Source organism: Prionailurus viverrinus, chromosome D2, assembly GCF_022837055.1.
Source record: "Prionailurus viverrinus isolate Anna chromosome D2, UM_Priviv_1.0, whole genome shotgun sequence".
In the NCBI taxonomy this organism is placed as follows: Eukaryota; Metazoa; Chordata; class Mammalia; order Carnivora; family Felidae; genus Prionailurus; species Prionailurus viverrinus.
Genome location: NC_062571.1, coordinates 73,688,897 through 73,833,075, shown reverse-complemented (window position 1 = coordinate 73,833,075; position 144,179 = coordinate 73,688,897). Strand labels below are relative to the sequence as shown.

General features: G+C 38.3%; 2 protein-coding genes across 4 annotated transcripts; both read right to left on the bottom strand.

Annotated features, from left to right (window-relative positions):
• Positions 1 to 6,891: 6,891 nt before the first annotated feature.
• Positions 6,892 to 30,916, bottom strand: PNLIPRP3 (pancreatic lipase related protein 3). The gene is made up of 11 exons (XM_047826014.1): positions 30,695 to 30,916; positions 25,590 to 25,709; positions 24,804 to 24,935; positions 22,416 to 22,524; positions 18,370 to 18,489; positions 18,164 to 18,286; positions 14,933 to 15,051; positions 11,748 to 11,880; positions 9,833 to 9,944; positions 7,314 to 7,481; positions 6,892 to 7,057 (listed from the first exon to the last, which is right to left on the bottom strand). The coding sequence occupies exons 1-11, from the start codon at positions 30,914 to 30,916 to the stop codon at positions 6,976 to 6,978; spliced, it is 1,440 nt and encodes a 479-aa protein (XP_047681970.1). The 3' UTR covers positions 6,892 to 6,975.
• Positions 30,917 to 74,870: 43,954 nt separating this feature from the next.
• Positions 74,871 to 143,926, bottom strand: CCDC172 (coiled-coil domain containing 172). Of its 3 annotated transcripts, XR_007145396.1 has the most exons (11): positions 143,834 to 143,926; positions 143,294 to 143,432; positions 143,032 to 143,117; positions 119,233 to 119,349; positions 117,903 to 118,068; positions 100,912 to 101,013; positions 100,451 to 100,553; positions 86,259 to 86,346; positions 85,124 to 85,189; positions 76,830 to 76,919; positions 74,871 to 75,651 (listed from the first exon to the last, which is right to left on the bottom strand). XR_007145396.1 is itself a non-coding variant. In XM_047825706.1 (10 exons), exons 1-9 carry the CDS (start codon positions 143,924 to 143,926, stop codon positions 85,154 to 85,156), a joined length of 930 nt encoding a protein of 309 aa, XP_047681662.1. In that variant the 3' UTR covers positions 74,871 to 75,651; positions 85,124 to 85,153. The 3 variants fall into 3 exon arrangements, 2 of the variants coding, with proteins under 2 accessions (XP_047681662.1, XP_047681661.1); XM_047825706.1 differs by lacking the exon at positions 76,830 to 76,919; XM_047825705.1 differs by lacking the exons at positions 74,871 to 75,651; positions 76,830 to 76,919 and having other exon boundaries at positions 84,106 to 85,189.
• Between the last annotated feature and the right edge of the window lie 253 nt (positions 143,927 to 144,179).

Genomic DNA, 144,179 nt, shown 5'->3' with positions numbered 1-144,179 from the left:
TGTGGGGTGCCTGGGTGGCTCAGTCGGTTAAGCATCCGACTTCCAGATGATGTCATGATCTCACGGTTTGTGAGTTCGAGCCCCGCATCGGGCTCTCTGCTGTCAGTACAGAGCCTGCTTCAGATCTTCTGTCCCCCTCTCTCTGACCCTCCCCCGCTCACACTGTCTCTGTCTCTCTCAAAAATCAATAAACATTTAAAAAATGCCTATAATGCTGTGGTTTGTGGATTACTGACACTGGATGCCACAATATGCTCATTTTTCCACTAGAGGGCGCCTTAACAAATATATTAAACCAAGCAAGCAAGGCTTTCCACGATAAAAAACACAAATCAAACATCGGGAAGACATGAATTTATTGGGTACAATAAGTATACATCATAAAAATGTATAAATACCTAAGAGCTTTATATGGTTGGGGAGAATTATGACCACACATGAAAACCCAAATGTTATTTTTTATTGATTGACTCACCCATCTATCCATTCATTTATTTATTTATTTATTTATTTATTTTTATCCATTCATTTGTGTAGGCACACTATCACCTAATTAACCAAAGAGTTTCAGAATGAGAAAGCAACCGCAGAAATCATAAATATTATCTTTGTTTTGCAGATACGCACCCCGAGGCCCAAAGAAAAATAGCATTTGCTTCAGTCCTCTTCCTTAACTGACTCTGGTCAGGACAAGACTTGAGACCCTCTAAGTCACAATTTTATGCTCTTTCCTCTACGTGAAATTTTGCAGTATTGTGGAAGTTCAAAAAGGAATACACTTCCTGAGGTTTCAGAAAACATCACCCACACTGTTGGTACAAAGTAGTATGTGTCCCGTGTGTCATTTGTCTTCTGCATTTTCCTTCTTCCGAATTGGGTGTTTTGGACTCCTTGGGCCTGTCTCCTTCTTTTGTGATAACCAATAAAATTACAGTTTCTGGTTTTGAAAACCTGTGGGCCTCTGTCTGTGCTGGTGAGAGAAAACTCTGTAAATAAGACAGTGGTAATGTTGCATTTTCCCCTTCAGCCTCAGAGAAAAAGCGAACGGCATTGTGGGCAATAAAAGCTTTAATAAAACACCTAGAGTTAGGTAATGGTGCTATATCCTGTGAACATAACCCTTGTCCTGTTAAAGGTCTAATTCTGGTCTGTTGACTTAAATACGTTTAGTTGTGGAAATAAAATGTCAATTTCTTCCTGTTCTCCAGAGGCTCTACATACGCGTGCCTTTTCATTTTCATTTTTAAGCCAGAAGGGAAGCACTAACCTTTCCTTTTCTCACACTGGCATGTGGAATGATGACTTGGTGGGAGCTCTTAATTAGCCCTTCTGGGGCTCCAGAAGGTTCTGGACACCCCTTCTGGGTGTCCAGAAGGGTAGCCTACTCCTCTTTGAGCCAAGAGCGTTCAAGTAGCATTCTCTGCCGCCACACAATCACACGTTTCTTCACTTCTTTTCAGCGTGAGGTTTCCCGTAGTCGTGGCAAAATGGTGGACAGAAGCTTGGTAATACCATCTGTTTTCATGATCCGTGGGCATCATTCGGCCGTTGACTCAGTTGGGGTCCCTGAACTGTCAGAAGTGAGCCTGAGGGGAGTTTGCTGGAGTATGTTGTCCTGCTCTGGGTGGTGTCATCCTGAATCTACTGAGCGTGGCCTCTGCTTCCTGTGCCTGAGACCCTCAAGGAAATGATTGCTTCTCTGGCCACAGTTCACAGTCAACAGACCCGGATGTGTGTGTGTGCGTGCGTGTGTGTGCGTGTGTGCACGTGTATGGGTCAGCGAAATTCCAGTTCTATTTCTCCGGGATCTTAGCTATTGCAAAAATAAAGTACACCGAATTCCCAACTGGAATCATGTAGAATAATATATGTGGTAACGACAGAATTCAGAGATGAAACCTTACTGATTTGTGCCTGTTTTGGCTTCCACAAGAGATCATGGAGCAGAGGATGAAGATGAGAAGAGCAGTCTTTTCTTTGCTTCTCTCACTTCTGTGCCCGCTTCTATCACAAGAGCTTGTCATGATGAAATCTAATCGAGGATCTCCTTTCCTGTGTCCCTGCCCGTGCTGCGCACCCCGTGAGAGCAGGGCCCAGCTCTTGTTTCACATATAACTTGCTACTGAGCACAGTGCCAGGCACGTGAAGACAACAGAAGGAGAACTCAGGAAATGTTTGTTAAATGAATAAAAAAAAAAAAGCCTATGGACAGAAAGGAAAAATATGTGACTATGTAAAGGCTAAATGTTTGCAACACGCAAACATAAACAAATAGGCTTCGCAAAGAAGTAAACATTTGCCCCACATCTTTGGCTCAGTCTACGTGGACATTTAGCCTCTCTCACACTGGAATGAAATCTAATAGAAGCTCCACTCTCCTGAGTCTGAGACTTAAATCACGTACAGCAGAACTTTGAGAGAAGCGTGCGTAAAATAAAGAAGCCCATCTTGTGTTATAAGTATGTATTTGGGGAACAAAAAACGTAACACAGGCAAGGCATACCTATCATTTTTATTACACGAGTTACAGAAAGTGAAGATTTACAAAATCTTTTTAGTCAGAAGGTATATGAAAAAAGATTGATTTTTCCCAAGTGGAGGAGTAAAGACCCCAGGAGGGACAGGGGATTTTTCTGTTTATCTAGCAAGAGCCGAGGTTTTAAGAGGCTGGGAAACAATAACTTGGCAGACATCCCTGTTCCTGATGCCCTGGGCTCGTTCTGGAGAGTTGCAGAGTCAACAAAACCGGAGGGCTCTATTCAGCAGGGTAATTCCTATTGTTCACTCTGATCTGAGGAACCCCGGGGGACATAGTCACACAACGCCACTGGATATCTGAATTTTCCTCAGCTTCTGCAGGACCCTTTAGTATCTGCTTCCTCCGGCCCCGGCCAGAGGGCAGAGTTCAGTGCCTCTTGCGGTCACTGGATCTTCACAAGGCCATATGTCCTTTCCTCCACTCTTCCCAGAGCACAAACTCTTGCGGACCTTCTTCCAGGCACTTTCTCCTCTTAGCCTGATGTTTTAGCAACCAGGTTCCCTGCCATCCGATATTCTGTTCTACCCATGACTCTCATTGGTATCGCCCTTTCCAATATATAAAGTGCTACCATATACATTATCCTTGAAAGAGAAAGAGAGAAAGCATGAGCAAGCAAGACAGAGCTGCAGGTCAGGTGCAGAAACTGCCTGTCTCACAGGCCGGTAGGCAGGTGCTCAGTCCCCACTGCCCAGCATGGAAGAACCTGAACCTCGTCACGTCTCTCAGCCTAAGAATTAATTTACAGGAAAGAAATGTGGGAAACGATACCAAGAGGGTTCCATCGGTTAAATGTGAGAAAATGTACAGGACGAGTGACCTGGTTTATTTAATAACTAGTGTGCAGGAAGGGGAAGGAGGAATTGTTATAGGTAAAAAAAAAAAAAAAAAAAAAAAAAAAAAAGAGACTTGGGACAAGTCAATCGGAGGCAGTGTTTGGATTTTGCTTGGTTCCCAGTTTAAACAAACTCACGGCCCAAAGACATTTTTCAGGAAATCTTGGAAATTTAAAAACAATCTCAGTCTAAGATGATATTAAGGAATTACTGTTCATTTTTTTTTCAGTTAATCTGAAGTTCATTTAGAAATGATTATTATTAAATCTTTATAAAACGGATATTGTAGCAATGTTAAGCAATTTGAAGTATAAATGGAAAAAAATAGTATTATGCCTAGAATTTGGTTTAAATTATTCCAACAAAAAACAAACACAACAAAAACAGGGAGTGTGTGTGCACACACTCATAAATTGGCAAAATTTGAAAATCGTTAAACTATTTGACAAGAACCTGGGGGTTCTATTTAACTGACTTCTCTGTTGCTATGAATATCTGAAAATTTCTACAATGAAAAGTAAAAAGCAAAAATAATTTTTTTTTTTTAATTTTGAGAAGCAAGAGAGCAGGGGGTAGTTGACAACAGGGCTGAATTCTGCTGAAGGTTGGAATAAATGAGATTCCCTATTCAACTTAGTGATCGGCGGTTGCCGGGAATGTTGGGGAGAGTCGTTCTGAGGTCAGATGGGAGTAGAGGGCAATTTAGGGTTGAACACAATTTTTCCCCCGTGGGAGAGACCTAGTCTTTTAAAAATCTGATGTAATGAGAGGTTGCGTATACAAAAGAAGGAGATGTAATCAATACCCAGGAAAGCAGGGGAGGGTGAGAGTCAATGCATGGGGCAGACATTGACCTTGGATGGGAGAAGGGGGAGCTCTTCCTTACTAGAGTGAAAAAGGATGAGATGGATGGCCGATGTAGGTAGTTGATAGATTTGGATCAAAAGAAGGGAGGGGCGCCTGGGTGGCTCAGGGGAGCATCTGACTCTTGATTTTGGCTCAAGTGATGATCCCAGGGTCATGGGATTGAGCCCTGCATCAGGCTCAGTGCTGAGCACGGAGCCTGCTTGGGATTTTGTCTCTCCCTTTGCCCCTTTCCCCCACTCGTCCTCTCTCTAAAAAACAAACAAGTAAATAAATACATCAATTAATTAAATAAGTAAATAAAGAGGGGAGATTTATTCTCTGATGACCTCTGTTTTCTGTACAAAGTAGGGGGAGAGGTCAGGGTAGGAGGTATAACGTGGACATTAAACAACAACAACAAAAATAGGTAGAATTTAAGACAGTGTGGATGGCTGATTTATAGTTATATCAGCCCTCCCGTGATGTGACTGTCTCAGTAGGACTCAACGGTTCGGGTGCTGCCTACAGAAAGGGAACCCTGGTGCATTTAGGTAGAAGTTTTGCTTAACAGGATACAGAAAAAAAGAGATGGGGTTTAGGGCATTATAGGTATTATTACTGAACTAAATTATCATGCACTTTACGCTGGGATGGAAAGGAAAAGGTTTGGTTGGTGGATTTCGAGAAAGTAGATGGGTAATGGAAATGGACCAGAAGTCACCAGGAGGTCTGAGAATGTCAGTGAGCCTGAAGGGACACAGTTGTGGTCAGAGAGGGGGACGCTCACATTAACAATTTCGGAAGTGGGCATTTGGGGTGACATGATGACAAGGTCTGAGTGAGTCAATGGCAATGAGTGTGGAGGAAGTAAATGGCTCACTGGATTGGAAATCAGTCTTCAGCATTAACGGTAGGTCATTCAAGGAGCAGAAGAATTTCTTAAAACTCCTTGTGCCAACCTCTGCTGGCTCAAAATGCTAAGTTACTGTAACGCAGGGCACTCAGAGAGAAAGGGAGTCATTTTTTGTGTTTTCCTAGGGAACAATACACACAGAAAATAATGCTGTCACTCTAAACTTTCAGAATCCCTTTGCCTACATAGTTCATGGACAGTTTTTCATCCTCACAACATTCTAATATGCAGGGGGGACAAAAAAGGACAGATAGTAAGATCTATGGAATGGAAAGTTTGTACTTTATTAAAATAGGGTTTCCAGAAGTTAATTGGTTCCCATTCGTCTTTTCAAGCTTAGAAAGAAGCAGCCAAGAAGCCTCTTGGGCAAGGAGGCAGGCCAGGACTCACGGAGCCTCATGCTGTGACTTGATCCAGAACTCTTCCTGCTGGTGGCCAAGCCGTTTTTGAAAGAAAGAAAGGCTGAGCGGGGAACAGCGCAGGCTCAGGACAGCTGCTTTCACAGGAAGGTTTCTTGTCCCCAGAACCAGGGCGCAGACTCTACCGCCAGGTTGCCAAGGTATGCTGGGTCTGCCACAGTGTTAGGAGGGCTCGGACTCTCCCATGGGGCTGCTCATGGCCATCCTGCTCCTGCACTGGCCAAGGCCTGGGGCTGACACGCCCACCAGAGAACATTTGATCAACCAGACCCCAGACCCTGCCAAATGTGTCTGCAGCTCCTTCCCTCCTTCCAGTGAGTCTTGGGCTCCCATCAGTCGGCTAGCTCCTGTTTGCACAGTGGGAAAGAGCCACCCCATTTTGTTCTCTACTGTCTGCCCCAACACAAGTTTAAGTACATCCGGGGGCCTCTTCTTGAGGTTGACTTGGCATTAAGGCATCAAGGAGAATCAAGAAAACTTCTGCAGAGGATCTGTCATCATTTCTTTTTAACAACATTTACAGTAGAGTGCTGCGGGTTAACCACTGAACCCATTAGAAAACAGAGCAAATAAAAACGTTCATCTGTCATTTGCCATGGATAAGGACAAATGAATTACAAAAGATGGAAGGAATTTTTTTAAAAAATTGGTACATTTAAATATTACAGTACTTTATTGCAAACACAAAGGGATAGTCAAGTGCTTTACAAGTGAAATGCTGCCTTTAGGTTAAATGCAAATTTGCTATGGAACTTACAAGGCCCAGAGAGGAGTAATTCTCCCCTGGCAGGGGAGCTTCTAGAGAAGGGGCTGATGATCCTCAGGGCCTATTGCTAACTGGTGTACACGTCACAGATAGGCCCCCCCAAATCTCGTTTACTTTACATACACCTGAAGACCAAGGAACAACTTGGAAATACTAATGTACTCTCATCGGTTTTCATTATTAATACATAAGCATATTAACCCACAGGGTTATCATCACTATATATCATGAACTATAGTCATAATTTGTCTTAGCAAGATTTAACAACAGAATAAATATTCTTTAAATCATTTTAGAACAATGATTATTTGACCTGGAAATACTCAAAACGTACTTCAAATACTCAACCAGAGTCTCGCTTTTGCCCAGTGGATTTATTCCAGCACACTTGGGCCTCTCCTCTTCTCATTCAGGGAAATTCCCACACAGCTTTATTTTGTCACTGATACTCAGATTCCTTCAGATTACCATACCATACCCTGTCCTAGGACTCAGTCTGTTATTAAGGCACTTATGAAGTTTATCCGTGAGGAAAAAATTCTATATAAAAAGCAACAACAACTGTACTTGTCTATCTCGTTCACAAAGGCCAAGTTTGGTTCGGATGCCAGCTAGAAGGAGAGTCTTTCTTTCACTGCTCCCATTAAGTAAATCCATCAAGACTGTATCTGAGATTGGCATGGCTTCAGGATCTGAGCAATATTGGGTCCCATAATGTCCTGGCTACAGAAGGTAGATCTGAAAAATTTTACGAGGAAAAAAAGGATATTAATATGGTTCTAGTGGGAAAGAGAGACATGGGAGATCTAATTTAATGAGCAATTATTATTTTGTAAACACTTTTGCAAATACAATATTGGTTTCTTAAATAATTTACTTTTTTTAATTATAAAATTTCAATATATACAAATTTGTAGGCTGGTTGCAAATTTCAAATTATATGTAGGTTTTCGATACCACTAAAAATTTTAAAAAAGGAAAAAGTAATACTTACTCATATCCATATTTTCCAGATATATCTATCACCATTTCTGCTCCCAACTTATTCTGAGAGTGTCCAAACAAAAGTTCCTTCCAAAAGAACTCGATACTGGTAACATTGCCAACATTAACGTCTGCGTCAATTAATTTTGTGTAAGTCATGCCTGGCTTAAGTGCTCCACTGTAAACAGAAAAATTAGACTCAAAAGCTTGCCTTGGGTATTCTTGACGGTGTAGTGAAAGAACATTTGTGGTACCATGAAAGAGAAAGTTGCATTTGCTGGCATTTGCTTGTAGGAGATTTATTCTTTTCGTTCATATTGATAAGCATCGTAGAATAGCATGGTTACGAAGCTTGAAACAAGGGTGAGGTAAAAGGGAGGCTTGACTAGTTCATGTTGGGGGATGCCTGGAGAGGCATTATCTTGATGGGGTCTCTACAATGAAAGGTCTGGTCTTGGCTTTACAGTATCAGGAACCAGATTTTATTGACCCCGGGAAATGATCAAACTGTCAAGGAGGAGCTAAATTCACCGAAAACTGATCTATCCAGTTCACAGTGGGGAAGTGCTTTCTCTTTACTAGTATTCCAACTCTTTCCCTGGTAACTTCTTTATCTGGATAAAAAGAATCAGGTAACCAAACTAGTCATCAAAAGATGTTTTGGTGAACACGGCAATAAAAGAGAGAGAGGTGGATTATTTTGAGGCATAGGGCATACCTAATCCAAGCCCAAATTAGACCAGATGAGATTTCCTCATTCCTGTTGTTTCCCTCTTCCTTTGTTAATTTAATCGTAATGCCTATCTCCTCTAACTGGAAGATAGGTTCCACAAGAATAGGACCTATGGCTCTTTCCTTAGCAATCAGAACAATTCCTGGCACACAGTGGGCATTCAAATGTTTGTTTGTTGAGTAAATGAATGAATGGTGCTATTCCTAGGGCCTGTCTTACTCCATTTCACGTAAAATTAATTGCTTTAATTATCAGGAGGCAGCTTTTCTTCCGAATTCTTAAGGATAATCTTCCTGTTTCCCCCTGAACTGCCTTCACTCAGTGTGAACCTACCATCCATTCCTTCCTAACAGTGTCATTAGACGCCCCAATGACTAAAATATAATCCACAGAAAGGGGCCAGACTCTTGGCACTTGACTGAAATATAGGAATACGTACCATGCAAATGCATTTAACTGACTGCATTTCAAGGTGAGACATCTACTGTGAACCAGAAATGCTGAATTACCCTTAAAAGAGGATCGGGTGGCTATGCCACAAGATGACAAGTAGTTTCTTTAGATTTTTGCAAAAGAAATGCAGAGATGTACAAATATTCTTATGCGTTTTTAAGGGGGCAAGAACACCTATCTGTGCCTACCTGCCCTGGGTCAGGTGTCTCTCTGCAGAGCTCAAACTGTCCAGTATTAGGCAATATTCGTTGGGCCTCAGAGCCACAGGCACGTGATTGTACTGAACTGCTCTCAGAGGACTGCTTAATGCAGACATGAAGAACAAGCAGAAATGAGATATGCTAAGACAGGGAAGGGTATTTGGAAGAAAGGAACAGCACGGGTGAAGTCAGGAAGGGAGGAAAGGGTGGGATCTAGTCAATGCTGGGGAGTGCAATCAGGGTAATGTGGCTGAGCTGAAGATGAACAAAGTCAAATGGTGGGAGACAGGGTTCGAAGGGTGGGCTGGAGCCTGTGCATTGGCCAGGATCCAGATGACCACCAACCGAACCCATATGTACAAGCAGCAGCACTGAGGCAAGATGACGTGCACAGATTGCCAGAGCGATTAATCTGTTGCATCCTTCGACTGACAAGTAACCACAAAATCTGTGTCTTTCATACCTCTGCCCACTATTTGAAGATGATGGAAAGCGTAGAGGCAAAAATCGAATCCACTGATTGGTTTACCAAAAGGTAGCATCTAATTAGCGTGCATAACGTTAATTCAGAAATGGATTACAGAATTAAACGACAAAAGTGAAATATGTTACGCAAAAATGCTAAGGCTGACCGACCAAAGGGAAGATTTAGGAAAACTCCGGGTAAAAGGGGACTTCAGCCAAAGGCACACAGTGAACGTCTCTACCGAATTATTCCCGCCTTTGACTATTCCAGCACGTGCCCTATATCTGTGGGTACTGCTCAGCTTCTTAGCAATCTGGCGATTTATATATAAATGTCTTATTCCAAAAGTAAGTTGAATCTACACAAGCAAAAACATATGCTCAAATCTATATGATATTAATGGGCTGAATTAACAATATATCTTGTTTATAGTCCATTTGCTTTATTGTCTGCATCTGCCATCATTTTCTAGTATTTTCTGTTTGTAGCTGGAGCCACGGATACCATGATTTCTATTTTATGCCTGGAAAACATGAAGTGGAGAGAAAAGGCAAATGTGTCCTGCCAGCCATGTGGTGTTCTGCTCTAGGAAAAGAGCGAGCTGCTGAACGAGCCAGTCTGACCAAATGCTCAGTGCTGTGCCACCTGCCGCTTCCTCGCCCTTGGCCCTGGCCTACCTGGCTATCACCAATGCCCCTGTTTTCCCAGTGGTTCCACCCACACGGAGAAACATGCTCCCTTGGGTGACATTGTTTCCGTCGAGTCTGACAGATAACTTGTGACTCCAACCTGGAGATTTAAAAAAGAGAGAGAGAAAATGGAGAGGTGAAAACACGAGAAAAGCATGACCTTCAGAGCACATGGATGTGAACTCAACTCTCAGCCTTGAATGAGGCTGTTCATGTTCACGAAGAAAAGACAACTTGATGTAACTTGAGTGAATTGGGTGAAACACTGCCTTTAAAATACATACAAATGTGCATATTTTCATTTTACAAAAGTAAATAGTGGAATGACATTCTTTCAAGAAAATTCTTTAATTTTCGAGGCATTTTTATGTCTTTTTAAAACGGATATGGGTGTTTCCTTTCGTCTATTACATTTGTATTCTGCAGCATGTATGCTTTGCACAGCCAGGTTTTTATTGGCCATGGTCTGGCAACGGCTCCAGAACAAATCTAGAATGCCTATTGGGCAAGAGGGTCTGTGCTTTTATATTGAGAAGCAAAGTGAGCCTCCCTTCCTCTCCCGCAGGGCTCTGCGCTCAGAATGCCGGGTTAACGCAGGTCTGGGGCAGTACAAAGCCGGCCAGCAGAATAAATCCCTTGCAAGTGGCCAAGGGTGACTTTTTAAAAAATCTAGAACGAAACAGATCTTTCATTGTGAATCCTGAAATGGTTGTATGTTTAACAACACGTTGGAAAAAATGCAATTCTTCCAAAAATTGTTTGAAAATGTCTGAAAGGGGAAAAAAACCTACAAGAGAGAACTTTCAGTTCCTGCGTTCACGGTTGCCAGAGTTGTCCTTCCCTCTTCAGCCCATCTCACTGTCACATCTCCACTGAGACCACTCGCCCCATGTTCCCAGTGACAGCAGTGGGGCTTCACCCCGTGAGCCCTTTGGGCCCCCCTCTCATCTGACCTTTTAGCCTTTTTGGTGATGCATCTTCCATGTCCCATACCTCTGACTGCCTGCCGGGCGCACACGCTCCCACATCCCGGGGCCTCTCAAAACCTTCATCCAGCTAGTCAGAATCATCCTTGACTTCTTGACTTTCTGCATCCCTCAAATCCATTCACCAAGTTCCATTTTGCTTCTGCCTCCCAACTATCTCTGTACTCTCTTGGCTTCTCCTACCTTTCTGTCCAGCTTTACTGAGACGTAACTGACATATAGCACTGTGTAAGTGTCCAGTGTGATATACATAGAATGATATACATATCTGGTGAAATGATCACCACTCTCCGGTTAGTAAACACATCCATCCCTTCACATGGTGGTGAGGCAACACTCGTTCTAACAGGTCATTCTGCTTCCATCTTGTGTCCCTCTAATCCATGGAGCAACGAGAATCATCTTTTAAGAAACCAATCCGATCATCTTAACACCCTCGGTGGCTTACCATTAGTTCGTAGATGAAGTCCAAACTCCCCACATGGCACACGATTTCATTACCTGACTTAATTTATTTCTCTTGCCTCATCTCATATTACTGTCCTCCTGGTCTCTCCAGTCCTGTTGGGGGAATCTTCTTTCTGATTTAGTTGTCTCTCACCTCATGGCACTGAAATGTGCACTTCCTTCCTACTGGAACGCTCCCATTTCCTTCTCGCTCTTACTCATCTTTCAGGAGTCAGCTTAGAAATCACCTTCCCTCAGAAAGCTCCCTTGACGTGGTTGTGGACGTTCCTCCCTTGCGTGTCTCCCACCGCGTTTATTATTCGGGATTGAAACTCCCCACTAGTCTCCTCACTGCATCCTCGGAGTCTGGCCCAGCGCCCAGTTATTTAGTAGACACTCAGTAAAAACTGTTGAATTTTTAAAGATAAGTACCTTGAAGCATTACAATAAAACTGAGCTACAATACTTACGGGCAAATGGGGAAAGAGTGCCTGTGTTTAAAAAATAATACGATCTATTAGGCTGCGTATTTTTGAGGTGAAATCTATCAGCAAAATGACCCATTGTTGGGCAGCCTTCTTTGGGACAATGGAAGCAATTTCCCTGGTGACAGAAAATAAGAGGTAGTTAGAAATGTAATTAGAAATGTTGACCTTCAATAAACTCCTAATATATTATTAAACTATGATAAATCTTTGAAACTTAAATAAAGCATATGCATTTCAAAATGACTAAGCTGTTGGGATGCCAGGGTGGCTCAGTCGATTAAACGTCAAACTTCAGCTTAAGTCATGATCTCACAGTTTGTGAGTTCGAGCCCCGCATGGGGTTCTCTGCTGTCAGCATGGAGCCTGCTTCAGATCCTCTGTCCCCCTCTCTCTGCTCCTCCCCCTCACGCACATGCCCTTTCTCTCTCAAAAATAAACATCTGAAAAAAAAAATGACTAAGTTGCCTAATAGGCCATCCCGTTTGCAAAAACAAAACCAAGGAAAACAAAAGTAGCAGAGGGAAAAAAATGGCCTATTAGAAACATAAATAAGTGATATGAACAGACAAGCCATAGAAGAGGGAAGTCAAATAGTCAATAACTATGCTCAGTCTTACTAGGTGTCAGGGACGTGCTAATGAAATCAACGTACAATCTCATACTCAGCAGATTTGCAAAAATTAAAAAAAATTGGCGATATGAAGTCGTGGTGAAGACATGGAGTTTGGGATTCTCATTTGTTCCTGTGGGGAATATAAATTGACAGACAATGTCTAACGAAGACAGGAATGCACATATGCTTTGACAATTTCACTTGTATTACCTTCCATAAAGAGACTTCTACACACACACACACTAGCAGACATACAGAAGTGCTTACTACAAGTTGCTTTTAATAACAAAAACTGGAAACAACCAAAATGCCCATTAGTAGGGGAATGAATAAACAAATTGTGGTTGATTTCTCTGAAATAAATACATTAGATCTACATATATCAGTGTAGATCTCAAATTTATTTTATCTTATTTTAAACAATTTTTGATGTTTATTTATTTTTGAGACAGAGAGAGAGAGAGAGAGAGAGAGCACAGGCATCATGTACACAAGGGTGAGGGGCAGAGAGACAAGGGGACCGAGGATCTTAGGCGGGCTCTGTGCTGACAACAGTGAGCCCAGTGCAGGGCTCCAACTCATGAACCATGAGATCACGTCCTGATCTGAAGCCAGGTGCCCAATCGACTGAGCCACCCAGGTGCCCCTCGATCTCAAATTTATAAAATTTAACAAAAAAAGCAAATCCAGAAAGATACAGTATAATACTATTTATTTGATATAATATCGGATTCACTTCAAACACTTCAGACACGGCGTGAAGGGAATGTTAGGTAGTTCAATTTTATCTGTACATTTTGAAATCTAAAGCAAAACTGACAAAATGTTAACTTGAAAAAATCTGCATAGCGGTGTTTCAAATTTTTTATTTGTTATTTTAGGATTCGAACGTTCAGATTTATAAACCATGGACATTTAGGTTAAGATGATAGTAAAATATCCCATGTAAAACTCTATTTTAATGAAGAAACATTCTAACAATAATAAACGAGCTCCTATTTACTAAGAGCTTACCACGTGTCAGGCACTTTTTTAAGCACTTTATGTGCATTTAACTCAATTAATCCTTACAAGTTCCCTTTATTATTATGGTGCTTTTTGTCTCCCTGTTTAACAGATGAAGAAACTGAAATGCACAGAAGTTAAATTTAATTCATCCAATGTCGTGTGTCTAATAAGTGATGGAACAAGACTGTGAACCACATAGCCTCGTACTAGAATTCTTATTTATTCTATTCTATTCTATTCTATTCTATTCTATTCTACTCTATTCTATTCTACTCTATTCTATTCAATTTTATTTTAATTTCTTTTGTTTTATTCTATTTTATTTTACTCTATCTTATTCTGTTCTATTTATTTTATTTCATTTCATTTCACTTCCTTTTTATGACTGGTTAGAAGCACGATAAAACAGGTCAAGGACATTGACTCCCTGTTCTCTAGTTTGTAGCCATAATTAGCAACCATGTGGCACAAGAGCCTAAATTTCTCCAATCTCACAGATTGCACCCCATTATCTCTGAATATACTGTGACGCCGAGGGCCTCTTCCACCTGCCTTCATATAGTAAATGCCAAGATCCCTTCAGCCACTCAGAGCAGCATCTGGGGCCAGAAGGTTGAGGAGGTGGGGTGGAACGAGGTGCCTGAGGAAATGCCAGTGTTTGGCTGGCAAGCTTCCTGAGCATGGCAGTTCATGGGCATGCCATGAGCAAGAACCGGCTGGGGAGACAGAGAAGGTGGCCTGAGGGCATCCAGTCACCTCGCTCTGTAAGAGCAGGGAAATGCTTATTCCTGTCTAAACACTGCACTTACTCACAAAGTGCTATTACTTACCATAAACTTTAGCTGGAAACCCCACATTTTTCTACCCTGATAAAACAGGGAGTTTAGGTCTCTAAAGCATCAGAAGGAAAATCTTTTCCACTTTTCACTACAAAATAGATTTTCTTTCTCCTTCTCATAGTGATAACCAAATGAAAAATACATTTAGCTCACATCTGGCACTGTGCACTTTATGACTCGAGCAAAATCAGATTTGGTATTTTGTCCCCTTATTGATCTGTGTGGAGCTCCTGTGAGCTATCCGTGCCTTAGTTCTGCTCTGTATAAATAATTAAATTTTAATAAAATAATTTTCACGTTCCAAGTAAATAGTAACATATTTCGTTGTAGCTATTGATTGGTTCAGCCTTCTCAGGGCATCTTTGAAGATGACATTTAAAATATATACACAGAAAAATTTTTGCCCTGAACTTATGTCTGTTACGCAGTAGCATCTAATTACCGCATAACAAATGGCCCCAAACGCAAAACTGGATATAATCTTCAAAAGAGCTGAAACAACCAGAATACAAATGGTTGGTTTAGTTATTTAAGCCCTTTAGCAACCCAGCTACTGTTCAGTACTCTGCACAGAGAAAGAACGTATTATTTCCCAAAATGGCAGATGCATTTTTTGCCACATACTCAAAGCACTAATTTTTAGTTGGCTGATCGTGCTTCAAAAACTGACTTGCTAATTAAGTTGCACTACAAAATGCTTTACTTACCGCTTTAAAAGATCTGTAGGATCTACAAGGATAAGCAATAAATGCATCAGGATTGAGGATGCTTTCAATATAAAAGCGATGACTTCGGGCATGGTTGCAATCAAAGAAGGAAGCCACTTCTGTGAAGACAGTTTCCAATTAATAGATAGCAGTAAACTGATGAACTGATAGCTGATCGTGTGAACCATTTCTTAGAAAAGTAACTTAGAAAAAAAAAAACAACAGATTATTGACTTGGGAAGTCTAGAGAGCCAGATCTTGTATGCAGGCTTGTATATTGCACAATATTTATCAATGTTACGTATCATTTTCTTTGTATCAAAGAATTCTTTGTGTGAATCTCAAGGGACATTCAAGCAGGGTAACTAAACACATGCAACCACAGATGACTCTGTGTTTGGAGACTAATATCTTCAATGCCTCCCGGATCTTTGACTTAGAGCTTTAAGTATTCTTGCGCACACAGCGTCTCTACCTTAGACCCATTACTTCTCTGCCTCTCTCTCTCTGTTTCTGCAGGAAGGCTGAACTCCCTCCTGTTCAATCACAAAACAGCCAGCAACAGCAACATTAACCGGTGCACAGCTTCAGCTGACCTTCCAGGTGTGACAGGTAAGAGGTATTATAAAGAATGCTAAGGACAAATTAGTTTTGCCATTGTCAGGCATGACATTATCGCCACTAATAGTTAAGATTGTTGCAATAATGAGGCATACCTAAATACATTTGTGCATTCTGAAGTTATCATAGTATTCTAGTCATTTATGCTCTTTATCTTGTACAGCAACATGTCTGGCATGGACCATTCTTCTACACAGCTTGGCTGACCTTTGAGAAGTTAGATTTTGTTTTAGTATGTGTGGTAGATCATTAGACTACAATAGAGGCCTCCAATGAGTCACTCTTTTTTTAGGTCCTCACCCCTTTGCAGTATCAGGTTACCATTCTCCCTTTCAAGAACAGGGAGCCATTTTTTTTTTTCCGCACACTCTCCCCACCCTGGATTACTAGCTAATCTTGTGATTTGCTTTGACCAACAGAAACATGGAGAAATTGACCTGTGCAAGTTCAGGTTCTCAGTCTTAAGAGGCTTTCTAGAATCCACTTTTGCTTTCTTAGAACCCAGTTTTTATGTTAAGCAATCCTGGTTAATTGGCTGGGAAGAAAGACCCTGAAGGATAAGAGACCACTTGAGACAAACCGGTACCAAGACCCCAGATAATGGAAGACCATGTTGGACCTTCCCACCTAGTGCAGCCCCCAACTGGATGCAATCACATGACTCGCATCACAAAGCAAAGTCTCTGCAGAGCTCTGCCTGAATCTTGACCCTCAAAACAATGGGCAATAAAACCATTGTTCTTTGAAGCCATTACGGTTTATCATGCAATAGATAATTGAGACAGGGTAATTTCAGAAAGCAGAGATCAATAATTGGCATTATATATATATATTTTTTTAACAAGGACTTCTCTTACATCAGGCCTTTTTGTGTTCAGATTTATGTTCATAATTGTGATTTAGACAAGATGGTTCACTAGCACACAGGAAAATACAAATTTTAAAAGTAAATGATTTCTTAGTAACAAATGTAAAATAGCATATCTTAATATCTTCAAACTCTTCTAAATCATAACATGAATGATACACATACTTAAAGTTGTAGGGAATTTTATGATGTCTTAAAAGGATAGCTTGTGATCAATGTATTTTACTTGAATGAATTCTTTACAGAATTTCAAATGTCCTGTGTATGTATACACTTACATAAAGAAATATTATGATCTATATTTTATCCTAATAGAAAGGGTTTTAAGTCATAATATGGAAAATAAGAAGACAGATAATTTTTATAACAGGCCTTATTTCAATGAATTTTGCTTCTCTCTTCTAGATGGAATTGGCTTTCTCATTTTGAGTATCTGTAATTCACTACTTGTTTCTTTCCTTCAGAAGGCATTGCAAACAGACTTCTAATCACGTTTATTTTTCTGAACAGATACTAAAACTTTGAAATTTGTCTCTAGAGAAGAGGAAATTCAAGCTACTCTCAGTGTCATATCTGTGTCTCTTTCCACTACACCAGCCAACTGGAAGCTGAAATAACTAAATCATCTAGATATTCTGACCACATGGAATCAGATAGTGAGATTTAGGGTAATCCATTTATTATCACATCATCATACATTCTACTATTGTGTATTTTATATATTATTGTGTGATATGTTTCATTATTTACGTGATGGTAATATGTAGATATAGAGAATAATGAAATTCCCAAATAATAATTTTTGGTGCCTTATTACCAAGAGCTCTATAGGTATTATTGTTATTGGAAACGACTATAAAGGGCTAAATACTATTTGTTTAATTTGTGGTTAATTTAAATTGTGGATCTATAGTGATTCTGTTAAAAAGTAAGTCAAACCGTATCTCTCCTCTGCTCAAAATCCTCCCATGGCTCCCAACTCAATTGAGTAAAAGCTGAAACCTTTACTATGGTTTATAAAGCCCTGCATTATCTCCCTCTGCCCCTGTTCCTTTTCTAACCTCATGCCTACTATTCTCCTCTTTTAATTTACGCCAACCACAGTAGGCTCCTCACTGCCATGAACTTCCCAGGCAGGCCCCTACCGCAGGCCCTTTGTACTTGCTGCCTCCTACCCATTGGCCTCGAATGCCTTTCTCCCGGGTATCCACATGGCTAACTCCTTTAGGCTATCTTGTCAGCAAGGACTCCCTGGCCACCCTATCAAGAATCTCCTCTCCCCACTCAACCTCTACCATCACCCACACCTCATATTCTATTCTATGCTTTGCTTTGTCTCCTTACTCTGTTATTTGTTTTTCTAGCAAATTAGAATATTAGCTCCATCAGGGAGGGGTTTTTGTCTTTTGTATTCACTCCTACATCTGCTGCTCCTGGAATAATGCCTGGCACATAGTAGGCACTCTCAATACATATTTGTTAAATGAATGAGCACATCCTCCCTGTTTATACTGAGTGCCTACAATATGTGCGATATTCTGATAGGACCTGGGGATGTGAAGATAACTAAGACACAGACACCGATCTTGCAGATCTCACAACCGGTGGGAGCTTCATACATGTGACTGTGTTTTGCACGAAAGTGTATTTTTATAGTATATTATGTGCAAAAGGGTGTGGATCCTGTCCAACGAGGGAGCTGAATATATAATAGCCAGCTTCATAGTTTAAAAAGTATTTACCTTCCTTATAAGCATTGAAATCAAAGCTAAACAAAGGTGTAATTAAGTCTTCACATCCTGGCATGTGCTTCCCTCCATTTGGGTAAAAGTCAAGGTGACCACAAGCATTAATAGTCCCAGCACCTGAAATCATTAAAAGCAGGATAAGTGCTTCTAAAATTCTCTTCCACGCTTCAGTGTAGTTTCTGTTTGTGTTAAAAACTTACCAAACTCAAAGAGTAAGCGAACTGCATTTGTATGAATAACATCAACAAAGTTGGCATCTGAAGGGTCCAGCCTAACTTCATTCGGAGTGTTGTGGAAATATGGCCCAGCTGGGTCCAACCCTGGGAAAAAGCATAATGTCTTTTAAGCCAAAACATGTTCTATACAAGAGGATACTGATAGTGTTATTTTGGAAGTACAGATGATAAAGGCAAGGTATTCATTCCTATAAGATTTATATAGGCCAAACACCACCCAAGGCTAAGTATAGACATACAAATTGAGTATATAAATGCAGGTGTCTATATATTACAATATCAGATTCCTATATACAAGAAGGGCTGTATCTAGTCAATGGCAAAATAGCCAATAAAGTCAGAAAAATCAAAGAGGCTATTCTGGGTCTGTACACAGACTGCCATATTCATAATTAAACTTATGGATTGCGGATGATCTCGAAAGCAACATCTGTACGTAAAAACAAAAATAAAAGATAAGAGCTCTTCAATGTGTAAACGTGAATCTACAAAGCCACACACTTAAAGTAACAGAATCCTAGTTTTCAGCTATGGCTCACTTAGTTTCACTTCATTATATCACAAATGAAAAGCTTGACGTCCAGGAAAGTGCAGTGACTTGACAAGGTCACCATACATTGGAAGCAAAATAGACTAAGAGCCCACGTGTCTCTACCCTCAGCCCACCGTCTCCTGGTCAAATGTCTAATAAAGATAAAGGAAAGATATCTAGAGGTCCCTAAGATGTTATGACCATTCACATACCTACTCATTTACACATCTGACAATTATTTATCGAGCACTTAATATGTGCCAGGTTTAGCACTTGGATGCAAGGAATAAGGCCTAGCCTTGTCCTCAAGGATTTTTCCATCTGGTGAGGAAGGCACCCCAATCTGCTCAGTGCAGAGACAGAGGTGAGCATTGGTCTTTTGCAAGCACAGGGAAGTGACGTGTAAACCAGTCTTGGGAAATTGGGGCATGCTTCTGCTGGAGATGGGAAATACAAGCAGAGGTCTGAGGGCCCAGAAGAGTCTGCCAGGGTAAAGAGGGGTCAGCAGACCTCCGGGGGTAAGAAAGAGACTCTCCATGGCCTCCAGGTGAGGCAGTTAAACACATTTGGGAAACTATATAGTGAACCGGATTTTGAGGCTGGTGTGCAGAGCTTTAGAACTGGGTGAAAGATGAAGACAGCATTATAAGCAGGAGCCGGAGATAACCTGAACCATGGGAAAGGGTTTGGACGTGATCTGGTTGGCAATGGGAAGCTCTCATAAGTTTGCAACAGGAGAGATCTATCTATATTTTAGCAAAATCTTTTTGCTGTGAAGTGGAGACTGGATCCTAGATTGGAGAGGACCCAGAGCACAGCACCCTGTGGACATGTGGCATGAGTGGGAAGTGAATGTTTGCATACCACACTCCTGGGACACAAAAGCATTTACCTGCCTCATAATCAACCTTCAACTTTAGGAAGTCTGTCTGGCTGTCTGTGTGTTTAGTGTACAATTACTGGTTAGTTACAAACTTCTGATGGAGTCAAGAGCCCTGTAGAGGTGTATCCAAATATAGCAGACACACTTCAGACTCTATCGATCAGAGGACAGGCAAATAGCAGGGAAGAGAGGATCCTGGATTTTTGGTTCTAGCGTGTCTCTGGAGGAAAGGCAACAGAAGGTTCAACTTACAGGTGTCTTAAAATCTATCATTTAGGGACACGCGGGTGGCTCGGTAGGTTACGCGTCAGACTCTTGATTTTGGCTCAGGTCATGATCTCTCGGTTCATGGGATCAAGCCCTGCTTCGGGCTCTGCGCTGACAGCATGGAGCCTGCTTGAGGTTCTCTCTCTCCCTCTCTGCCCCTCCCCTGCTCATGCTTACTCTCTCTTTCTGTAAATAAACTTAAAAAAATCTATCGTTTAATTTTGCTTTTAACTGGTTTTATTATAAAGCTAGTATCTTTCTTGAAGTTCAGTTCGTTGGTCACTCAAGGAACATGATCGTTCAAAAATTAACCACTCAGAAGGAATATAGGTCAGGACATCCAAATTATAGCAATCTTTGGACTTTAGAGACATTTAAAAATGCATCGTTTCCTGGGGTGCCTGGGGGGCTCAGTTGGTTGTGTGTCCAACTTTAGCTCAGGTCATGATCTCATGGTTTGTGAGTTTGAGCCCCACATCAGGCTTGCTGTTGTCAGCAAGGAGCCCAGTCCTCTGTGCGCCCCTCTCTCTGGCCCTCCCCCACTTGTGCTCTCTCTCCCAAAAAGAAATAAACATTTAAAAAAATGTAGAGTTTTCTATTTACTCAACAGGGTAATTCACTTGGCAGGAAAAAAATTGGAGTTAGACAGTTTCTGATTTTTGGAATCAAAATTGAGAAAGGCAAAATCTTCATAAATTTATTGTAACCCAGTGTGATTTTCAATACATGGATAGCAATATTCTTCCCTTTCATTTATGGCTGACATGCCCAAGGTTGGGTAGACCCCATGAACTTCTGACTTCACACACTGTGCCCATTTCTTCTTTCCCCAGGCTTGAAAACTTACAGCGAAGGGGGATTTTTGCTACCCAATGACTTCAGAATAAAAATACGTTTATTATCCTCAGAAAGAAGGGTGGCAGTGGGCTGGGTGCTAGGGCTGGGATTTGGGAACTAGGAGAAAGAGGAAGCGTTCAGTGGGAAAAAACCTGCTGTACTAAGAGCTGCAGAGGCAAAACCCTTTGTACCCAATTTGGAGTTCTTAACTAGTTTTAGGAAAAAATACGTAATGTTCAAATTTGAATTTAAAGCATATGTATGTATGTGTGTGTATGTATGTATGTATATTGTTTTAACCGACAGGAAATGTGCGCCTCGTATGTGCCCGGGTAGGGTGGGGGTGAGGGAGACTTTCTAGGTAGTTCAGAGTCTATCAAAAACGACAGGTGCATGAATAATTGTAAGACCATGCAATACAATAGTTGCATTTCCAGATATAATAGAGGCATATTTCAAAGGGTATGGTAAGCACAGAGAATTAGCTCAGCCTGAGGAAGGTGCTTTTGAAATGAATCTTGAAGGATGAATAGTGGCTGTTTAGGCAATAGCATGCGCTAGGGCACAGAACTATGAAAGGCCCCAATGAAACATAAACTATTTCTATCACCAGCTAAGAGGCTTTGGGCAATGGAAAGTTCCAGCAGTGAGTGACACGGCCTGTATTTGGAAACATGATGACTTGGCAGTACTTGTGGGGGACTGGGCTGGGGGACCAGCCGCGAGCGGCCAAATCCAGGCAAGAGATGAAGACAGCCTGAACCGGGTCCAGGGCCAGGGCACGGAGAGGTGAAAAGCAGACAGGGAGACATGGCGCGTGCCCACAGAGCGTTGTTGGTTGGGAAGGCAGAGGAGACAGAGGCCAGCCCAACCCGTTGATGTTGGAGCTGATATTTCCATCTCCATCCATCTTGGAAGTCAGAGTGCAGGGAACGGATATGATTAATTATCATCCTCAAAAAACCGAATCCACAGTATAAACTAATTCATACTAATTCGTCGTCCACACTTGCCTCTGCGATTTGTTTTTAGACTTAACGGTGTATCCAGGAGTAATATCCAACATTTTAGCAACTGGAACAGCCTGGGCACAGGCCTTCAACGAGTCCCACAGAGGCAGCACCCATTGTGAGCGGCGACCCAGATGCGTCACAGACGCCATTCCAGGACCATCAGCCAGACTCTAACTCATCCTCTGTATTAGCTAGTGGTGCAGCGTTGCAAAGCATGGTGTGTGTGTCAGAATGCGTCAGCCACCCTCCACAGCCGGGCGGTCACAGTTGCCATGACTTTGCTGCCCCAGATAATGCTGCCGTGAACACTCCTGAACGTGGATCTGCACGCTCATACTTTGAAAACACTTTTATGTTTTACTTTAGTTGAGTCCCATTTTCTCCTACCTTACATTCGCTTCTGCTACTTCACTCGGTGCGTCAGATACTTGATTTTGTGCGTAAACAAATTCAAGGCCCAACTCCAGCGCAAGCTTACCAGTTATTCTTCCAAGGCCTGGTACCCTTGACCCAGCTTCCCCAGCCAGATGTGCTCCCACGCTGTGGCCAATCAAGTGCACTTTTGAAGGAGAATATCCAAACTTTTTCTGGTAGGGATTTTAAAGGAAAACAGAACAAGTATTTTTAAAAGACCACGTGGAGCGGCCTACATGTTCTTGACATATGCTTGGCATAATTGTCCTTCTCACACACAGCCTGGAGACCAGTCAGGTGACAACGTGACCCCCACATACACCCACTTCCTCGTCTGGCTGCAGGAGCAAGCACCAGTCAGGCCTGGAGGAATGGCTTCTGTCAGGTTCTTCCCGCTGTGCTAAGCAGCCTCAAGGCCCTCCGGAAAAGAACAGCCCAGAAATGGCATCTGTGGCTCTCAGCCCATGTCCCTTCTTCCTGAGACCCAACCCTTCCAGCATCCTCCCAATACAGGCCAAATGCAGTCAGACCCAGGCTGTTACCTACCCTACCTGTGTCTGTCTCCTCCAGTTGAAGGCGACTTGATCAAATGTCTGGGATGACTTTGGTCTTCAAAGAGGAATTTTTAAGAATATTCACAAAATGGCTATGTCCCTAAGAGTTACACACACACACACACACACACACACACACACACACTCAACTTAAAGGGGAACAAAGGAGCACGCATTTTTAGTTTTATCTAAGCTTCAAGTTCTCTTCGTGATAATAGTGAATATCAAGCAATCGCCTTCACTTGGATAAATGTGTCATTTGATCAAATGTTCCACTTTTTATTTTTGCAGTGATGGAAAATAATGACAGTAATGACAATAATCTGTGCTGCTTTATAAAGAGTATTTTCTCTCTGGTTCACACGTGAATGGCTGCCCAGGATGTCTCCTGGTCCTTAGGCAGCCTACCCTCCACTGCTGCCGTCCTTTGAAATCTCTGCTTTCTTTCCTGGGCTCCTCTCCAGCCCTGGTGTCTGAGATCAGCCCTCCTCACCCTCAGTCTTCCCCTCCTCTGTCTCCATCAATTTCCTGCACATTTAGCTCAGCAAATGCTTTCCCCTTCAGTCCAACAAACATTTCCTCTCCTATGAGCCACTCCTACTTTTTGTCCAGGCCCTAGAAAAGTCCACAGCTCAGGCCTCAGGGTCAACAAAACAATTCACGAAAGTTTAGGACGACTTTTTCTCAAAGAGGAGATGAATCTGATTTCATCCTTTGGGTACAAGGACCCATTCTAAGTACCTTTTTGTGCCCTGGTCTCCTTTGACAGCAGGAAGAGCTGCCGAGCAGTGTGGGGGCGCAGGTGAGCGCTTGGCTCCCGGACCCCTCACTGCACTCGGGGTCCCAATATCACCTCCCATGGCCTCCCATCTAGGTTAGCTGTGGCTCCAGTCTCTCTCCACCCCGTTGCCTTGGACTCATTCACAGCACCGTCCCCATGCTTTGTCAGAGCAGGAACACAGTCTCGCTTGCCGTGTACCTTCGGGGACTAGAACAGTGCCCAGCCCACAGCAAGTGCAGAGAAAAATCTTTGTTGAGTGAATGAATGAACCCTCCTTAAGAGTCTGAAAGGGTCATAAATCTTTAGATTTTCCTTCACTGCATTTTATGGTGGGAAATTACTTTCCATTATGGTAGGGCATTCGGAGATTTATAAATGTCTCAGGGTATATCCCTCATAAATAGCAAAGTCTATTTGATTCTTTTAGAAAACGTATAGGTCATTGTGCCTGGACTGGACTACAGACCTAACTAATTCACTGCCGTAGAACCCAATGTCTGTAGGAAAATGTATTTCACATTCTAAACAAATAACATTCATAAGAGGGGAACAGTTTCTAATCATCAAAGATAGGTTTACAATGCAACGAAAACTACCCAGCATGAGAGGGTCCTGCAAGTTGACCCAGGAGGCGACCTTGGGGGTGGGGGTGGAGAAGCATTTGGTGAGGAGCCTGTGAAGGGACACTGCCACCAAGTGGCGCTTTGTAGAACCACAGGCGCTTCTTTCCCAAGAAGTAATTTCCCTTTTCCAGTCACCATACAGGAATGCTTATAGTATCCCACCTGTTCAGAACTTGTGTAAGCTAATATAAAAGCCATACAACTGACCCAAATTCTTGGTGTTATGATGCGAAACCAATTACACATAATTTTTGAAAAAATCAACTTTTGGGGCACCTGGGTGTCTCAGTGGTTAAAAGTCCAACTTTGTCTCAGGTCATGATTTTAACATGAGTCTGGGTCCCACATCGGGCTCTGTGCTCAGAGCCTGGAGACTGCTTCGGATTCCGTGTCTCCCCCTCTCTCTGCCCCTCCCCCACTCACGCTCTGACTCTCTCTCTCTCTCAAAAACAAACAAATATTAAAAAAAAAAATTAACACTCAACTTTTCTTACCATGAGAACATCAGTAAGATATGCCACCTCGGCACCGACAACGCGGAGGTTGTTTACCGCATGGATATATTCCAGTGAACCGTTAATCCAGTCTACGTTAATGCAGTTCACATCTTCCACTTTGAGTAGCACCTGGGGCAAAGATTTATTACAAGTCTCAGAGAGATAAGAATTGAAGAAAACCAAAGTGACCGAACAAGGGATTCCATAATAAGAAATAACACTACCAGGTACTGAAAACCTATTACATGCCAGGTCCTGTCCTAACCCTTTTACGTATATGAACTGATTTCATCCCCACTTACAGATACGGAATCGGAAGCACAAATAGATTAATTAAACTTGCCCAGGATCATAGTAAGTAGAACCATGGTATGAATTCAGGCGGCCTGACTCTACTATACTATATGGCCTTATAAATAATTGCTTACTATGTTAGCACTCTATTAATCTTGAGTATCAGAGAGGAAAATTAATTTCTTGGAGTGAGCCTGGAAAATTTTCGCCCTTAAGTGAGAAATTTATCGCATCATTTAATCTTTTGTCAAAAGTGAGAATTATCAAAGAATAATTATTTAAAAAAATATGCTCCCCTTATAATCTATGCGATTCATAATAAGTGAGCATAAATGGAAAATGGATAATTCACTTGGGGCCTTGGGACAAGGACAATGTGAGTAACTGAATGGAGGGATTTCCATGAATGGGCATTAATGTATGTGAAGTACATTCCCATTAAACATAGAGCTTTTATCTAGTAGAGGGAAGAGTTTATTCACATCATACATTGCACATGTCTTGCTGCCATTTTCCATCTGATTTCCATCCGGGTATGTTGATATGGGTCATCTTGTCTGTCCCAAAGTGTGACGCTTGGATAGTTCGATAATTAACTGCACTGATCTCCTATTTCAAGTGAAAAGAGATGAAGGTTAAAAAAAAATTTTAATTATTTGATATTTAGTAGAATTATTCTGTCTGCTCAAAAGTCTTCCATTAAATTGGATTGTTAACAACCTTATTGAAAACGTTTTAACCAAAGAAATAGTTACTGTGACACACTGCAAAATACTAAGACGTTATTAATGTGTTATAAAACACAAAATACAAACTTAATCACCAGGAAGGGCAAGTGTGTGGTTTTAAGGCACTGTTTAGTTCAGGGCTTTAGGACTGTGTTGGGTCAGTTTCAGTCAGGACTTCTGTCAGCCTTACTTTTGTACAGCACTTCTCTGTCGCCGATGTGATTCATGAGTAGCGTGTTACTTGAGGCTTAAAAGCATGCTACAAAGGTGGCAAAAACACATTGTTCACCCCACTTTAAGAATGAGGAATAGAGGTTAGGATCTCACCATGTGCAATACAACAGCTAACGATAATTTTATGTAATTACATTAAATGCTCTTTTGTACTTCTTGTGTTTTGTTGGATTCTTTTTATAACCAAACTCAATTTAAGTGATATGATGAATTTAAGTAATTTCATTATTAAGAGAAAGATGAAAAGGCACAATAGAAGAAATGCGCAAAATTCTATTTTGAGAAAAAGTGAATAGTCTAATCAGCAAACTGCAAATTTGACAATGGTGAATCCTAACACTGGAAAGCAACACATTTAGATACCTATGAAATTCAAACAAAGAGCCTATTACCAGCTACCTGTGATTAATAGTAACGTGCAATTAATCATATAACTTGCCGGCTAAAGTATCTCCCAAGATGGTGAGCAAACAATTATGAAGAATCCTAAATTAGTTTACATGGCAATTGTAATAGAGCTACCCTTAGATGTGCCTACATGCTGGGAATTGTTCTAAGTACTTTGTAGAGTAGCTCATTTAACTTTCACAACACTGTGAGGTAGGCACTAACTTTACAGATTAGGAAAGAACATGATGAGAAGTCACTTGTCCCGAAGCACCTGGAGTGGGGGCTGAGTCCTGGAGTGGGGGCTGAAACCCTCATGGTCTTTCTCTGAAGTCATGTGCTTCACCACTGAGCTCTCCAGTTAGGATCTGATCCTACTGTTCTTTACTGATAGGGCCCAGGGCAGATGTGGGATTTGCTGAGGCAGATAATAAAATCAAGTGTACCTGGGCCTTCCCAGAAACGCTGTTTTGCTAAATAATGGAATTCTAGTGCAGAAACCTTTGTCCATCTATATACCTAAAAGAATCCAAATGCTCCTTCCAATTCCAGCTGAAGTCCCTTAAACAGCAACTGTGTTTCTACTTCTATGCTCCCCCTCAAAAGAGTCTTATTTGGGAAAAGGAATTTGGTAGAGAAAGTTTGTTTAATCTTTCCCCATCACGAGACTTGCGGGAAGCGGGACCTTGTGATAGCTTCAAGGTAGCAATCTGACAAGGATTGTGAGGTCTGACCATCCTCCACTGTCACAAAAGCCCTGGAAGAATTTAATAAAATAGAAAAGGTAGAAAAAAACACTATTTTTCACTTTGTATGCCATCTGGCATACCCCTATGAAGTGGCATACTAACTTAGAAAATGTGAAACTTGAAACAACATCATGGAAGCAACTCGAAGAAGACAACTCAGATTCTGCCATCACAAGGACAGAACCTTAAAAGGGTGTTGGGACAGAACAGGTCATCCAGAGGAAGGGCTAGTTAAAGTCTCAGTGTTTAGCTGGGTGCTCAGGCCTTTACTTGGAACGTTCTTATCTTTGAGGAGTTAGAACCTAACTGGCATGAGATCAACCCATCCTACAAAGCATGACTGGATGATCTCGTTTCTAGTACGTCAAAAGTAGTCACTGGTTAGATATGTTCTAGCCTGGAGAAAAGCTGCAGGCACAGAAACTACCATGATTATGTCAAATGTGCATCACCAGCAGCGACTGCATGAGCCACTCTGGGGGACGGTAAGTTGGTTTTATTCTTGCAGAAATGTAGCTGTGAAGACCTATGACTCTCAGAAGAGTCAAGTTTATTGCACCATGTTCAGCTTTAACAATTCCTCTATCTGAGAAAAGAGTACATTAAACCATTGCACAGTTTACCTCTGCTTCCTCATAAATGAAGTCGGATTTGCACAGTGTAGCATATGAGTCAATTCTGATTTTTAGTACTGCATCCTGACTCATCCTATATCCTCACTGTTGTTATAAAACACTCTAACAACAAACCCTTAGGCTTCCATCCATTGCAAAATTCAAGTACAGATCTGGTTTGTCACATGGGTTTTTCCAAATGGAAGGGAGTGGTAAAGATATGAGTAACATTGTTTTTATGGTCCCTTTATTAGGAAAGTGCTCAGTGTCTGATATTCTCTTCATTGCCTTTAGGGCCCAGACTGTCCTAAAGACTGACCTTCATCACCTGTTTTAGTGCCCGTTCTCTACAAAAGTTCAGGTGCATGGCCACTGTGCAGAAAGTGAAAGGACCCATGAGTCCTATGAGGACTGAAAGTCAAGACTAGGGGTATAGTTAGTCCTGAATGCACACACACACACCCTGGAAGTCCTAAACAAACAGTGAAGGTGCTCCAAAACATTTTTATTCAACATAGATTCTCTTTACATTAAAAAAATTGTGGTAAAGTATATGTAATGTAAAAATTACCATTTTAACCATTTTCAAGTATACAAACAATTCAGTAACGTGAAGTCACTCGCATTGTTGTGCAACCATCAACACCATCCCTCTCGAGGAATTGTCTATCATCCTAAACTGAAATCCTGCCCCCATTAAACAGTAACTCTCCATTATCACCTCCCCTAGCCCCTGGTAACTATTATTCTGCTTTCCATCTCTATGAATGTGACTATTCAAATAGGTGTTTCATATAACTGGAATTATACCATGTTTGTCCTTTCCTGTCTAGCTGATTTAACTTAACAAAATGTTTCCAAGGTTCATCCATGTTGTAGCATCTACCATAATTTCATTTCTTTTAAAGGCTGAACGAGGGGCGCCTGGGTGGCGCAGTCGGTTAAGCGTCCGACTTCAGCCAGGTCACGATCTCGCGGTCCGGGAGTTCGAGCCCCGCGTCGGGCTCTGGGCTGATGGCTCAGAGCCTGGAGCCTGTTTCCGATTCTGTGTCTCCCTCTCTCTCTGCCCCTCCCCCGTTCATGCTCTGTCTCTCTCTGTCCCAAAAATAAATAAACGTTGAAAAAAAAAATTTTAAAGGCTGAACGATATTCCTCTCTTCGCTTCTTGAATAGTTATAAAAATCAAATTTTTAGGTACAGTTGCTTTGTAAGTTTCTCCATACCCAAAATAAGAATTTTTCTTTTTTGTTTTAGATAGAGCCGTCATCTACAGCGCAAATGGCACATGTCAGTGAAGAGTCGTGTGTCCCTGTGCATGTGTCTGGTACGTAGACAGCTACAAATCAGATCCTGTTTGTAAGAAGGCAGAGCAGAAGGCTGTCTTGGCTGGGTCTGATGGAAAGTAAGCCTCAAGGTTTTATAGGTGAAGGTAAAAACTGGAAATGTCATTGCACTGGGGAGTGCTCTTTCTCTGGCTCGCGCTCCACCTGGGTCTAGTATCATGCTTTGTTTTTTCTCTGCCCCTAAGATAACATCATTCTTGGGTTTCAACTCTCACCACTGGGTAAAAGACTTTGGATCCTATTTTTCCAGGTCTAGACTCCCACAGAGTTGCAAGATGAAAATCTCCAATAGCCTACACGAACCTCACTCGTCCAACATGTAACTCATTCTCTGGCATCCCCAATCAAGTTTTCTTGTTAAAAGGGTCATTATTCTTCCCATAACTCATGTGTAAAATCTCCAGGCAGTTTATGATGTTTATCATGTCAATTTTCTATTATCATACTCATGTTCATTCCATGGCTCAGGCTAGTTCCCCGAGTCCATTCGGAACCGTGCCGTAGTTTTCTAGTTAATCGCGAATAGCACTTTCTGTGATGGTGGAAATATCCTGTGTTTGCACTGTCCAAAATGGTAGCCACTAGCCACATGGGACTATTAGCACTTGATATGTGGCTGGTGCAACTGAAAAACTGAATTTTAATTTTATTCCATTTTAATGCCACACGTAGCTCACGGCTACCATGTTGGGGGGGCATAGTACCAAACAGTCAGGAAATCACCTGCAGGCTTGCCCAGCTCCAGTCAAGATGGTGCACTGCAGCCAGAGTAAACAGCCTAATGACTCTTCAGAAACTACCCGTGGGACCCTCTGACTCACAGGATGAAATCCAAAATACCCAGGAAGGAGTTTGTCTCTAAACTACTTTTCTAACTAACTCCATATTTTGAGGACTTCCTTTCAGTCTAACTCAACATATTGTCATTCATCAGATGTTCTCTCCTTTATGTATTTGTCCACGCCTTTTTTTTTTTTTTTTTTTTTTTTTTTTTTTTGCCATTTCTCTGTCTGCCTCTGCTTATGCAAACCCTTCCCACCTTTCAGGACACACCTCAAAATACGTCTTCCTCAAAGCCTTTCTGGCTCTTGTCCCGCCCTCAAGGGGAAGGTAAGCCTTTCCTCACTGCTCCCAGATTCTTTTGTTTGTATCTTATGTAACAGATCATAATTTGTGCTGCAACAGAGGTATTTATATACCCCCTTTCCCCTAATATAGTAAATTTGGGACACTGTCTTATTTATTCAATTTAATACATGAGGAGCCTATTGCCTATTTACAGTCTTACATGTGGAAAGCTCCCAATTAATATATGTATCAAATGAAATATCAAATTTACCTATGAAACGACATACTCAGACCAATCTTTATACTTAAATACTAGGGCAAGTATGATGAGAAAAAAAAAATCTAGCTCACAATATTAAAAAGAAATATTTGCCTTTAAGTCAATAGTTTATCCCAGAGTAAGCTACTGAACCTATAGCTACATCTTATATTTCAGAATAACCTATGTGTGAAGGCAGCAAGTTATCTTACCTGATAAGCTTTGGGATTATGTCTCGTGTAGAGCAGAAAGCGAGTGTTTATCTCTTCTGGAGACCAGGGTAGACCTGCCAACTGTCTTGACAAAGTCCCAGTCCATGGGAAACCATCTTTAAAGCACCCCACCCTTTCATAGCAAACTTCTTTTCCTGCGGCAGAAAGATTGAGTGTCAGTATTGTAGGAACCAGGCCCAGAGAGAGGTTGTTTCCTACCATGAGGCTTAATTGAAACTGGTCTTTAAGTTAAACAAGTCTGACTTAGGGGGAGATTCTCTTCAAAAAATGCTCTCCTCTCTCCTTCCCCCACCACCCTCCCAATATCATGACCATGACCTTGTAGATCACAATGTTGCGGATGAGAGCACAGGGGCTGTGGGATCAGATGTTCCTGGCTTTGGGCAATTATTTTGCCTCTTTAGAGTCTCAGTTTCCTCCTCTGTGACGTGGAGATAATACCACTTACCTTACAGCCTTGTTGGGAAGCCTAAACGAACTATCACACGGGACAGCCCTTGTCAATGGGCCTGGACATAAGAGGGATACTGTGTGTTCCCTGAATTTCTGTCTTTTCTTATCAGACTGAAAGTTTTGGATGAAATGGACCCTGGAGTCCCCAGGACCTAGCACTATGCCTGACACACTGTAGGAGTCCAACGTCGGTCTTCTGGGAGTATAGATAACAGCAAAGTTTCATTCAGTTTTAACCAAGTCTTTTCTGGAGCTCGCCTCACTTATGTCTAAAATGAGACGCTTTGGGCAAACTGAGTCTTAATGTTTCTGTCATCCACCGACTCTGATTGATCTTTTCACCATGGCCTTTCTTTTTCATTTTCTTTTAACAGCCCAAAGCAAATAACTTTATTTCATACTGTTTTATGGAGGCATAGTTTAACTTGTTCAATTATAACAATAATTATTTATTCAATTTAGCATTGAATTATGTATTCAGTGTGTTATTATGATTTATTAAATTGGTTGGCATTTATTCAATATATGGTTATTCATTAGTATTGGCTACAACTGTTTGAAGTCTTGAATTTGAGCATTTCCTTTTCTCACTTACCAAAAAATGCTGAATAATTCTTTCACTCTTAAGTCCACCAGATTTTACTTTAAAATCTTAGGAGATTTTGCATTTTCTCCATTCCCTAACAATGAGATTACCCGCTAAACATGAAGAGAGAGGATAAGGAATTAATTTTTTTTTAATCAAACAAATGTTTATACATTAAAAAGAAATTGTACAGATGAGCAACATCCGTGCTCACTCCCAAACGCAGCCCTCTCCCTAGAGGTGGCTACTTTTAAACATGTCTGCCATTATTCTCGTGGTTACCCCCACATCTCTATATAATGTGCTAACACTGCCAAGGTTTGATTTATTAACATTAGTCACACATGATCTATTAACTTGCTGCAATAATAAATGAGGATTTAACCCACCTATTCTTGGGATCAGTCAGGATCAGGGCAAGAAACAAATCATACCAGTTATTTTAACTGTGAGAGTTTAATACAATGAATTGCTATCAATCAAGTGTTGGAGAACTGAAGGCACAAAGGGGCCCATGTAGTTGCTCACAGGTGGCAACTGCAGAGAGCAGCTGCTAGTGGAAGGCTGGTGGAAGAATCGAAAAGAACCAAACCAAAAGAACCAAACCAAAAAGTCATTCAGATGTAGAAACTTGAAGGAAGGGCTGCTAGACCCTGGCGGGGAGGGGTGCTGTCTCCAGAGCTGGGGTTTGGCCCGTGAAGAGGGGTGCTGGCTGGCTAGCACTGGCATCTTTGAGTAGGCACCGTGTGACTGCTTCTGGGTGTTTCAGAACAACTTCCAGCTGGAGCCACCTGCTGCTACCGGATGATTATTTGTCATTTCTGGAAAAACAGACAGCAACCAGGAGCAGAGAAGAAGGACACCATCTTCCTCCCTCCTGGAACCTCAGTGTCCCTCTAGTGTCTCTATTGACAGAGCTTCTCTGGGAGTGGCCAGACAGGCTGAACTGTGGTTGCACGTCCCAGCGCTGATCAAGCAAGGGCTGGCCTGAAACTGCTGGGGGACAACAGCTCCTACAAGTCCTGCTCTCCACGCTGTCTCAACTCCTCCTCCTCTATAGTCAATAACACTGTTTTTAGCTCATTAACTGGCTTCCACTGTGAACTGAAATAGTAATAATCTATTTCTTTTTTTTTAATGTTTATTTTTGCGAGACAGAGTGAACGAGTGGGGGAGGAGCAGAGAGAGAGGGAGACAGAGAATCTTAGGCAGTCTCAGTCTGCTGTCACTCAGGCACTGACAGTCTGCTGTCAGCGCAGAGCCCAACGTGGACTTGAACTCACGAAGAGTGAGATCATGACCTGAGCCGAAATTAAGAGTTGGAAGCTTAACTGACTGAGCCACCCCGGTGCCCCAGTAATCTTCTATTTCTTGATCGATACCTCATACTCCTTATAACCTGACTCTCTACCTTTGCAAGACGAAGTTTTAAGCCATGTTACCTCTCTTCCCTTCCATCTTCCAAGGTCCACCAGCAGCACTTTGACTTCATATTGTCAAAGCTGATAACATTCAGACTTTGTTCTATGATCATAATTAAGTCTTTTATGTTTTTTGTGGGTAGGCTGGCTCCAAAAAATTGAAAGCCAATAAACAGAATTTATGCGATTATGACTGGATAAATATTTTTCCTTTCAGAGCCAGCTAGCATGCTATAATTACATTTGCTTATCTGCACTTTGTTGTATGGTTACCCATTCGCTTCAAAAGGGGAATATTCACATGAATTATCTTTTCTTAGACATGAATTGCTCGAGATCAGTGTCATTTTGGTTTGCTTCATATTTGGATCATGCTTTTCTTGTGGCATTTTCATTTTCCTGGATTCTCTGGTTGCCTTTGTTTTCTCTTGTTGTAAGTGTAAACATGTGCCTTCTTCAATATATCTCTACTATAGCTCCTCAGTCAATATTTCTCATGCCTGGAATCCATTCTGTTTTTTTTTCTGTTGAAGCACACATATGTCCAGTTCTAATTTGGATCAATGAGTTCACATTTGGTTCGTGCCTTTCTAATACAAACTTCTGTTTTTTTCTAGAATGTCCAGCTGCCCTTGCTTTTTGCACGCCATGTCTCCCCCTCCCCCATACACCCAAATTCTCAACTACATTATTCAGTCTATGGAAAGGAGTTTGGATTTTTAAATAAAGACTTGTAAAAACTGTATGTTTCTTATGTTTGTAACTTACCAGGGTTATTGGTCACTATGCCTTTTTCCATAAGGAAATACCCATAAAAAGAATATAAAGTTAGAAGAAACTAGATATGATGAAGGAGACTGATCAAGATTATAAAGTATCAAAGCCATTTAGGGAAAAAATGGAAAGATTAATAGTTCTTTAAAAATAACACGTTTGCAACAAAATCAGTAAGTTGATACTGGGCCAATAACTTAAATGGCCCATATGACAAAGAATATAGTTTTAGAATGGTAGTGTTAACGGTATTATGCAGCCATTGAAAATGCTTACAGAGATTTGTAATGAAATTTGTAATGACAGTGATTATGTTAGTGTGTTGTGCTAAAAAGGCAGGCTGCAAAACTATGCATGGTTTTATTTAAAATGCATGGGGAAAAAGAAAATTTAAAGGAAGTGCATCAAAATATTAATAATGGTGAGAAAGCATGGGTTTTATTTATTTTTTGAGAGAGAGAGAGAGAGAGAGAGAGAGAGAGAGAGAGACAGCACAAGTGGGTGAGGGGCAGAAGGAGAGGGAGACACAGAATCCAAAACAGGCTCCAGGCTCTGAACTGTCACCACAGAGCCCAATGCAGGGCTTGAACTCACGTACCATGAGATACGTAAGTCGGACACTTAACTGACTGAGCCACCCAGGCACCCTGAGGATGCATGGTTTTTATTTTCTTGTTTACCCTTATCTATGGTCTTAAATTTTTAATAATTAATAATGGTAACTCTAAGTCACAAAAGAAAAAAGAAGACTACTTCTCCAAATTATGTTTAATTAATAATAATTTAATTAATAATAATTAAAAGGGCAAAAACAGACTGAGCCCTAAGTGTCACATATGTGAGGAAATGAAGACTTACAAAAAGTGACCACCCTGCCCAATGCGTCATTGTTATTAAGTGGGGGGGGGGGGGGGGGGGAAGAACCATGATGCAGCTCATTCTATCACTAAGTAGAATTGGGAGGTGCATTAATTAGCTCTTGTTAGGTTATGTTGTAACAAATAGCCTCCAAATCTCCTTGGCTTCCCAACATGAAGGTTTAGTTCTCGTTCATGTTCTATTTTGGCTGCAGTAGTTTCCGGTTGGCTGTGGCTCTGATTTACCAGTCTTCTTCCTTCCAGGATCTAAGCCAAAAGAGACCCTGTCTGGAACATGTTGCTCTTGGGGCAGAGGGAAAGGGCAGAACCATGGTTGAACCATGCAAATGCTCTTCATACAGGCATTCGAACTTGGCACTGCTCTCTGCAGGTCATGTAGCCAAAGGTGGGGCTGTAGCATCCTCTTCCGGGGAGGGGGAGTAAAGAGCGGGGAACAACACTACCATCTGCAACAGAAGGGTATGCAGGTTGACATTTTTATAGGTGCCACCGGAAGGAAAACCTTTTGTCATTTTTATTTGTATTCCTTGAATTACCTAAATACCTGAATATCTTGTGCATTTCTGGCCCTTTGCACATGTTCTGTGGGTGACATCTTTGTTTCTGATGTACATTTTTCTAAAGTTTGCTTTTTTCTTATTTATTTGTAAAAACTCTTCAAATAGTAGAGAGATTTGGTCCTTTTCAATCAGACATTGAGAAAAAATATTCTAGTTTGCTGTTTTTGTTTTTGTTTTATAGAAATTTCACATTTTACTCAACAAAATAATCAGTCTTTTTCTTTATGGCTTTGGGGTTTCATCTTGTTTAGAAAAGCCTTCCTTACTTCAAGATCATTAACAATTTCACTTTGTTTTCATTTATATTTTTCTTGTTTCACTCTTTTACTTTAAATGTTCATTGATCTGGGGTTTATTCTGGTGTAAAGAGAAGTTTTTCATCTAGAAGTTCAATTCTCTTGGCCTGAATTTATACAAAGTATAATCATTTCAATGTCTTCCACACCTGTGGTTATTTCTCTTTATTTAAATATGTCATCACAGTTTTCTATTTTTTAGTTTTATTAGGCAATCACAATATACATTTATCAATTGTATTGCTTTACTCCCGTTCTTCTAATGTGTTAACCTTTACTTTTATTTTTATTCATGAAATTCTTCCTTCAATGTTACTTGTTCTTTTTCTAGTGCTTTCAGTTCTTGGGTCATTGTATTTTGATATATTCTGCAACTGAAGTGTTTTATTTACTCTTTGACTTCAACGTTCTTTACTATAGCACATTAGGTTTAATTGGTTAAGAAATCATATGTTGGTATATTAGTTCATGTTTTCTTAAATTTTTTTTTTTCAACGTTTATTTATTTTTGGGACAGAGAGAGACAGAGCATGAACGGGGGAGGGGCAGAGAGAGAGGGAGACACAGAATCAGAAACAGGCTCCAGGCTCTGAGCCATCAGCCCAGAGCCTGACGCGGGGCTCGAACTCACAGACCGCGAGATCGTGACCTGGCTGAAGTCGGACGCTTAACCGACTGCGCCACCCAGGCGCCCCATCATGTTTTCTTAACTTCCACTTTCTAAATGAGTAATTTTTCATACCGTAAGCAGCCTTTCCCAATGACAAGAAATACCTTGAAAATGGACTCATTAATTTATTCAAGAAATATTTATTTGAGTGTCTATTATGTGCCAGATATTTTTCTCAGCATTAGGGAATCAACCGTGGAAAAAATAAGCCTAGCCCTGGTGGAGTATAGCCCAGTGGGTGTGTGGGGACAATGAATAAGAATAAGTAAATAAAATGAAGATGTGTGTGTGTTCAGGTGAGGAAGGGGTTGCTATTCAAATAGGGTGGCCAGGGAGGATCTCACTAAAACAGGTGGCATTTGAATCTATAGCTGAAGGGGGTGAGGAGCAAACTGTGGGGATTTCTGGAAGAGGGCTGAGGGAAGAGAACACACAAGCCTCTGGGGGAAGGAGCATGGCTTAGTGTGACAGAGGACTTATGACACGGCTACCCTGATCAGAGCTGATGGAAGAGTGGGAAGTGACAGGTCCGTAACACCTTACTCTGCAATTGCAAAATCTAAAATCCTCTGGGGGACAGAAGTGGGATTTTGATTTTTTCATTCGTTTTTCAGTTTGCAGAAAACTCATTTGGTAGCAAAAACTGACCCGAGGCTATATATATTCGTCATCCTAATTAATATGAATGTTCATAGATTTTACTACAAAAATATCCATGTGGTTGTGCTACCCAAGATTCCTCTCAGGGTTTTGTATTTTACAGTATACTTAAAATTAGAAAAAAAAAAAAAGTCTGAGTTCTGGGACATATCTGGCCCCAGGGAGTTGAACAAGGGATGATGGACAAGGGATGGTATTAGGAAGGTAACAGAGGGCTAAAGCATGCAGATCATTGGAAGGACTCTGGCATTTACTCCAAGGTGAGGGGCATAGCCATCGGAGGGCCATGAGCAGAAAAGTGATGCAGACTGACTTAGGTTTATTTTGTTTTAGGAATATACTGAAGCAGGACAAGGGGGGAGGCACAGAGATCATCTGGGAGGCGACTGTAGCAAATTAGACAAGAGACAATGGTGTCCAAAGTCAAGGTGGCAGCAGGGGAAGTGGTGAGAAGTTGTCAGGGTTTGGATAAATTGTGAAGGAGGATCAATTTACTGATTAATTGGCAGGAAGGTGTAATAGAAAAGTAGAGGATGATGTCAAGGTTTTTGGCGAAGTTCCTGGAAGGCTGGAGTTGCCATTACTTGGGGAGACGCTAGAATTCTAGACAGATTTGGGAGTAGAATCAAGAGCTCGGCTCTGGGGACACCTGGGTGGCTCAGTAGGTTCAGTGGCCTACTCTTGATTTCGGCTCAGGTCATAATCTCACGGTTCGGGAGTTTGAGCCCCATGTCAGGCTCTGCACTGAAGTGTAGGGCCTGGTTGGGATTCTCTCTCTCCCTCTGCCTTTCTCTCTCTTTCTCAAAATAAATAAACGAATGTAAAAAAAAAACTTAAAAAAAAAGAGCTCAGCTCTGGCTATGCAGCTTTTATATGAATTAGATACATAAGTGGAGATGCCACAGAAGTAGGTAGATATATGAGACTGCAATTCCAGGGAGAAGTTCAGTTGCACATAGGAACTTGGCAGTCATAAACATAAAGTTGGTGTTTGACGTCATGAATATGGAGGAGATCACCAAGGGAGTGATGGTAGGTAAAGAAGAGGGATGGAAGGACAGAGTCCTAGGACACTCCATCATTGAAACATCAGGAAGACGAGTGGGGATAAGCACAGAACACTGACAAAAAGGCCTACAAGAAGTAGGAGGAAACCCAGAAGAACGTGGAATCCTAGATGCCAACTTAAAAATGTACTTCCAGGGGAGAGAGCAATCAAGAGTACCAAATACTGCAAAGTCTAAGTAGATGAGGATGGAGAATTGACCACTGGCTTGTCAACATAGGAGTAACTGGTGACAGTGACGAGGGTAGTTTCTGGGGTGAAAGCCTGATTGGACTGAATTCAAGAAAGAAGGGGAGGAGAAAAAGAAACCCCATACACACAACTCAGAAGTGGAGTTTTAAAGATGGATGGGGTACCTGGGTGGCTCAGTTGGTTAAGTGTCTGACTTTGGCCCAGGTCATGATCTCACAGTTTATGGGTTCAAGCCCTGCATCAGGCTCTGTGCTGACAGCTCAGAGCCTGGAACCTGCTTCAGATTCTGTGTCTCCCTCTCTCTCTGCTCCTCCCTTGCTTGCGTTCTGTCTCTGTCTTTCTCTCTCTCAAAATTGAATAAACATTTAAAAATACATTTTAATTAAAAAAAACAAAAAGATGGATGAAATAACACATGTTTGTGCTGCTGGGAATGTTCCAGAAGACAGGAAGAAAATTGGTAAAGCAGGAGAAATAGAAGAGAGTGTGGTTGAGTGCACTCCTTGGGCAGGTGAGAGGAGAGAGTGTCTAATATACAGGAGGAAGGGTTGGCCTTTGTTGCAGCAAGAACAGCTCATCTCTTGTGAAAGAGAGAAGGCAGAACGTACAGGCAGGTGTATGCAGCTAAGTTGGATAAATGTGGTACTGGGAGCTCCGCAAAGGTCTCTTCTCTTTGTTTCCATTTTCTTATTGAAATGGGAAACCAGGCCATCAGCTGAGTGTTGGTAAGCAGGGAGGTGTTGGAGATTTGAGAAGAGGGGAGAAAAATGAAAGAACCCAGGATCCCAGGCAAATGAATGGATGAGGGAAGAACAGTAGGATGGCTTGGCAGCCTTAGGGTCACCTTCTGTCTGATAACCATGACTTTGCAGTGAGACAGTCAGCATGGTGTGTGTTTTTCTCCAGGCACAGTCAGCTGCACAGAGATGATGTGTTGGATTTAACCAGTGTTGTGGTTAAGCCAAGTGAGGCAAAAGCAGCAAAGAAGTCCAATGTGTATACCAAGGAGTGATTATGATTGGCCATGGCATTAAACTGAGGAGAGAGTTGGCTGGCTGCCAAAAAACTTAAAAAAATAAAATCATAGTTATATTAAAATTAGATTATATATATATATAATAGTTATGCATAGTTATATACATATATGTGGAGTAGTATATATGTGTATATATATATATATATATTTCTACTGCACACTTATATTCATTATAGAGCCGCTATCATTAAAAATTTGAGTCTCCATCACATTTGTATTATTACCTGCATTGGCATCCATTAAATTTGTAACAGAGTCCATTTGCATTTAGTTCTCTGGTACCTGCCAGAGAATTTGTGTTTAATTCAATAAACCTTCAAACAGAAATCACTCCCTACTGAAAAGTAAATTTTTCCGATGGGTATAGGGAAGTCTTATTAATCACAACAGTGTCTCCAGGGTTCAACACGGTGCCTGGCACATAGTAGGTGATTGTATTTGTTGATTAAAATAAAACATATTAGCATCCTTGTTCAGAGAGGACTTTGAGAGAGGACAAAGAGGCCTGAAGTCTGGAAGGAGGAGAGACCACCTGAGAAAAAAAAGGTGACGATATAAGAATAGACCAGGCAAGGGGGCGCCTGGGTGGCGCAGTCGGTTAAGCGTCCGACTTCGGCCAGGTCACGATCTCGCGGTCCATGGGTTCGAGCCCCGCGTCAGGCTCTGGGCTGATGGCTCAGAGCCTGGAGCCTGTTTCTGATTCTGTGTCTCCCTCTCTCTCTGCCCCTCCCCCGTTCATGCTCTGTCTCTCTCTGTCCCAAAAATAAATAAACGTTGAAAAAAAATTAAAAAAAAAAAAAAAGAGTAGACCAGGCAAGACTTCACTCGATTCTGTTCTGGAACTGATCAGTCTAGCTGCTTTCAGTATTCAGTAAGGACTGTCGGGGGCAGGAACATTACAGAAAATAGAGCACAGTTCCAGGAATATACTAAAACCAACAATAGATCCATCCACTTTTATCCCACAGAAAAGATCTGGAGGGCAGGGAGTAAAAACACTGAAATTCTTTGATTCTATTTTGGTTAAAACATATCAACTAACTTTTGTTGTGCTTATAGGAAGAACACTGAACCAGGGAGGTAAAAACAGAGATAAACAACAGCTACTACATAGGAGGTGCCTGAAGAGTCCACAATATAAAGAGCACAAGTCCATGAATATTGAGTTAATGGGTAAGAAATGTTCACAGACCAAAATCTCTTCACAAAAGCATGACCCAAATAGAAAAAATCAACATGGAAGTTCCAATCACCATTAGTCATTCATTCATTCATTCATTCATACATTCATTGAGCATCTACAGTGATTCAGATACTGAAACCAGAAATATGAATGTATTTTCTCATTTATTTTACACACTTACCTTAGAAGTGAAGGAATCAAGACTTTAACAGATAAGTTGCTTCACCAAGGCCATAGGCTAGTAAGTATAGAGCTGGGAGCCCAGTACAAGCCATCCAGCAACTTTTATATTATTGGAAATAGATACTTCCTATATACTTATCAGATTTAGTATTACTAAATTGATTCATTTCCCTTAGATATTTTTATGACAAATAAATCAAAATATAAACAGAGCCAATATTCCGAAACCTGTATCAATCACATTCTGGATGTGACTATACTCCTTATTTTCAAGGAACTAATAAATTAGGTCTTACCCATTGATGTGCCAAAGAATAAGAGAGCAGCAATCCAAATTCCAAACATCGAAGTTGCTTTTGAAAATCACATCAACCCTTCTTGAAGATTTTTAATCACAAAGTCCCCTCACTATAAAATATTAAGCAATTTTCTTCAAAACGTTATCACCCAACATTTAAGTTCTAGGTCCAGAAGAGTGTGGAGTTCACACGACCTTGAATCCCGATGCCCTGCAAAGTAATGTGCCCTAGCCTAGACTACTGGCTCCACATTAAGAGATATAATTAGCAAGGTGTGCCTTCCATTAGGTGATTGGTAGTTAAAACCTCCGAGGTTTTGATGTTTCATCATCAGCAAGATTTTGGTTACACACAATCTGAGTCACTCTTGAAAGTTATTTTAAGGCTTTGGGAGGGTAGATAACAAACATCGAAAAGGCACAGTTTTTCCAAACCAGGACCGTAACTTGGAGTATTCTTCCCCTCACACATGTCGAAGGGCAAACAAGCAGACCCTCCTGAAACATGTTAGGAGTTAAAGAATGAACGTGGCTAATAATGGCTAATCTGCACATCTTGTGTGGCAATACAACGTTGCAGCTGCCATCATCTGGAGCCCAACCACCTGGATCCAAATTCTGGCTCTGCCACTTATTAGCAGTGACCTCACACTAGCAAGCCTCACTGCACCTTTCTTCACTTGTAAAGTGGGGATAATCATGGTTCCCAACCCACAGGGTCATTTGGTGACGGAATTACTTATTATATAAATAGTATCTCGTGTATAGTACTGTAGTGGAGTTAATTTTATTAGTGATTTTTCAACTATGTTAATGGTTATAAGAACAAATTTATGTCCACATAAAATACAGCGTTGCATCATGGCATCTGGGCCGCGTAACCAACTCTAATGTGATGCGAACCTGCCTTTTTGGCTGCTACATTGACTTAAAGTGATGCAGTTCACAGATATCCTCAGTCGAATTCTCAATTTCTAAATGCTCATAGAAGATGGCTGAAAATATTTCTTGGTGTTTCTTTACTTTTTCCCTCTTACCATAATAACATGATGATATTGAAGCATTTATGAAGCATTCAGCCCTTTCATACAAACCTTGTTACATTATGCAAGGATCAGACAAAGAAGAGGTTAAGACCAAGAGTAGTTACAAGTCTTGGGTGCTTTATTTGGTTGAACTATTTCCTGGAACTGGTAGCAGCCAGTCCACCATGGCATTCAGACACGCAGTAATTAGAGAAAGGGCTATTCAGCAGCTCTGAGCTTGGTGTCTGGGGTGCTGAATGTCCAGCGACTACAAAAGACATGCTCTAAAAGCTTCGCCAGTTGCCACTGGTCATTTTTCCAGGAATCAATGTTTTTAGCCACGCACGCAGGATCAGCATAAATAGCATCATCATCAATAGCACCTCTCAGAAGACAGCCTCTTATTCGCGTCTCCATCCCCAGGGACAAGCACAATGCCTGGAATCTAGCAGGTGCTTAATGAACATTTTTATATGAAAAAAAAAATAACAAAGATCTATAGTGATAATACAGGAATTTTTTTCAAGCCATGCTCTCTTCCATGTTTTCACAGCACTTTTCAATGACTCTGCTATAGCTCTTAGCATGTCATGGAATTGCTAGGCATTTATCTGTTAGTTTCCTCCCCTAGACTGAACTGTTCTGAGACAAGGACTAGTTTTTGTTCATCTCTGGGCCCCCAGGGTCTAGCAATAGATCTATCACAGCAGACACATGGTCAATATTTGTTGATAGAAAAAAAAACAGTAGCCTTAATTTTCATTGATCTCATATCATCTGAGGAAATTCTTACTCTAGACGGATTATCATTCTGAGAGTGGAAGACTCATTATACTTTAACAATTATATTTAACGAGGATCAGATACTGATGACGACATGGCTGCTTGCTGAATTCATGGTAGTTCTGCCTGAAAAAATGTCACACAGAGCAGTTTAACAATAGCTTTTAAAAGTTCATCACAAAATCAAAGCTCTGCTTATATATGACAGCACATCAAAATGAGGAAAAACAGCAAATCAGTTGTATTCTTGATTCAAGAATAGAGAATAATTCAATTAATTTTGTCCCTGATATGATAAATTATGTTTAGGATTTAGTAAGGCAGAGAACCTTTAAAGATGTCATGATGAATATTTCAATATTAATGTCAGAACCCTGAAGAATATGGCTGTAATTTTAAAAAGCACTTTGAGGCTATTTCTTAATGCATGGCATTTTAGATTATCCAAGATTTCAAGGAGGCTGGCATCATGGCCATTTTGGTGAAGCAGAGAAAGAGTGACATACAGGGGCACCTGGGTGGCTCAGTCGGTTGAGCGTCTGACTTGGGGTCAGGTCATGATCTCACAGCTCATGGGTTTGAGCTCCGCGTCAGGCTCTGTGCTGACAGCTCAGAGCCTAGAGTCTGCTTCGGATTCTGTGTCTCTCTCTCTCTCTCTCTGCCCCTAACCCACTCGCATTCTGTCTCTGTCTCTCTCAAAAATAAATAAACATTAAAAAAAATTAAAAAAAAAGAGTGAAATACAGTGACAAAAACCTGAGTAATTTTAGCACTCATTCATTCATTCACCAAATATTTGACTGGCTACCTCATGCTCGGTACAATTCTAGTTTCTACTGATACATCAATGAATAAAAGACAATAAGGACCCTGCCCCCTTGAATTCTACAATGGGGGAGGCAGCCAATAAACACAGAAACAAGTAAAACTCTAGAGTACAGGGAAAGGTGGTTCAAGTAATTGGCAAAAAAATAAAACAGAGTGAAGCAGGTTGGAGAATTTGGGATTTGACTGGAGGAGAGGGTTGCTATTAAGTTTGGATGGTCCAGAAAGGCCTCCCTGAGAAGGTGATGTATGAGCAAAGAACTTGGAGGAGGTGAGGGAGGTAACTACGTGATTCTCCAGGGAGAGGGGCAGGTGGTCCCAGGCCCTGAGACAGGAGTGTGCTTCCTGTCTTTGAGAAAGTGCAAAAGGCCAATCTGGCAGGAGCAGAGGAAGAGGAGTAGGGGATGAGTCACGGAGGCACTTGGGGCCAGAGTGGGTAAGGCTTTATTGGTCATTTGTGGCAACTTCAGCTTTTCTTCTCAGGGAAAAGAGAGCTAGCTGTTGGAGGGCTCTGAGCAGAGGAGACCTGGGCCGACTGTGGCTGTAATGGTCGTTCGGCTGTCTGTTGCCAAGAGACAGAAGTGGGGCAAGGGCAGAAGCAGGAAGGCCAGCTAGGAGGCTATTTCAGTAATCCAGGTGACAGATGATGGTGGTTTGGACAAAGAGGTTGCCCACAGAGGTGGAGGGAAGCGGACTGACTCAGGATACAGTTTGAAGGTAGAGCCATTAGGTTTCCTTTCTATCTCTGTTCTTCAACTCAGCTCTTGAAGGATGCAATGATACAAGAAAGTCCTCAGTGTGTTTTGCAGAGGTAGAAAAATCTACTCACTTTTTTTTTCCTGTTTCATTCTTGAATAACAGATTTTCGCTCATGAGTATTGTCAGAACAGTTCTTACGACGTTTGAAAGGACAAGAGTATTTTGATGAATTTGTTTGGCTTGGTTGGTTTAAGGAATGTAAGTGTTGTGCAAATTTTTAGAAATGTATTTCTGAAACAGATTATGCTTCTAAAGTCAATCTTTGTGATAAGGCTTTATTTGTATGCACATTTGGCAGTAATACGCCTCTTGTAGGCAGACATAAAGCAAGAATCTCATGTGGAAGTATAACCTCTACCAAGGAAATATGATTGTAAACTATTACTTTGTGAACTATAGGCTATAATTAGATAGTCATCACACACTTGTTAAATTATACAGAGTAAAAACGTATACTGCATCAACACGACTCATTATAATTACAAGTTACTCTAGAGGGCTTCTTGAAGTTTCCAAGTAGTACACTTTTCATAATAGTAATTTACTATATTGGAATGTGTATTAAAATTACACCTTGAAAAATTAATTTCAACTTTCCCACATTCAGCAAAGAATTGGGGACATCTAGAAAAACATCAGTGGCAAAGAGGCAATTGCAAGGGAAGGAGAGGTTAGGAGGATTCATAGTGACAGATGATGCGTGAGACCGCAACACAGTTTGAAAAGATCTAAATTCTAGAAGCAGGCTCTCACTGAAGCAATATAGCATGGGGATTTGGAGCCTGGACTTCTGAGCTGGATCTGGGTTCACGGCCTGGCAGGACCTCTTTAGCTGTGCGATCGTTGGTAACTTAACCTCCCTGAGCCTCAGCTCCCCTGTGCACATTGGTTAAACAGGTAAGTGCCCTTATCTTCCAGGCACTGATTGTGTTTTGAATGTTTGCAAGTTTGCCTTTTCTCCTCCATCCAACTCTTCGTTTCTGTCCTTCCCTCCCTGCCCAGGTTTATCGAGGTGCAAGTGACAAATTAAATTGTATATAAAGTGCACAATGTGATGGTTTGCCATACATGCATTGTGGAATAACTACCATCATCAAGGGATGTCGGGGTGTTCTTGGGAAGATGAACTGAGCACATGTTCACAAAGAGGCACACGTGCCTCAACTCAAATGCTCCTCGTGCCCACACGAGGCACGCAGTAAACGATAAAGGGAAGCTGCAACAATAATTACTATTGTCGTAGGTCCAACCCAGTCTCCTGTTATGTGTGGGGTGCTACGCCACGAATGTTATTGAGAGAGGCTGGGCTACTTGTTCAAATGAGCCCAGGAGAAAGGCAGGACTGGAAGGGAGGGTCATCCATGGGTAAGTATTCCGTGGGAGCAGAGCGACAATAGGGAAGTCTGTATGTGGACAGCTTGTGTAATTACGTAGGAATTGTGGGCCCAATAGAAACAAACCACAGGGAGAGAGAGTCACGGAAAACAGGCTCATTGGGAAGCATGATGTAGTAGTTAGATACGGTGAAGTGAGGGATGATTGCCGGGTGAGGACATCAGGAAGAAGAGCAACTATGCCCAAGGACAGGGAAGAAGAAGGTGACTTACAGGTTTAGAGCAGAGGGAGGAGACATGATTGGCTTCAGCAGGGATTGAACGTGTTCCTGTGAGACACTTGTTCCATGATCAACAGCATTCCTAACCTTGACTCGTTGTTCCGTCATATACTTATACTCATCACAAGGAAAACCAGAGCTTAAGTAGATCGGCGTAAACCCAGCCCAACACATTTTAAAACAACTCCAATGCTCACCCATCAAAGGACTCACCACGATTTTCAGGGCTCCCTACTGGTATACGCGCTCTCAGGGCCCCTGCCGGGGGATTCACAGCATTTCACCTTTTTGCTAAGGGATCTAGACCCCATTTGCGTAAGTCTCTTTCTACTCTGGCTCCCCTTCTATCGCACTTCCTCTTGCATGGGTGGTGCTGGAGTGACTTGGGCATTTCTGGGGCCCAGTTAAGGGAGATTTAGGGAAACATTTTCTAAGTATCTGACTCCACTGTTTGATGCTTGGTTGCTGACAGCTTTTAAGCCTCACCCTAACCTCCTTCCTTTCTGCCCGCATCTGGTAACCCGGTAAGAAAGATAAGGATGCTCCCCCTTTGTGGCATGAGTGAAAAGTCCAAACATGGAATCCCCTGCACATACATGTGTGTGGGAGCCCTTGCCTCGGCCCCACCTCCGAAGCACCGTAAAACCTCCAAGCCAGTCTCCTTTTTCTGGTGATTTTTAGACCAGCATGGGTGTCACCCTCGCTCTCCCCAGTGATGCATAAGGTAAGCAGTATTAGCTCATTTTGTTCTCACGAGTCCCCACAAGGTTGCCATTGTATTGCAGTTTTTCATTCAGATAAGAAAGGTGAAGTTACAGAGGTTAAACAAGTAAACCCCAAGGTAATTATGAAAATTGAGCTAGGAATTGAACCCAGTAAAGCCTCCAAACATCACCCAAATGGTCAGTACCCCCTGCCCTCTCTGCTGTATTTACTTTTTTCTGGCTCTTGAAACACACCTCCTTATTTCCTGTTTTCCTACCTATTTTTTCTATGGATTCTCTGGTTCCATTGCTGGTGGCTTTTTTCAATTTTTTTTTTTCTTATTCTTCAAATACAATATTTCCCCCAAATTTTCTCCTTTCCCAACACGGTAGATTCCTAGATGTTTCCACCAGTGGCAAGAGCATCCCCTCCTAGGATTTCACGTTTTGTCTCTATGTGAGAAACTTGCCTCCATCGTCTTTCCGAAGCTTCTGGCCCAGCAAGGCCAACTGTCTTCAGGACCTTTCCAACTGGGTGTTTTGAATGAATCAGAGAGTCATCCCATTAAGCAAAAAACTCTTTTCTCTCCAAGGAACTCTTCCTCACACCTTCCCTGTTTCTATTGTAGGAACTGTTATTCTTTGAGTCATGAGCTGGAAACATCCAAAGCATCTCTGATACTCTCAAGGGTCCTATGGGTTCTTCCTCTGTGGGGTCTCCCTCCTTCATTTCCTGTGAGACTCACCATCACAATCCCCGGTCAGGACTTCATCTCTTGCCTGAAATTTTGCTCTTCTCTCCGCAGTCATGAATTCTAGGTGTTATTTACAGACCCACCATCTTGAATCACATCTCCCATCACATTCTCCTCAACGTCTCTGTTGAACGAAGCTGAAACTATTTAACTTGGATAAAGGACCTCCTTGTCCTCCACTCAATTTAGCTTTTGAGCCTTCAAGTCCACACCCCTCCACACCCATTGCTCCTGTTGACTTGCTGAGGTTTTTGTTCCTGCTCGGTCTTGCACCTTGATGGCCCTTCCCCACCCTTCTCTATATGCTGAATCCTCCTCATAATTCAAGGCCCAGTTCAAGTGGGACAGTATATTTCCTGAATATTTCTCCTGATTCCCTCCAGTCATATAAGATTTCTTCAATTTCTGAATACTCACTGTAACTTGTATTATTTTTATTCTTATAACTTTTCATTGTTATTCATAATTTTAATATTGTACCATACCATTGTGTTTTCTTTTTTTTTTCTTTTTTCTGTTTACCTTTGACCCCCCCCCCCCTCACCCATTTCTCCCCTCCTTCATTCTCAATCTCTGGCAACCACCAGTCTGTTATCAGTATCCATGAACTTGATTTTCTTTTTTTTTTCTTTATTCCACATATAAAAGAGACCATAGGTATTTGTCCTTCTCCGTCTGACTTATTTCACTTAAGCATAATGCCCTCTAAGTCCATCCATATTGTTGTAAATGACAAGATTTCATTCCTTTTTTATTGCTGAATATTATGCCATTGTGTGTGTGTGTGTGTGTGTGTGTGTGTGTGTGTGTGCGTGCATATGTGTATACCACAAATTCTTTATTCATTCATTTATCCACTGATGGATACTTGGGCTGTTTCCATATCTTGGCTATTGCAAAACAAAATGCAAATAATTATTTTTATCCTTCTTATAACTTAAAAAAGTCTCAAATTATTTATTTTTTCATCTTCACTATTAAATTGTAATGAACTACATTGTAATGTAGTAAATTCAAGGCCAGGGATATATATTTGTATGCTTATTATGATACCTGATGAGTACAGTTTTTTTTTTTTTACAACAATGATCTTTTTTTTTTAAGTTTACTTATTTATTTGGGGGAGGGGGGAAGGGCAGGGAGAGAGGCAGAGAGAGAGAGAATCCCAAGCAGGCTCTGAACTGTCAGCACAGAGCCCGATGCAGGGCTCGATCTCACGAACAGCAAGATCATGACCTCAACCAAAATCAAGAGTCAGAAGCTTAACCAACTGAACCACCCAGGCACCCCCACGTTTGATTACTTTATTCCTCTACTTTGTCTAAGTCCAAATTCACCAGCATATGGTGCATGGCCTTTCTTACACTACCCCCTTGGGCTTCTTCCACCATTCCTCACTTTACGTGCCCTTCAAACGGAACCACTTAGAGCACTGCAACAAGCTAGCTCTGCCTTCATTTCAGCCATTTTTGCAACACTATTTCCTTCCCTCCTCTACTGGGTAAGATCTTAATCTTTCATCCAAATCCACTTCAGGTATTACCTACTCTCTGAAATCATACTCAACCTTCAAGTTACATATCATCACTTACTATGGGCTCCCCCATACTTTAGAGACATCTGTAACTCTGACACTATTACATTATAATTAGTGACATGTTGGACTGTCCCACCTGACCCCTCCTTGAAATTAAGGAAATCAATGCCTCATAGTTGTCTTTGTGTTTCTCACTACCATGTAAGGGGCCTGTCACTTGGTGGGCACTCAAAACTTCTAGAACAGATACTTGAATAAATACATGAGTGAAAGAATAACAAAGGAAGGAAGGAAGGAAAGAAGTGGTCTAAATAAATATTGAACGGGCTCATCCTGATTTTGCTAAACATATCAAAAAAATAGAATTCTTGCCAATGGTCCAAATTTCTATTAGTCTTCAACAACTTTTGGGAAAGGAAGCAACTCTATGAGTTTATTCATTCCATTCTTCATGTTTCTAGTACATGAGGTTCTTAAAAAAAAATCAACTGCAGGCCTGGTTTCCATTCTCAAGGATCACTGTTATGTATTGCTCTCCTTGATATACTAAATAGGTATGTGTATCCCAATGTAACAAATGTATATATTTCCACAAAAAATAATTCCAAGAATTCAACTTTGGTATTGATGATCATTTGTCGCTAATTAGGCTACATACTGATTATTTCGTTAATTTGATGAATATTATTTATTTATGTTTCCATATTTCCACACTGTCTAGTTGCCATCTTTTTTTTTTTTGTTTTTAACTTTTAACTTTTATTTAAATCCAAGTTAGTTAACATACAGTGTAATAATGATTTTAGGAGTAGAATTTAGTGATTCATCACTTACATACAACACCTAGTGCTTGCGCCAACAAGAGCCCTCCTTAATACCCACACCTGTTTAGGCCATCTCACCAGCCGATACCCCTGCAGCAACCCTCAATTTGTTCTCTGTATTTAAGAGTCTTTTATGGTTTTCCTCCCTCTCTTTTTTTATCTTATTTTTAATTCCCTGCCCCTGTGTTCATCTGTTGTGTTTCTTAAATTCCACATATTAGTTGCCATCTTAATGAATTTAAATTTTCTGAGAAAAAGATGACCTATGGGTAACTTGAAGACAATTGGGCTTTCTCTTTTCACAAGAGACGCAGTATTTGGGCTGTTATAGGGAGAATGGAATGCTGCTATTTGAGGTTTATTGAATACATATATCCTTAAGCTCCTTATGTGATAAATCACAAAACACATTTTAACCAAGTGCTTATTTCCCTCTAGCAGATTTTATATTTAAATTTTACACGACAGTACATGGTATAGAAAAGACAACTCAATTTGACATCTGAAGAGAGTTATGTGAGAAAATTCTCTGGATACAGAGGGATACATAGAAATAAAAGGTCTTGGTCTCTATTTCTGATACAGCCTCTAGCTAGCTATGGCCTAGGAAAATAGACACTAGGTCAATAGACATTTTTTTTGGCCATACTTTCTGAGTTTAATTTTCTTCTCTATAAAATGAAGAAGTTAAATGTTGTGATCTAAGCTCCTTTGTAGCTCTCAAGCAGTCTAAGCTTTAAATTCTAAGGATCACATTCTTAGATACTTGAATAACGTCATCTTGTGAGAGAAGGAAAAAATCGACAAATTTGTCTCCCTCTCTCACAGTAATGCTTGTGCTTTAACCATAAGACCAACCTAAAGTATGATTATTTCTTGCTGTCTATGCTGACGCAGTGTTTATACCAATTAGGTAGTGTGACTCTTGCCACCACCCAAACAGGAGCTTCTCTGTTGGGGCAGGATATCGTTAAATAATTTTAAGAATTGGGTGGCTCAGTCAGCTAAGCATCCGACTCTTGATTTCAGCTCAGGTCATGATCTCAGGGTTTGTGGGTTCGAGCCCTGCACTGGGCTCTGTGCTGATGGTGTGGAGCCTGCTTGGGGTTCTTTCTCCCTCTCCCTCTGCCCTTCACCCCACTCACACTCTGTCTCTATCTCTCAAAAATAAGCAAATAAACACTTAAAAAAGTGAAGAATGGGGGCGCCTGGGTGGCGCAGTCGGTTAAGCGTCCGACTTCAGCCAGGTCACGATCTCGCGGTCCGTGAGTTCGAGCCCCGAGTCGGGCTCTGGGCTGATGACTCAGAGCCTGGAGCTTGTTTCCGATTCTGTGCCTCCCTCTCTCTCTGCCCCTCCCCCGTTCATGCTCTCTCTCTGTCCCAAAAATAAATAAACGTTGAAAAAAAAATTAAAAAAAAAAAAGTGAAGAATGAAAGACTTGAATTTCAACTAAAAAAAAAAAAGAGAAACAAAAACAAAACAAAGAATCAGTATGTCTTGATGAGTAAAGGGACTGATTTAGGTTCAGTCAAACCTGAGACCTTGCAGTGGCATAAGGAAAATTGAAACCACTGTTATTTCAAAGGAACAGGAATTGAGATCAGCTTTTTCCCTTCCCATTGTGGAAGGGGATAACAGGGAGGCAGTAACAAGAAACTAAATACCATTAAGCTCCACTTTAAGGATGAAGCCCCATCCTTGGGCTGAGAGTCTTCTAAGAAAAGAATGGGACCAGTTAACAGAAGATTTCAGGGGGAATTTTCTAAAAAGAATGTGCCCAAACTTGTTCATTAATCACTTCAATAGTATCTTTGAGAACCTTATTGCAGGGAAAGCACTTGTTATAAATAGGATATTAGGGATTTAAATATTGAATCTGCCCTCAAGGAGACTATAGTTTAGTAGAAATCATCTGCCACATACAGTAAAAACTCCAAAACCAGACAGAAGGTAAAATTTATGAACTGAGTAGAAAGGTAATAAATCCAATGTCAGTGACAATGTTCAAGGAGAGGCTGCATGACTGTGTGGGGTGACGTAAGAGAGATTTATACATCCGGTAGGAAGTTAAACCACATGACCTTCAAGATCCTTTCCAACAAATGCTTTGTGGTTTTATTAAGACTGTCACTATAGTAAGGATTTTTTAAAACACAAGATTGTCTGATTTTCTGTTCTAGTCACATCTCAGTTAGACGCTTTCCTCGTACAAATGTATCTCTATTATTTGGTATCTTTTTCCAACATTAGTTTTTAGAACAAACATTCTTAATTAATTTACTTAAAGTATGTCTGAGAATTCAATCAGAAAAAGTCAACAGAGATAGTTAAAACTATTTCTAAAAGGCTAATATAAACATTTTTTCCCAGTATCATCACGATGGATTTTTTTTAAAGGAAAACTTAATTATTTTATATAATACAAACCAGAAAAACAGGACTAATATAATAATCTGACAAACATTTATACTTTCCATTCACTCTTCATACTATTTTAGCTTTAAGATTAATTGTTCAGAATCTTATTTCACAGCCACTCAACTTTTATTGACTTCGATATTGACAGACTTGGTACAAGTTATAAAGCCTTATGTGGCGTGATATATAATTAAAATACTTTGTCTCGTAACTTATATTAATGGGTGCATGGCAGAGAATGCTGATTTGCCTCTGAGAAGAATGTAAACCTCCACTAATGAATTTATTGTGGAAAAGCCTATTAGGGCCATTAACCACCTTGTCTTTGCCTTCCATAGTCAAGTGCTAGCAGCTTAAATTTTTCAGAATGTAAAGCCACTGGATCTGGATTAGATGAAACTTAAAAAAAAAAAACTAGTAAAAAGGCAATTTGGTTTCTAAATTATTGCGGTAAGGAAGACTCTCACTGCTGTTCCTAAATATTCAGACGTGAATTCGGTTGAATGGCACTGAGTTATATAAATAAATAAGTAGCAGGATATGGTGCGTTGCTTATAGGTCAAGATGCATACTCTGTTCTTATGCCTGAGGGTGATAAGGCTTTAGCAACTAATTTAGCTACCCAAACTGACAAGAGGATGCTATGTTAACCGGAAAGCAAATTTATTAATGTGTAGGAGAAAAATTCACTTTTGAGGAGAAAAGATACTCCGGTGCCTAGTCTGTCCCCCAGGCCAGATCAATAATGTTGCCGTTGCTTGGTGAGCACAGCATCTGATCAAGGATAGCTAGCTGAATGATATTTATGGCTACTGTTATCCATCTAGAAAAAGACCAGCGCATCTATCTCCACAGTAACAATATCCTTGAGGCCCCTGGTTGGGACATTTTTCCCCTAGATAGTGCTGGAGACACTCTGACAAATTCTTGCTATTTGGAATCTCTGCTTATAGATACCATAAAGGTTGTTTTCTTTAATACAGTCTTCCATCAAAGGATGATTGAGCATCATATAGAGGCATAGGTCAAAGCCAGAGTACTCATTCAAATGCCCACAGAGACCAGCTAGTCACAGAAAGAAGTGAGGTAAACGAGATGTGAGAGAAGTCAAGTGTTGGAAAATAACCAAACTTACTTTATTTTTCTTGAATATAGTGCGAACTGGTATGTATGATATTCTTAGAGATATTTGAAATTTTAAAATACAAAAAAAATCACAGAAATAGAAATGTTTCATTACTTGAGTTCTTTCTCATTTGTTACTTCTGGACTTATCATGGAGACATAAGATAATTACCATCAGATCATGTCAACCTACACCACAAGTCCGTCGACTAGGTGTACTCAGTGTCATATGCAAAATGTACTCAGTGTCATATGCAAAAATGGAGTTTACAGGGGCTCCTGGGTGGCTCAGTTGGTTAAGCGTCTGACCCCTCGGTCTCAGCTGAGGTCACGATCTCACAGTTTGTGACATCGGGCTCCGCGTGTCAGTGCAAAGCCTACTTGGCATTCTTTCTCTCTCTCTCTCTCTCCCTTTCTCTGGCCTCCCCCGCTTCTAATTTCTCTCAATAAATAAATAAACTTTAGGGGTGCCTGGATGGCTCAGTTGGTTAAGCGTCCAACTGTGGCTCAGGTCATGATCTTGTGGTTCCTGAGTTTGAACCCCACGTCAGGCTCTGTGCTGATAGCTCGGAGCCTGGAGCCTGCTTCAGACTCTGTGTCTCCCTCTCTCTCTGCCCCTCCCCTGCTTGCACTCTGTCTCTGTCTCTGTCTCTCTCTCTCTCTCTCAAAAATAAACACTAAAATTTTTTTTTTAATAAATAAACTTTAAAAATGTTTTGAAAAATGGAGATTACACACATTGGTGCTACTTAGCATGTATAGACTCTCTTTACACAACGCTTTGGGTCTGGAAATGTGTTTGTTCAGTTCTGGCATTCCAATACTATTGTATTTAACTTTCAGTTATGATATGCAGTTCAATAGTGTTAGTGGGTAGCTCTTGTTTTCATATTATCAGTCAGTCTCAAATTATAAAGGTAAACTTTCTAATGTTTAACTGTTACTTTATTTTCCTAAAGTTTAAAACCCAAAAACCTTTTCAGAATTCCATTTTCAAGCCCCTAGCTTTGGTAATGTAGTTCTAGCCATGATTTTCATTTTAGGCAAGTGATTTCAGTGCAGGATAATGGGCCAGATTATTCTTTGCCAAATTAGTTTCTTAAAGACACAGTTTCACTTCAAGTGAGCAAATTGAATCCTACGTTTGTGTAGCTGTTTGTGAATGCCTTTGTAGAGAACTATTCAAAAATGATAGGTTCTAACATCCACCCGAAAGGCCAAGACTTTAATCCACTTTTCATTGTTAGAGATTGAGTAGAGATTTTCTCTTGAATGACATAAAATTATCCAAAAATATCCTTTAGCCCTCAGCCACATAAGTCCATGTACTGCAACAGGCTACAACCGTATACATCTAACTTATAAAAAGAAGCCCTGGAATATCTGTATTTCATGCTACGGGGATTATCCAGTTCATGGTGTTAATTACAAGCACATTCATGGTATATTACATTTTAAATTCTTTGGCACAAAGAAATTCCTGGAAAATGATGTAATCAGGAGACCTCAATCCTAGGTTTCCTGGGGAATGATCCTTTCCTAAATTTAAGTTTTCACATTAACACTGTCCGTTGCAAGAGCTGAATCACACTGACTGATTTTGACCAACTGCGTTGCCTTTTGCAAATTTCCCTGGACAAAGATCAGTCATTTGCTGAGTCCAATCACAGCCTGTCATCTTCTGACACATAAGCATTCTTGTCAATATCACCAATTCAATATAGCTGACGATGTGATATTATTCAAATCTGTGCTCTCATCATCTTCAATAGAAAATGCTGCAACTGATTTAACTTTTCTTTTTTTGGTACAACTTTTCTGTAACTGCTAAGACATAACTTCAATATTCAGGTCAACAGTACTTCCAGTAAGATTTCAATTTACAAATGCTTGTCTCTGCGCAGAACCCACAATTTCTGCTGTATTCTATGATGCTCTTTCATAAACTTGCCATCCATAAAAGCTTTTGTGGTCTGGGTAATTTTTTCACTTAATATATAACCTCATTTATAGGAGTATCAGATATTTTATTCATAATCAAAAACAACCACTGACATTTCAATCCTATTCTCAGGTTAAGTTTTTCATTTCTCATCTTCTCCATACACCAGTCATAAATCTTATTATGATTTGTTTCATAATGGTTTCAGATGGTTTATTTCATATGTCACAGCCTCTTAAGTTGTGGTTCTTTCAATACAGATATCTTTTATTTGCATGTTATATATGGAATAATATTCTTAAGTTAATCAAAGAGAGATGATATCTTCCACTGTGCCTGAATCAAACATCTTCTCCCATATTTGGTGGAGGTAGGCATATAGAGAAGCAATTCTCTTCTAGAAGAAACAAGCACAAGTGGCAACTGAAATGGGCTTCAACATTAGAGAAGCAATAGAGGGTGATGGTGATTGTGGCTATCAGAAGATCCAGTGCTCCATCTAAGGTAAGAGCTGCTGCTGCTCCATATAAAAAAGGTGGCTAATTATTTTCATGCAGGAGGGCAGATCTAGTAATGCCAACATTTATTTTTTAAAGGAGAAGCTCACAATTATTGACTAAATTAAAAAAGGAAAGGAAAGGAAAGGAAAGGAAAGAAAAGAAAAGAAAAGAAAAGAAAAGAAAAGAAAAGAAAAGAAAAGAAAAGAAAAGAAAACTACAGGCCAATAGGCCAGACAGAATAGATCAGCAAGTGTAATCAGTCCCATAGGCAATCAGTATACAAACTCTGCATTGAAGTGTTAGATATTTTCATAGAATTTTACTTTTCGGAGACTATATCAATCACTGTGATTAGGATATTAGGATATTATATATTCCCCAGCATCTCAAACATTTGCAAAATAATTTATAGATATCAGTTCATAGTGTGAATCTCTTATTTTCATCATCCCTCTCTCTACTGGTAGGGATGTCAATCGCATGGACCTGCATTCTCTGCATCCACCATCATTTAGAGAATGTCATGTGATACGGTCTAGCCATAGTTCTGAGATTTATGAATGGGCACATGACCCAAGCCAGGCCAGTCAGAATCCTCCTTGGGTTTTTGTTTAAACGTTGATATACTCATTTTTCTTGGGGCTCACTACCAGAAAGTGCCATGACATCTAGAATTACTTAAGGTCATTTTTGGCACAACACAAAAAAAGAGTATAATTCAAAATTATGCCAATATGGAGAAACCTATCAGAGCCTAAAATCTGAAGAAAAGAGATAAGTAAGTTGATCATAATATCATTTGAACTGTTGAAGCACACCATCTCTAAAACCAGAATTTTCCTTGGTCTTCCTAGTTAACCTAAACTTCTTGTCATAGGCTGATTTAGTGTGGGTTATGTAACGAGCAGAGAGTCTTTACGTCTGACTAGCATGGATAACTAATATTACCCATTATGTCTGAGTTGTTTGGCAAGCTATATAATCCATATAGTCCTAAATTTTCTCTATTACAATATACTATACTTAATTACAATCTCTATTTAACATCAATTTTATGTACTAGATTTGGAAAACTTTATCTGTAAAGAACCAGATTGTCAATATTTTAGTCATTTTGGGCCAGAGGTACACTGCCACAACTAAGTCAACTCTGTCTGTTAGTGCAAAATCATCCATAAACAATCCATAAACAAATGGACCTGGTTAGGTTACAATAAAACTTTATTAATGGCACTGAAATGTTAATTTCATATAATTTCACATGTCATGAAACATTACTCTTCTGTTGATTCTTTTCAACCACTTAAAAAATCATTCTTCACTTGGGAGCCATATTTGGCCTGCAGGCTATGGACTGCTGACCTTGTCATAGATTATAACCTTCCTAAGGTGAGAAGAGAGTCCCATCATCATCGTGTCCCCAGCAGTAAGAGACAGTGCTTGCATAGAGCAGCCTATCACTAACTATTGAATGGGTAAATTAAAACTCAAGGAAGATCAAGATTGTGGAAAATTCAGTTTTCACACACACAAAAATAGTTACACACTAGAAATCATTAAAGATTTAAGGAACCCAGGGGCGCCTGAGTGGCTCAGTCAGTTAACCATCCGACTTCAGCTCAGGTCATGGTCTCGCAGTCAGTGAGTTCGGGTCCCGCATTGGGCTCTATGCTGACAGCTCAGAGCCTGCAGCCTGCTTCAGATTCTGTGTCTCCCTCTCTCTGCTCCTCCTCTGCTCACGCTCTCTCTCTCTCTCTCTGTCTCTCAAAGATGAATAAATGTTAAAAATTAAAAAATAAAAAAAAAACTAAAAAAAAAAAAAAAGATTTAAGGAACCCAAAGGAAGGTCATCACTTCTACCCAGTTGTCAGGTCCCTCCTCTCCCCTTCTCAAATCTCTTTACAATCTCCCTCCTGAATTTCCCAGGAACCTCAACTTTTTTGTCTTCTGTTATGCAGATCCATTTTTTTCTCTTTATAACTTTTACCCCTCAGCTTGCATATTGAAACCAAAGTATTCGGCTGAACAGAGGGATCTACTCTATAATACATGACTAACCTTCCAGTTCTATTAGTGACGTCCTCAACAGGTCATTGGTCTCAGGCAACACGCTTAAAAACGTACTTTTTTTTCACACATAAAGTGGAGATGGTATCACCTATTGAACCAACTCCATACGTTTTCTTTTTTGGTTGTTTGTTTTTAAGTTTATTTATTTATTTATTTTTGAGAGAGAGAGAGACAGAGAGAGAGAGCATGAAAGGGGTAGGGGGACAGAGAAAGGGAGAGAGAATTTCAAGCAGGCTCCGTGCTGTCAACGCAGAGCCGGAGGTGGGGCTCGAACCCACGAACCATGAGATCATGACCTGAGCCGAGATCAAGAATCAGACCTTAACCTACTGGGCCACCCAGGCACCCCTGAACTCCATACATTCTCTTAAAAGTTTCACATGAACTAGTAAACATATAGGATTCGTAGGGTTTTTTTTTTTTAATTCTCAAAAAAAAATTAACACATGAGTAGATTTTAGTAGTTTTCACGATGATCAGTGTTTATAAGGAATGTGATCCTGCCTGCTTAACAAAATAGATCGAATCTGTTACAAAGGGGTGGTCATCGTAATGGAATTTCTTCTCCTAAAAGAAAAACAAACTGGACTTCACAGGCTTTCTAAGAAAAAAAAATCAACTACAACCAGGATAATTTTCATACTATATTTTTTCTTAACTGAAAATCTTGTATTCAACAAATTTCGAACTATTAATGCATAAAAATAAAAAATGACATCTAAATTTTAATTGTGTAAAAAAATTTAAAAACTCAGCCAGTCTAATCTCAAAAATATGAAAATTTACACTTTTAGAATGTTATGCCCTAGAAAAATGTGCGTATTTCTAAACATCTTTTAAAATGATATTTGATTCTAGTGGAATCTTTTTCTCTTTCATTAAGCTAGAGGATAAACTTAGGATTAAACTGCCTAGGATTCTGTGTCTCCCTCTCTCTCTCCCCTCCCTCCCCTGCTCATGCTCTGTCTCTGTCTCTCAAAAATAAATTAAAAAATGTTAAAAAAAATTTTTTTAAAGTTTTAGTCTTTCATACAATAATGAACAAATCTCTTTTCAAAATCACCTTTAATGTTTTGCATAGCTACTGTTGCTAAGATTCTTCCTTGTTTCTTTTTCTTGAAAAAGAGTATTATGTTATGTAGCCTATGGGGCCCTCTTATCTGATCTTAACTTCTGCTATCACAAGTACATAAAACTAAAAATCTACACAGACATATCTTTGTTTAAAATAAAGAATGACACATGGAAGTGGTTAGATTTTAAATTGCTTTAAGTATCTGCATTATTGTCCAAACCATAAATTCTCACAAATGTAGAATTTGGGTTTCTAGTCCATACCCTCCAGTTAATCTGTCCATTTTTGCACTTGTCTGTTTACGAAGTATGAAGCTAAAATATAAAATAACTAATTCTAAACAAATGTGGTTCCATTATTTAAGAATAAGATGAAAATAACTGGTTGCTTTAATACTAAATAGAATTATAATAGCTCTCACTGGTTATCTCTGTTTGGCTCCACAAAATCAAGAGTGGACCTAGGATGAATTATTATTTCTCCTCCTCTATTACTGTAGTAAGTAATATCATTTTCCATAGCTGACATGGAGGAACTTTTCAAAAGAGACTTTACTCTCATCTTTTTTTTTTCCCCTTGAGGGGGTGGCATGGGGAAAAGAGCAACAGAGGAAGGAAGGAAACTAAACCAAGTCCAGCTGATTTTCCAAAAAAAGATAATGTGTTCTCAGTACCTCTCAGTTGTAGCTCCTAACTGGTAAAAACCAAAGTTGTTCACAAGTCTAACTTCCCTGTTACACTGTGAGTTCTTCAAGGACAGGACCCTGTTTTACTCATCTTTTTTTACCCCCCGTGCCTAGCACACATGATGCAAGAGAAGTAGGAAGAGTTTAGCAAGAGTGTTGAAAGAATTAATGAATGGGCAAAAGGCCAATGGTTAAGATTCTAATGGGTAGCCACAGCCCTATGTCCCTTTAAAAGGTAAATAAAGACAATGTCTCATTAGCTAGGACTGTAGGGTAAGCCCCCCCAAAAGAATAATAGTTATTGTTATTGATATAGAAAATAATTAGTGGAAGCCCCTCAAAACTTTGCATTCATCTACTGAGATCTGAAAGGTTGGGTTGGTTTATGATTGATCACAGGATAGTAGGGATGAAAGAAACGTCATTGGATTAGAAACTAACAAAAATTTTGCATGTCAAAGACCATTTTAATCAATTGTTAGAATTTTCATTCCTTTTGAATTCCTGTGTTGCTTATGACAATATTTTAGAATGAGGCAGGGTTAGAATCACTTTTTCACTAAGTAAAGAGCTGCTAGGAAAAATTGGTTTATCTTCTATATACTTTCTGGAGACAAAGGTGAGATTCTATTGAGAAGAAACAATACAGGAAAAGGCATAAATAACTAACTCATTCTCAGTATTCCTGGTCTCCATCCTGGTATTCAAGTGATCTTTTGTTTTAAAATGAGCACTTTGGGACACACTGATGAGTTTGACATTGATCAGTATATGTCCTAAGATTTCCTTTGCACGAAAGAAATAGATGTCCCTGGGCAGTTTATGGAATCTGCTCATGTATTTGAATAATGCCTCCCATCATTATTGCTTTACTTAGAATACTACCATTGATTATTACAGCCACAACATCATACATTGCTCAGAGATTATACCTTCAAAAATAGAACCAAAAACTATGCTGCTTATGGTAAAGGCTGGTATATCTATTTCACCATTTAACATTTTTGGATCTCTTTGACAACATAGGACAAAAATCGAATGTGGAGTTACCAATAAAATCCTCCCAAGTTAATTTCTGACTGAACTCAGCCCAATTAAGTTCACCAGCCAATGAGACCCCATAACCAAACACCACAATAAGTAAAAAAACAAAAACAAAAACAAAACAAAACAAAAAAACCCCCCATATCCTGACACTAATGTTGTCCATATCACACAGGCAGAAATCTGTTGCCCACAGAGTCAACAGAATGTAGGAAATTCATGTGTCAGAATGCAAGGAGACAAGCCAAATCTGGCTTTGATTATGCAGGACCTAAAGCTTTATCTGACTAATTCAAGGATACAATGTGTCCATCTTCTCAGGACATGCCACTTTGAGTAAACCTGCCCTTAGGATGAAGACTTAGCAATATTATAACAAAGTCTGGAACTGGATGTGAATATTCATGTGAACTATAAACGGTTCTTACTCAGAGGTCCTCCACCAGGGCATAGGTTTCAGGACCTATGGCATAGGTTAGCAGTAGCCCTTAGAAATGGCCATGACTTGTCTACGGCCATATCACCCTGAACGCGCCCGATCTCGTCTGATCTTGGAAGCTAAGCAGGGTTGGGCCTGGTTAGTACTTGGATGGGAGAAATGGCCATGACTTGGAGATGTCCACTGCAGTTCTTGGAGTCAATCAACAGTGAGTACTTCCTCACATGGTCTTTTGCACTGATGAACATCATATCTGACATGGCTAGAGACAGTGCAGAGAGCTGCAAAGGGAGACACAGCTACAGGGGGGCAAATTACAAAAATGTCTTGGGAAAGACATGATTCATTAAAAATCCAGGTACAATAAAAGGATAGTATGGCCTCAGTTGTTGAACAATTTCCCAAAATATAATCTGGGGAAATGGGCACTTACAAACTGTAATTCTATCTAGGTTCAGATATTAAGCCATTTTACTTAAAAATGTGTATCTTTTTTGGGGGGGGGACTGAAAACCAATTAAATTAATAAAAAAGGGGGGTATCAGACTAGTGAAACAACCCCGCAGGCTCTACCCAAGGCCCTACAGAAAGGTTTCAAACCTAAAGCCACAGAACATTTTGAGAGGCCACCAATGATCCATCAAATAAGAATCTAAGCACCCATATTCAGTGCTTCCAAGGTACTCAGTTTTTACCATATTTTCATTCAATAAACATGAATTACTGCAGAATTATTTTACAGCCCACAAGAAAAATGTTGTTCCATGATATTAAATTTACCAGCACAGAGATGCTGTTTGGAATATCAAGCAGGTACTGAGTTCTGAATTTGTGCCAGAACATTACAAAAACAAACCACAATTTCTTCGGCTTCACAGTAAGAAATCAGACGGGGCTGAGGGAGAAAATGTGTATTCTTAAGGGACAATGCCCTCCAAATAAAGGAAGCCCTTGATACTATCTCAGAGTCAAGAAGTTCCAGAATTATGTCTGCAATTATGTCTATATAATTTACATTGATTACAAGCTGTTTTCTGGGCTGCAAGGAGGAAGCCTGGTGGGAGTAGGAAACGGGTGGTTAGATAAATAGGACTTGAACTTTCTGACAGGAATCGCAAGGAGAATCTCAGCCTTATTCCCATGGAGTCAAGTGTCAGTGCCTCGGTAGGAGGAGAGATCCAGAAGAGAATCCTCAGGCTCAGGAATATGTCCTTTAGTGGCCAGGACAGTGTCCAGTGATTGTGTGTGTGTGTGTGTGTGTGTGTGTGTGTTTTCCCAAATAGAAAGGAGACCAGCAGGCTGCATCAGAACCAAGTACTAGAGATTTACAAGGGAGGAAAAACCCACCTGACAGAGGTACATCAGTGTCACCCATACTTCCCCAATTTCCACAATAGCCTACAGAGGAGGGCAACTCAAAGGCGGAAAAAAGAATGATCTTTGGCTCTGAGCCACCGGCAATAAAACAGACCTTGATGCCTCAATTACAGTGACTAGCAACTGACAGATGACTAGATAGGACAGTTTCTGACTCAGAATCTGAGTGAATGAATCAGTTTGTCTGTGTTGGTATTAGACAGTCTGTGAACTAAGGGGTTATTTGAACTGCCTTCATGGTTGCCTCCAGCAAATGGTCAGGCAGAAAGGATGCTGTAGATAACAAAGATTATCACAATGAAGAAGACTGCTGTTAAGACTCACTGGGTTTTGCATCACTCCAGGCTCATGTGTCCCACATTAAAAATCAGAGTCTGTCCAGGGCCGCCTGGGTGGCTCAGTCGGTTAAGCATCCAACTTCAGCTCAGGTCATGATCTCAGGGTTTGTGAGTTCGAGCCCTGCCCACATCATGCACACTCCTGTCAGTAACAGTGCCTGCTTCGGATCCTCTGTCCCCCTCTCTCTCCGCTCCTCCCTCCCCCTCTCTCTGTCAAAAATAAGCACTAAAAAATAAAATAAAATAAAATAAAATAAAATAAAATAAAATTAAATAAAATTAAATTAAATTAAAATAAAAATCAGAGTCTATCCAGTGAAGACAAGGGGATGGTGCCTCACCTGGCTTCATCGGTCTCTGAGTAAACTCTTGAGAATTCACAACACAATCCTAAAGGCTGTTCTACCTGTTGTACCCTCTTTTCAGTCATTTTATAATAGTGGGTTTTGTAGAGAACTCTGGAGTTACCAGGGTTGTTTTCCACCATGGATATTGAGGAATCCAACCTGGAAACACACAGTACAGTATCCATATATCTCTACACATCTTTAGGCATTCTATAATTTCTCAAAATAACACTGCATACTTTTCAATGTAGAAGTTGTGTACATCTTTTGTAATGTATCTGTATTTTCCAAAGTATTTGATGTTTTTTGATGCCTTTGTATTTAGTATTATTTAAAATTTAATTTTTTAAAGCTTATTTATTTTGAGAGAGAGACTATGAACAGGGGAGGGGCAAAGAGAGAGGGAGAGACAGAAAATCTGAAGCAGGCTCTGCACCATCAGCAGGGAGCTCGATATGAAGCTCGAACTCCTGAACTGTGAAATCATGACCTGAGCAGAAACCAAGAGTTGGACGCTTAACTGACTGAGCCACCCAGCCTTCCCTAAAATTTAATTTTAAATTGCTCATTGCTCTTATACAGAATACAATTAATTTTTGAATACTGCCTGTGTATCTTGTCTTCATGCTAAATTCACTGGTTAGTTCTACTATACTTTTGGATGATTCCATAGAATTTTTTAAATACTCACTGATGTTGTCTTTGAATGAGGATTTTACAACTTTTTTCAAATTTAGATGTCTTTTGGGGTGCGTGGGTGACTCAGTTGGTTGAGCATCCAACTCTTGATTTTGGCTCAGGTCATGATCTCACAGTTTGTGTGTTCAAGCCCTGCCTGGGGCTCTGTGCTGGCAGTGCGGACGAGCCTGCTTAGGAATCTCTCTCTCCCTGTCTTTCTGCCCTCGTCTGCTCACACACTTGTGCTCTCACTCTCTCTCTCTCTCTCAAAATAAATAAATATAGAAAAATTAGATGTCTTTTGTTTCTTCTTCTTGCCTTAATGCACTATCAAGAACCTCTAGTACGCTGTTGAATGCAAACGGTGAAAGCAAACTTGCACACCCTGTTTCCAGTCTCAGGAGAAAGGAGTTAGCATTTCACCTTTAAGTATGATGTGACCTGTAGGCTCTTTTGTAATGCCTTTTACCAAACTGAGGAGGCTGTTGTCTATTCGTAGTGTGTCAAGAGGTTTCATCATGATGGAGTATTGAACTTTGCCAAGTGTTTCTCTGCATGCGTTATGAGTTTTTCCCTTTATTCTATTAAGGGGTGTACTCCATTCGCTTGGTGTTCAAGTGTTAAATCAACCTTGTATTTGTGGAATAAACCCCACTTCACCATGATAAATTATCCTTTGTGTATATTACCAGGTTGTTAACAATTTTGTGTTATGTTCGTGAGAGTTATTGATCTATACTTTGCTTTTCTTGTAATATTACTGTTAGGTATCTGCGTTATTCTAGCCTCATGAAAGAAAGTATGAAATATTCTCCCCTATTATACTTTATGAAAGTTTGTGTAGATTGGTTTTATTTCTTCCTCCAATGCTTGGTAGACCTCATAAATGAAGATATCTGGGGTGGTTGTTTTCTTGGTAGGAAGGTTTATGATTACAAATTCAATTTATTTAATAGATACAGGCTATCTAGCTGTTCAAGACGTATATGTTTTGGTAATTTAGTTTTAAAGAAATGTGTCTATTTTATGTTGCAAAATTGATTGGCATAAAGAAGTCTGTAACATTCACATTATTCTCATACTGTATACAAAATCTGTAGTGGTGTCTCATCATTCCAAACATTGGTAACTTGTGTTTCCTCTTTTCCTTGATTATATTTGCTGCAGTGTATCAATTCTATTCGTCTTTCAAAGTATCACTTTACAGGTTTGTAAAGTATTATTGTATGGTATTTTTAATTTGTTTTTTTTTTTTTTGTTTAAAAATGTAGCATGGACATTTTCCAAACTGGTAATATAAATATTCTTCAATTTTTAATAGTTGTATAATATGCCCTTGATTCCAAATTTAAGTCATTTCCAAATTTTTCAAAACTATAAATGTTGCTGAATTCTCATTTACAAACGTTCACACAACCCATGCTTATAATTGGTAGTACCTGCTAGGTTATGAACCACAAATTAAAATGTTGAGATTCCCTGAAAATATCGTAAGAGGATGCTTTTTTCTTCCTAACTTCACCAATACTGCTATAATCATTTTTAAAAAATTTTTGCCAACTTCCTAAGTGAATTTATCTTGTTTTTATTTGCGTTTCTTTAATTATAAATGAGTTTAAGCATCTTTTTATAGGAGTACCAGCCTTTGTATCTTTTTCTATTAATTATTGATATTCCTGGCCCATTTCTTTTTTTTATTAAATTTTCTAGGTTCTCTCTGCATTATTCATGTTAACCCCCCACTTATTACCTGTTGCAAATTCATCGTCCTGGTTTTGTGTGTTCATGTGTCTGTGCGTTTGTGTGTGTGTTGGATGTTTTTCGTTACAAGTATCAGAAATGGATGAATGCTTATAAAGCACCTGGCATGGTGAATAGCAGGCATCCAGTGATAGAACTACTGTTATTAATCCCGTCATGTGAATGGTTGATGCCAGGAGCTAACCCTGTTCCTTGTCCTACTGAAGTCTGTTAGGAAGCTAAATGCTTCATTTTCTACACACTTCTGACTTATATCCGACTCCTCCCCCCACACCAGTCACGGAGAACGACTGCTTTCTTACTTCCACATTCTGCTAACCAGCTAACTTTAAATCTTCTACAGGAAACGGAGTTTTAATTAATATAACCCAACTCACACTAAAACACTGATACCGATTTCCATGACAAGCATCAGAAAACAATTTAAATTCGTATGACTCATCCTTGAGAACAAAATGTCCTCAGACAGTGGAACACAGGTGTAACAGGTGTCGGTCAGCCCTGCAGTCTCTGTCTCATGCTCCCCAGATGAGAAATCATAACATACTCTGGATAAGGAATGAAGAAATGTTGACGTAATTTGCTGTATTCCCTGTGTACCTTCTGCCACAGGAAAATATTTTCGTGGACTATCTTGCTCAGCTTGATCTGACAGGTCTCAATTACATAAACTGTTTGTGCAGCTGTTAGTAGGTAAGATGGGCATTTACAAAAAAAGAATCACAGGACGCATGTGAACCCAGGTGAAAAAAGTGGTGGTTTCCATGAGGAATCAAGAGAGTGCGAGAGCTGACAGTTAACCACACTTGGAAACAAGACTTTTCAAATGGGAAACACTAATTACTCCTGTATGCTCTACCAGTAAATCCTTTACCTAAGACTGATACCTTCCTTTGGCCCAGATTGATTAAGCCCAAACCAATTTTCTGTCATTGAGATGGTTCAGCTACTAGGAAATGTTGAAAGCTGGGTGAATATTAGCTTCACAATGATGTGTGTCCTTACATATTTTATCCCATCTTCAAGCAACCTCATCTACATTTTTTTTTAAAGTTTTTTACATTTATTTGTTTTTGAGAAACACAGACAAAGCATGGGAGGGGGAAGGGGCAGAGAGGGAAGGAGACACAGAATCTGAAGCAGGCTCCAGGCTCCGAGCAAGCGGTCAGCACAGAGCCCGAACGAAGCGGGGCTCGAACCCAGGAACTGTGAGACCGTGACCTGAGCCGAAGTCGGACACTCAACCGACTGAGCCACCCAGGCGCCTGACCTCATCTAAATTTTTAACAAAAACAGTTCATTCAGTGACTCATTTATTCAACAAACGTCTTTTAACCACTCACTAAAATATTTTTTCCACTCTTGTATTTTTAGTACCTAGCACTGGCCCTGGCATAATCATTGTTTAATAATCATTTATTTGACAAATAAAATAATAAATGAAATCAGGTGCTGTGCTAGGCAGGATGGGTAGGTTTTCATCCCTACCTTTGTTGACAGCATTTGAAACAGTTGCCCATCCGTTTCTTCCTTAAAGTTCTGTTTCTAGGCACACTCTATGTCACACTCACCTGTTTCTGCTCCTACCTCTTGGGGAAATCCTCACTGTTCTTCCTCACTGTTCTTCCCCGACTCCTCCTCTACTTGCCCATTAACTTTTGGGAGTTCCTTCAGAGTCTGTCATAAGCCTTCTACTAAGTCTACTCCCTCTCCCCCGGTCATTTTATTCACCTCCAAGTCTTCAATTACTGCTTCTATGTGGACAACAAATCTTTATTTCCAATCGGTCTCTCTCTTGAGTGACAGATCATAGATCAAATTGTCTCTGGGTTTCTCCCCTTTGATCGTACAGACACCTCATATTCATCTGCATCAAACTGGAGCTTATCCTTTCCTCTTCACCTTGCTTCAACATGCTTCTAACCCACAACAGCAGTCCCATGCAACCTAGTGTTCAAGCTAGAAAACTAGGAGTCATGTGTGAGTCCTCTGTCTTCTTTACTTCTTTCTACTTCGTTCTATGCAACCAATCATGAAGTCTTCTTAATTCGAGGGCTTAAATTTCCCCCAAATCTGTCTCCTCTTCCCCAATCTTCTTTACAATGATTTTGGTCCAAATTGCTCTCAATGTTGACCTCCTCCTACTACAGTAGGGTCCAATCTCTCTGCCTTCAGTCTCGTGCCTCTTCAATTTCTTACCCATACTGTAGTAGGAAAGCATGATTCAATGTAAATATGGTCATATTCTTCTCCTTCTTGAAACTCCTTGCCCAGTGACCTCTAAGTAAATGCAAACAGCTGAAACAGCTTAATAATGCATTCCAAGATCTGGCCTATGCTGTTTCCGTACTATATGAGGTTCAGTTCCTTGAACACTCATGGTATCATTTCTTACCTCAGAGCTCTCACCCAGGTCCTTCTGTCTTCCTGAAACAGTCACCTCCCATCTCCACAACACCCTTCATCGTGCTAACTCATTCATTCTCTCCGTGCCTATTACCACAGTGCTCTTACAACTTGTGTCACACAATTTAACACATACTCTGTAATTTTTTTCTTCCCCATTAAAATAAGCTTTGTTAGCGCAGGGACAATATGCTTATTGAAATCCACCATCTTGCTGGCATTAGCATCAGTCATGTCCAGTACATCGTAGCCACTCAATAAATATCTGTTGACTAAATGAATGAAAAAAATGGCATTCAAACAAAAATAAAATACAGTCTCTGCCCTCAAAGAGGCTGGAGGAAACAGAGAGGCAAAATGATTAATTATAACTGAGCCAAAATTATGTGTCATGACATAGATATGTGTAAAAGTTAAACGAGAGGTGAAGGGCTGATTATTTTTGCCTGTATTGAGAAGGACCCAGAAAGGCTTTATTGAGAAAGTGACACCTGAAGCAAACCTAGAAGAATAAGTAGACATTCACAGTGCTTGGGATACAGAAGAGTACTTTTGCTGGTAATGCCCAACATTAATTCCACCTCCTCGTTGTAACAGCACTACCATTTTCTTTTGGAGAACTAGCTTTCTCTTTCCTCAGTGGACTGATCTCATTCCTTGGAACGCCCCCCCCCCCCCGCCCCCCGCCAGCCACCCCAGAGTGGCCTGGCCAATCAGAATCGTAGAGAGTGGTTCAGGTGCAGGCACCTAGTCCATGTGGGCCAACGAGAACCAGTTCAGAGACTTGCCAGGACTAGTAGAGAAGGAGCACTCTTTCCATGGGGATAGCTAGACTGCGGATAAAACCCTGAAACTGCTAGTGGCCATCTTTGCCACCATATTGGCAGAGTTCACCGGCAGATGAAGCTGCAAGAGTGGAAAAAGTGGATCTCGCGACGGAGACAGAGTGTGGTCGAATTCCTTTGTTTAAGCCCTTGGACCTAGCTGTGCCGAAGGCTAGTACGTATTCCAGGACTTAACTACTTAAGCATGAGACAGCACATTCCTTCTTTGTTTTTTAAGCTAGTTTGGGTTGGATATCTGATCTTTTACAAGTAAAAGTGTCCCAACTTAACATTCAGTAATTAACTACTTAAACGTGTACAAAAGTAACAGGCAGAAAACACAAAACAAGGTTTCAGGTCAAAGGAATAAATGGCATTAAGCAAAGGAGGAAATTAAGTTTTAAACAGCTTAATTTAACTTCTCTTAAAAATGGGGGAACGTATATATATTCTTGTTCTCAGCAGCCCATAGATGCAGGGTATTTCATGCCTCTTAAGGCACCTATCTGAAGGTTCCTTTTCCCCTGTCAAATTGTCATACATAATAATGATACATTATAAAGAAATTGTCCAGTTTTGTTCAAAGAAGGCTATGTATTTTGTTCATGTTCTGAACAAAAAGATTGAAGGCAGTGTTACAGAGCTCATTTATTATCTCTATTTTCAGCTATTACAATCAATCCTTAAACCAACCATTATGATGTCATTCCTCTTGACACGCACCAGGAAACAATTCCTATTCTTAATTTATAACCAAAAGATTTGCATAATCTGTACTATATTCAAACAGCATATATTATGACTAGAGCATTGCCAGCTTATGATGACGTAGTTTCACTACCTTTCCTATATGATCAAATTACACATCTACTGAAGTAGATCTTTTCAACTTGTCTTGTGTAACTTTAGTATCGCAACTTTTCTATACACACAAAACCTCATTTCTCTTTCCTAACATAGTTCAAACATGGTTCTGTTTTAGACAGTCTTATGCCTGGCACACCTTTCTTTTTCTTAATTGGAAATCCAAAATTTATATACTAAAGAATTTATGTAACAAAAAATATTAAAAGGGCCCGGTTGGCTTTTGTATCTCTACAACTCAGGTTCTAAATTAACTTCAGCATTTGCTAAAATGCTCTAGTAGACAGAAGTTCATAGGCTTAATACTAGTGCTGAAAATTATACCTGGAGATCCCACTAACTTTAAACACCATGATCTCTATAATCTTAAGAAGGAAACTAAATGTAATATAAGGGAAAAGTAGATATGCCTTACTTTAACCGTAGCCTTGCCTAAACTTCCTCTAGTCATAGTACCCTATGGCCTAAAATATCCCATACTGGGTATAGATGTTCTAACATCTATATATTATATAGTGAGATATCTATATCTATATCTCTATCTATCTATCTATATAAAATAGTGAATAATAAATGAAAACTAGGAAAGTTTTTGGCATTTATAAATTAGCTTGATAAATGAGACCTCATGGATTCCCGGTTAAAATATTTAATTTGTTCCAGCGTACATTAAAACAAAACTTTCAAAGATAGAAACTTATTATATAAAGCCTAATTAATAAAGGACTGATCATCTCACTGCTTCTCCATTTAATAGTCCAATTTTTGCCTGTTTTTACATTTTTACCTGGAAAAAAATAAAGCACATTCTGTGGTGGATTACTATAGACTGTAAGTTATCCATTAAAGCTCTATCCCCAATATCCAATATTCTTAAAATTACTGACTCCATCCAGTCAATAACTATAAATGAAATTGTTCTATCCCTTGCTTTGTGTAGAGATTACATGGGTGCTTCCATCGGTAAACACTTATCAAACTCCACTCAAAATCTGTGCATTTTATTGTATATGAATTACATCTCAAACGGTGACTTAAATTTAAAGAAAAAACAACTGCAAAAAATATATAGAGCCTTGTTTCACATAGCAACAGTGTGCTTTTCACGTAAGCTACAGAGGACTTTTTTCCTTTAAAAACAAAAACAAAAACATGTACTTTTACTGAAGTCGTTATAAGCTGATTTATACTGCCTTGCATGAGCCCATTGTTGTATTAGGAACTTTGTGAGCCAGCTGTGAAGCTATTGTCATCTTGAAATTGGCCATGGTGGTAGCCTTTACAACACATTACAAATCAGGGCTCCTCCCACCCCCATCGTCTCAGAGAGCTGGTTTACTAGCATGTCACCGTATTTGATTTATATTAAAATAAAGATCTACTTTGCATGTCATGTTTAGAGTTATGGTCCATAAACAAAGCAAACTTCCCAAAAAATAGTTTTATAAAGATTATTTGTATTAACATAGACTATCAATCTCTCCTTGCCTGCTCCCCTTTACTGCTGCCAGGCAGTAACTTCAACTTTTTTGGCTGTTAATTTTTTTTATGTTTGTTTATTTTTGAGAGACACACAGAGAGAGAGCACGAGTAGAGGAGGAGCAGCGAGACAGAGGGAGACACAGAATCTGAAACAGGCTCCAGGCTCTGAGCTGTCAGCACAGAGCCCAACGTGGGGCTCGAACCCACGAACCTTGAGATCATGACCTGAGCCAAAGTGACCCAGGCGGCCCTGTGGCTATTAATTTTTGAATTTGCTTTCATGTCACTAAATAACATGCTGCTTTTTTTTTTCCAGTTTTGGCATTATCTGCTGATTTTCTACATGGAGGATATGAATTTAGTCTTTTTTCCCACAAAACATCTACCATCATCACAAACACATTTCTTCCCACCTCTAGCCTTCCAACATTGTGTTATACTTTAGTTAGATCAATAGTCAATGTTTACACTGATATGATTATGAAAATATGTACAGACAAGCTGTGTAGGATTATAATTGGTATTACTCATCCTTCCTTGCACACCTTTTTGTTTTCTCTTGAGTTAGTAATATTCTTGTGATTTATTTTATTTACTGAGTTTTCTATATACTTAGCACTGACCAAAACTCTACTCCAGTTGTTTAAAATTCCTCTCAATATTTCCAACATGTAAGTATCGTAGAAATTCCACTTTGGAAACACCTCTCTAGAGGCTACTCTCATTCAGATCAGTTGCTCTCCAGGCTGATGCACAGCTTTGATCCTGAGAGTTATCGTCTCCTTATCTATAAGATTCTCATTACCTCTCTTGTGAATTGGTAAACCAATTGTTGGATCAGTCATCCTAATATTGTTGAGAAGTTCAAAGCATTCTGACTCCTGATCCCTTAGAGGTGACCTAGTTTTCACTTTGTAAGTTCACAGGATCTTACTTTTGTCTTTCATATTCTAAAATCTTGTGATGATGCCATTTGGACAGCAGGTCTATGCATTGATTCCATTAGGCTCTTAATGGGTTCTTTCAATCTAAAAACTCAGGTCCTTTAATTCTTGAAAAATTTCTCTGCTTTTTCTGTTCTCTTTCCAAACTCCTATTATTTAGATATTGAACAAAATGAACTGATTCTCAAAATTTACCTTTCTCTCCTAGTTTTCCTCTTTTTTGTTTTTATGCTCTACTTTCTGGGACATCTCCTCAACTTTACCTTTTAGCTCTTTTATTTTAAAAATCTTCTGCTAACATTTTAAATTTCATTTATTTGCATCTTATAATGGCAAATATCTTCTCATATCTCAGGATATCAAGGATTTTTTTGAAGTTTTCACTTCCCTGCATACTGTCTTCCAAGTTGCTTTTCCCCCTATTTGTTTGGATACGTCCTCTTCTTGTTAAAGGCATGTCTTGTGGATATTGATTGATTCCATTTAAGAATGAGGCTGTAAAATGTTTTAAAATTTCTGGACACATGGGTGGTACTTGTCAGCTGTGAATTTCACTCTAGAGTGATCTGGCTGGACTGTTTCATTGAAAACTTTCTTTCCTTAAGTCTTTTCTGTTGAGCTTCCTCAGAGAAGGATATTCCAGTCTTTTGCTTGGAGTGGTGTGGTTCTCAAACCTGAATGTATATCAGAATCACATAGGTGGCTTGTTAAAACACAGAATGCTGGGCCCCACCTATAGCTTTTCTGAGAGCCCTAACATTTGCATTTCTAACATGTTCCTAGATAATACTGATGCTGCTAGTCCTGGGACCATCCTTGGAGAATATTGGCTGGCCCTTTTAAAGGATATAAATTTGATTGTCCAAAACAAGACCTAAGTTAAAGAGTTGGACTTACAACATTTAGAATGTAAGCTTTTCTTAATCTCTCTGTTTTCGGTAATTATACTCCATCCTCAACAGCACCTGGTACTCTCTGTCCAGAGGCCTTCTGTTTTACAGTTTCCAGAAAATAAGCCTAAGATCTTTTGCCAGAGTTGGGGAGGGGCTGTTCCTAGCTGGAATGGCGAAGAGGATCTAAGGGTCTCAGTGTTTCTTAAATACACATTCAACCAACCAATCCCTTTTCTTTTCAATTCTACCTTTACCTCTCTCCCCTTATAAAGGTACATAAGATTGGCAATTTCCAAGTGTTTTGAGAATTCTTGAGGGGAAAATCAAGACGGTTTTCACCTTTCTCTCGCCAGTTTTGGAAACTGGATCTACTTTCTCAAGTTTGCTAAGTCATTGGCTAAGTCATGTCTCACTCATCCATCTACTTCCAGCTTCCAAATTGTGTCACTACCAGCTCTTCTCCATCGTTTTCTCTTTGCCCTTTTATGCTTTTAAAAGAAAATCATTAGGTTAAAGTTTGTGTTTAACCTGCTGCCTTTAACTGGAAGTTAGATAACTCTTTAGTATCCAATAAATGATATTCCCAGACTAATTGTATTTCAGAATATAGACGTGACAAAAGCAGATTGAACCATCCCCTAAAGTTCTGCCAGGCTGGTCAGTTCAGTTGTTGCCGACTTGGCAAAAGCTATAAACTATGTTTGCATGGGAAAATCTGCTTCACAGCTTCAGACTGCACCTCTCCCACAGCCAAATGTGTCATGGGTCTGGGATACAAGCCACACATAGAAATCCTGGTGTCTCAAAGCAAGACATCAACGTGATTGGACTAGAAGGTTCATCTTTGCATACAAAGAACAACACTAAAAACATTAATACCATGCTAAGGTACTCTATCTGTTCCACATGGTCTTCTGCCCAAGAACAATGAAAATGACTCACTGAGCATAATTATGCTAGCTCCTAAGGTCAGAATTATGCTAGCTCCTTTATACGCTCTGTCTCATAGAATCTTTACAACAACCCCACACAATAGGTATTATTTTACTCTTTTATTACCAGTTAGGTAACTGAATTCCAAAAGGGTTACGTAACTAACCCAAGGCCACATAGGACAGGGCAGAGCCAGAAGAGGAATGCAGGCCTGTCTAATTCAAAAGCTACCACATGACCATTTTGAAATTGAGTGAGTTAAAAGCAAATGCAAATATTTACTTTGGACACAAAACCCAAGTGAATTTCATAAGGCAACACAGTGTACTTGAATTTAAGTTTTTTACAGATTTGGAACACATCTTATTTTGTGTAGGTGTGACCTATACACCATCGGAGCAAAACTTCAAGAAACACTCATTAAATTGAATTGAAGACGGTTATAATATATTTAATAGCTCTATGCATAATACACAAGAACAGGTTCATTCAAGATTATTATATCTATGTCTGGCAAGTCACTAGACAGACTTCTGCCAAGGGAAATCAAAAGGACAGATAACCCCTCAGAGAAGTAATACACAGAAGTAATAAAAGTAACATTACTTTTATTATTTACCATTACTTACTTACCATTACTTTGCAATATCTTCTGTCTTTCTAAATAAAAAGATTCCAAACATTTGAACCAACAAGGTGGTTTTTCCAAAGGGTACTCTGAGGGTGGATAATTTTGCTTTAGTATATAAAGGTCACTCCAAAGTTTTATGTTCTTTGGGGAGTCCTCCAAATGAGGATTTTTACCAGAGAAGAGAGATTAAACTGGGGGTAATGATCAAATTTTCCAATCTAAAAAGGGGACCAAACTTCTTTTATTATCCGTGAAAGTAATCCAGTAAAACAGATAAACAAGATAAGAGTGGGCAACAAGGGAAGTGAAAAATAAGAGAAAAAAATTTATTAAAACGTATTTGGCAGAAACTCAGAAAGACAGAGATGTTAACAATTAGGACAAAAGGAGATGAAGGAAAAAATGCTACTTAGAACTGCCCATGAAATGTCTTTGTTATAGAACTACAGGACCCACTTGTCTGGGAGTGGGGGAAATCACTCAACTACATTATGTTTTCACTTTATTGCAGGCCAGACGATGGGCCACAGAATCATAAAAAGTAAAATGCCATTAACTAATATTGAATTTTTCATTCAATTTAAAAGGACTTGCTAAGAAACTGAACACAAAATGTGCCACACAGGTAAGAAGGCAGCTTAGCCTGTTTTAGAGAGCACAAACATTTCATCGATGTGCTAGGCAGAGTAACGCCCCCTTCCAAAGACGTGCACATCCTGATCTCCAAAATCTATGAATATGGTGAGTTACGTGGCAAAGAGAAACTGGCTGACCTTGAGATGGGGAGATAAGCCCGGACTGTCCAGGTGGGCCTCATAATCACAAGGGTCCTTGTAAGTTGAAGAGAAGGGCACAAGAGGGAAACCAGGGAGACTCAACGTGAGAAGGACGTGGCTTACTGGGCTGGCTGGAGTAAGGTGCAGGAAGGGGTCATGTGCCACAGAATGTAAGCAGCCCCCAGAAGCTAGAAAAGGCAAGCGTTCTATACATCCTACCCTAGAGCCTCCGAAGGAACGCAGCTCTGACATCTCGCTTTCAGTCCAGTGAGGCCCACGTCACACTTCTGACCTCCAGAACTGTAAGATAACAAATGTGTGTTGTTTTAAGCCACTAAATTTGTGGTAATTGTCACAGCAGCAGTGGGAAACTAATACATCTGGCCAGCCAATGCATGTAAACTCATTGTTAGTCTTCCCTTATTCTTTAAAGCAAGCCAGCAGACCCTCATGTTTTGCACAGCAAAAATAAAACGATCACTTTTTTGTTACAACAAAAATTGACTCTATTTTTCAGTTTCAAATAAATGTATTCCCAGTTAAACTCAATTAATGAGGTTTTATGAAAACAGAAATCAGAACTGAATTAAACATGTATTTGTAGCCTGTTAAGTACATCATCATCATTGCATAGTATCGCTGTAGCGTAGCCAAATCTGCTTCTTTCCTCACTTGCAGAATGGAGTAACCAAACACCCTTCCCTAAGAAGAACTTCCTCCACTGGTTTATATGTAGTTCTTAATTCTTTAATTCTAGTCATCTGTCATCAGCTATGTTTTTCTAGATGCTTCTTCCATTCCTTCTAAAGTGTTCCCATACTGGTGAGTATTCCCAACTTCCCTTTTAACAATATCAAGCTGTGAATGTGAATGGCCAATGGTAATTGGTTGTACTGAGAGCAAATTTGAATTTGGGGGTGGGGGAAATCACCAGAATCAGAATTTGAGAAAGAAAGAATTGTAGGTACCTATTCAAAAGTTAATATTAAGTAGGTTGTTTTTTATTTTGTTTCAAGTTTGTATTTCAATTCCAGTTAGTCAACATATAGTGTAACATTAGTTTCAGGAGAAGTACGTTGTTCAAATCTTCGCATTCACCTCCTTTCACCAAGAGTACTGAAGATGATTAAGTTTCAAGCCAATCTATAAAACTTAATCAACCCGTTAAGTATGTGAAGTGCAAATTAATCATATGCATGAAGTCTTCCACACCTACTGGGTACCTGCAATGTGCAAGGCACTTTGATATGAATTCGAAATGCAAAGATAAATGAAAATTCTTGCCCTCAAATAGTTCACAATCCAGAGGAGACTAATAATTATACCACTGCTAGATAGTACTATAATGTGCATTTAGCAAAGGTTCAGTGGGGCAGAGAGGGCATGCTTGATTTGCCTGATGGTATAAGGAGACACGTGGCAGAGAAAGAAACACTTGGGCAATATCTGAAAGGAATGAATATTCTTATTCCAATTACCTCCACTTGCTGGGAAGGAGGAAGCAGTGGCCACCATTGGAGAAGAGGCAGTTTAAACAGCCCTGATACCTGGTTAACTTCTCTCTGCATCTATGAAAACAAAACAAAACAAAACAAAACAAAACAAAACAAAACATCTCTTTGTTGCATTTCTAAACCCAGGCTACGTTTTATGAATTGGGAAAGATAGCACTTATTAGAGAGCATTGAATTTAAGTAGTCCTGGGTTCAAATGTGCCTGGAAACTGTCACTGCATTATCTTGGTAATTTTCTCAGGCTTTCAACCTCTGGTTTCTTGGCTATAAAGCAATCACCAACATCACCATCTTCCAAGATAGTGGTGAAGAGTAGAGATGGTTTATATAAATCACCTAGCATGAGAGATCAAAAATGGAATTCCGAATTCGGATTCTAACACCAATCCACACATAAGTCAAGTGTTCACGGATCAGGAAATTCACCGAACTCTTCAAGAATCTCTGCCAAGTTTAACCCAGGCCCCTCAGAAAATAAAGCAAAATGCAACACAACTAAATCCATCTCCTATTTAACTGAAGAATAAATCTAGCAGCTCTGAGTCTGAATTGTTTTGTCACTTGACAACAATTCTCAGGAAGAAGTGTAAGTTCTGTAAGCAAAAAGACCACATCTTCGTCACCTTTGGTCCCATACTACAATTATCATGATTTCTCATGTAGTAGGTGCTAATTTTTCACCTTAAAATGTAGTGATAGTCTGCATGCATGTAAACGATAGAGATTATACTTTCTTGGACATTATAATTTTGAGCTAACAGCAGCGCCAAGAATATATCTCTACTAAATGATTTATAATGTGAGACGAGGAAAATCACTCAAACTAAATCCATTTATTTAAGAAATAAGCTATTTGAGTACATACTATGTGTCAGGCACTGTCCTGGGCACTGGGGAGACAGCAGTGAAAGACACAAAAATCTCTAACTTAATGAAGCATATATATTCTAGTCTGAAAGACTGAATATGACAGAATTTATAAGTAATATAAATAATAGGATAAGCACTAAGTGAAAAAGCAGAAAGGAAAGGCAGGTTATCAGGGAGACTACGTCAGGGTGGTAGCCATGTTGTGATGGCAAGAGCTCCCCAGATTCTATAAATATTTTGAAGACAGAAACAACATGATCTGCTGGTGGACCGGTCATATGAAATGCTGTCAAATATTCAACAACTGGGATATTCTTGGAGTCAACAGAGATTCACCCCAATTTCCCTTCATCAACAGAATTGTGCTAGAAACTATTTCAATCACTTAACTCCTGAAACAACATGAATTCTGTAGATAGATGTTCAATGACAAGGAGACAGGGATTTTAAAGTAAAGCTTTAAAGAAAACACATATCTGGTGATAAAGGTGATGGGCAGGTCAATTGCCAAAGATCTTAAACAGAATGACTGCACTTCATTTGGTGGTCCACCAATTCATGAGTGAATCTTTGAAGATTAAAGATCAACACTAAATAACAAAGGTTAACAAACTCAGAGGTTATATAAACAATCAATTTAATTTTACACTAACTTTTCATGCGGTGTCACAGCGCAAGTTTTATGTTTTTTAATTCAAAAATAAAGAAGATGTCTTGATTAAATAAGCTAGGTTCTTTTAATGTTAGCAAAAGTAGAAATAGTAGTATTACTAAAATTTCACTATTACAGCCCTTAAACTTTATATTTTCTGTAGGATACATGTCATACTAATTTGAAAATTAGTATCAAATACATATTTGAAAATTATATATGGAACAAATGAAAATTATAGATAGAGATTTAAAATCTATATCTACATAAATGGGGGAAGGAGGGAATAAAGGAAGGAAAGAAAGGAGAAAGGAAGAATCACTTGTTTATAAGGATTTGTCATTCCCAAATTTCCTCCATTTTTAGCTCATCTTGTTCAAGGTAGTACCAAAGAAATCCAGCAGATGGCATTCATACATTTTTCTAAATATGGTGCTGCATAAAACCAAGAGTGCTTAAACATTGTATTTCAGACCAGAAAGAGCGAGTAAATCACAGTCAGAAGCAAGTGCATTTCAAAATTTTCTATTACCATGGAGAAATAATGCTTTTAAGCTATTCTAATGCACATTCATAGCTTGCAAGCAACTTACAATTTTCACTTCCTATTCTAGTAGCTGGTGGAAAGTAGGCATTCAAAGCCATTACTTGCCAATCAACAGCTTGATAATAGAAAGCTGTAAGTAAACACTTAGAGACCTACAAACTTTTTCCATGATGGGATATGGAGTCATTATTTCCTTCTAGTTTCTTTTCAACACTTTTATTGGTTGTTCTACAAAGATAGGTTCTGAAATTAGCAAACATTATTACTGCCAATTTTTAGCTAAGTAAACATAAGCTCAGAAAGAGTAAAAAATGAGAGGACAGAGTAAGAATCTATCAGCCAGGAAAGAATCAACAATAAATGAATCTAATTTCTTTAACTAGAGAATCAATAATTTATGTTCAAATTCTCAATTAATAAATATGGGTTACACGAACAAGTTAATTAAGGAGCCATATTTTCACATACGCTTATTGAACACTTCCTAAATGCCAACACTGTTACAGACTTTGAGAAAAAAAATGACGTATAAGTAATACCCCTGCTCTCATGGAACTTGTGTTTCAGTGGTTAGAAACAGAAAAGAAAAAAAAAGACAAGAAAGATATCAGAAATGACAAGTAGTATGAAGAGCATTAAACTTGAATGTGAACATGTGACTACTTTAGATGGACTGTTTAAAGGAGGGCTTCTTTGAGGAGGTGACATTTCAGTTGACACCAGAATGATAGAGCAGAAAACCATAAAGAGATCACGAGGAGGAGCATCCCAGGCAAGAGAAACAGTTCCTGAAATGATCCCAAGGCCAGAGTGAGCCTGGCCTATCTGGAGAGCAAAAAACCCAGTGTGTCTGGAGAGGAATGTTCAAGGAGGAGAGTGGCATGATACGAGTTCTGAGAGGTTGCCAGGAGTTGGGATGGATGGATGGGAGAATAGAAGGGGAACAGAAAGAAATGAACAAGAGTGCTAATTTCAGGTTAATCAGAGATTCTTTAATATGTTGCTCTTTTTGGAAGTTTTTCTGATAGTTCACAATCCTGCCTTAGCAAGTACTGAAACATGAATATAACACTTATTATTTGATATTTTAAGAAGATGCCACCCCTTAGGTTATCACCCTAAATTATCAATGACCACAGGGTAGCACTGAAAAAAATACATCTGTACAAAGTATAATAAAGTGGGATGAATAGGTATTAATTTCAAGCGATATCCGGGCGGTAAATTTTCAGTAATACTTGAATTGAGTCTGTTTTGTACTGATTTGCCCTTTTCTATTCATGGAGTGTAAAAGATATTCTTAGTTAATGATTTAGATTCACAGATTCTGATCGATGTTTTCTGGTCCAAAAAGGTGTTTTAAGGGATTCTCAAATTTCTCTTATATTCTAATATTTACCTGTTGGTTAAGATTTTATTATAAGCAAATTTTCAAAAGCAATGTATTTTTAAGGCTGTTGGAACTGAAGCCCAAGCAATTAAAATGTAAATAAAGAGGCCCACTGCCCTCTGTGACCTCACACAAATCATATTATCAATCAAAATCTCAGTTCCTCATGCAAAAACTGGGATATATGTTTAGTCTCCAACTAGAATCTCAATAAAGAGATTTGATTTTATCGGATAAAATTATTTTTATAAATACAACATTGACATTTTACAAATTTTAATTGGCAATAGATTCTAGAGCTGACATTGCACTGACCTCAGGATTACTCCCATGTCACCCATTCCCAACCAGAAGCTTTCTTGTGTAAAGTCCACAAAAACTGTCAACAACCACACCATGTAATGGTGGTTTGAATTTGCAAATACTTTCTCTCAGCAATCACAAAGCCATATCCAGAAATATTCATTAGTAATTATATTTGCATCTATTAAATGTAGATTAAGAGGATTTTATTTTAACAAGATTTTATTTACCAACTAATTAGAATGACAATTTATTACAAGTATGAAAATAATTAACTTAGAAAAATAGAGTAGTATAGCTTTTCTGGTTGTAAGAGAGAAAATCATTTCTCTCCCACTCTGTGGGCCTTGTTTTGCAGCTACTTGTATCAGTCATTGTTATTAATTTCACATTTTTACTTACTCTTTATTTTCCTAGACATTTGAATTCTGGTGCTGTCAATTTCATAAAGGTCTTTTAAAGATAAATGTGCTATGTATCAAAAGCAGTTGTTTAAATAAGCTTTCAGTTCTGACAGCTTTGCTCTTGATACTTTTCACAGCAGCAGCAAGGAGAGCATTTTACCGTCAGTCATGGCTTTCTTTGTAATGCTTCCTTTTTCTTCCCCCAATCAAAGTAAATATGTCCTTACAACTAGCATTACCCTGCAAAATGTTTCCTCATGTTTAATGAACATGACCCTCAGTATAATGAACAACAACAAATAAACAAATGAAATCCCGATACTCCCTTATAGAACAGGGAGAATTATTACATTATTTCCTTCATACATCAGTCAGTGTCATCTCCATATTATTTGGTCAAATGTCAGTAAATGAACTTAAAAAAAAAAAGTTTCTTTGATGGCATGATAATTAGATCATTAGTTGGCCAAGCAGAAATTTACTTGACTTGAAAATATAATGTTTAAATTTTTTTTTTTTTAATTTTTTTTTTCAACGTTTATTTATTTTTGGGACAGAGAGAGACAGAGTATGAACGGGGGAGGGGCAGAGAGAGAGGGAGACACAGAATTGTAAACAGGCTCCAGGCTCTGAGCCATCAGCCCAGAGCCCGACGCGGGGCTCGAACTCCCGGACCGCGAGATCGTGACCTGGCTGAAGTCGGACGCTTAACCGACTGCGCCACCCAGGCGCCCCGAAAATATAATGTTTAGAAAGCGCAAATGCAAGTAACTATACATTCCTACCTCTGACATTTTCAAATACAACTTCATCTTCCCCTTTCTTCCATCAAAAAAAAAAATCTGTTGTCTTAAGATAAAAGGGCCACAAAACTCCAAGACTTAATCCCTGCTTCAGGCTAATGACAAAAAAAATTTTTCATTTTTTTAGTTCACATCCTGAAAAAAATTCCCTTGACAGAAAATGCTCTGAACTAGACTCCGAAAGGCAAATGCATTTGCTTCATTTCAGTTTTTCAGGATGACAAAGGAGAGAAGAGTCATGAAGAAAGACAGAAGTTGACCTCAACAAAATCTGTTTCAAATATTAATATATTTTTTAGAACATTGGACAACTCCAAATTTCAAATGTTATGCTAGAAATAAATATTTGAATGACAGAACACCTTACCCTTGTACACCCAGGATTAAAAATCATATCATATTTATTTCTAATCATGTCACCGAACTGCTACTGTTTTCTGGGCTGCAAATAAATGACTTATTCATAATAATGTGACACAGTTATGTATGATTGATTGGTATGAAATAGAAAGGGACTTTGTCCTCAGTGTAAGCTTAGAACAGGGCCTGTTCAGTGCCCGCTATCCGTCCATCTGCAACTAGCCAGCTGAATTACCCTTCTGGTAAGAGACTCAGTAGATTTTCTCACAGTATAATATCCACTCTACAATAAATTACCAATCCCAATTGCCTCTGTTTTAAGACATTTCTAGATTGCAGTTCATCATAATTCTATGACTTGAACCTTATTTAGGACTTTTAACCATCTCATCATAGTTTTTCAAGGTTCAAGGAGAAAAAGACAAGCAGACAAAGTACTCCTCAATTTTTGTTTCTCTTATAAGAGAAAACACTGCTATTGATAAAACAATGAGTAGTATAGAAATCTTCTTGACTCTCCATACCTTAAAGCTTTTCCTTTTCTTTGATTTTTTTCCTTCCGTTTCAATAATTAGGCCAGGGAAGGAAGAAAGGAATTTCTAGTCTAGTGGTCACGCTCCACATACTATAATTTTGTTGCCGTTTTTTTCCCCTAGCCAAATAGTGCCATTAATCAGCAGGAAAAATATGCAGCAAAGTATCTATACATCCTCGTATTATCCCCAACAGAGAGCTGAGAATGAAAAAGTTGCTTCTGGAAGAACTTCTGTCACGGTAAAGAACTATGGTGGCGTGCCCAGAACCTTGGAGCAGGATCACTGTTACTCTGGGTTAATTTGAGCTTTGGTTATAGATCAGTACAAGGCAAATTTAGTGAATTCACTTAATGAATGAGCATTCATTTAAAAACTGCCTTTCTGTATAGCCAAAGTCTTGCTTCCAGAATAATTAAAGTCAGTCTGAGACACATTTATACCCAGAAATTTCAGTTATTTATCCTACTTACGAGGTTTATGAATACTAATTCTTAAAAAACTAAAAACTGACCAAATCTACTACTGATACTTTACTTTGACAGTACAGTTCAGTTTAGTACACTGTGATTTCTATTGATTGTCGTATTTCCTTTGTTTGGTAAAACTCTTCCTTTGATTACATTGATTCTAGAAGTCCCAGTTATTTTGTCTGGAATCACATGGGTAGTGCTTTGAATTACTCTAACATGTAACACTAAAATATTCATTTGATTGTTTGAAAATTACCTTAAATCTTAAAATATGCATTTTAAGCATTCTGAGATAATAAAAATACTGCATCTTCCATTTTTTCTCAAATTCAGTTCATATGAATGCTGATTCCATTAGTGAATATTTAATCTTGATATTCTGGATGATACACATATGAAAAGATAGTTGCATCAGTAAGAGTTTATTCTGCGTATATGTCATTGCATGTTAGTTATGCAAATAAGTGGCATATCTGTAGTTTACATTAATATTTAGCTACAAAACCAATAACGAACAAAAATTATTGGTAAGTGTAAGAGGCTTTATGTGTAAGCTCAATCTGCAAATTAATAATAGAATACACATTTAATAAGTAGATATTCATGAGACTTAGAATTTAGATAGATAAATGGACTAAAATAAGACAAAACTGAAGTCACGACTAATCCCAATAACCACTTTCCGCTTTATATTTGCATATAAAATAGGAAGCAACTCCCTGGTACCATTAATTTTTTTCTTCTTAAGCAAAAATAATTTACTATCAAATATTTAAGGAATCAAAATAAGAAATCACTTCTGAAAATGCAAATTACTTAAACAGATAGCAACTGCTACACATCTCAAAGGAGAATTTTAACTTTACTAATTAAAAAAAATAAGAGTACAAAACAACATACACAGAAAACTATACCAAAATAGGACTTGCCCTGAAACTAGCCCACCTCACTGTCGGTAGATAGAAGACATCTGTAAACATCTCATATTTGATGTTAAACTAACTCAACTACAGCCGCAAAAGAAAACATGATTCTAACATTTGCACTCCGAACTTTGCAATATATCCCCAAATAGGTTTTGTTCCCCTCCCTGATTCACCACAGTTTAGGGCATCGTTGGACAATTTCCATCCACTTTTTTTTAGAAACTAGTGAAAAATACACCTTCCTAGGCGGGATTGCTAACTGTAGGAAGCTATGTGTTGCAGCAAATTTGATGGAAATACCACGTTTGATCCAAACGTGAATTTTAGTTGTGATGTTTCAGTCCACCGGCGAAATGAATCCTGATGGCCATAAGGAGATCATGCACCTCCCCAGGTGGATGACTTACTTCATTCTAACCAACACTGGCACTGGGAAGAGGACAGCAGGCACAAAACGCTGGGAAATGGCCACGGGAGCCCCAGACTTAACTCTACAAAAATATCTAGAGAAAAGGGGAGAAAACTGGCTTTTGCAGATGAAAGGCCTCAGAAGACTTCTGTCAACAGACATTTTAAAGATTAGAGAAGGATTAAAATGAAAGTGAACATCTTTGTTGAGGGAAATGGCACCGACAAAATGGGATCAATAATCTGATCGTTTCTCCCCACCGGTGTTTGACCAGACCCAAGGTAAACTGCAATAAAGAATGAACATCACAAAGTACAGATCAGCTTAAGGGTCAGGAGAGATAAGAAGCGGAGAGCACAATATCCACCTGTCCCTTTTTCTTCCTTTAGAAACAAAATCAAATCCCATAAGAAGCTTTAAAGTTCCAGAAAGTAACAAGACATTACATTTTAAAAATGGTAATATGCCAATTCTAGATATCAACAACTTTGAACATTCAGAACCTCACGTTTTCCACAAAAATCTGTTATAATGGGCACTGTTCGTGTATCCATCACAGGATTTGATTTTAAGGTGCTTTGATCAAACCTTGGATAGCTTTGGTCAATTGTCCACAAGTTATTTGTTTTCCTGAAGATCTTTCTGTGCCAATGTCTGAAAAGAAAAATATATTAATTTTTCATGAGGAAAAATGAAATTCTTATTGAAGGAATTCCATAAAGTTCATGTAAATTTAGCACAACAATAAATGGGCTTTTCTCAATTTTATTTACTTTTTTAAATTTTTTTTTAACGTTTATTTATTTTTGAGACAGAGAGAGACACAGCATGAACGGGGGAGGGGCAGAGAGAGAGGGAAACACAGAATCGGAAGCAGGCTCCAGGCTCTGAGCCATCAGCCCAGAGCCCGACGCGGGGCTCAAACTCACGGACCGCGAGATCGTGACCTGAGCCGAAGTCGGACGCTTAACCGACTGAGCCACCCAGGCGCCCCTCAATTTTATTTTTGAAAATTTTCATAAAAAATTTAAATCTTAACATAAGCTATTGGAACACTTTTAAAAGAAATGTTTACAGAAAATAAATATGAAACAAAATGTAATGTAATAAATTAAAATGACATTTTAACATATTCTAAAGTTAGCTATATATGTCTTCCATTAAAATAGAGCATGGCAAATAATGTATTCATTTTATAAACAACCAAAGAGGTTAAAAGCAATTTAAAGTGCTCCCACACAATCCGAAAATAAGTTTCCAATAATTGAATCCAAAGTTCTTGAGATCATAAAAATCTGTAATAAAAAAGTTTTAAGATCAAATATAATAAAAGTATAATTTGTGCCTATCAAAAACAGAAAGCTTTTAAGCATTATGATAGTTAAAATCCTTCAGTGCATTAATCCTCTAACAACTGTTTCAGTCAAGGGAATGTTGTGAGGTCAAGTTTGAATTTTTTTGAAACTTAGTTTGAAATTGTATGTATTCGCTTTGAAGAGAACTTGCTTTATGTAGCACCTACCTCTCCAGGAACTCAAAAGACTTCACTGACTTAGATCCTGACTTTAGCCTGGTTCGTTGGTGCAGTTTTAATTTTTGTATCTAGTGAAAATCCATGTGAAGGGCAAACCACTAGATTGACGATATGTCTCCCGGCAAACCCATTCTCGCCAATGGGTACAATAATACTGGACAGAAGTTAAAGAATCACTTGGTGGCTTACCAACTCCAGAAATTCTATTTCTGTTTGGAGAGCTTCATAAGCACTTTGCATGTCGTCTTCCTTACAAAGTTCTAATTCTTTCTTAAGTCTGTTTTAAAGGAAAAATTCACTCTATGAGTTCAGCAATAAACTTTTACAGTAAGTTTTGGTTATATGGATAGTGGCAGATTTGAGTTTAACACTAAAGAGTTTGGAAAGAAATTTTAATTCTCTAAAGACTATATAAAATTTGCAGAAGAAAAAAAAGCTTCCATAAAGAAAAAGGCAGACTAAATGCATAATAGGCAATTTTATGTTAGTTAAAAGAGCATCGCAGCTTAGTGGGAAAAATACGGTACTGTCTGAAGAGCTCTGTATTAGTCCTGGCCACTAACAAGCTGAATAACTTGGCTAACTCATTTCGCCTCTCTGAACCTAACCTGAAAAATTTAATTACAGAAAAAATTGACCTCTGAGATTTCTTCTTGCACTAAAATTAAACATTAACTTTATAGTACACACATGTAATTAGAATATATTTTAATTTTAGAGTAAGAAAGCAATACTTCTTTCTTCCAGTTAAGTCTTTAATCCTTAGAATATTCTGAAATTAAAAAAATATTTTATGTCTGTATTTCATGTAAAAAATAGTGAAAAGTCTTCTATTTCTAGCATTACAGACTTCCAAAAAGAAAAACATAAGCAAAAGCCATGAATGGCAGTTGGAGAGGTAGAGAGCAAGGGCAGCCAGGCAGGTGAGGCCAACCTAAGGGCGGATACCAAGAGCAATCCTGATCTCACAAACCTAAGCCAGTTGGGCCAGCCCCAAGGTGCAGAGACTAGATCAACTCGAACCTCTGCTGAGCTCCAACCCTTAAGGAAAGTCTGAAGCGGTCCTAGGCCAGTGGCATTCCCTGTATGCTAGGAGAAGCAAAAGAAAATCCTTTTGGAAGGAAAAGTTGAACATATTTAGACCTACAGGCCTCCCACAGATTAAGAGGAAACCATGAGCTCAAAATCAGAGATCACCCAGCGTCCAAGAAGGCAAGTAAAAGTTAGAAGACACAATAAATAATACAGTATATCCGTAATACATGAAGAAGTACAAGTCAATAAGAAAAAGACAACACAATGGAAAATGGGCATACAAGCGCACGCGCGCGCACACACACACACACACACACACACACACCCATACACACACCTCTACCAGATTATCCACAAAATGTGCTCAACTTTGTTAGTTATCAAAGAAACAGAAAAGAAAAACACAATGAAATGCTTGACACACATCAGAATAGCTAAAATGTAAAACAAGCAACAAGTATTGACAAAGATTATGACCATATGCCATAGGGGCTGCTTCTTCATATTTGGTTGCAGAATGAAGATAAGGAGAAGTGTGGCTAACTCCCAATGAACATGTAGTGTGATTAAGAAATAAACACTCACTGCACATCACTGAGATTTAAGGGTTGTTTGCTTCTGAAGCATAATTTAGTCTAGGCCGTTGGGGGTGGGGTGGGGGGCGGAATTAGAAAGTCTGGAGAAACTGAACATTGATGGCCACTAACACTCAAAAAACAAGAGGCACAAGGCCTCCTGATGGGAAAACATTCCATCTATGCTATAGCTTTGCCAAAAAATTTCAACCTAAATTTGATCAAGCTTTTAGATCCAATTACCAATTTCCAAAAAATATATTAGGTCAAACAAATACATTTAACCATACAATGGGAACATAATCAACTACATCCAAATTGTGGGAAACTCTACAGGATAAAAAATGTAATTTCCTTAGGGTGCCTGGGTGGCTCAGTCGGATAAGCATCGGACGTCAGCTCAGGTCATGATCTCACAGCTCATGGGTTCAAGCCCCACATCAGGCTCTGACATCTCAGAGCCTGGAGCCTGCTTCAGATTCTGTGTCTGCCTCTCTCTCTGACCCTCCCCCACCCATGCTCTGTCTCTATCTCTCAAAAATAAATAAATGTTAAAAAATGTGTTTAAATCTTAATTTCCTCAACAAATAAATTACAAGTTTAAAAAATAAAAGAAAATAGGGGAGCTTCAAGATTAAAAGAGATTTAAAAGACATCAGGCCACTGTCATATGTAGACCTTATCTAGAACATAATACAGACAAACAAAAAACTGACACCTATAAATTGTAAGTGTGAATACTGACTAGATATTTGATATCAGTTAATTATTATTTGTTCAATTGCTATTAATTATTTTATGTGTAATAATGGACTCCATGGTTTTTAAAAGTTATTTCTTAAGAGACATACTAAGATAAATATATAATAATGATATGATGTATATGATTTGCTTCAAGTAATAAGAAAAACAAGTGGAGACATAGATGAAACATGACTGGCCATAAATTGATAACTGTTAAAGTTGAGTGATCAGTACATAAGATTCATTATATTTTTCTTTTTTACCTTTGTATGTGCTTTAAATCTTCTAAAATAATTCTCTTAAGAAACAGAGCTTAGCAAAGATAGCGGTCATAAAGTCAAAACACAAAAATCTGTTATATTTCCATGCACCAGCAATAAACAATTAGAACATGTCACTTAAATTAAAACCACCATTTTCAACAGCATCCAACACTGCAAGGTACCCAAAATTAAAACTTACCAATGATGTGCAAGATCGACAAACAGAAAATTCTAAAGTTTTATTAAAAGATATTAGAAAAACAAATTGAGGTATCCTAAGTTCATAGACAGGAAGTCTCAGTTTAATAAAGACATACAGTCTCTCAAAAGTAACTATGATAGTAAATACAACTGTAACCAAAATCACAACAGATTTTCATGGATATGATAAGTTGATTCAGAACTGTATATAAGGACACCTGGGCTGGGTGGCTCAGTCTGTTAAATGTCCTACTTTTTTTTTTTTAAGTTTTTTATTTATTTTGAGAGAAAATGGGCAAGCAGGGGAGGGGGAGAGAGAGAGAGAGAGAGAGAGAGAGAGAGAGAGAGAGAGAGAGAGAGAGGAAATCCCACACAAGGCAAGGCTCAATCTCAGGAACTGCGATCATCATGACCCGAGCCAATGGGACACTTAATCGAATGAACCACCTAGGAGCCCCGTAGCATCCTACTCTTGATTTCTGCTCAGGTCATGATCTCAAGGTTCCTGGGGAGAAGCCCTATGTCAGGCCCCACACTCTCAGCACAGAGCCTGATTGGAATTCTTTGTCTTTCTCTCTCTTTACCCCTCTCCCGCTGACACATGCACACTCTCTCAAAATAAATAATAAAATAAAAACATTAAAAAAAAGAAATGTACATAAAAAGTAAACAGCCAAGTATAGCCAACATGCTCCTGATGAAGACCAAAAAAGACAAAGGGGGTGTCATACCTTGTATCATGACTCCTTATCAAGTAATTAAATAGTTAAAATGGAATAGTATGCATTTAGTAGTAATTAACACAGTCTTACGCAGAAATCAACAAACTGACCAATGAAACAGAAGAGAAAGTATAATATGAAATATATCCATGTTATTTTATTATTTTTAATAAAAGATGTGACACTGTAGATCACTAGAGGAAGAAGAAACCATCCAATAAATGTTGCTGGGACAAGTGGTTATCCATGTGCAAAAAAATAAAAATGGATCTTGTTATACACATAAAATCAATTTCATATAAACTAAAGACTTAAATGTGAAAGGCAAACCTTACAAATTGTTAGAAAAAATATAGGACAATATCCTTCTGACCTTAGACGGGGAAAGAGTTCTAGAACAAGACACAAAAATGCTAACCACAACAAAAAATGACTGATTAATTTAAACCACAGCAAAAGTAGGAACTCCAGTAAAGCACAACAATATAAAGAACTCCAAAACACAAAGCAAAAACAAAAAGCTTCATAAGTTGGGAGAAGATATCTTCAATGTGTAATAGACAAAATCCAAAATTATTAAAAAATATAAAAATAAAAAACATCTAGAAACCAGTAAAAGACAAATACTCAAAAACCCAGTAGCAAAATAAGTATGAAGCACTTTACAGAAAAGAAAACACATGGTCTATTAACATACGAAAAGAAGCTCAATCACATAGATGGTAGGGCAATGCAGATCAAGACCACAAAATGCCATCTTATGTCCCTGAGATTGGCAAAAGTTAGTAAGTCTGAAAATAAAGTATTGAAGAAGTTGGAGATCAGTGGGAAATTTTATCATGTGCTAATGGAAATATAAACGAGTTTAATCACTTTGGAAAAATAGTTTGTTGTTATCATGTAAAGTTCAACATTCATGTGCCTTATATGCAGCAGTTCTGCCAGGAGTAAAACTTTAACTCTTACGCGTGTGCACCAGGATGATCACCTGAGCACTGCCAGTGAAAACAAAAACTGGAAGCAACCCAAATGTGCATTGAAAAGAGAAAAGAGTGGCGCCTGGGTGGCTCGGTCGGTTAAGCGTCTGACTTCGGCTGTCATGGTCTTGAGTTTGTGAGTTTGAGCCCCGCATCAGGCTCTGTGTTGACAGCTCGGAGCCTGGAGCCTGCTTCGGATTCTGTGTCTCCTTCTCTCTCTGCCCCTCCCCCACTTGTGCTCTGTCTGTCTCTACCAAAAATAAATAAAGTATTAAAAAACAAAAAAAAGAGAAAAGAAAGTTGTGATATTTTCACATATCTACACTCAACAACATAGGTGAGCTTTAGAAACTAAGTTGAATAAAAACAGTATCATACCATTTTTACATAACTCAAATATAAACAAAAATAAACAATATGCAGACATATATATAAATGTATGGCATAAATTTAAATAAATCATAAGGTAACAAAGAAAATTATATATAAGAAAATGGACTAAATGCCATATCACACACACACACACACACACACACACACACACACACACAAGGAAATGAAACACAGTGTAGGACAGCAATCACATGTGGAGTAAGGAAGGGTATGGAATCAAGGAGGAGCCATGGCTAAATGCAACGTCTAGTTTAGTTCACAGGCGCCTATTATATTATTATACTTCATAACTTACACATAGTTAGGGAAGAAAAACATAATTGTAGGGATGGAAAAGGAAACAATACCCTATATATGTGAACTTCATTGTGTTCTGAACTTCTATGAATTTAATAGTAAATAGGAATCCTGAAGGAATGCTTACATAGGAAAGATAGAACAAGTTATTAATTTTTGAGCATTAGATGTTTACACAAGCATAAAAGCCTTATAATGAATATTTTTAAAAAGTGGAAAACTGAATGGAGAGTTACAATGTACTGTGGAGGCTGCTCTAAAATGTACTTCAGACCTCATTTGAATATATTTATCTTTTCAAATAAAATAGTAGAGATCTTACTTCCCATCATACCATCCATACTTGCTCCTCCCTCTTTTCAGTTCAAACGGACTGCAGGTTCCCTAAGACTGTTTATGCCCATCAGAACTGGGCAGTGACCACTTTCCCTTTCAGTTAGCTAACAATAAAAATGAGAGACTACTGAAATTAAGGAGGGCAGTTAGAGCAAATTATAGGAAGTATTTCACTATTCAGCATATAATCAAGCTGTAGAATTTAGATCTGCACTTAAAGAAAAAATTGCTGTTGCTAGCTTTAAAAGAGGCTAGATAATAATGGTATGAATATTAATACATTTGCAGCTAGCCAAAGCCATATAATGGTAAGCAGATCTCATGCTTCAGTGCATAGACTGATTGCCTATAGGAGTCAAGAAGGACTTCCTTCACCTGCTGCACAATAACTAAGGGCAGTTTGCATTGGTTATTGTCACCTTTCTCTGAATCATCAAATAATGACAAGGATGGGCCAATATTGCTAGTTAGCTTTGCAAAACTTATGTTCCATGTATTTTTATGATTTCCTGCGCCATTCCAATTTTTGTGTTACTTCTGAGTGCTAAAGAAAAGCCTTTACTGGAAGAACACTCTTTTAAGCTATAGAACTGTACACAAGTACTATTAAAGTGGAAAGAAGGAAGAACTTCACCCAAAGTCCTAGTACACAAAATCAAACGACACTAAAATTTAGGTATATTTCATCACGGTCTTTTGTTTCCCTATAATAGGGACTATGTACACTTACTTCCTAGTTTTTTCTTTTGCTCAATGTTATTACTTACATTTCCACCAGTTAATTACACATGCCAGTTCATACCATATAAGAAAAACATGTAGTGATCCAAGTGACTACATCAGAGTTAACTTAATCATTCATTTATAAGTTGTTTTCCATGTTTTTCTACCATAAATGACATTTCTATGCACACCTTTGTACATAAAGTTTCTTCTGTACTTAGAATTGTTTTCCTTAAGACAGAGTTCAGAGGTGGACTCTTAGATTAAATGGCATAAATATTTTTAAGTGCTTACAATGATTTATTTTATGTACATAAAATTGCATTCCAAACATATGCAATGAATACTGCCACAGCAATGTATTATCTCCATACCATACTCTTGTCAATTTTGATATGGTCATTTAAGAATGGCTTTCAAAATTTGATAGAAAAATTGTATTTACTGGTTTCAATTTGCATTTAATTGGTAAGCAGTGTAACTGCATTACTATTTGACTTATTTGCCCTGTTATCCCTACTAACTTGTATAGTGTATGATACAAAGTATGCATTCTATGCATGTTTGTTGGATAAATACATGAATAAAACTATCGACTTTAGTGTTTTCTGACTGATTTTTCATCAGCTGATTATGTGGTAAGCTGTTATCTGTTGTTTGTCATAATTACTATAAATTTCTCCCAGTTTATCATCCCATGATGCTGACTTTTTTGACACATGAAATTTTAAATCTTACATGCTAAGTCTATTAATCTTACACATTTTGGTTTCCTTGATCACACCAGAGGTTTAACAAGTAGTTCTGTCTACTTTTTGCTAGTGTTTCCTTGGCTTGACTGTCTTAGTATTCCTTCTGTATATTAACCATATGAAAATTATTTTAGCGCCACTTAAACACATACTATTTTTTAAGACATGTAGGTCATCCTCTCTCATGTACAATTTATTTCTGAAAATAGGCTTCAAAGTTGAATGTGTGAAATCAGGGTTTTGGTGTCCTAATTATCCTTTCTTCAGTCCAGGCCACAAGCAGACAGTTACGAACCTTCACAGGTGTGTCAGTCTGAACCAGAGAGATCTGTTGAGGAGGAGGTAAAAGAGAGTGGGGTCCTGCCAACAGCTATTATTGCAAATCCTGGGCGAGCTGAATTAGGCATCTTCTTTAACCACATACTTTCTATCACCTTCCTTACCCCCATGCCAAAAGGGGTTATTCGTAAAAGTAACATATGAAAACGGAAAAAAAAATCTGTTTTCCTTCAAAGACACCAATGATTTTTGAAAATGATTACTGTAACATTATACATGGCTTGTACAATAAATAGGCAAAATTATTTCAAAGTTTAGGAACATTTACGAATAGTCACATTTATATCAGAATATAATGTTTAAAATAATCAATTGACTCTGTCATCAAAGTTTCCCTTGTATTTACTTAGAAGCTTTAATAACTATACAATGTGCCAAGAGTTCACAAAACAGGAGATTTCTATTAGCTTGAAGGCTACATAATCAATGCTGTAGAGACACTTCTGTTAGTGAATAAATGATGAAGTTTTACTAGAAAAGATGCAGAGTCAACAGAAATATTCAACATAGCTAAGAATAATCCTGGAATTAAATGGAGATTTTCATTTTTTTATAAATGCTAAAGAGAGAGAGAGAGAGAAAGAGAGAGAGAGGGATGGTATGGATTGGCTATAGATATATAATTATTTGACTAGTATTTTCCAGAAACTTTACTGTTGAGATCTTGTTATACTTACCCACATAGAGTTCATTTTTATTGATAACACAGAGTACTGCAAAATACATGTGCATTATTTTCTCAGTGTCACCTGAATAACAATTCCTGTTACTCTACTAAATAATGCTTATTCTGTTTTTTTTAATGTTTATTTTTGAGAGAGAGAGAGAGAGAGAGAGAGAGAGAAAATGATCAGGGAGCAGCAGAGAGAGAGAGAGAGAGAGAGAGAGGAACAGATCCCAAGCAGGCTCTGTGCTTGTCAGCATAGAGCCCAATGAGGGGCTTGAGCTCATAAACTGTGAGATCATGACCTGAGCTGAAATCAAGAGCCAGTCGCTTTATCAACTAAGCCATCCAGGTGCCCCAATAATGCTTATCCTAAATAATGCTATAGAAACACCCCCATAAGTATTTAGGGATACATGTATAAAAATGTTTTCAACTATGAAACTTTAAAAACTCTTGTACATCCATCCGAGGGAGAAAGGCTACATAAATATGGCATCTCCATGCATTAGCAGTAAAAAAGAATGACACTGATCGGTACAAACCAACATGGGAAACGTCCATAATATTTTGCTAAGTAATAAAGCAAATTGCAGCCCAGTAAGTGCTAAACACACACACACACACACACACACACACACACACACACACACACACACAGATACATAAACCCTGAAAGGATGCATGTCAAACTTTCAACAATGGTTACGTTGGGGGGGGGGGGGGGTTCTGGAGTAAGGTGATAAGAGAAGAGACTTTGATGTTTTACGTTTTTGTAGTGTTTGAATTTTGGATTCAGTCAACATAACCTACTCTCAAAATTTAAAAACACCTCTACACATTTGGTAAAACAAAAAATATAAATGTGTGTAAACATACACATTTATCTGTGTATCTTTCAGAGAGGTTGGGAGTGTCTGAATACCATCCTGTATTTATGCCTTCTTATAAATTGAAGGACCATCAATGTGACCTCTACATCCAACTTAACTGGATGGCTTTTTCACTGAAAAGGCAACAGCACTGATTTACTACTTCATATAAATGCATTTAGAGTCTCTCAGTAGGAGGTGTATATTAACTTTTGTGCAGTTTCCATTGCAAATATCTCTTCACAAAGCCTCACTATCTTCAAATGTTCAGAAGGACAGCCCCATGCTGTTGACTCTGCAGCTTTGTTTCTGAAATAAACTTCCTGTTGTATTAAACAGGCACAAATATTGGTTATAAAAAAAATGTAAAACCTTCTAGAAAGATGTTTTGTGGGTAAGAAAAATGCCTGAAATGCTTCAAGTTGTCTGGCATGTCACTATTTGGAGCAAATAAAAAGTCATGATCAAGAGCTGTATTTTGTTGACCCTGGTGTTGGGTAATAATAAAAAAAATATTTTCTGTTGGGAGTTTGAAAGGGCCCAATATATAACATTCTTCTTTCCTCGCTGAATTCTGCCCTATCGAGAAATAAGCAAAGCAGAAGATATCGCATTTACTACAAATATGGCAGATACTGGAGAATGTGGCTTATATCTGCAAGCAAAGGACTGACTAATATTGAGCCCCAGAATTAGACTAAGGTAATACACACACCATTAAAGGCACAACTGGACGCCATAAGCTTTCTCTTATGTAGTCCTATCACTGTGAAGCTTATGGGACAGAGGAGCAGAGTGGAACATACACTATGTGAGGTAGGCCACCTTCCAAAGAGACAGGCCAGAGAAAGGGGCTAGCTCCAGCTTACCTTGCCAAACTCACCAGTCAGACTGAGTTGCTCGTCCTCACCTTCGAAAAAGAAAGGAGGGTGTTGGGGAAAGGCTGGGGGGGTTAAACCCGTAAAAGTCAGGAGTGAAGAAAACAATTCCATGGGGCTCTCCCAGTGGTGGCAATATACCATGCCTTTGTAAATAACATTCAAAATAGGTGAAGGACTTTATCTTCTTTGTAGTGAAAATAAAATTATATGTAGACTCAATCGCTGGAACATTTATTGAACACCATGTGCCCTTGATTGTGCCAGATGTGAGACTGATCGAAAAATGAACAGGAAGTAGAGGGAATCCTCAGTCAAGTGGGATAGGCTGACACACATAACTATCATAGAATATGATTAATGATATAACAGAATTACAAACATATTCTCTATGAACACAGAGAAAGGAAAAGTAGAGGAGAGTTTTCATAATTTATTAGAATCATTTATTCATTTATTTATTTAATGCCTACTATATGCCAAGCTCTGTACCAATGTCTTGGATTCTGAGTATGCAATGGTAAACTGAGTAGACAAGATCCCTCCTCTTGTTGAGCACATGGCAGAGAGAGATACTAACAAGATAAATCACATAAATATGTAATTACAAAATAGAATTCGTGCTATAAAGGAAAAATACAGGTTGTTATTTTAAAAAAATAACAGAGGGAGGGCTTCTCTGAGCAAACATTTCAACCGAGATCTAAAGGACAGGGTATGTTCCACCTAGGCAGGAGACAGGCAGGCAGAAGGGCTGGCAGACAACTTGGGGAGAAGGAAAGGTAGAGACAGAGGTCCTCAAATGGAAAAAAAAAGCTTGGATTGCTTGAGGCAGCATAGTGAAGAGGGGACCATGGCTGAAAATAACATCAAGGAGATGGTCAGAGGCTATATTGTGACAAGGCCACACTAAGGACTTTAGGTTTTATTATGTTCATTATGAAGTCATTGAATGATTTTAATAAGGGGATGACATGATTCAATTTACAATGGATCAGCCTGTGCAAGAGTGGATGAGTTCCGGGAGAGAAGAAGTAGAGAAGAAGAGAGACTTACTGTGATCCAGGTGAGAGAGGGTAGTGGCTAGAACTAGGATGTTAGCCACAGGGAGAGAAAATTGGAAGGATTCAAGAAATATTTTGCAGACAAATCAATAAAACTTGGTAATGGATTAGGGTAGGGTGAGAATGATGAGGTTTGTAAATATGTCAAAAATGCCTGCTACATTTTAGGTTTGAACAAAACCCATAAAAAATGACACGTGAGCTGGGCCTTAAGGACTAAGATTTTAGCTCATGGAGAAGAAAGAAAGATACTGAGGTGTGAAGAAGTCCTGTGGCATATTTGGAATTCCGTAAATGGTATTCTGATGCAATAGTAGTATAGGGCACAGATTACGAAGACCTTTGAACTCCACATCCAAGTACTAACCAGGCCCGACACTGCTTAGCTTCTGAGACCAGACTAGAACAGGCATGTTTGCAGTAGTATGGTCATAGACAAAACCTTTGAACTTCTGATAAAACTTTTGTGTTTGCTTTTTTGCTTATTTAATCAGCGCAGCATCACTTCAGATCTATGATTATATCAAACTGTTGGGTATTCAGGACCGGAACTTAGGAAAGAGAGATTCAGGACAAATATTTGGAAATTATATGTGATCATTAAAACCATTACAACATACGAGCCGCCCATAAAGAATACAAAGGAAGAAGACAATCAATGATTAACCTTTAGGGATCCCCTGCATTTAAAGGACAGGTGGAAGGAAAAATGAGAAAGAAGCTTGGAAGTCACGAAATCCACATGGATAATATGAAGTCAAAATGTAATCGTAAGTAATTATATAATTATACCTAATTATAGCGCATTTCTATGTTCCAAACACTGTTCTTAATTTTTACTATACCCTTGTGAGGTAGATGCTATTATGAACCTCATTTTATAGATCTAGAGACTGAGGTACAGACAAGTTAAATTGTTTGTCCAAGACTACTCACTTAGTAAACAGCAGAGCTGAGATTCCAAGGGGTTTGTAATCTTAATCTCTATGGTTACTGTCTCTTAAGCACCTGAGATTTATCATTTCTATCCTCCCTGAACTATATGAAAAAACAAAACAAAACAAAAGAAACAAAAATCACAACAACTAGATCAGTCATTATTGTACAACCTTCTGGGAGCTTCTTAGGGATTAACCCAACCTTTGATTTAAGTGTTAATCACAGCAATATTCTACAAGTTAGCTGACTTAACATGATCCCACACTCTTCAAAATAGAACCTTTTAAATAAATAAGCATCTTGGTATTTACAAAGAGGAAAAGATTACCTAAAGCAGAGACCATCAAACCACTGTGAATGTAAGTACCGAGTCTCTACAATAATGGATGACATCACGATAGTGTCCAACAAATAACCTGAACATGGCAGATTGACTTAAAAAAATAATTATAAAAGAATTCCAATAATGTAGACAGAATAAAATATGTATAAAATTTTCCAATTACTAAAAGTAGAAACAATAAGCTCATACAAATAAACTAACAGTAATTTTTTTTTATAATTGCTTTCTTACTGGTTCAAGTGTAATAAAAGTAGAAGTACAATTATAATAACCTTAAAATAAAACTGGTTCTCAACTGGGGACAATTTTACCCACCCCTCTCTGCCCAGGGGACATCTGGCAATATCTGGAGACATTTTTAATTGTCAAGGCTGGGGGTGGAAGGTGCTAGTGGCATCCAGTGGGCAGAGGCCAGGGATGCTATTAAACGTCTTAAATTGCATAGGACTGCCCTCTCACAACAAAGAATAACCTGGTGCAAAATGTCAACAGTGTGAAGTTTGAGAAACCCTGCCATAAATATAGCATCTATACCCATAGAAGTTAAACCTGAAAATTTAGGAAAAAGGCAACAGAATTCAGTATACATTTGAACAGAATGTTCAAATGGAACAGAATATTCCAAAGTTAGGGATAAAACCAACTTAATTTTGGCCTTCATAGTATGGAATAAATGTCATATCATTTCTTGCCATCATGAGACTCTTGTTATACTAATTATGAGACTTATGGCCCTATTTCCTAAAATCTTTACACTCAGTACTTTGACTTGGTTCTTTATACTTGAAATAACTTTTATAGAACATACCAGTTGGCAAAATAAGCTACACATATCAAACAATTTAAAGTGGGAACTGGTAAATAACTGCTAAAATGCAGAAAATGGACAGTGTATACAGACTGATGTTTCTTTCTATTCAAATTTCCTGTCACCATCTGTGAAGGAAAAAACACTCTAACAGACTTTGTGTGTTTAATTTTAACCCAGGGCAAATTTTTATGACTGAGTGATAAACCCACAAAACTGGAGTTCACATCGGAAGTCCTTACACTACTAACCATAATGATACCAGTGGGCATTATCATTTTTAAAAGTGCAAAAAAAATCAATGAGCAGATTGTCATTACAGAAACGCATTCTGCATCACACATATCACCCAAGAGATTGATATTTCATGCTTATAAAACTTAACATAAAATTAAATTGCAAATATTTTCTCACAATCTACTACAAGTATGGCCTAAAGCAATACACTGCTAATATGAAGCATTTGTTCAGCTCTAGTGGACATATTTCTATATGATTTACGTAAAAGAAGACTTCATTTGCTTCTCATAGATTCAGTAATGAGGTTTCTTTCCTTATATTTAGCCTAGAAAGTATATGAACTTCTTTGAAATTAAGCCAGAAAATATAACATTGAATTATTAATAAATAATAGTAAAATTAATAAACCGAAGGTTTTCTCCTTGTGTGTATGACTGTGTTATTTCAAACGCCAGCCTTTCTTTCATTATCCAAATGCATAAAAAGCATCTAAACGTTCCATACAAAAAATACATTTCGTTCTTTCAGCACCAAACCGGTAGTAATAAATTTCAAGAAAAATAGGAATTTGTGATTTTCCCCCCTTATATCTAAAAAGATAAAAAATAATTTCAATACTTTTTTAAAAAGTTATGAATAGGGGCACCTGGGTGGCTCAGTCGGTTAAAGCGTCCAACTTCGGCTCAGGTCATGATCTCCTGGTTTGTGGGTTTGAGCCCCGCATCTGGCTCTGTGCTGACAGCTCAGAGCCTGGAGCCTGCTTCAAATTGTGTGTCTCCCTCTCTCTCTGCTCCCCCCCCCCCCCCGCTCACCTCTCTCTCTCTCTCTCTCTCTCTCTCTCTCTCTCTCTCTCAAAAATAAATGAACATAAAAAAAAATTAAAAAATAAATAAAAATAAAAAGTTACAAATGACAAAAAGGGGGGTTGTGGAACCAATACTTTGTCTTAATCTATTGGTATGTGAATAGCACTGAGTCCATGAGGCAGAAAGATAAAACTGATTTCAGTATTATCAACCTGATACCCTGTGAAACTTACATATAGTTCTTTTTAGCTAGTGAAGCGTTTTCTCATTAGCATGTTTCATAATACACATAGAAGGAATTAATGTCTTTATTTGGAACTTAAATTACACATTCAGTTTTATGCTCAAATCTCTTTGACAACTTGAAAAATTACTAGATTTTATACCAAAATGTAATAGGCAATTCTTACCTTAAGCATTCAGCATCATTTTGAGGCTTTTCATTGATTTTTACTTTTTCTGCCTCTAGGTATTTGGTAGTACAAATGGCTTCATTCTTTTTATCTTCAAAAACTAAACAGTTAAGAAAATGCTTACAATCTTTAAAAAATAAACAGAAGAGCTACCTTCATTCATTCATAAGAACAATACTCTAATTTTTGGTGCTTCATATAAAATGTATGTACTAATGATTTTTATTTTTCTACTTTAACATAGCAACTAAAGGCACAAAAAAGATCTTAACAAAATTTACGACATTAAAAATACCAGATCTAACACTAATCATTTCAGTATTTTACCTATTCTTTTTTTATATCAATAATAATACTATATCCCAATAAGTTAGTACAATCTGAAAGAATATTATGACCCTGTTATGTGTATATAACTATATTAATCAGCAAAATAAACTAGCTCATAAAGATAATACCTTTAAGTTTTCTCTGCAGAGTAAATAATTCTTGTATTAATTCATCCTTTTGTGTTTGAAGTTCACTTAACTGGCCACTATTGTGTTCCATTGTCTTCATTTCTAGAAACAAATAGACAAATAAAAATCACATTTTAACTATTTAGGCTTTGCCTTAAATATGTCAGCAGGTATTAACATTGTGTGTGCGTGCACACACGTGTGTGTGTGTGTGTGTGTGTGTGTGCGTAGTAATAATAATAATTTAAGCATTATATGGTCAATTCTAGGCCCCAAAAGGATTCCTCTGGCCATCTAGATACTGTTTCTAGTAAACTGACCAGGATTCATTAAGCAACAACCAGGTACAAAAGAATTCGTTGGTGGTTGGACCACCAAGAGATAATTCCAAAGAATGTAATATCACTAAGTAAAACAAGATTCCAAATAGGATAGTAAGAAAACTCTACCCTTCATAACTAAAGCATATTTAAAATAGCATTCCCCAGTACTCACTATATGGCTATAAGCCTCCATAGTATTGGTAATACTATTTTTTCTACCTAGAATGCCTTTCCTCTCTTTTTTTTTTTTCCAACGTTTATTTATTTTTGGGACAGAGAGAGACAGAGCACGAACGGGGGAGGGGCAGAGAGAGAGGGAGACACAGAATCGGAAACAAGCTCCAGGCTCTGAGCCATCAGCCCAGAGCCCGACGCGGGGCTCGAACTCCCGGACCGCGAGATCGTGACCTGGCTGAAGTCGGACGCTTAACCGACTGCGCCACCCAGGCGCCCCAGCCTTTCCTCTCTTTATTCCCACAGTAAATTCCAATTCATTCTTTAAGATTCACCTAATTTTTCAAAAGGTAAACAATAAATCAGGACACAAAATTTCTAGCCCACGACACTAAATTAGTAGCCAACTTCCTTAATGTACTAAGAGCTCATATAAATCAGTAAGAACAAAAGTGCAGAAAAATGAACAAAGAATATGAGCAGACTGTTCACAGGACAATAAAAATATAAGCAGTCAATAAATTCAGAGAAAGAAATTCAACATCATGCAAAAATCAAGGAAATGCTAATTAAACCAACACATAAAATATTTTTACCTGTCAGATTGGCAAAAATTAAGGTCAGCGATAATGCCCAGACTGGTAACGGTATAGGATAATAATATAGGAAAACAGGCACTCACTTATAGACTTGGTAGGAAAATTAATTAATTCAGTGCTTTAAGGAGTATAATTTGGCTTGAGTCCCTTAATATTTTCTTCTGATCTAGCAGTTTCTTCAGTAGATTTTGCCACACAAATATAGTCACAGAAGTATAGGGAGATATATACTCAGATAGTGAGAGGCCCTTATTGATGGTCATGTTGGTTGTTTCTTGATTTTTATTTTTATTTTGTTTTGTTTTCTTCTGAAATCACCACCAGTCCTTCTACCTGTGCACTTTCCCATCTTCTCTGGGAACTGAGACGTGCACACTGACGATGCGGAGACTGCTTGGGATTCTGTCTCTCTCTCTCTCTCTCTGTCCCTAATGCACTCTCTGTCTCTCTGTCTCAATCAATCAATAAACGAACAAATGAACAAACAAACCTGAAAAAAAAAAGAAGTTGAGTCTAATCCCCTCCACTTGAGTGTGGGCCGACCTCAGTGATCTGTTTTGAATAAACGGAATGAGGTAGAAGTGATGCTACCCAATTCCTGAGTCTAGATCATACGATGATAGAGCTTCTCTCTTGAATTTTCAACTCTACTTCTCCATGGGTTTTGATCCATCAGCATTTAATATATTCAAATATTTCCCATCTCCAAAAAACACTTCCCCAGTAAAAACCCTCCATTGACCTCATACCTCTCTGGGTTACTGGACTCTCTGTCTTCTCCAGAGAAACTTCGCTTCAAGGACTTGTGTGCGCTCATGATCGCCATTTCCTCTGCTGCCACTGCTCAACCCGTCTTACGACCTGGTTCTTTCTTTTTCTTTTTTTTTCTTTCCTTTTCTTTCTTTCTTTCCTTCTTTCTTCTTTCTTTCTTTCTTTCTTTCTTTCTTTCTTTCTTTCTTTTCTTTTTCTTTCTTTTTCTTTCTTTCCTTCTTTCTTTCTCTTTCTCTTTCTTTCTTTTTCTTTTTTCTTCTTTCCTTCCTTCCTTCCTTCCTTCCTTCCTTCCTTCCTTCCTTCCTTCCTCTTTCTTTCTTTTTATGAAATTTATTGTCAAACTGGTTTCCATACAACACCCAGTGCTCATCCCAACAGGGTTTCTGCCCTTTCTTACTTCCTCCATCTGTTGCTTTCTCTAAAGCTCACCAGGGACCTCCTCTTGCTGCTGCTTAGTCCTTATGAGTGACAGTTTGGCAGCAAGTAATGTGGGTTGATCACTCCCTCAAACACTCCCTCCTGTAGGTGAATTCGTTGTCACACAGTAATGTTTCCTGCCTACCTCTCACATTGTTCTTTGCCGTTTCCTTTTCCTTGCTTTGAAAATCCTGGGTTCTATTATTTTCTTTCAATACATTTTTCCTGGGTGACGCTCAAATTTAACAGTTCCAGCCAAACCTCTCTCAGCACTTTTGACTTATAGACACAACTTTTCAACATTTACACTCAGATCTGTCACTTGGCTAATCTCTATCGGCCTCAGACTTCAGTCTGGACGTCACTTGCTCGGAGAGATCTTCCTCAACTCCTAGTTCACATTAAGTTCCCTTATTATATGTTCTCACACCATTTTGTACTTCTCCTTTTGAAGCAGTCATTAATTCATAATTATCTCTTTCATAGTGTTGGAGACAGAGCATTAAATAAAACAAAGTCCTGCCATTACAGAGTTTAAAGTCTCATGTAAAAATGTTAAAAAATACTTAGAGACAGGCTTTGTGAAAGTACAAAGACCAACAGCATTGGTCTTTGGTCCAGGTACCATGGAGGCAAATCTATAAAATAAATTCATATTTCTGGAAGAAAGGATACAAAATACAGGGCTCCTACAGTATTTGTGGTATCAAGGACTTTTTTCTTCATCATTTTTATAGACGAATAATTTACAGAAAGTACATCCATTTACAGCATACAATTCTATGAGTTTTGGCTGTCACAATACACTCATGAAACCACCGCCACAATCAAGAAATTGTATATACACTTCCTATCAATTCCTAAAGCTTCCTCTGCTGCTTTGAAATTTATTCATTCTCACCCAGGCAACCACTGGTTGACTTGTCACATGCCTGCTTGTGTCACACACAGTTTGCATTGTACGTAGTGTGTGTTCTTCCATATCTAGCTTCTTTCACTAACAATATCATTTTGAGATGCATCCATGATGTCTATGAGCAGATTTGTTATTTTTTACATCACTGAGTATTCCTATGGCATGGATATACCAATTTTGTTTATCCATTTACCTCCTAATGGACATTTAAGTTATGTTAAGTTTTTGGCTATTGTGAATAAAGTTACTAAAAAGTTAGTGTAGACATATGTTTCAATTTGTTGGTGTATCTAGTTGTAGGATGACCGGGTCATACAGTAAATGTATGCTTAATATTTTAAGAAACTGCAAAATAATTTTTCAAAGTGTGTACCATTTATTTCACATTCCCATCACTACTATACGAATTCCAGATGCTCCACATTCTTGCCAACACTTGATATGACCAGTCTTTTTCATTTTAATTAAATGAATGTACAGTGATATTGCATTGTGGTTTAAATTTGTATTTTCCTGAAGACTAAAGATATTGAATATCTTTCCATATGTCATTGGTTATCAGTGTATGCCCTTTTGTGAAGTTCAAATCTCTTCCCTCTTTCATAATCAGTTGTGTTACCTTATTAACTTGTACGGGTTCATTATATTCTAGATAACAGTACAATGGCAGATATACATATTGCAAATATTTTATCCAAGCCTGTGGTTTGTCTTTTGATTTTCTTAATAGTGTTTTTTCAAATTTAAATTCAATGTAATTGTTTTTTCTTTCATGGTTCACGTTTCTGTGTCTCATCTCATTGCCTATCCCAAGATGGCAAAGATTTCCTATTATGTTTTCTTCTAGAAGTTTCATAATTTTAGCTTTCATCTTTAGGTGTATGCTCATTCTGAGTTAATTTAATATGGCATGAAGATTTAAGAATAATTGTTTCACAACGGACGTCCAATAGTCTCAGCACCATTTACTGAAAAGACTGTCCTTTCTCCCTGGAATTGCCATGCTGCCTTTGTTGCAAATCAATTGACCCTATATGCAGAAGGCTATTTCTGGACTCCTTCATTCCAGTGGTACATATGTGCCTATTTTTAAGCCAATGACACATTATCTTGGTTACTATACCTTTTTAGCAAAATTTGAAATCAGGGAGTATAGATCCCTAAATTTTGTTCTTTTAAAAAATTGTTTTGGCTCTCCTAAGTAATTTGCATTTCCATATAAACATTAGAATCAGCATTCAAGGCATAATAAAATTTGATGGGATTTTTACTGAGATTCTCTTGAACCTATGATCAATTTGAAGAGAACTGTTCTATTAACAAAATTGAGTTTTCTAATCCATGAACATGATAGATGTATTTATTTAGGTCTTCCTTAATTTCTATCAGCAGTGCTCTGTGGTTTACAGTGTAGAAATCCCTGATGTCTTTTGTTAAATTTGTTTCTATTTTGTTTTCTTGATTCTGTTTAAATGGTATTTTTATTCCACTTTTCAATTGTTTGCTGTTAGTATGTAAAAATTCAAGTGATTTTAAAACATATACCTTGTAGTCTATAACCTTATTATATTAACTTACTAATTTTGGTAATTATTTTGTAAATTCCTTATAATTTTCTATATAATCATGTAACCTTAAATAGAGGCAATTTTATTTTTATATTTTCTGATCTTTATACCTTTCCTTCTTCTTGCCTCATTGAAATGGTTAAAATTATTAGGACATCCAGGGCCATATTGAATAGAAGTGATAAGAATGGGCATCCTCACTTTATTCTCAATCTTTGTGGAAAAGTATTTAATATGTCACCATTATGTATAATATTGGTGTTCAATATTTCATCATTAAGTGTAATAGTAGCTGTAGGCTTTTCATACAGGTTCTTTATTAGGTTGAGAAAGTTCCCTTCTATTCCTGGTTTTCTTAGAGTTATAAAGGACTGTAATGATCCATTTACCAGTCCCCCTTTCCAGTCCTTTGCTATAGCTGTCACATATGCAAGTGACACACATGTATACAAATCATCTCTACATACATTATAAATTCCACAAGATGATATATTATTTGCTTTAAGCAATCATATGCATTTTTTTAAATCAAGAGAAAAAATAGGTATTTATATTTATCTTTATATTTGCAATTTCTGATTATTTTAATTCATTATGATCTGAGTTTCTCTCTAGTGTCATTTTTGCTTCTACTTAGAGGACTTCCTTTAGCATATCTTGTTGAATCATGATGGCATTGGATTCCCTTAATTTTTATTTATCTGAAAATGTCTTTATTGTAACTTCACTTTTGAAGGATATTTTCACTGGATAGAGAAAATTTTCTTTCAGTATTTTCAAGATGTTATTCCACTGTCTGCTTGACTTCATCATTTCTACTGACAGGTACATAGTCATTAGATTTATTGTTCTCTGTTTTCAAGATTTTCTCTTTATCTTTGGCTTTTGAACTGTTTGACTATTATTATGTGACTAGGCCTGGATTTCTTTGAATTTATCCAGTTTGGGTTTGCTATTTTCTCGAATATGTAAATTACTGTCTGTTAGAAAATCTAAGAAATTTTCTGCCATGATTTCTTCAAATATATTTTCTGCTAATTCTCTCTTCTCCTTCAGAGACTCCAATTACATGAATGTTAGACCTTTTAAAACTGTCCCACAAGTCCCTAAGTTTCTATTTTTTTTTTGTTTCATTTTAATTTTTCTTTGCTTTTCCAGATTGGACAATTTCTATCAATCTATCTTCATGTTCACTGGTTCTTCTATAAGCTCCATTCTGCTATTAAGCTCATTTAGAGACATTTTTTTTAGGTAATATTATCCTCATTTTATCATTTTTATTTTCTATTTTTATTTTTTAAATTAATTTATTGAAATTCAAGTTAGCTAACATGCCACGTAGTATTGGTTTCAGGGGTAGAACCTGTGATTCATCATTTACATTTAACACCCAGTGCTCATCCCAACAAGTGCCCTCCTTCATGCCCATCACCCATTTAGCTCATCCACCCACCCACCTCCCTCCAGCAACCCTCAGTTTGTTCTGTGTATTTAAGGCTCTGGTATGGTTTGCCTCCCTCTTTCTTTTTTTTTTTTTTTCAAGTTTATTTATTTATCCTGGGGGGGAGGGGCAGAGACAGAAAGGGAGAGAGAGAGAATCTTAGGCAGGCTTTGCACTGCCAGCACAGAGCCCAAAACAGGGCTCAAACCATGAACCCTGAGATCATGAACTGAGCCAAAATCAAGAGTCAGATGCTTAACCAACTGAGTCTCCCAGGCGCCCCCTTCCTCGCTACTTTTATCTTATTTTTCTTTTCTCTCTCCTATGTTCACCTGTTTTGTTTCTTAAATTCCACATATGAGTGCAATCATATGATGTTTGTCTTTCTCTGACTTAATTTCACTTAGCATAATTTGTTCTAGTTCCATCCATGCTGTTGAAAATGGCAAGATTTCATTTTTTTTATATATGAGTAATATTCCATTGTACATACATACCATGTCTTCTTTATTGATTCATCAGTCAATGTATATTTGGGCTCTTCACATAATTTGGCTATTGTTGATACTGCTGCTATAAATATTGAGGTGCATGTGCCCTTTCGAATCAGCACTTTTGTATCCATTGTATACCTCGTAGTGCAATTGCTGTGTCATAGGGTATTTCTATTTTTAACTTTTTGAGGAACATTCATAATGTTTTCCAGAGTGGCTGCACCACTTTGCATTCCCACCAACAGTGCAAAAATGTTCCCCTTTCTCTGCATCCTGGCCAACGTCTGTTGTTTCCTGAGTTCCTGATGTGAGCCATTCCGACAGGTGTGAGGTGGTATCTCATTGTGATTTTGATTTGTATTTCCCTGATGATGAGTAATGTTGAGCACCTTTTCACGTGTCTGTTAGCTATCTGGATGTCTTCTTTGGGAAAGTGTCTATTCATGTCGTCTATTTCTTTACTGGATTACTTGTTCTTTGGGTGTTGAGTTTGATACGTTCTTTATAGATTTTGGATACTAACCCTTTACCCAATATGTCATTTGCAAATATCTCCTCCCATTCTGTCAGTTGCATGTTAGTTTTGTTGATTGTTTTCTTCACTGTGCATAAGCTTTTAATCTTGAGGAGGTCCCAATAACTCAGTTTTGCTTCTTGAGACATGACTAGTAAGAAGTTACTGTGCCAAGGTCAGAGAGGTTGCTGCCTGTTTTCTCCTGCATGATTTTGATGATTTCCTGTCTTACAGTTAGGTCTTTTATCCATTTTTAATTTATTTTTGTGTATGGTGTAAAAAAGTTGTCTAGTTTCATTATTCTGCATGTCACTGTCCAGTTTTCCCAGCATAATTTGCTGAAGAGACCATCTTTTTTCCATTGGCTGTCTTTCCTGCTCTGTCAAAGATTAGTTGGCCATACATTTATGGGTCTATTTCTGGGTTCTTGCTTCTGTTCTATTGATTTATTTGTCTGTTCTTGTGCCAGTACCATACTATCTTGATGATTACAGCTTTGTAATACAGCTTGACGTCTGGAATTGTGATGCGTCCAGCTTTGGTTTTCTTTTTCAACAATACTCTGACTATTCAGGTCTTTTCTGGTTCCATACAAATTTTAGAATTGTTTGTTCTAGTTCTGTGAAGAATTCTGGTGTTATTTTGATAGGGATTGCACTGAATGTATAGATTACTTTGGATAGTATAGACATTTTACCAATACTTGTTCTTCCAATCCATGAGTATGTAATGTTTTTCTACTTCTTTGTGTCTTCTTCAATTTCTTTCACAAGCTTTCTATAGTTTTCAGCATACAAATCTTTTACCTCTTTGATTAGGTTTATTCCTAGTTATCTTATGGTTTTAGTGCAATTGTAAATGGGATCGATTCCTTAATTTCTGTTTCTGCTGCTTCATTATTGGTGTATAGAAACGCAACCAATTTCTGTACATTAATTTTGTATCCTGAGACTTTGGTGAATTCATGTATCAGTTCTAGCAGTTTTTTGGTGGTCTTTTGGGTTTCCCATGTAGAGTATCATGTCATCTGCAAAAAGTGAAAGTTTGACTTCTTCTTTGCCAATTTGTATGTCTTTTATTTCTTTTTGTGGTCTGACTGCTGAGGCTAGGACTGCCAGTACTATGTTGAAAAAGACTGGTGAGAGTGGACATCCTTGTTGTGTTCCTGACCTTAGGGGGAAAGCTCTCAATCTTCTCCACTGAGGATGATATTAGCTGTGGGTCTTTCATATATGGCCTTTACGATGTGGATACATGTTTCTTCTATCCTTTCTTGAAGTTTTTTATCAAGAAAGGATGCTGTATTTTGTCAAATGTTTTTTCTGCATCTATTGAGAGGTTCCTATGGTTCTTATCCTTTCTTATTAACGTAGTACATCATGTTGATTGATTTGTGAATATTGAATGAGCTCTGCAGCCCAGGAATGAATCCCACTTGATCATGGTGAATAATTCTTTTAATGCACTGTGGAATTTGATTTGCTGGTATCTTGTTGAGAATTTTTTCATACAGATTCATCAGGGATATTGGCCTGTAATTCTCTTTTTAGTGGAGTCTTTATCTAGTTTTGGAATCGAGGAAAAGCTGGCTTTATAGAATCAGTTTGGAAACTTTCTTTCCATTTCTTTTTTCTTTTCTTTTCTTTCTTTCTTTCTTTCTTCTTTTTTTTTTTTTTTTTGGAACAGTTTGAGAAGAATAGGTATTAACTCTTCTTTAAATGTCAGGTAAAATTCCCCTGGGAAGCCATCTGGTCCAGGACTCTTGTTTATTGGGAGATCTTTGAATTTTGATTGAATTTCTTTGTTGGGTATGGGTCTGTTCAAATTTTCCATTTCTTCCTGTTTGTTTTAGTAGTTTGTATGTTTCTAGGAATGTGTCCATTACTTCCAGATTGCCCAGTTTGTTTGCATATAATTTTTCACAGTATTCTCTTAAAATTGTGTTTCTGTGGTGTTGGCTGTGATCTCTCCTCTTTCAGTCATGATTTTATCTATTTAGGTCCTTGCTTTTTGATAAGTCTGGCTAGGGGTTTATCAATTTTGTTTATTTTTCAAAGAACCAGCTCATAGTTTCATGACCTGTTTTGCTAGTTGTTTTTGTTTGTTTGTTTCTATCATTTATTTCTGCTCTAATCTTTATTATTCCCCCCCCCCCTTTTTTTTGCTGTATTTAGGCTTTAGTTGCTGTTCCTTTCTGAGCTCCTATAGGTGTAAGGTTAGATTTTGTATTTGGGACCTTTCTTGCTTCTTGAGATAGGCCTGAATTGCAATATACTTTCCTCTGAGGACTGTCTTTGCTGCATCCCAAAGTGTTTAAACTGTCATTTTTCATTTTCATTTGCTTCCAGGTATTTTTTTTTTAATTTCTTTAATTTCCTGGTTAACACCTTCATTCTTTAGTAGGATGTTCTTTAACCTCTGTGTATTTGAGGGCTTTCTAAATTATTTCTTGTGGTTGATTTCACGTTTCATAGTGTTGTGATCTGAAAATAGGCATAGTGTGATCTCAAGCTTTTTGTACCTGTTGAGGGCTGATTTGTGATCCAGTATATGATCTATTTTGGAGAATGTTCCATGGGAACTCAAGAAGAATGTGTATTCTGCTGCTTTAGAATGAAATGGTTTGAATACCTGTTAAGTCAATCTGGTCTGGTGTGTCATTCAAAGTCATTGTTTTGCTTGGATGATCGGTCCATTGTTGTAAATGGGACATTAAAGTCTCCTACTATTATGGTATTATTATCAATGCCCTTATGTTTGTTGTTAACTGATTTATGTATTTGGGTTCTCTAAGTTGGAGGCATAAATACTTAAAATTGTGAGATCTTCTTGATGGATAGATGCCTTAATTATATAATGCCCTTCTTCATCTTTTGTTACAGTCTTTAATATATAGTTGACGGGTAGATGTTTTTCCATCCCTTCACTTTCCATCTGCACATGTCTTTAGATCTAAAATGAATCTCTTGTAGGCAGCATATAGATGGATCTTATTTATTGTTTGTTTTTGTTTTTTTACATTCTGATATCCTATGTCTTTTCACTGCAGCATTTAGTCTATTTATATTCAGAGTGATAATGAAAGATAAGAATTTAGTGCCATTGTGTTACCTGTAGAGTTGGTGTTTCTGGTGATGTTCTCTGGTCCTTTGAAGTATCTGTTGCTTTGGTCTTCTTTTTTTTCTCCACTCAAAGAGTCCCCCCAAAATTTCTTGTAGGGCTGGTTTAGTGGTCATGAACTCCTTTAGTTTTTGTTTGTTTGGGAAACTCTTTATCTTTCCTTCTATTCTGAATGACAGCCTTGCTGAGTTAAGAATTCTTGGCTGCGTATTTTCCTAATTTAGCACATTTAATGTTTCCTGCCACTCCCTTCTGGCCTGACAAGTTTCAGTGGTCTGCTAACTTTATGGGTCTACCCTTGTAGGTTAAGGACCTTTTGTCCTTAGCTGCTTTCAGACTTCTCTATCTTTGTATTTTGCAAGTTTCACTATGATATATCATGGTGTTGACTTGTTTTTGTTGGTTTTGGGGGTAGTTCTCTGTGTCTCTTGGACCTGAATACCTGTTTCCTCCCCCAGATTAGGAAAGTTCTCAGCTATAATTTGTTCAAATAAACCTTATGCCTCCTTTTACCACCATTCCTCTTTTGGGATTCCTATGATATGGATATTGTTTAATTTTATGGAATCACTAAGTTCTCTAAATCACCCCTCATGGTAATAGTTTCCTTTCCCTTTTCTTTTTAGCTCCATTATTTTCCACAATTTTATCTTCTGTATCACTTATTCTCTGCTGTTTCTTCAACCCTCATTGTGACTGTATCCAGTTGGTTTTGCATCTCAGCTATAGCATTTCTGATTTCAGCTATTAGGTCTGTGATCTCTGCAGCAAGGGTTTCTCTGGTGTCTTCTATGTTTTTTTTTTCTCAAGCCCAGCTAGTAGTTATGAGTATTGTTCTAAATTCTTGTTCAGATATATTGCTTATGTCTGTTCTGAGCAAGTCTCTCGCTGTAATTTCTTCTTGACCTTTCTTTTGGGGAGACTTCTTCTGTCTTGTCATTTGGCTACGTTTCTGTCTTCTACATGTTTTAAATGCTTGTTGTATTTCCTGAACCTGAGAGTAATGCTATATTCAAAAGGGCTCATACACTTCAGGACCTGGCACTTCAGGAAGTGTTTCTGATGTAAGCTGTGTGCACTGTGCTGTTGTGCTTTGCCTGCTTTTTCCCACTGGCCAGTACTCCACAGAGTTCTTCCTTACTTGCTGTGTGGGGTGTTTGGACCTTTAGGTGAGCTTTGATTTGGTCATTAAAATGTGCTTTAATTTGTGTGGAAAAAAACAGAAAGAAAACCCTGATCCCCAAAAAAGATAAAAGGAAAGGGAACAACAACAACAACAACAACAAAACGTAAAAACAACAACAACAACAACAACAACAACAAACTATAAGGCTGATTCCAAAGAAAAAGAAGGGGGGGGGGTAAGAAAAGAAGAAAAGAAAAAAAGAAAGAAAAAAAAAGCTTGATCCTAAAAAAAGAGAAGGAAATTTAAAAAACAAACAAGACACATGAACCTGATTCCAAATGAAAAAAAAAGAAGAAGAAAGAATAAAAGTAAGTCTGATCCTGTTTCCACCAGAACTGCAGATGCTGTTTTGAAGCATTCGATTTTCAGTATACTTGGTTCACACAGGGTGCTGGCTGCTCTGGTCTTCTGGAAGAGAAGCCTGCTGCATTGGCTCAGCATCAGTCTTACCTCAGTGAATAAGTGGTTGCCAGGCATAGGGGGACAGGGTTTGGTGTAAGTGGGTCCCACCTCCACTGGGGGCCACTGTGTTGCACTCTGAAGTCCCATCTTGTTGATAATGGGGGCGGGGGGAATGGCACCACCTCAATCTCTCATCCCTTGGCTGGAGATGTCACACCCCCTACTGTTCAGGCAGCCCTCACAGAATTGTGAGGGCAGTCGACTCACCCTGCACCACAACTCTCCTGCATCTTTTCTTTGGTGTGAGGCTGGGATTCAAAACTCAAGTCTTAAAGTCCCTGGCTCTTCAGACCCAGCCCCCTTCTCTAGAATAGAGTTTCTCCACACTCTGAAGTTCTTTGCCCCTGAAAATCAGGCCCACACCTGTGCAATCTGTGGAATCTATGGCATAGCACTGCTAAAAGCAGCAAAGGTTGTATTCCCTCTGGGTGCACCTCTGTCCCCTACTGTTAAAAGGCCTTTTGCTGGCACCTTCAGGGTCTTTTGTCCTTGGGGAGGCAATATACCCTCTTCCAAAAGTACTCCAGGAAGGGAACGTTCTCTCTTAATGCACCCCAGAGATCTCTACACCATGCTTTGCAGTCTGGGGCCGGCTCCCTCCCCGCAGGAGCTTGCACCACAGCTCCACTCTGGAGAAAGGCACTTCCAAAGCCTCAGAGTTTGAGCTCTGAAGACCGTTTGCAAAAAGAACCCTGCAACACTCAGTACTTCTCACTCCCCAGTCTGTTGTCCACAGAGGTTTTCCTCTTGTGCAAACTGATGCCGCACTCTCTTAACCCCTCTTAGTCTCCCTTTTGTCTCTCCATGAAAAGGGTTCAGGACTGCTGTTTTCCTCTCCCCCCAATTCACTTCTATGTACCTCGCAACTACCACACTGTCTCCCTCCAACCTTGGAGATCCTTCTGCCAGTCTGCAGATCGACTTCCTGGGTGTTCTAAGTGATCTGACCTCAACACAGCTGAATTTGAGGGACTAGGAAAGTCCAGGGTCCCCCTACTTCTCCACCATCTTAACTCCTCATTTATCAGTGACATTTTTATTTCAGATAATGTATTGTGACATTCTAAAATGTTCTTTTTTTTACATTTTCTATTTCTCCACTGAGATTACCTGTCTTTTCATCTATTGCAAGTGCATTTTCCTTTATTCATTGAGCATAGCTCAATAATAGCTGCTATAAAATATTTGATAATTCCAATATCTAGATCACTGTGAGTTTGGCATCTCATGGTTTTCTTCTGATACTAGGACACATTTCACTGATTCTTCAGAGGTCGAGTGATTTTGGATTGCATCCTGAACATTGTGAATATCATATTGTGGAGACTTCTGATTTGTTTTGATAATAGCCATCCTAATAGGCGTGAAGTGGTATCTCATTATGGTTTTGATTTCCATTTCTCTAATGACTAGTCATGTTGAGCATCTTTTCATGTGCGTATTGGCCATATCTTTGGAGAAATGTTTATTCAAGTCCTGTGCCCATTTTTTAATTGAATTATTTTCCTAGTGTTGAGCTGTAGTTCTTCATATATTCTGGACACTAGGGGCACCTGGCAGACTCAGTTGATACAGCATGTAACTCTTGATCTCGGGGTCAGGAGTTTGAGCCCCACATTGGGTGCAGAGACTACTTAAAAATATTCTGGATGTTGATCCCTTATCAAAGATAGGATTTGCAAATATTTTCTTCCATAAGGAAACACAACCCATTATTTCGGAGAGCTTTGTTTTTATTCTCTTGATAGTGTCTTCTGATATACAAAAGATCTTTATTTTAATGAAATACAACCTATGTATTTTTTTCTTTTGTTGCCTGTATTTTTGGTATCCAAGAAATCATCTCCAATTCCAATATGACGAAGTGTTTCCTATATGATTTCTTCTAAAACGTTTATTGTTTTACTTCATAAGCTTAAGACTTTGGTCCATTTTAGCTAATTTTTGTATATTGTGTAAGGAAAGGGCCTAACTTCATCTTTTGCATGGGGTATCTAGTTTTCCCTGTACCATTTCTTGAAAAGACTGTACTTTTCCATTGAATAGTCTTGGCACTCTTATTAAAAGTAATTTCACCACATACATGAGGGTTGATATTTGAGTTCTCTATTCTATCCCGTTTTTCTATATGTCTGTCCTTATTCTAGTACCACCGTTTTGATTACTGCAGCACTTTAGTAAGTTGTGAAATCAGAAAGTGTGAATCCTCCAACTTTATTCTTCATTTTTCTTTTTCAAGACAGTTTTGGCTTTTTGGGATTCTTTAGGAATCTATATGAATTTTACAATGGGTTTTTCTATTCACGAAAATAATGCTGTTGGAATTTTGCTAGGGATTACATTGAATCTATACATCAGTTTGGGTAATAATGTCATTTAACAATGTTAAGTTTTCCAATCCATGATATGGGATGTCTTTCCATTTACTTAGGACTTAATTCCTTTGAGCAAAGTTTTATATGGTTTTCAGCGCACAAGTCTTTCACCTCTTTGGTTAAATTTCACCTCCTAAGTATTTATTCTTTTGGATTTATTATAAATGGAATTTAAAAAAATTTTCCTTTTTGGATCATTTATTGCTCATACATAGAAATGCAACTTACTTTTCTGTGTTGATTTTGCATACTTCAACTTTGCTGTATTTATTTATTAGCTCTAGCAGGGTTTTTTTTGTGTGTGTGTGTGTGGTATCCCTAGTTGTTCTATATATACGAGCATATCATCTGGGCACAGACAACATTTTACTTCTTGCTTTCCAATTTGGATGCCTTTCATTTCCTTTTCCTGCCTAGTTGATTCGGCTAAAATTCCTAGTATTATGTTGAATAGAACTGGCGATATCCATTACTTCTCACAGAAAGTTAGAGTATGTATCTATTTAACTTTATATTCTACACTTGTAGTTATTGAATAGTACACATCAATATCACCTAAGGGACTTATAAAAAAGTTATGTTCCCTATCCTCTCCCACAAAGATTCTGAATCAATAGGTCTGGGATGAGATTCAAACATTTAATATTTTTTAAAGCTTCCCAGATGTGTGCCTCTGTCTCTACCCAAAGTAATTCATCTCTGAGAACCTTATTTCCTTCATCTATAAAATGAGATTAAAAAGTATAATCACCACATTTTCTGAGGGCTTAACTATGTGCCAGGCAGCATTCTATGTGCTTCAGTATTATTTCATTGAATTCTCACAACAATCTTTGTTAAAGTCATTACTACTAACCCCCATCTTTACAGATGAGGAGGCTGAGCCAAAGAAATGTTAAATATGTTGCCCCAAATCACACAATTATTAAATGGTGAAATTAAGATTTAAATTAAATCAACATGACATTAGCATTTATAATCTTTAGGATGATGATGATTGTTATATAGTATAAGCCCAATAAATAGTAATTAAAATAATAGTTGTCACATGCAAAGAAAATAATAAATTATTCATACTGATAGCTCCAAGTCAATAAAAAAGTTAAATGTGTTTATTATTCTCCACCTACTAAAGCCATCAAAGTAAGAGTACATTTTAGAAAGGCTTCCATTAAAAACTAATTTCCCATTGAATATCATTTATATTTTCATTCTCTATTTCCTCAATTCCCATTGACTCCAATCTCTTACTACCAGTCTTCCTCTACTGCTCTACTCCACAATACTGCTCTTGACATCTGATCGTCAGATCAACATCCTATTTTGATTTCCACTAATTTGAGGAAAACATTTTTTGCTTTTGGTTTCCAAAATATTACTCTCTGCTGGTTCTCCTCTTGCCGTCTTTTTTTTTTTTTTTCTATTTTTTTTTTTTCTCAACGTTTATTTATTTTTGGGACAGAGAGAGACAGAGCATGAACGGGGGAGGGGCAGAGAGAGAGGGAAACACAGAATCGGAAACAGGCTCCAGGCTCCGAGCCATCAGCCCAGAGCCTGACGCGGGGCTCGAACTCCCGGACCACGAGATCGTGACCTGGCTGAAGTCGGACGCTTAACCGACTGCGCCACCCAGGCGCCCCTCCTCTTGCCGTCTTTGACTACTCTGTCTCATTCTTCTTTCTTTTCCTAAATGTTATGCTTTCCCAGTTTCTGGCTTTGGTCTTCACTCCTCATCTATGTTCTCTCTACATACTTTCTCTGAATGAGGTCACAAACTCCTCTGGATTCAGTCCCAAGCCTAATACCCTAGCTCTGATCTTTTACTAGCTTCACAACCAAATTTTCCCTTGCCACTTGGGCATCTCCCCCTGTATATTTCATAGATATCTCCAACTAAAAATGCCTGAAACAAAACTCAATCTTTTTGTCCAGAAAAGGCTATAGTTCCAACAGGCTTCTTTCTCTACCTCTGCTCTTCCTCCTGGTACCATATTGTACCCAATCTCTGAAGTTTGAAAACTATGATTCATCCCTGACTTCCTCTATTTCTATTCACATTTATCAGTGATAAAGTCCTGTCATTATTCCTACACATCTCTTTAATTCACACTCTCTTCTCCTTGGCAATGACTTTAGCTCAGAATCTTATCACAGATTGCAATAACCATATAATGTTCCTGAAATGAAATTCTCCCCACTCCACTGTGTAACCTTGTTTCCTAGTTTAAATTGTACTGATGGTAAATGAGGATCACTGCACCAGTCCTATCCCTATGATAGCGTCTATCACATTGTACTATAAATATCTGCTTCCATATTTGATCGTTCCACTTTTTAGTTTTATATCCTGATGACCTAGAACAGTGCCTATCACGCAACAGAGAGTAAATAGATATTTGCTTCTTGAATGAATGACTAAATGCTCTTGTCACACTTACTTCTAAAGAACGTGGGACTGCGCGATAAAAGATACACTTTCATTAGGAGAATTAAGAAAAAGGTAAAGGAACAGCTATGAAATAACCCAAATTGCTTGTGAAAAAGTTAAATTTCTAAAAAATCTGTTGATTCAAAATAACTTAGTTTCGTTAGTGGCAGATAGATAAATGAGGTGGTACTTTGTACTCATACCTCTTTTCAAAATGTTTGCCTGGTTTTCTAAGTCAGATATTTCAATCTGGACATTTTCTTTTATCAACAGCTCTCTTTTCTTTGTTACTTCATACTCATTATTGAAGTCTGTAATTTCCTTAATAAATTTTTCCTCCTCTTCTATCACTTTTTTCTGTGTAGCCTCCTAAAAAACAGAAACAAAAGACCAAATATAGATGTTAATTTGTAACAATATTTTCTTTAGTGATTTACAGTGCAGTCATTTGGAATTATTAACAACAAAAATATATAATTGTATATCCTGGTATTATTACAAAGTGCTTTACTCCTCTAGCAATATTAATAAAAGAGCTGAAGCTATTACATAATGACAACCAACTATTCCCATGTGGAAGTTTTATCCTTAATGTTTTGGGAGTATTACTGATGTAGAAATTCTACTATTTATCTTTGTATCTGTGTTTGTGTATTAAGCTTAGAGCCGTACGTGCCATTCTGTCACTGCAATGTGAAATTGGGTAAAATAACTAAATGTCCAAACTTGAAAATAAAAATCTATACTCAAAGGAATAACCGCTAAAGAAAAAAGACAAACAAACAAGGAAATCCAAAGAACCCTTTTAAAATATAGGTAAAGAAGGTAAAATTCTATATTTATTTCCAATTCAGTTCTATGAAATAGCTTACATTCTATGAAACATCAACATGAAGAAGAAGTAAGAATTTCCAAGAACTCTGGGCAATGCTAGAACCTAAATATTATTGTATTTTTCTATTTTTTTCAAAGAAATGTCCACTGATTGTGAACTGCATTGAGAAACTGGCCATATCATATGTAACCACCAAGTCTGTTGATTTCTGAAATCAGATAAATATTTTTAGTATTTCTAAAATATTTTCTTTTGAAATGTCAATTAACTATAAGTCACATTCCTAAACTGGCCCTGTCATTTAAAACTACTGAGTCTATTGGTTCTGACTTAAGATAAAAAGATAAAAACTATCTTTTCACCAATATCCGTAATATGACTAAAGTGTGAACCTCTCTGTCTTTCAAAAGCATTAAAACCAAGGTCTCAAAGCCTGAGCAATTCAAATCAGTTTCACCGTTTTTTAAATGCTTATTATAATTGCAAATAATATCTATATTGCATCCCTGCCAATAGAACTCTTTCAAACTGTATTACTCTACCAACTGGTTTTAAATAGCACTTAATACTTTCCATATCTGAACAGGACTATCTGCCAATATGCGTACAGATAATTTTCTAAAAGTACACCTAAGTATATTTAAATACTTTTCAATACAGTTAGTGAAATAGACATTTCTTAGCGGCTGAAGGCTTACAAAGGTTTGGAGAAGCATATTCCTCTGGTTTATAATTTCACTATACTGTCTTTCTAAGGCATTTTCATGAATCTTCCAAAGCTGTAAGAGGAAAGTTTTTTCAGAAAATTGCTGAACCTTTAAAATGAAAAAACAGAAATCAGAATGAAACAATTAGTCAGACATTTTAGGTGCCTTAGTTAATAGAACAGATCTGTATAGTGTAAGATATTTTCTGTATTAAACTTAAATACAAAATAAAATTCACATTAAACATCGTATTTTATAGGTGCTGTTACATATTTTTTATAAGTGTTCTATAATTACAAGTTTTATAATCTTTCCCCCCAATTAGACTATAGGCCCCTCAAGGGCAGAGAACGTGTTTTCTTTTTTCTTTCCAATACCTAGCACATTTCTTAGCTTAGGTACCAAAGTTTTTTGACTACACACACTGAAATCTGTTGCAAGACAGCTTGTGTTAAAGAACAAGTTTCTATTCTCATCATTTATAAGGAAGATATGGATGAATTAAACATGTATACAGTATGACTAATAAAATGAGATAAAATCTACAAACCACAGGCAAAAACCTAGTCCCATGACTACAGTTATACTAAAAAAACACAAATCTGCTAAAGCCTTCAAATGGTTTTGTGAAATCATTTTTTATTTTAGTACCTCATTTGGTTCTAGTTAGCAAAAGACATAATAACATTAATATTAGATATGTAACTATTATTTCATTTGAGCCATAAAGAATAGCATCTCCTGAGACCATGAATATTGAAGTGAAAGTCAGGAAGTTTTAATATATAAAAGCTAAAAATGATGCCAGACTGGAAATAATCTTTCCTCTATATTCAGTACTGGCCTTCATAAGAAAGCATCACTTTTAGTTTGGGGCTGTTCCCATCTCCACAGTGAAAAGAAAAAGGAAATAAATTCAATTTAAATTGCAGAAAGCAAGATTTACGGTAGCCATAAGAATTTCCTGAAGGTGAGAGACAGGGTGTGAAATCTCTGTCCCAGAAGATATTGAATAGTAAAGAGCTTAGGAATACTCTAGTCCAGAGGCAAAGGGTTGGCCTGAAAGATATTTTGAAATGATATGGCTAAAATGTCCTGGAAATATTGGCACTAAAAAAGTAGCAGAAAAAAAGTAACAGGAATAAAACAGAAAATATGATGTCGCATATATGTAATATCATGGCACGTCTGCTCACACCTTCAGTACTTGGTACCGTTCTCATCAGCTCTATCTTAAGAAAGACATCAACCAAAAATGATGAAAGAGATGTAATTTTCATGACCAAAGAAACTCAGAAAAAATTGTTTTAAAACTGGGGGCAGGAAGAATGGGGCAGTTAGTTATTTTACTGTCTAGAAAGACAGAAATTAGAAAACATAAGGCCAGATCTATAAAATCATCTAGAAATTGGTCATAATAGCAAGCAAGAATACGATCATGAATTCTATTACATTTATTTAGAATAAGAAAATACTTCAGAGCCACTTACTATTTATTAGTAAATGAGAATAAAATGAGTTCCAGAAAAGTGAAATTCTTTAATAAAGGTAATATAGTAATTATGGGCAAACTCAGGATTGAAAACCCAGATCTTTTGACTTCCTTTCTTCTAAATTATGACTAGAACTATTTCAAAGTAATAGAGATACTTCTGGAACTAAAAGGGACTTCAGTCTCTGACAATAGCAGAAGTTCAAAGTATGGAAGTTTGAGAAAGAGAAAAATTATCAGACCCTAATGAAAGAAGATTGCTTGCAGTCTACACCTACCTCCCAGAGCTGCTATTTTGGACAGTAACCATGAATGCCTGAAAAACTGCTAGGACCAAATACTGGGCTGGATAAATTTTGGCTTAAGCCAATAAGGTGTGTCAGGTATTATGCCCTTCAGAATCAAAATTCCTGAATTCAGGTTGTTTCTGCCACTGATCTGTTGTGAAAGACTTACGGTAAAACCCAAAGATGAAGAAAATATTACTTACGAGGTTAAAAAGTTTTTTAAATATGACATAACCAAATTTATTATTCAAGTTCAGAAAAGCCTTATGTTGAGAACTAAGAAATTAATATATTAAAGTGAGCTATTAGATAAGTTGGCATTTAATTGGAATATTTTACCACAATCTGAAAAATGAAACCTATGTACCCCAAATGAAAAGTAAACAGCTATTCAAAAGCTTTGTAAGAAAGATGTATCTATACATTTCCTCTTCCCCTAAACTCCTATGGGAATTATCATTTTGAGGTCTTTTCAGCTTCTTTGATATATTTTTTTAAATTATTGGCCTGCTTCTCCTCATCATTCCCCTTTTCTGTCTTACACTCTGTCTTTATCTTTTACTTCCACATTTTCCTCCTTAAATTAACCTTAAAAAGTCCTAGAATCAATAACTACAGAAAAATTACAGTAACACTGATTTTTAAATTTACTAGGGCCTGTGATTAAAACATTTAATACAAAAAGGAATTGGCAGGTAGAGGAAAGAACCTAATAGAAAAAGAGGCAAAGAGTCTGAGAAAGCTCAAATCAGTAAGGTTAAAGAGGAGATGCCCACAATATGCTGATTCAAATGGTGAAGACAGCAATAAGTTAAGGTTGCAGAAGCTACACAGGTTTATTAATAATAGAGTTCTTCATATTTTAACAAAACCAAAAGGACAAAGACTTTTGGATCTTCCCAGTTCCTCTTGGCCAAGTATGTTGTTACTCTTAAAAGCTGAAATAGCTTTTCAAGGCCACCTATTTGCAGAATGCGTTTCTCATTATTCCTTTTGTTCTTTCTGTTATCATAACCAATCTCTTAAACCATTTTTCACATTCTTGTGTTTGAAAGCCAGACTTACTGAGGTGTAAAATTTAGGTAAATAAATCCAAATATAACCCCACACATATTGCTATGATCACAAGGTCATTTCACAGAATAAACCATCATCACAAACATCTCTTTCATTATAAAAGTGATGGGTGGAGATCAAAACTTGAAAGATGCTGGAAGAAATGTGAAACTGTGACTTAAAAATAATTTTAACTAAGGTATAATTGACATATTATATTAGTTTTGAATGTACAACAAAATGATCTGATATTTATATACATTGCCAAATGATCATCAGAGAAAGCCTAGTTACCATTTGTCACCAAAGTTATAAAATCTTATTTTTTTTTCTTATGAGGAGAACTTTTTAAGATTTATTCTCTTAGCAACTGTCAAATATGCAATACAATATCACTGAGTATAGTCACCACGCTGTACATTATGACCCGATGACTATTTATTTTATAACTGGAAGTTTGTACCTCTTGACCTTCTTCACCCATTTTGCCCACCCTGCAAACTCCTCCCAGCTGGTAACTACCAATCTATTCTCTGTATCTCTTAGTTTGGTTTTGCTTTGTTTGTTAGTTTGTTTTGTGTTTAGCATATAAGTGAAAGCATATGGTATTTGTCTTTCTTTGTCTGATTTATTTCACTTAGCATAATACTCTTCAAGGTCCATCCATGTTGTTGCAAATGGAAACATTTCATTCTTTCTAATGGCTGAATAGTATTCCATTATAGATATATATTCACATACACACACACACACACACACACACACACACACACACAGTAAAACCTTGGACTGAGAGTAACTTGTTCTGCAAGTGTTCTGCAAGATGAGCAAACATTTCTAATAAATTTTAACTTGATAAATGAGCCATGTCTTGCAGTATGAGTAATACGTGATGCCAAACGTCACATGATCACAACGGAACCAATGGTTCTTCTCTCTCTCTCTTGCTGCAGAGGAGGAGGAGAAAAAGGCAGAGGAGTATCCTCACTTCAGATGAGATTAGGGATATGTGTAAAATGCGGGAAAGTGCAAAATCCTGTAGAAAAGCACCACCTGAATAAGGCTGAAGCAGTGTGAGCAATGAATCTGTTTCAGGACAATGCAATGTCACATTTCTATGAAATCCTCAAAAGGAGTCAAAAGCAAGTGTCATTGGATAGGCTCCTTGTTAAAGTTGCACAAAAAGAAAAAGATTCCATTGAGCCAACAGATAGCAGTGATTTCATTAGTGATAGTGAAAGTCACCCTACACAACAACCCTCCTCTCTCTTGTCTCCCTCACACCAGCCACGAAGGTTTTCAAAGGTAAGTGCAGATTTATGTTTATTTTTCTTTATGTCTTTTATTTTCTTTATTATTTTGTATTATATTAGAGTAATGTAATCATTCTTATATGAATACTGTTGGGTTGTGGAACAAATCATCTGAATTTCCATTAATTCTTATGGGGACATTCACTTTGATATACAAATGCTTTGGATTACAAGTTATGTTTCTGGAATGAAATACGTAGGTATATATATACATATACATATACATATACATACACATACACATATACATATATATACATACACACATACATGTGTACATATATGCATATATATACACACACACACACACACACATATATATATATATATATATATATATACACATACACACACACACACACACACACACACACACACACACCACATCTTCTTTATCCATTCATCCACTGATGGACACTAAGGTTGTTTCCCTATCTTGGCTATTGTAAATAGTGCTGCAATGAACACAGGGGTACCCCTATCTTTTTGAATTAGTGTTCCCATTTTCTTTGGGTAAATGCCCAGAAGTAGAATTGCTGGATCATATGGTAGTTCTATTTTTAATTTTTTGAGGAACCACCATACTGTTTTCCATACAGTTGCACCAGTTTACATGCCTACCAACAGTGCATGAGGGTTCCCTTTTCACCACATCCTTGTCAACACTTGTTATTTCTTGTCTTTTTTATTACAACCATTCTAACGGGTATGAGTTGATATCTCATTGTGGTATTTGATATGCATTTCCCTGATAATTAGTAATGTTGAGCATATTTTCATATGCCTGTTGGCCATCTGTATGTCTTCTTTGGAAAAATATTTACTCAGATCCTCCGTCCATTTAAAAAAAAAAACTTTTTTTAACATTTATTTTTGAGAGACAGAGACAGAGCAGAGTGGGGGAGGGGCAGAGAGAGGGGGGTACACAAAATCTAAAGCAGGCTCCAGGCTCTGAGCTGTCAGCACAGAGCCGTACGCAGTGCTCGAACTCACGGACCACGAGGTCATGACCTGAGCCGAAGTCAGACGCTTAACCGACTGAGCCACCCAGGAGCCCCTCCTCTGTCCATTTTTTAATCAGATTGTTTTGTGTGTGTGTGTGTGTGTGTGTGTGCATGTCTATCAGCTTTAGCAAAGCAGCAGGAGACCGCAGAGGTGGGCATGCCCACTGGCATTAGAAGGCCAGTTGGAGACTGCTGTGACTATGTGCACCCACCAGTGCTAGCAAGGTAGAGGGAGAGTGCAAAAGTGGCTCCCGCCAGCACTGGTGCTAGCAAGGCAGCAAAATGGCACAAGGTAGAGGAAGAGCGCAAAAATGGCGCCCACCTCCACCTCCATCTCTGGAGAGAGTCCCAACAGGCCCCTGTCCCTCTGGCAGATGCTTTATAATTAGCAAATAAATTTCTCCTTCGCATATCTATAGTCTAGGTTTTTTTCAAACTGCTGTTTTGCACCGGGTTCCGGGGCAAATGATTGTGTAGATGAGCCCTTTAAGAACAGAATCCCAGTTCTCTACAGCCCTTTGGATCTCTTGGATGTAAGCACCATTGTTTTTCAAAGCCAGACGTTTTGCAGATTCATCTCTCCTGTGCAGGTCCCGAGGGTTGGTGTGTCTGACGCTGACGTGCTCCTCAGGGAGAAGCTCGTATTTGTGAACTTCCTCCTGATCAGGGGTTGCTGTGCCAGGGTGGGGTTTCTGGTGAGACTATGTCTCTGCCTCTCCCACCCTCCCGGTGTGGCCCTGTCTAGTATCCTTTGCTGTGGAGGCATTTTTCAGCTAGTTTTCAGGTCTTTTTCAGAGAGAATTTTTCCGTATGTGGCTGTGGATTTGGTGTGTATGTGGGAAGTGAGTTCAGATATTCCTATATGGCCATCTTGAACCACCTCCCAAAATAGTTTTGAACATGTCTTATGGGGGCAGGTTTGAATTGAAGCACCACCTCATATCCATGGTAGCTTGAACATCTTACGATAAACACTTAAGATGCTACTGACTCTATCTCCTGAGTTACCCAAGAATATCAAGAGGCCACAACAATAAAAAGGGTAGAAGGTTCCTAGCAGCAGTAATACAAATTTCTCTTTGTCATCTCTCTTCTTCCTCTGACTACAAACGAAGAGAAAAGATTTGCATGCCTCCTTAAAGTTACATTCTAGAATCAAATAGCCAAGCTTTGTGAGAAAATATTGCTGTTTTGGAAATTTTTAATTTATAGCACTGCCAACACTCTGGTTAATTCTGCTTCCCTCAGCAATAAAGGTCTTTCTTTCTTTCCCTGTTTTATTCCTCTTGGGATATTTGATTTTTCAACAGAGCTTATAGTTTTCCCAGTGAGCTGACTTATCTGGTCAACTAGGTCAGTTTTCAGCATAGCCATGATTTGTGACTCTTCACTATTCTTGCTGCCTGGGTGCCTTAAGGTATTTTTCTACCAGAAGAACTTGAAAACTGAAAATGACTGAGAATTCTAAATTAATGTTTAGGTCCACGTAAGCAAAGTACAAAGCTACTCTGTTGTGATTGCTATTGCTTAAAATATTCTCAGACTTTAGGAACCGACGTTTTGCTGATTAAACGGTCTGCCCAATAGTGTAATAGGCAACTCTACATAAGAAAACATAGTTAATGTACATTTCACATTTGTAACATCATAGCAATTGGGGGAAAGAATGTGTTATGACTATTACGGCAAAGACATTTTAAATGTTAGAGTACATCAATGAATATTGTATCAACAGCAGATATTAAGGTTTTATAAAAAAAAATCTGTTTTTTATAAGTGCATTTCTTAACCACGATGCAGTACTTAAAGAGAAACTCTCCATGACACAGTGATCCTAGTTTCAATGTTAGGAAATATTAGTTCTTACAATGGCTTATAAGGCTTTTCATGATCTGCGCTCCCTTATTCCCTTTCCAACCTTATCTTCTACCATTCTCCACTTCAGTCACTCTCTCCAGCCACACTGGCCTCCTTGATATTCCTCTGACATACCAGGCACACTCGCTCCTTACGGCCTTTGTATAGGCTCTTCTCTATGCCTGAAAATCTCTTTCCCCAGATTCCTCCTGGTTCGTTCCTTTACCTCAATCAAGCCTTTGCTCATCTCTCATCTTTTCACTGAAGGTTATTAGGATGCCAGAGAAAACCACTGCAATTTAAGTTTCTTCTGGAAGTTCTTATGAATGCAATGTGGCAAGAAGAAGGAATAAGAGATATAACTATCCAAAAAGCCGGCACAAAATTCTCTTTCATTTGTTTAGGCAGATGCCATTATTATATCCCTAATAAGTCCAAGAAAATCTACTGAGAAACTGTTGGAAATAACAAAAATTCAGGAAAGAGATTAGTAACAAATAAATCCCAAAACTAAGCATCTTTTCTAATTACCAACAATAAACAGAAAAAAAAGCATGGAAACAATCTCATTTATAACAGCAAAAACCAAATAAAGAAAACACAAATAAGCTTTAAAAATATCTGAAAGCTATATGAAAAAAATTTCTACTGAGGAATATAAAAGATCTATAGCATTTAAAAAGCTACGTATCAGTAAGAAAAAGACAAGGAAGGATATGAGTAGGTAAAACGCATAGTAAATATGAGCAATCTATGAACAAATAATAAATATAATTAAACAGGAAATTCAAATTAAAACTATAAAAAGACATTTGTCTTATATTTGCCAAAAGAATAGATAATTTCAATTATATGAGTAGTGAAATTACCAGGAAAATAAACTGGAACAACTTTTCTGGAGGACAATTTGGAAATTATCAAAAGCCTTAAAAGTATATACCCAATTGGTGTAGTCGGTTAAGCGTCTGACTCTTGATCTCAGCTCAAGTCATAATCTCACGGTTCATGAGTTTGAGCCCCACATCGGGCTCTATGCTGATGGCACAGAGCCTGCTTGGGATTCTGTCTCTCCTCTCTGCCCCTCCCCAGCTTGTGTGCATGCTCTCTCTCTCTCTCTCTCTCAAAATAAATAAACTTAAAAAAAATTTAAAAAGTATATACCCACTGATAGAGCAATTTGATTTCTAGAATTTTATCCTAAAAAAAATAAGTGCACAAAGATGTATGTCCAAAATTATCACCACAGTGATATTAATAATGGTAATTTATTAACAGTAATAATAAATGTTTGTCAGTAGGAAAGTAGTTAACTAAAATACGGTATAGCCATTGAATGGAATACTATGCAGTTACTAAAAATTGCTTATCTAGATATATATTTACTGACATATGCAGGATACATCAAATTGAAAAAAAACCAAATCATTTAAGAAAAAAATATATGCACTTAAATAATTCTGAAAGAAAACCTATGAAAATATTAACTATATATTGGAACTATGTGGTAGTTTTCAGTCTGCTTTTGGCTTATCTCTCTTCGTGGAATAAATTGCAATTAACACATGTTACTTTTATGAAGAACTCAAACAATTAAAGCCAGTTTGATTCAGGAAAAACAAAATGTCTACTGCATGTTCATCAAATATCATGGCACGAGGTAGCCTACCTCCTGAGACTACAACCCACTCTTCCAGTGGCAACATAAGCTAGGGCTCCTAATAAAGATGGAGAGGAACAGGATCTCGTAATAAAGAGAAAAAGACCATTGTAGAGTAATAATCAAATCCATTTTCCTACCGTGGCAGTCACATATCTCCCATTCCTTCCTCTTTTCTGTCTTCTCTTAGGAGGAATTAATAGAATTTTAACCACGACAAACTGGGCTGTAGTTAAAGCCATGGAACTAGACTGAATCAAAGAAGCTGAGGTAGGCAACTTTTCAACTTATCCTGAGATATTAATTCAGGCAATAACCACTCCTAAGGCCACATGGGTACCAATGGCTACATGAGAAATTCTCCCCAGAAATATCAAGATCACAGGCACAGCTGCAATAGCCAGTTTGCTCTTGACCTCTTCCATTCACTTTTTTTTGAACCCATCTGGTATTACAAAGTCCAACCTAAATCTAATCTTCTCAAAATAACCCCCATACTCCAAAATTATTCTTCCCCTTTTCCTCAAATAAAACTCCCATTTCCAAAGAACTGCTGATTCAGCTAGATATTAATCTGATTAGGGAAAGAGCAGTAATGCACAAATACTGATAGGCCAAGAACACCTTGTAACGATACTTCTTAATCTGAAAGGCTCATGGGGGAGATACTCTGAAATAAGGTGATTTCTATGCCATTTGACAATTCAGGAGGCAGTACCTTATCTTACCTATCGCTACATCTTCCTATTCTGTCAGGATATAAAACAATGGAATGCTGAAGGCAGTGATTTTTCATGTACTGCTTTTAATGGAAGAACTGTAAAATGTCACAGGTTCTTTAAAACATACATTTTCCTCCTCATAATAAGAAAATTTGGCACATGAGCAAGAAAAGATCATACCTCAGTCAAGTATACTACAAGAAAGCGGGTTGGGGATATTCACATCAACTTGTCAACCATCAGCTTTGGCTTTAAGAAGACAGCTCGTTCTTTAAGAATTCGAGAAAACAAGAATGGGATTAAGAACAATGCATACACTGTATCTCTTGGCAAACTGTAAATCTGAACAGTTCTCACATAATGACAGCATGAATCCCACCCAAAAAAAAAAAAAATACTGTAATGGAAGATAAGAGAATTACCCAAAAGCTTACAGAGCAAGAGTACTGTAAATCTCTGTAATATAGTAGTACAGGGTACAAAAAGATACATTCTGTTAATCAAGTCTGTGATGTCCTCAAAAGCATACAAAGGTATGTTCCCTTAAAAAAAAACAAGAGCAAGTAAGTACATAAGAGAGTAATATACAAATACAAGCTGAGATTAAAAGGAAGACAGATAGTTAAAGAAATAAAAAAGTAAGGACATAACAGGATTTAAATTTGCAGAGTATTCAATAACAGAAACAACACTGCAAAAGATGGAATCAGTAATATAAAGTATAAAGAGTTCTCCAAGGCTGCTGAGAAGTAGCAAATAACAGAAGATCATGGGTTCAGAGAACAGAGAACAAAGATCTAAGCTCATCGGGAATAGGGGTACTTGAAAAAGAAATCACAAGTAATAGTTGAGGTTCAAATGGGAGGCTCACCCATGGTTTAGACAAAACAAACAGATGCATCTGTGAACAAATTTGGAGTTGTTAAGATAAAAAAAATCTGTACAACCAACCAAGGTAGAAAAATGAAAATGGTTACTTAAAAGGAATTGTGAAAGACCAGACTGATTTCAGCATTTCTCTTCTGCATTAAAAATTTCAAAAATCAGTAGTGCTACTTGTTTTGATGATTATCAGGTGTTGTATGTAAGTACTGAATCACTAAAATGTACACGTGAAACTAATATTACACTGTATGTTAACTAACTGGAATATAGATAAAAACTTTAAAAAATCAGTGGTGCTAGATCTACATAATTTTCTAAAAATAGGTGTGAGCCAAGAATTTTGTATGCAAACTAATACTCATTCAAGTGTGAAAACAACAGAAAGAAATTTAGGACCTTAGGGGCTTAGAAAATCCATGGGACACACATTTTTCCTGAAAAATTACCTGAACAGTTATACAGATTGACCAAAAGGTAAGTAAGAAATAAGAATTCAAGAATGAGGAAGTTGAGGCATTAAGATATTGTAAAGTGAAAAATTCTGGTTAATATGGCAGTCTAAGCAAATGTGAGCAGGACCCACTTTCTACTCAAATATAGAGAAATGCTATATAAAATAGAACTACATTTAAAATAGACATTGTTTACATAGTCAACCCGGAATCAAGAATGAGAAATCGTCATGCCAGAAACAAAGAGGTGACTCAGGGTAAAATGGTGTGGTAGAATTTAAGCCCCATAGATATCTTTGAGACTGGGTTACAGGTATTAGGGACTAATGTTTCCAATGCCCACATAAGACCAAAAGTCAGGACCACAGGGAGCTGGAACTGGGATCACTGGATAAAGTCAGGAATTGAGAAGTGTCTTTGCCAGCTATGCAGGTGGAGTAACAAAGCCCCCTTCATTGTAGAGACACAGCAGATAAAGGAGCTGCCGCCATTGAGCCATGAGTGGAAGAAGTCATCCCTGAGAAGCCCAACCCCAAGCTTGAACTCTTCATAAATACGAGATTCGTATGTCTCCTATTCATGTAGTGCAGAAACCCTAAGTTCAGAAATTAACATCAAAACTGGTCCTGAACAGGTGAAATATTTAAGGCTATGAAACTGCTTCACAGGGAGACCTTCCTTATGAAGGGAATATTTGGTACTCCCAGGAATGATAGGCTCTGCTAAAGGTAAGTTCACAATAGAAAACTCTGAAGCTCATAAGAAAATATATCATTACACAAGAAAGTCATGAGATGAAACAAACAGAATTCACAGGAGAGAACAGAATTCTATGAGAAAAGGTTTATTTTTTTTTTTTTAGAGAGAGAGAGTGCAAGAGCAGGGAGAAGGGCAGAGAGAGAGAGAGAGAGAGAGAGAGAGAGAGAGGGAGAGAGAGAGAGGATCTTAAGCAGCCTCCACACTCAATGTGGGGCTCCATCCCATGACCCTGGGATCATAAACTGAGGTGAAATCAAGGGTTGGATGCTCAACCAATTGAGCCACCTAGGCACCCCTACGAGAAAAACTTTAAATTAACTTACTCAATAATATTTATTTAACACTCACTACAATTCAGACACTGTTCTATACTGGGAATAACAGTAACAGACAAACTAGATGAATTTGTATTCTTTGTGGCGCTTACATCCCATTGTGGGAAAACAAATAATACACAGATCTATATAAAATATGTCAAGAGGCAGTAAGTGTTACAAAATAAAGGATAATGAATAGAGAGGGGGGGAATGGGGGGATGCTATTTTATATACTGGAGGTCAGGGTGGGTCCTCTACAGCAACCATTACCAAACTTTTTAGTTTCATGACTTTTCTTGTCTTTAAGACTTTATAGTCTTAAAAAATTATTGTAAACATTTTGGTTTTTTTTTTTTGCAAGCTAGACCTATCAATATTTTCTGTATCAAATATTACAACTGAGGAATGTTAAGAAACATTTATTAAGAATAACAATAGTAAACCCATTGTGTGTTTAAAAATATGTATTTATGAAAACAGTATTTCCGAAAAAATAGTAAGAAGAGTTGCGTTCACATTTTTTGCAAATCTCTTTAATGTCTGGCCTAAAGAAGACAACTGGATTCTCGCATCTACCTGTTTATTCAATCTTTTGCAATATGTTTTTTTTGTCGTTGTTGAAATAAATGAAGAAAATGTGGCCTCACACAGTATATTTTAATACCCTTTCAAATGATTGTGGGTATGCTTTATACTGCACCCAAACTAAACTGCTGGTAGTCCGTAAAGGTTAGTTGCAATGTGGAATCTGAAACTATTCCAAAGACCTTTTCCTCTTCTGTTACAATAAAATTTATTGGTCTATCTTGTGCTTTGAGAGGATCTTTTATCCATGCATGGTTTCCTAACATTATGTGCTGGTCATTTGGAAAATACCGTTTCACTCAACTATTCAAATCCTCCAGATGTTGTTACATTTCAAAATATGATACTAAGAAATAACATTCATTAATATCATCACCAAACTCATCAGAAAAATCTTTAAGTATTGGGAAACTGTCAAACTTATAGGGACAGGTAAGAGTCTTCCAAAATTCTAATTTTTGTTTGGAAGGTTGAATATTATCAATGGCAAAATATTACTAATACTACTACTACAACTACTTAACTATTCGTTGTTTGCCTTGAAATGTCAGGGTTACTTCATTTTTGAAAAAAAATTGCCAAGTACTCAAGTTCAAATAACTACAGCCTGTCAGTTATTCAAGTAAAAATGGTGTTCCAGAAAAAAAAGAGAGCTATTTCATACTGCAACTCATCACACACAGTATTGAAAACTCATATACACAGTGGTCAACTTCAAAACAGTCATGGCATATAGTGAAACTGGTGGGTTTTATTTTTTACTGCGAGTTTATGACAGTGAAAAATACAATGACTGCTAGCACAGTTTGGTGTCACTGCCTTGATTTGTGCCAAGGCACCAACACTTTTACTCATTGCCTTTACCCACCATCAATGCGCATGCAAGCATGGTGAAAATGGCAAATGATGTCTTTGCGTTATTAAGAAAATAGTTTGACATCACAAGACCTCCTGAAAGAGTCTTGGGGATGCCTTTGGCTACAGATCACATTTTGCAAATCATAGCTCTAAAGTGGCAACTGCACCCTAAGATTTTCATGGGACTGTCCTTTTCAAAAGTCTCACATTCCAGTGGAATGGTTGGCCACCCTCCAGAAAGAGACCTAAAAGAAGTGAGTGTACACAAAATACCACTAGCTGAGGGAAGATGCATTTCGGGAAGAGGAGACACCAAGTGCAAAAGCCTTGAAGTCAAAGAACGGCAGAAAATTAGATTATCCTCAGGCAGGTACGCTACTAGAAAATGCCCAGTACTCAAAGACTCAAAGGACATCCAGTGACCTCATGCATTTTCATGTTTTAGATAATTACTCATGACAAATACGAAAAGTTTTTCTTTATAGAACTCCACAGAAAAAAATTAAAAGTAATTACACACTTTTTTTTAGAAAAGAAAACATCAAGAATTTTAAGTTTTAGGACACCTGGGTGGCTCAGTTGGTTAAGCGTCCGACTTCAGCTCAGGTCATGATCTCACAGTTTGTGGGTTCAAGCCCCTTGTGAGGCTATGTGCTGACAGCTCAAGCCTGGAGCCTACTTCGGATTCTGTGTTTCCTTCTCTCTCTGACCCTCTCCCACTCATGCCCTGTCTCTCTCTCTGTGTCTCAAAAATGAATAAAAGTAATTTTTTTAATTTTAAGTTTACAGTTAAGTTTATATACTTGAAGCTGTTTGATGTCAACTCTCAAATTAAGGTAGAGAGTCATTGTGTAATTGATTTCCAATTATTCATAGTGTGATTTAGAAGTTGCTTAATGAATGTTTGTTGAATGAATAATTCTCCAATGAGTGATCGGAGATATTTATAAATGAGGAACACAGTTAACTGATTTTCTAAGAAATCACAAATCAAAGGATAAACTATTGAAAAAGGATTCTTTTCTGCTGTATAAGGAGGTCAGCAAACTAAATTTAATCTCACGCTTTCTGCATACTGAGCCACAAACTTACCATTCTTTAATTAGAGAACGATTCTCTCAGTTCCTGGAAAGGAAACTTTTTTTTCTTCCTGTTGAGAACATTTCTCACATTTCAAGCTAAACAATTCACTTAGAGTAGCTCTTGAAAGAAAAGAAAAGAAAACAAAGAAAGAAAGAAAAGAAGAGAAAGAAATAGAGGCACATGTGGTAAATTTTACAATTAGAAACAGTGCAGTAGATTTTCCACTTTGTGAATCCAAGCCAAGAAGTGTGCAACTTTTGTGATTTATAAGCACTTGCAAATAGAAAGGCTATCTGGCATACTGTTATAGAGTTTGCTCTACACTGCTATTATCATGAAATATTCTTTGGATTTTAAGATCGTGAAAACAAAGTTGAGAAAAAGGAGTTCAATAAATGCTATACGTAATATTTTTCATTTCATTTATAAATGTAATCATTCCAGTTCTATCAATATGAAGAGAGATCACTGCTTTTCAGAGACCAGCTCTCCATACCTTACAAGAATTGGAACCGTGCAAATGACCATTAATCAAGCAGCTCATCTTACGAATAGATGTGCCAAATGGCCAATAAGCACCTGAAAAGATGTTCAGCATTAATGCCATTAAGAAACTTGAAATACAAACCAAAACTAAAGTATAAACCAGATACCATCCCACACCCACTGAGATGGCTATAAAACAAAAACAAAACAAATTAAAAACCCAGGAAACATCAAGTGTTGGTGAGGATATACAGAAATTGGAACCCTGCTATATTGCTGGTGGTAAAGTAAAATGGTGCTGTTGCTACGGAAATAGTGTGGCATTTCCTCAAAAAGTTAAACCTGTACTTACCATATGACCCAGAAATTCCACTCCTGGATGGACTACTCAGGAGAACTGAAAATGTGTGTTCATACAAAAACTTGTGGACAAACATTCATAGCGGTATTATTCTTAACAGCTAAAAGTGGAAACAACCCAACCTTTTACCCAGGTCTGATGAATGGATAAACAAATGTGGTAGATCTATCCATACGATGGACTATTATTCAGCCACAAAAAGGAACAAAGTGGTGATACATGCTCCCATATGGATGAACCTTGAACACATGCTAAGTGAAAGAAGCCAGGCAGCAAAGGCCACCTATCATATAAATCCACTTACATGCAATATCTAGAGACAGAAAGTAGATTAGTGGTGACCTAGGGTTGGTGGGGTATGAGGGGGATGGAGGGGGATGCTAAAGGTATAGGGTTTCTTTGGGGGGGAGGTGATGAAAATGGTTTTCAATTAGTCACGGTTGCACAACTTTTTGAATAGGCTTAAAAACACGGTTTTGCAACTTTTAAAATGTATCTTTATTTTTAAAAGTAACATAACAGCTATGTCCCCACCCCCAGCTTAAGGAAGTAAACATTATGTGTACAGCTAAAATGCCCTGTATACCCTTCCCTGATTACGTTTATCTTCTACCCCCATCAGAGATAATCACTATCTTGATGTTGCTACTTATCATTCCACGCATGTCATTATACTTTCACTATATATTTATAATCCCTCATAAGATCTATTATTGTTTTGTGTGGTTTTAAATGGTATCATACTTATGTACTTCTATAGGTTGCTCTTTTTTTTTTTATCACAGTATTATGTTTTAGAGCTTTGTTGATTTGGTGGTGGGGGGTCATTATTAAGTGGCTTTTTCACAATGACATTTAGTACTTAGAATTCTGAGGTCATACTCCCTGGAATAATAACTAAATCTGTTACATGTCTTTGCCTAATTTTTTTTTAAATCAATTCAATCAGGTGATTTCTTCAAGCATCTCAAACCATCATTGAGTTCTTGTCCAAAATAAAGGAATTTTAAGGCTGTGTTAATAACATAAAGGCTTTATAAGGACCCCAACATAAAACAAGTCTTACTGGACAGAGGGATAACTTACAGAAGAAAACCTGGCATTATATGCTTTCATATATGATAAATAATACCAAGATTAAATAACAATCAATTAGCCTTACATATTTCAACCAACCACAGGGACTCTCTACATGGGCCTTCTGGCTTCAACCACGAAATATTTGTTGTAGAAACTGCAGGTGCCTCAAATACACATTCTTCCTTTCCTCGGTTAAGCATCACTTCTCAGAAACTTGTACCATTCCTAAGCTGTCCACTGAATTTGGGAGAATTTTCTACTCTTGACTACAATTATTGAGTTAGGGATAGTCATATGTCACAATTTGTAGAAATGACAGGAAAGGAGGTATCTGATGAGGCTAATTTACTTGTTTTTCAGAGAAAGCTCCTGCAAACTTCCTTGTCTCTCCCCGATTCAGAACAAGAAACCATGCGACTCTAGGAACTGTTAGTTACTTTTCGGGGAACACAAGGACAACCAGCATTCTACCATTCTTCTTTATTAACAAAATTACAATTTTATTCAGAGGAGGAATGCATCCCCTTAAAAGGATCTACATTCCCAGGCTCCATTTTCCAGGCTTGACCATGTGACCATCTAATCCTTGAGATGCAGGTCTAAGTCCTTAGAGAGGCCTTCCCTTCCACCAAAGCAATGATAAAGCCACATGAGGAGAAGTCTTTTGATTTTCATGTTCTCCTCTTCTTCCAGCTAGAATTCAGATATAATGCCTGGGTATGGAACAGTACTTTGACTGTAAGGATGAAAGCCACATGCTAAGGATAGTGCAACAGAAAGAATGTTTTAATCCTTAAATCTTCCAGGATTTCCTTGAGCACCTTAATAAATGGCTTTGGATTTCCAACCTCCACACTTCCCATTACATGAAAAAAAAATAAACCTTTATTTGGTAAAGCCACCATGGTTAGATCTTTGCTATAGGGAAGGTGATGCGATTCCAACCGACATAACTTCTGAATCCAATGTTTGGTTTTCAAATACGTAAGAAAGTAGTTTCTCAAAATTGTTTAAGCTCTTTTGAGTTGGATTCTGTTTTTTGCCACCAAGAGCACCCTAAACTGATGGAGCCCTCTAAGGAAGGAGTAGTACCTCTGACTTGACTCTAAACTCTCAAGGGCAAAGACTGTATATTACTCATCCTACCCTGCTGCCTGACTGAAATGGATCTCTGCTAATGAGTAGCCCATATGATTACAGGGAAACCTTTGTAAACTCACAGTATTACCTTGCTTGCATAAGGCCACCCAACTGGAAAAGCAGAGGAACAAAGAAATGAAACATTCTTATTAATAATTTCATTAGACACATAGGACACATATTCATCAAAATTGCTGAAATACCAAAGCAAGAAGGCTTTTAATGAATCATGCCTTTGGTTTGCTTTATGTCTCCAAACTTTTCTACATCCTCATCCTGTCCTTATTCCCTTCTTTATACTATACTACAGTGGTTAAGAGCAAGACCTCTCTAGTTAACCCCACACAGATTCAAATATTGTATCTATTACCTCTTACGTGACCTCGTGTTAGTTACTTCATTTCTGAGTCTCAACTGTCTCAAATGAATAAGGGTGGAATAATTCTACCAACCTCGCCGAGTTCTTGTGAGAATTAATTGAGATAGTGTTTGTAAAATGCTTACCATAAGGCGTGATATACAGCAACAGTTTGCTCAATATTACCTCTTATTTTTAGTTTGTACAACAGAGGAGGTATCCCTCCTTTTGTCTAAGGCTAATTCTTACCTTATGCTCTGGGTCCCATCCTCCTTTGACTTCCTCAGAGACTTTTAACTATTGATTATCTTTACTCTCTAGTCTTTTTTTTTAAGTTTATTTATTTTTGAGAAGAGAAAGAAAGAGGAAAAAAAAAAAACACCTGAGTGAGAGAAGGGCAGAGAGACAGGGAGAGAATCCCAAGCAGGCTACACCAGCTCAAACCCACGAACCATGAGATTGTGATCTGAGCTAAAATCAAGAGTAGGGTGTTTAACTGACTGAGCCACCCAGGGGCCCCTCTCTAGTCTTTATCTTTAATCTCTCTCTGTAGAGCCCTTCCCAAGAATATGCATAACAATGATGATGGTAAGGATAATGATGAAACAGGAGATGATAGGATCTGAAGATAGAAGAATTGTCCTTTGTCAGAAGGAAGGGCACTCCTTCATAACAGGAAGAAAAGGGGAGAAAACGGGTCTTCACATAGGCAGGTTTGGAGAACTGTAGGTGGGAAAATAAAAAAATCTCCTGTTGGATGGTTTCTATTTTCCCTGAAACAAAAGGCAAAGTTATCTATCGCCTAAGTGTTAAACAGTTCAGAAGAGACAATAAAATGTATAAAAATAGTGAAGGTTTAAATAGCCACTACAGAGGGTGAGAAAGACATGTAGTAGTATTTCCAGGCAGTGTGGAGGTCTCAGTTGAAGCTGAGGCCAACATTCATGAATACTGGATCCGATCTCCCCTGGAATTGTCCAAGTGCTGACACAGCAGCAGCTAATTGGTTCACTTGGAGTCGGCAGTCTTGCAAGGGGGCGGGTGTGAAAGAAGAGGAGAGAGAGGAGTCAGGAGGAAGAGTGGAGTGACCAACCATGAAATCTAAGAATAAAGAGGGAAATGAACGAACAGACAAGTACTAGTGGAGAAAGACAGAAATGGATTCAAGGTTCAGATGAAATTGAAAAATATAATGGAAAAAAAATGAAATATTTTATTGATTTTGAAAGTGAAGTGGTTTTAAGGTGATGGCAAAGTCCAGAGTATGATTATGGAAATAGGTGGCTGAGGTGGAGTGAGGAAAAAGGTCACTGAAAATGTGGCAACCAAAGAACTAACAGGCCAGGGTGGTAGCTGAATAGTCCATATGGACAATGACATTCATAATGACGGAGAGAGTGGAGACAGAGTGGAAGCCTGGGACCAGGTACCAAATTCTAAAGAACAAGTGAGTGAGTAGGGTAACAGAAAATAAAGAGGGGAAAATATGGTAGAACACAGTATGAGCCACCATAAGGGGGTGGAGAAATATTCTGGCAGTAGCATGGGGGAGTGAAGAAAACATCTGCCAAACCTCTATGAGGTATCTTCAGTGTGAAAGAAAAATACTCTGTAGAATAGATTCCAGACTCAAAAATATATTGACTGGCTATGGAATTATACACACGACCAAGGTGAATGCAAAAGACATAATGTACCTAAAGTTTTATACTACAGTTTTAGAAAATCAGCTGTGCATGTTCAGGACAGGAGGTATTTTGCTTAAAGGACTTTCATGTAAAGAAGTCAGAGAGACTGTAAGCAACTAAGTGTAACTACCCCCAAAAGTGTCTTGGTCACAATTAATGAAACTATAGGAATATATTAAATTGTGATAAGCAGAATTTCCATGTTACTTGCTAAAATTGAGATTAAACGATCCTCATGTACTGCTTTTTAAACACTGTTGATTAGAGGGAAGAAATAATGCCCTTCTTTTATTTATGTTTTTAAGTAACTTTTAATCAACAATAAAATTAAGAAGGATTTGAATTTTTCATTGTTCAACTTTTACAAAATGAAAAAATCTTAGTAACAAAACTCCCTTTCAATATCATAAAGAACAATTTGTGATTTTGTTCGTTTCATACTTAGGTAATAGAGTACTAACAGACATGACTTTTACCTACTGTTTTGGGTGGGTCCCTGGAGGGAAGGGTTTTTATCAACTTAAAAAAAAAGAATATGTACATTTTGAAGAAAAGTAAAAGAAGCCCCCTTAAGTGACTTGTTTATTTAAATATAATTTTCTTTTAAAAAGTCATTAAATATTATCTTATTATTGTTATAATGTTTATACAGTAAGTTAAAATTGGGAGAAGAAAAATTAAGCAAAATAGCCTCAGACTTTCCTCCAGTGATTTTCTCTTGAGGCAGTATGGCATTATGTTAGGTTTTATGTAGTATGTGTATAAAGATTAGGGGCGCCTGGGTGGCACAGTCGGTTAAGCGTCCGACTTCAGCCAGGTCACGATCTCGCGGTCCGTGAGTTCGAGCCCCGTGTCAGGCTCTGGGCTGATGGCTCAGAGCCTGGAGCCTGTTTCTGATTCTGTGTCTCCCTCTCTCTCTGCTCCTCCCCCGTTCATGCTCTGTCTCTCTCTGTCCCAAAAATAAATAAACGTTGAAAAAAAAAATTAAAAAAAAATAAAGATTAAATGCCCAAATTTTAACTATATACCATTTTTAAAACAAACAAACAAACAAACAAACAAACAAACAAACAAGATACCTTTCAAATGCTTAGAAGAAACTACAAATGTTCTGTGAGTCCTTTATTTTGATTTGCTCAGTCTTTGATTTGCTCTGTCCTCAATACTATAAAACCTTTCCTTGACTATCAGAAGCTTTAGGTATATCGGTAAGCATTAATGCAAATCCAGGGCATGTTCTTGTCTTTCTGTTTTCATATTACCAAACCTAACCAGCCATACTGTAGCCCTCCAATTCACAAAGTACTCATACTATATAATCTTGAGACTTTTGCAACCATATATTTTAAAGGACTCATCGAGCCCTGAAAGGCAAATGCTATCATTCAAGTTCTAATTACATGCTACCTGGGTTTTACAGAACAGAAAAAAAAAATGAGTACTGTACTTCGTAAATACATTTTTTGACCACAAGCCACTTCCAAAATAAATGCCCCAAATATTTTCTGAATGTATCACTGTACAAATAGCTCAAGCACTGGCCTATTCAAATTATGTTCTGGTTTCTCCCTATGCTGCTTCCACTTGATAAATTGGTCAATAAATGCCAAGTCAAATATTCAAGTAAATATATTTTCATTGTTATTGGCAGACATATAATTAACTCTGAGAATAAAAGATACAAGAAATCAATTTATGATTACTTCTTCAGTTGTTCCCATTAGTCATTTACATTATAATTGTGGTTCCACTTTTAAAATCTTTATCCATACACATACATACACACACACACACACACACACACACACCACTTTGACTATATTATAAATCAAATTATTTCCACTACAAATTAGTATTGTATGAACTGTGAACCTCTATGTTAATTTTATTAGTAAGATACAATTGTACTATTACCCACGTACATGAGCGGATTAAAAAACAATGCACATTTAAGAGCCTATATTAATTAGTAATTTCAGCAGATGTTTCTAAACAATGTTAAGGATTTGCTCTGTCTTTTCTCAAGTATAAATATTTGAGTCAACATTGTTTAAGAATGTGTATTTAGCCACAAATTACATTTCCATTTCAACAAAATAGGCTGCTAAAAAAGAAAACAGTACAAAGAGCAAACCTATTTTTTTTTCAAAGAAGATATACAAAGAGCAATTTTTTTTTAACATTTGTTATCTGTCAGGTCAATATCTTCACCAATCCAGGAAAAATACATTTTGTATAAAAACTTACATAAGTGACCTTTTAAAAATTTGTCCTAAACTCAATGCAAAAGCTTCAGATACATTATTATATGTGGATTTTATGAAGAATAAAACTTAAGATGAGCTCAAGAAATCTGTTTCTTTCTTTTTTATATTTCAAAAAATTTTTTAATGTTTATTTATTTTTGACAGAGAGACAGAGAGAGAGTGCACGCACAAGTGGGAGACACAGAATCCAAAGCAGGCTCCAGGCTCTGAGCTGTCAGTAGACAGCCTGACGCGGGGCTCAGACTCACCAACCATGAGATCATGACCTGAGCCAAAGTCGCACACTTAACCGACTGAGCCACCCAGGCGCCCCAAGAAATCTGTTTTAACAAAATATGCTATCATTACTCAATTGTTACTTTCATTGTGGTAGCTTAATTGCTTTTAATTCTATATCATGAACAAGTCATTTAACCTCTGTGTTTCCTCACCCATAGAGGGGGATTCGTTATGGTGCCTCATCACAGGATTCCTGGGAGGGGTAAAGGAGTTAATGTAGGTAAAGCATTTAGAACACTGCCCAGCACACAGTAAGTGCTCAGTAAGTGTTAGCTAAGCATTACCTAATTGCATGTTTTGCCTATTACTTTCATTAGCTTCCAGTTACCAATCTTGAAAGTATCTTAATTCTTTTTAAAGAAAAAGAAAGCTACATCACGGCATTCTTAATGCTCTACCCGCTGCATCAGTTCACAATATTGTTGTTAGTAGCTACTTCGTCCGCTACTCACAAGCAAAGCAGGACCTAGGGTCTCACTGAATAACAGTTCGAAATTCTACTTTGAAAGACAGCACTCTATAATCCTACTATTAGTTCTCATCAATTCATTCAAACGCCAAAACAAACTATGTGCTGGGCACTGGATACAAGTTGTGGGAACAAAAGACGGGTAAGAAAAAAATGCCAGATGTGTCGTTCCCCAAACAGTGAGGGATACAAACACAAATACAAGTATGTACTGTTGTTTAATTGTAACGTGGTACAATGAATGCTATAATAAAGAAATTTTCTAAGCTGTCCAAGGGCAGGCTTCGCAGGTCACCAGGTAAATAAGGGATCTAGGATTACTTTGTTGAGAAAGAGAACTGGAAATCCCTTGCACTGGTTAAAATAGACATATTTTAAGCAAACAGACTTCCTCAAACAGATTTGCCATTGCACACAGCTTGTTTAGTTTATCTCTAGGTGTTGAACAAATATTTTTGAATGAATGTCTCTCTCCCCCACGTCCCCCATAGCAAGGCCTTCATTAGGGCATACTTGGATGATGTTCGTAGCTCCCTTCCTCCCACAGCTCAGAGAAATCTTCCTAAAACCACTTTTATCACACCACTCCCTGCTCAAAAGCCTGGAATGGTTTCCTCCTATTCCCAGATATCAGCTCTCTGCTTTGACTAGATTTCTCTCCCAATATGCCTTGGGCATGATTCCCTTTTGTTCATATCCTCTCTCTGCCCCAAATGCTTTTCTCCTATTACTTATTTCTGCCTTTCCAAAATCCTACCCACCCTTCAAAATCCTCCTTCAAGAAGCCGTCAGATTTCCTTGCTTCTATTTAAAATAACAGAACTTTTCAAATGACGCAGAAAACAGAGAGATGCTAGTCAAAAAATTACACTTTTGGATGAAAGAAATGTCCAACATGTCATAGGGAACTGAACAACAAATGGCAGAGGCTGGTTCGAAAGCTACATTCAATTGTTATATCAACACAGCCCATTTCCTAAATTATTTACTATTCAAAATTTATACACTGCACCAACTACTTATTGAACAACTTTTTTTTTTTTCCCCCAGTGACATCGGGCTCTTTTAGAAGTTAACCATCCTACAACAGGGACAATCAATTCTTCATTACTTTTAAACTGGTTTCTTTAGGGCAAGTTCATATCAGAATGAGCCTCACGGGACTCAGTGCTTGAAATACTACCCGGCAACATGCAACTCCACTAACCAGCCTAGTAATGTGCCTCCTACTGGAAGGACAACTAGTTACAGGGTAAAATACCCTCAAGAACCCAAGTTAAAACAGATTTTTTGTATCCCAAGTGACAATGAGCCATGCTCCACCGGTCAATCTACCTTGGATTCCAACTTGATTTTCTCTTCATTCAGCATCTCAGTTGCTTTCTTAATGTCTTCACGACATCTGTTAATTTCCGACCTTACTGTAACACAAATTAAATCCTTAAACACCTCCACCTTTCTCAAGCCCCCATGTCTCTTGATGTAGACAGCAGACCCCCCCCCCCACCCGCTCTGACTTCGCCTGCGGGGCTGCCTTGAGCTCCAAGCCCCCACCTCGAGGAGCCAGAGACCCCCCGCAGGAGACAGAAACACCCACCTTCTCGGATCAAGCGGCGACTCTCCTCCGCCTGATGCTCCGAGAAGATGATGTGCTGAAACAAGGACTCTAAACTCATCTCAGGCCCGGGCTGCCACGGATCCTTCCTGGGCCCTTCAGTATTCGGTAGCCGCGGGTCCTGGAAAGCACAACAGGGACAAGGCTTGTTCAGGGCTGTTCTTCCTGCATCGGCCTCAGCCCGGGTCTCCCGAAGCGGGACGCGAGCCCGGCTCCAGGCCTTTGTTTCCCCTTTCACTAAGGACTCACAACCGTTTTTCCCCCACGCTCTTCCCCGGGACAGCAACTCTGCTCTCCTTCCCTGGCTGAACGCAGCTCCCTTTCCTTCAAGGCCCTTCTCGGAGTTTCTTTTCTGTGCTGGTGGCAAATAAAAATGGAGGCTCCGAGAGCCGAGGCTTTGGGGCCTGCCGGGGCAGCAGCCCTTTGTGGCCGGCCTTTTCCTCTCCGTCCCCTCCTCTCTTTTAAGGAGAAGAGCCACATAATGCTCCCTCCCTCAGCAAAACGCGTACTTGCTCACAATACCATGGCCCGGAGACCTTCCTGCAGGCCGCCGCCAGCGCCTAGCCTTGGCCTCGCCTGCTGTGGACGTAAACTACGGCGTCTCGTTGGGTCCATCTGCCTTCAAATGTTTTGCTTTGCCCATGTGGCCCCAAAGGTCTTAAGACCTCGCTTGGGCTTTGGGGGATCTATCTCCAAGGCACAAACACCCCGTATCGTAAAGAACTAAGTACTCATGATTCTAAATATAAACCGCAACACCTTATCCTTTGACTGTGGCAAAGACTGCTATAAATGTGCAATGTCTGACATTCCACCTTAATCATTCCTTTGTAATCAGGGCATATCTTTTTAGTCTGCTTTAAAATTA

Excerpts from the sequence above, each read along its gene's own strand:
- PNLIPRP3 (XM_047826014.1), bottom strand. The coding sequence starts at position 30,916 with ATGGTAGGAAACAACCTCTCTCTGGGCCTGGTTCCTACAATACTGACA. Across the intron at positions 25,710-30,694 it reads ATAATCCCAAAGCTTATCAG|GAGATCAGTGCAGTTAATTA; the intron begins GTAAGATAACTT and ends CACTTGAAATAG. Across the intron at positions 15,052-18,163 it reads TTTCAATGCTTATAAGGAAG|AAGTGGCTTCCTTCTTTGAT; the intron begins GTAAATACTTTT and ends CTGTCTTCACAG.
- CCDC172 (XM_047825706.1), bottom strand. The coding sequence starts at position 143,926 with ATGGACCCAACGAGACGCCGTAGTTTACGTCCACAGCAGGCGAGGCCA. Across the intron at positions 143,118-143,293 it reads TCGCCGCTTGATCCGAGAAG|TAAGGTCGGAAATTAACAGA; the intron begins GTGGGTGTTTCT and ends TTTGTGTTACAG. Across the intron at positions 118,069-119,232 it reads ATATGCTTCTCCAAACCTTT|GAGGCTACACAGAAAAAAGT; the intron begins GTAAGCCTTCAG and ends TCTGTTTTTTAG.